Source organism: Macaca fascicularis, chromosome 15, assembly GCF_037993035.2.
Source record: "Macaca fascicularis isolate 582-1 chromosome 15, T2T-MFA8v1.1".
Lineage (NCBI taxonomy): Eukaryota > Metazoa > Chordata > Mammalia > Primates > Cercopithecidae > Macaca > Macaca fascicularis.
In genome coordinates, this window is record NC_088389.1 from 6,009,828 (window position 1) to 6,147,053 (window position 137,226).

General features: G+C 50.1%; 8 protein-coding genes, 2 long non-coding RNA genes and 4 other non-coding genes across 21 annotated transcripts in view; 7 read left to right on the plus strand and 7 right to left on the minus strand.

The window, feature by feature from the left end:
- Nucleotides 1-5,161, plus strand: part of SURF4 (surfeit 4) — a 14,921-nt gene extending 9,760 nt beyond the window's left edge. Inside the window, exons 3-6 of the mRNA XM_005580526.4 lie at nt 231-307; nt 874-917; nt 1,882-2,068; nt 2,849-5,161. Of these exons, the coding sequence (XP_005580583.1) occupies nt 231-307; nt 874-917; nt 1,882-2,068; nt 2,849-3,115 (575 nt within the window). The 3' untranslated portion in view covers nt 3,116-5,161. The remainder of the gene's footprint in view (nt 1-230; nt 308-873; nt 918-1,881; nt 2,069-2,848) is intronic.
- SURF2 (surfeit 2) lies at nt 3,754-10,403 on the minus strand. 6 transcript variants are annotated; one of them, XM_045372798.3, is made up of 8 exons: nt 10,280-10,403; nt 9,934-10,088; nt 9,670-9,740; nt 9,385-9,451; nt 9,070-9,173; nt 6,805-6,984; nt 6,500-6,669; nt 5,455-5,562 (listed from the first exon to the last, which is right to left on the minus strand). In XM_045372798.3, the coding sequence occupies exons 1-8, from the start codon at nt 10,355-10,357 to the stop codon at nt 5,479-5,481; spliced, it is 909 nt and encodes a 302-aa protein (XP_045228733.2). In that variant the 5' UTR covers nt 10,358-10,403; the 3' UTR covers nt 5,455-5,478. The 6 variants fall into 6 exon arrangements, with proteins under 6 accessions (XP_005580581.2, XP_045228733.2, XP_065385981.1 ...); XM_065529909.2 differs by lacking the exon at nt 9,670-9,740; XM_005580524.5 differs by lacking the exons at nt 9,385-9,451; nt 9,670-9,740 and having other exon boundaries at nt 3,754-5,562.
- Nucleotides 10,404-10,471: 68 nt separating this feature from the next.
- SURF1 (SURF1 cytochrome c oxidase assembly factor) lies at nt 10,472-16,107 on the plus strand. 2 transcript variants are annotated; one of them, XM_005580522.5, is made up of 9 exons: nt 10,472-10,550; nt 10,636-10,687; nt 12,316-12,449; nt 12,532-12,614; nt 13,332-13,523; nt 14,465-14,537; nt 14,621-14,783; nt 15,091-15,172; nt 15,251-16,107. In XM_005580522.5, the coding sequence occupies exons 1-9, from the start codon at nt 10,497-10,499 to the stop codon at nt 15,318-15,320; spliced, it is 903 nt and encodes a 300-aa protein (XP_005580579.3). In that variant the 5' UTR covers nt 10,472-10,496; the 3' UTR covers nt 15,321-16,107. The 2 variants fall into 2 exon arrangements, with proteins under 2 accessions (XP_005580579.3, XP_005580580.3); XM_005580523.4 differs by lacking the exon at nt 10,636-10,687.
- On the minus strand, nt 15,790-19,249 carry RPL7A (ribosomal protein L7a). Its single transcript, XM_065529910.2, has 7 exons — nt 18,452-19,249; nt 17,804-17,953; nt 17,457-17,597; nt 17,186-17,265; nt 16,773-16,903; nt 16,129-16,198; nt 15,790-15,951 (listed from the first exon to the last, which is right to left on the minus strand). The coding sequence occupies exons 5-7, from the start codon at nt 16,868-16,870 to the stop codon at nt 15,847-15,849; spliced, it is 273 nt and encodes a 90-aa protein (XP_065385982.1). The 5' UTR covers nt 16,871-16,903; nt 17,186-17,265; nt 17,457-17,597; nt 17,804-17,953; nt 18,452-19,249; the 3' UTR covers nt 15,790-15,846.
- LOC123569254 (small nucleolar RNA SNORD36) lies at nt 16,296-16,363 on the minus strand. Its single transcript, XR_006692896.1, has one exon. It is a non-coding gene; the product is annotated as a small nucleolar RNA SNORD36 (small nucleolar RNA).
- Nucleotides 16,975-17,047, minus strand: LOC123569252 (small nucleolar RNA SNORD36). Its single transcript, XR_006692894.1, has one exon. It is a non-coding gene; the product is annotated as a small nucleolar RNA SNORD36 (small nucleolar RNA).
- LOC123569253 (small nucleolar RNA SNORD36) lies at nt 17,341-17,414 on the minus strand. Its single transcript, XR_006692895.1, has one exon. It is a non-coding gene; the product is annotated as a small nucleolar RNA SNORD36 (small nucleolar RNA).
- On the minus strand, nt 18,034-18,108 carry LOC123569262 (small nucleolar RNA SNORD24). The gene has a single exon (XR_006692902.1). It is a non-coding gene; the product is annotated as a small nucleolar RNA SNORD24 (small nucleolar RNA).
- Nucleotides 19,250-19,339: 90 nt separating the features above from the next.
- On the plus strand, nt 19,340-26,563 carry MED22 (mediator complex subunit 22). Of its 2 annotated transcripts, XM_005580519.4 has the most exons (5): nt 19,340-19,503; nt 20,665-20,825; nt 22,242-22,322; nt 23,168-23,376; nt 25,800-26,563. In XM_005580519.4, the coding sequence occupies exons 2-5, from the start codon at nt 20,703-20,705 to the stop codon at nt 25,987-25,989; spliced, it is 603 nt and encodes a 200-aa protein (XP_005580576.1). In that variant the 5' UTR covers nt 19,340-19,503; nt 20,665-20,702; the 3' UTR covers nt 25,990-26,563. The 2 variants fall into 2 exon arrangements, with proteins under 2 accessions (XP_005580576.1, XP_005580577.1); XM_005580520.4 differs by lacking the exon at nt 22,242-22,322.
- Nucleotides 26,564-31,599: 5,036 nt separating this feature from the next.
- SURF6 (surfeit 6) lies at nt 31,600-37,087 on the plus strand. Its single transcript, XM_045372795.2, has 5 exons — nt 31,600-31,768; nt 33,515-33,724; nt 34,302-34,390; nt 35,350-35,562; nt 35,762-37,087. Exons 1-5 carry the CDS (start codon nt 31,675-31,677, stop codon nt 36,239-36,241), a joined length of 1,086 nt encoding a protein of 361 aa, XP_045228730.2. The 5' UTR covers nt 31,600-31,674; the 3' UTR covers nt 36,242-37,087.
- Nucleotides 37,088-55,014: 17,927 nt separating this feature from the next.
- Nucleotides 55,015-94,661, plus strand: LOC123569213 (uncharacterized). Its single transcript, XM_074016111.1, has 4 exons — nt 55,015-55,114; nt 91,935-92,061; nt 92,257-92,311; nt 92,751-94,661. Exons 1-4 carry the CDS (start codon nt 55,070-55,072, stop codon nt 93,691-93,693), a joined length of 1,170 nt encoding a protein of 389 aa, XP_073872212.1. The 5' UTR covers nt 55,015-55,069; the 3' UTR covers nt 93,694-94,661.
- LOC135967586 (uncharacterized) lies at nt 78,725-83,022 on the plus strand. The gene is made up of 2 exons (XM_065531089.2): nt 78,725-80,220; nt 80,326-83,022. Exons 1-2 carry the CDS (start codon nt 78,867-78,869, stop codon nt 81,039-81,041), a joined length of 2,070 nt encoding a protein of 689 aa, XP_065387161.2. The 5' UTR covers nt 78,725-78,866; the 3' UTR covers nt 81,042-83,022.
- A 565-nt stretch (nt 94,662-95,226) lies between the features above and the next one.
- On the plus strand, nt 95,227-100,081 carry LOC141408583 (uncharacterized). The gene is made up of 2 exons (XR_012424177.1): nt 95,227-95,365; nt 99,184-100,081. It is a non-coding gene; the product is annotated as an uncharacterized lncRNA (long non-coding RNA).
- On the minus strand, nt 99,141-108,817 carry LOC141408584 (uncharacterized). The gene is made up of 2 exons (XR_012424178.1): nt 108,377-108,817; nt 99,141-100,107 (listed from the first exon to the last, which is right to left on the minus strand). It is a non-coding gene; the product is annotated as an uncharacterized lncRNA (long non-coding RNA).
- Nucleotides 108,818-137,226: the final 28,409 nt, after the last annotated feature.

Consider the following 137,226-nt stretch of genomic DNA (forward strand, 5'->3'; position numbering starts at 1 on the left):
CTTTATTACGGCAAGGGCTCCACTTTCTGGTGTTTGTGATAAGTCTAGTCAACTTACCATGTGTGATCCTTGCCTATCATTAATTCTCCCAGAAGTTGCCTGTTGCTTGGATAGGTGGTTTGGCTGCCTCTGGACGAAAGGGCCAGGTGAGATGGCAGTGTACCGAGACACTGCTGCCCCCAGCCCCGACACCCACCCTCAGGCCCCCTAACCCTTGTCCTTCCCTCCAGCTGGCTGCGTCCTGGTGTTGAGCAGAAACTTCGTGCAGTACGCCTGCTTCGGGCTCTTTGGAATCATAGCTCTGCAGGTACACGGGCTGCGTGGTTGGGGCTCCCTTCTCTTTGCTCTGGTGGAGCAGAACTTCTGAAAAGACATCCTTGAGGGTTCATTGTCACTCCCCTTTCAGCCCCTTGCATGTCTGTGACTGCCTGGAGCTCCTTTCTCTTCTGGGGAAGTCGTGAGCCCAAGCAGGGCTGTAGAGGCAGGTCATTCGGTACTGGACCATCTTTTGTCCCATTCCTGTGATTACCGTGACAAGGGAAGTCCCGAGCTTGGTTGCAGCCAGGATGCTGTCTTGTTATCACGTTGCTTCATAAAGAAGAATACCTGGTTATTCAGAATGAAATGCAGGGAACAGAATATCTGAATCCACATCAGTGGTCTCAGAATAACTTTGTTCTCTGGAACATCATAGCACATTTCTTGAGAAATAACCACATTTTTGAGCTTAGATTTGTCCTTGGTCTCCTGTGGTGGTTTTGTGTGTTTTAGACTCCAGCTGACATTGGAGAGACTGTCTAATGTATTATGAAGCCTGTGGAAATGCCTGTGGACAGGCCGAGACTCAAGTGTCTCTCTCTTCTTTCCCCTCAGACGATTGCCTACAGCATTTTATGGGACTTGAAGTTTTTGATGAGGTATGTGCATTCTGGTTGGGTTTAGCTGGTTTTAGTATACGCTGCTCATACAGGTTGAGCATTGCGCATCCAAAGTCTGAAACGCTCCAAAATGGGAAAAATCTTGGGCACCAACATGACACTCAAAGGAAGTGCTCACTGGAACGTTTCAGGTTTTGGATTTTCAGATTTGGGATGCTCAGCCGATAAGTATATAATGCAAATATGCCAAAATCTGAAACACTTTGGGTCCCAAGCATTTCACTCTGTATTTCTAAACTCAGTTAACTATTGGTTGGAGTAGCCTTCTTTGGGTCCAAACCAAGCTTGTCCAGCCTGTGGTCCACAGGGTGAATGCAGCCCAACACAAACTCATAAACTTCCTTAAAACATTGACAGCTGTTTTGCAATTTTTAAGTTTTATTTTTTAGCTCATCAGCTGTCATTAGCATTAGCGTGTTTTATGTGTGGCCAAGACAGTTCTTCCAGTGTAGCCCAGGGAAGCCAAAAGATTAGACCCCCTGGTCTAAATTCCGCCTCTTAGAAACAGGTTCTAAAGAGGATGTTGCAGAGCCCCTATAATAGTAGAGACTGAAACCGCCTCTTCTGACCCCTTGTTTCACGGGCATGGGGACTCAGGGTGTGAGTGGAGGACAGGCCTGCCCACAGGGACCCAGCTGGTCAGCACTGAAGCTGTGACTAGGACTCGGTTCTGTGTGTGTTCAGGTAGCCTGTTGCTGTCGAGTTGTAAAGACATGTCTGTCTCCTCAGCTGTGTCGGAACTATGTAAGGTTTGACACGGGTGTAACCTGAGTCTGAGGTCCTGTGCGCATGCCTGCCTGGTCCTGCTTGGCAGATCACTGGGTCTGGAGAAAGGGAAGTAAGAGCCTTCCTATACTGGCAGCAAGTTCTCCCTGCACCTGGTCTCACAGACAGGCCAGATCCTGGTGAGGCTTAGCTTCCAGCCCACATATCTGTTCCTCAGGAACCTGGCCCTGGGAGGAGGCCTGTTGCTGCTCCTAGCAGAATCCCGTTCTGAAGGGAAGAGCATGTTTGCGGGCGTCCCCACCATGCGTGAGAGCTCCCCCAAACAGTACATGCAGCTCGGAGGCAGGGTCTTGCTGGTTCTGATGTTCATGACCCTCCTTCACTTTGACGCCAGCTTCTTTTCTGTAAGTATTCCTACTTGCCTGAATGGGTCTGGTTTCCTGTCCTTTAGAGAGAATGCTGTCCCTCCCCCACCCCCTCCCTGCTCACCTCTCCCTGGTTGGGTACTAACCACAACCTGGGGGAGCTGCTCAAATGGAGCAAACTTTTTGATCCCATTAAAACAGACCAAAACATCGTCACTCTTGTGTGTCAAGCCTTCCTTCCAGCAAGTGAAGGCCAGAACCTCTGACCTTGGTGGAGTGTGCTTAGCCCTTGCTAGGGCCAAGGCTCTCCACCCAGGCTCCCCTTACTCTTCTTTCTCTCCTCCCTGTTCATATCTTTCTCAAGTAATTCCTGTGTGTCACGTGTCAGAGGCAGGCCTCCAGGAGCTTCCAGAGCACATCTCTGGAGCTGACTGAGAGCGCTGGCTAGACAGTGTCCAGGAAGAGCTCCTGGTGCCATGGGGAGAAGAGAGAGGATGTTTCTGGCCTGGATGGCTGGGTGGGCCAAGAAGCACTTGGGAATTTAGTTATGGATTAGAGATTCATCTTGGTAAATCACAGCCTTTTACTAGTTAGGAACTTCAATCTTCCCCAAACCTTCCACATTTCAAAGCTGGTGCTTTATTGCCTCCTGCCTCCTCCCAGCTTTTATCTCCCCTCTTGCACCAGCAGCCGTCTCAGCAGTAGCTACATCAGCCTGATGGATAGAGACTTCATGATATGCAGCAGCTGGAATTTTGTTTGTAAAGCATCTCTTTTCCTCACGTTTATTTTGAATTTCTTACGTTTCAACCTATGCAGATTGTCCAGAACATCGTGGGCACAGCTCTGATGATTTTAGTGGCCATTGGGTTTAAAACCAAGCTGGCTGCTTTGACTCTGGTTGTCTGGCTCTTTGCCATCAACGTATATTTCAACGCCTTCTGGACCATTCCAGTCTACAAGCCCATGCATGACTTCCTGAAATACGACTTCTTCCAGACCATGTCGGTGATCGGGGGCTTGCTCCTGGTGGTGGCGCTGGGCCCTGGGGGTGTCTCCATGGATGAGAAGAAGAAGGAGTGGTAACAGTCACAGATCCCTACCTGCCTGGCTAAGACCCGTGGCCGTCGAGGACTGGTTTGGGGTGGAGTCAACAAAACTGCCAGCTTTTATGTATCCTCTTCCCTTCCCCTCCCTTGGTAAAGGCACAGATGTTTTGAGAACTTTATTTGCAGAGACACCTGAGAATTCATGGCTCGGTCTGCTCTGGAGCCACAGTCTGGCGTTTGACCCTTCAGTGCTGGCCAGCCTGGCAGTTGGAGGCCTCCCCTATGCCAAGGCTTTGGAGTGAACAGCCCACTTGGCTGTGGCATCTCAGTCCTATTTTTGAGTTTGTTTTGTGGAGGTGCAGGAGGGCCTTCAGGCTGTGCTGTGAGCAGACACATTGGTATCACCATTCAGAGCACCCTCCCTCTTAGTTTTAAGTTTACGTTTTTAGCGAAAACTACTAAATGATGTTGGGTGGTTCAGCCAGACCTCAAAGCGGTTAAACCTCCCTGGTGTAAAATCACACCAGTGGCTTCAATGTTGTTTCTGCCCCGTATTGTAGTATTTTATAGGAACAGTGAAAACATTTAGGGACACCCAAAGAATGATGCAGTATTAAAGGGATGGTGGAAGCTGCTGTTTATGATAAAAGTCATTGGTCAGAAAATCAGCTTGGATTGGTGCCAAGTGTTTTATTGGGTAACACCCTGGGAGTTTTAGTAGCTTGAGGCAAGGCCAAGGGGCAAAGGAGTCCTTGGGGAAGCTGCTGGTCTGGGTGCTGCTGGCCTCAGAGCTGGCAGTGGGGAGGGCTAGTGAGACTACACACGGGGTGACCCCAGCAGCAGCACCCCGCAAGCCAGCCTGGCCAGCTGCTCCTCGGACCAGCTTGGGGAGCTGCAGCCGCTGTGGCCAGGGGGTGTGGCGGGAGCTCCCAGCACTGGAGACCCACGGACTCAATCCAGTTACCTCACATGGGGCCTTTTCTGAGCAAGGTCTCGAAAGCGCAGGCCACCCTGGCTGAGCAGCATCCTCCTTTCCCAGCTGTACTCGCCCTGTGGGCAGCCCGACACGCCACTTTCCTGAGGCTGTTGCTCACTCAGATTGTCCGTTTGCTATGCCGAATGCAGCCAAAATTCCTTTTTACAATTTGTGATGCCTTACCGATTTGATCTTAATCCTGTATTTAAAGTTTTCTAACACTGCCTTATACTGTGTTTCTCTTTTTGGGGGGTTTAACTGCTTGTTGCTCCCTGTCGTCTGCACCATAGTAAATGCCACAAGGGTGGTCGAACACCTCTCTGGCCCCTAGACCTATCTGGGGACAGGCTGGCTCAGCCTGTCTCCAGGGCTGCTGCGTCCCAGCCCCCAGCCTGCCTCCAGCTTGGCCTCTCGTCCGTTGGCTCTGCAGGGCAGCGGTGAGGCAGGTTTCTGCTCGTAAGTGCTTTTGGAAGTCACCTACCCTGAGGAGGGGCACCTTTTTAACACAGCCGAGCTAGTCCCAACACGTTTGCAAATCTTCCCCTGGTGGCCTACTTCCTTACCCCCTAATATTGGTAAGATCAAGCAACGGCTTCAGGACATGGGTTCTTTCCTCCTGTGATCATTCAAGTGCTCATGCACGAAGACTGGCTTCTCACTGTTTCAACCTCACCAGGGCTGTCTCTTGGTCCACACCCTGCTCCCCATTAGTGCCGTATGACAGCCCCATCAAATGACCTTGGCCAAGTCAGGGTTTCTCTGTGGTCAGGTTGGTTGGCTGGTTGGTGGAAAGTAGGGTGGACCAAAGGAGGCCCCATGAGCAGTCAGCACCAGTTCTGCACCAGCAGCGCCTCCGTCCTAGTGGGTGTTGCTGTTTCTCCTAGCCCTGGGTGGGCTAGGGCCTGATTGGGGAAGATGCCTTTGCAGGGAGGAGAGGGTAAGTGGGATCTACCAATTGGTTTTGGCAAAACAGTTTCTAAGATTTTTTTGCTTTATGTGGGAAACAGATCTAAATCTCATTTTATGCTGTATTTTATATCTTAGTTGTGTTTGAAAACATTTTTGATTTTTGGAAACACATCAAAATAAATAATGGCATTTGTTGTATGCAGTGTGATCCTACAGTGTTGCCCAACCTGACTGGGGCTCCCCTCAGGATGCCAGTGGGTGAGGTTGCTTCTCCAGGCTTCTCTGAAGACCACTCAGAAGCCATGTCCAGAGAGAATTAGTCCCTCAGAGTCCCTCCTGCTTCCTGGATGTGGGGGACAGACCCCCTCAGCCCTGCCTTAGAGGGCAACAGATGTCACGAGACAAGGATAAGTGGGAGACATGGGGACAGCCAATCATTCAGAGGACATGTGGCTTGATGAGGAGCGGGGGAAATATCTGAAGGCTTTCTCGAAACTTCACAGCATGGGCTTTTATTAACCTGGCTGTTTACAGGAGCTGAAGCTCTTGGGTTTGCAGTGATGACTCTTGAACTTCTTTTTCAACGAGCCCAACTGCTTCTGTGGGATAAACAGAATTCTGATTACTGAGCCCTTCTGATCCCATGGAGAAGGGGGCCCTGGAGTGCAGGGCTTTCCCCACCCGTACAGCCTCGGAGGTGTTGGTGTCAAATACCCACAGAGGCTTTCTCCGCCCCCGTTTCCTTAACAGCTGCAGGATTAGACTGCGCTCAGCAGGGCCTTAGAGGAGCATGGTGCAATGCCACACGCTAATTAGGACCTTGACCTCTTCTAGCCTTGCTCCTGCTTATCTACCAAAGGCGGGGAAGTCTCTACTCCTGCCCTGATGGCAAAGGCAAAGGTGGTGGCTAGTAATCAGGTCCCTGTGCCCAGAGGTAAGGACAAACAAGCCACAGCTCATAGTCTGAGGTGGGAGGGTGTCCTCACAAACCACTGGTCTCGACCATGGTCCATGGAGCCTGGCTTCCACAAGGCGCTGGCTGGGAAGCAATGGCAGCCACTCATGGCCTTCTGCCAGCCAGCGGCCTCGGCTTCTATGGTCCTTGTGTGTTGTTGGCTTGGGATTTCACTTGTGAAAAAGGTTGTTTTCTTTTCTTTTTTTTTTTTTTTTGAGACGGAGTCTTGCTCTGTCGCCCAGGCTGGAGTGCAATGGCCGGATATCCGCTCACTGCAAGCTCCACCTCCCGGGTTTACGCCATTCTCCTGCCTCAGCCTCCCGAGTAGCTGGGACTACAGGCGCCCGCCACCGCGCCTGGCTAGTTTTTTGTATTTTTTCGTAGAGACGGGGTTTCACTATGTGAGCCAGGATGGTCTCGATCTCCTGACCTCGTGTTCCGCCCGTCTCGGCCTCCCAAAGTGCCGGGATTACAGGCTTGAGCCACCGCGCCCGGCCGTTTTCTTTTTTTAAACAAATGGAAAACCATCACTAGAGGAAGCCACTGACTGCCACACTAACAGAGTAGAGGTGACAGCTCACCTTCCCGCGCTTCTGGACCAGTCCTCGGTACACGGCTGTCTCTCTCCTGCCCTCATCAGTGACCTTCTCTCTTGGGGGCTTTGCCTTCTCATCCTGTTCGTCTGTCAAAAAGTCATCAGTGCCATCCGCGTCCTCTGTGCTTCCAAGGTCCTTTCTGGTGAATAGCTCAGCTGGGAGGAACACAGGGATTGGCTGACGGTTATTTTAGGCTGAGTTCACCACCTTCTTTGCAGGGGACGCCGCACCACAGTCTGCTCCCTGCTGACAGGAGAGGGTCAGGGAGAGGCAGGGGTCGTTCCGCTTACGTGGGTACAGGTCTGTCATGCTGTCGTCACTTGGAGCTCCCCCTTCATCACTGGATGTGGGCTCCCAGAAGGCTTCCCGCGGGCTAGGCCCGTCACCGTCCATCTGGTCCTCCCTCCTCCTCCTCCGGTGCACCAGGCAGGCAGGGACGTACTCCACCCCTTGCTTCTGACATTCTTCATCTGGGAGATAAGCCAGCACACGCTGGGCACCTCCACACCCCCCACGGTCCTCTGGGCCACAGCTAACCCATGGGGCCTGCACTCGGCCAGGGCCCCACAGCCCCACTGCCCTGGACAAAAACCATAGCAGCTGCTGGGCGCCTCAGCTCTGTTCCTACCAGGCGTGCAGGGAGGGCGGTGGGGCAGGGCTGCAACCAGGAGGCAAGAAGATGGTACAGGTCTACTGGGCCTTGACCACTCATCCTGGATCCAGCCAGGCCTAGGAAGCCATGACTAGGAGGGCACTGAGGAGGCCCAAGGCCAACTATGCCCCAGTTAGGTTGGCATGGCCTCTCAAAGGCAGCGTGGGCTGGCAGTGATGCCACCCTCTCCCCAGCAGCCTGAAGCCCTCCCTCAGCACATGGGCGGGGGTCAGTGGAGGCTGGCTGCCTGGCCTTTGCTGCCCCTTAGTGGGTGAGAGGGGAGTTGGGACAAGGCTTCCATGGAAGGACCTCACTGGAATCACCACCGTTGTTCCCTCGTATATTAGAGGGTCTGCTGGGGCTTGCCCTCCAGTCCAGCGCAGCTCCCATCATCATCCCTCGTGGGCTGCACGAGCCCTGCTGGGCCCTAGCCGTTGATGTGGTGGCCCATCTCCAGGGCTCTTTCCCTCCTTGTCTCTGCCACCCACCCCCATGGCCACGCAGCAGCCTTGTCACCACCAGAACTTGAAGGCAGAGCCTGCTCACAGCCACGTTCGGACTTCTCTGGACCACTGCCTTGTAGGGACCTCAGCACCCCAGTCCCGTCTCAGCTCCACGGTCCATCATCATAACCACTCTTCATGGGAACCCCGTGGCCGCCTGCAGTTAGAACCTTCCTGCCCACCCCTTGACAGCTAACATACTAGCTGGAAAAAGTCCAAGCCCCAGGCTGGGAGCCCTCGTGCCTGCAAAGCCTCTGCAAGGTGCCTGCCTTCTACCTGAGAAACCCTAGTCCTGCCTTCTCAATCCACGCTCATGCTTGGGAGGGCTGGACCGCCTCTCCAAAGACTCATCAAAAGCCCATGGATGCATCTTCCCATCCATAAGCCAACCTGAATCTGTCCGCTCCAGCCTCTGTCCATTTCCCTCCTTAGCTAGACTCCAGAAAGTCCTTCTGGTGACCCAGCATGTGCCTAAGGCCGGACACTGCCCTCATGGGCTGCAGCCTACGCTCCACTCTAGCCAGGTGTCCCTGCCAAACTTCGGGTGCCTCACCAAGGTTGCCAGGGGCCTCCACGTTATCAAATACATCATTTGTCTGTCCTCATCTTCCCTTCAGTAACACGGGAGGACTTCCATCCTCTTGCTGAGGCTCAGGACCAGTCCTCTCTCCCTTCTCTAAACTCTCGCTGGGTGCTCTCAGCATGGGTGTCCCTGTTTGAAAAGCCTGATACTTCCCTAATACACACCTTTCCTAATACAGCTCAAGCTTAAAACCTTCAAAGGGACTCTGAATTCTTCCCCCAAAACCCACCGTCTTTTCCTGGATGGCTACAGTCAAGGGGCCCTCCCTTCTCAACCATGCACACTGTCCATGCAGCCCCAGCCAGCCCTCTCCACACACCCACTGCAGCGCTCCTGGCCGGGCCTCCGGGCCATCCCTGCTGTGCACACTAGCCCAGCCTGTCCTTTGGAGCCTACCTCAGCTAACACATTTTTGCCTCAGACATCCATGGACCCTGGCTTCTCCCTGGGGTGCTGTTCCCCCTGACCCCACTGCTACCACCTCCCTCCAGCCTCAGCCTCGAGCGAATCCCTCAGCAAGCCTCCCCAGCCGTCCTGTCTCCGCAAGCCCACCCCACATCCCTCGCCAGGTTTCTTCCACACTTTGCATCGCCACGTGCACTCACTCCCTCCCAAGCCTGCTTCTGGCTCTGCACCTGCCTGCACTAGAAGCTGTGGGGTCAGGGGCCATCATCCCTCTCTTCATTGTGCCAAAAACAGGCATGGTGCATCAACACGGATTGCTGAAGGATGACCTGCCTTCAAGCACGCTCCATTTGGGGCAGGGCGAGCATGCACTCAGATGGCGATGCACTGATGGGGGTTTACTGGGACTTACATTTACACAGAGCTCGCTGGTACCGCCGGCCCTGGGTGTGCCTCAGCACGTGTTCTGGGCACTTGTTGATGTGCCGCAGAGTGAGTTTGCAGAACAACTGGTGCCTACAGAGCAGAGAAACCAAGTTTGTAGGGATAGTTCACAGCAAGGATTCAGACTGGTGGCTGTGTCTTGGACTCATCCCTGGACGGTCTACCGGGGACGGTGTACCATGCGGCTTGGGCATAGGGCTTTTAAAGGCTCCCGGAGCAATTCCACTCTGAAGCTGGGCAGGGAACCGCTGACCCAGGCCAACTGCAGCCTCTTAATGTTTACCGGAAAAGTAGGCATGGCAGCCTCGCTGACTGCTCCAAGATGAGTTCACGCAAGAGGACGACTCCACCTGGCCAAGTGCTCAATGAATGGAAAGATCCCATCTCTGTTTTGACGATTATTACCAACCCTAGTTCCCAGGTAAATCAAAGATCCCTTCTGGGGTCAACAGGAGAACCCAACGCTGTTCACAACCTCAGGTGACAAAGCACAAGCCTCTACTCCTCTGTGAAGCAGCCACACCCCACAAGACAAACCTCAGGTTTACCGAAAAGCAAACGAGCTCACCGAGAGGCCTCGCCAGGATCGCAGGTGACTCCAGCACCCGGGCGACCACCTGGATCCCAGGGCTCCCAACTCTGAAAGAGTGGGAGCTGCAGCACTGGCGGAGTCCTCAGGAGGAGGGAACTTTGGGGTTTACCACCCAGGACCTGTCCTCAGCCGAGCCCTCCCGGGAACCTCCCTTAGAGGGGGTTCAGGCACCGGGGGGGCACCAGCGGAGGGGCTGTCCTAATTGCCCTGGGCCTCCCCACGCCGCCGCGGACCACCTACGGGTTCTTGGTGCTGGGCACGATGTGCGGCTCGAACTCTGCAAAGTCGAAGGCCGGGGAGGCGCGGACCAGCCGCTGGTACTTTTTGCCGCGGGTGTACACCTGGAGCTCCGGCAGGCGGCAGGGCAGCTCATGACCAGTCAAGATGCACCTCACCTGCTGACGCACGGGCAGGCGGTCAGGAGGGCCGGGGCTCCTGTCACTCCCGCTCCCCGGTGCCCCCTCCTGCGGCGCCCCCTTCCTTCCCCTCCCCTGACCTCGCCGCGTCCTTTCTCCCGCCCTCCCCTCAGCCCCTCATCCCAACTGCGCCCTTCTCCACCACTCCATTCCCCTCCCGCGCCGCGAACCTTGCGGGCGTCCGGCTGGAGCCGCAGGCTCGGGTGCTCGCGCAGGAAGGCCTCCACGTCGGCCGGCAACTCGCTCATGGCCGAGGCGCCCGCAGACCACCCCGGCGGAAGCAGCTCCCAGAACTTGGGGCCGGGAGCGGGGCTCTGGGCGGGACTCGGCGGCGACCCGGAAGCAGATGCCTCCTGCGTCCCGGAAGAGCCCGCGGGGCCGGGTGCGATGGCGGCGGTGGCTGCGCTGCAGCTGGGGCTGCGGGCGGCGGGGCTGGGACGGGTGAGCGCGGGGCGCCGGGGACGAGAGGGCGGTACGGGGCGAGGGGAGGGGTCCCGGAGCTCAGCCCGCCCGTCCGTGTCCGCAGGCCCCTGCCAGCGCCGCCTGGAGGAGCGTCCTCGGGATGTCCCCGCGCCCAGGTGAGGGCCGCAGGCCAGGCGGTGATCTAGGCGCATGGGCAGAGCCACCTGCTGTCTGCCCTGCGCTTTGAAGGAGTGTCGTGGGGATTGAAATGAGCCAACTGCCGGCTGAGCGGAGGTTCCCTGGGAGTGACAAGTTCCATATTAAAATGCTTTCAGTGGAACTGTGGTCGTGTGCCGGGCATGTAGCGAGCGCTTTGTCCTCACAACAACGCGAGGGGTAGCTCCTTGGTCGTTCCTATGTTACAGAGAAGGCTCGAGAATTACTTTCTAACGTCACATCCAGCTAATGGGTGGCCAGCCCAGGCTGAAAGCCCAGGGCTCTGAAAGTAAAGCGCATCTAAACACTGCGGCTTACGTGTTCCTCTCAGTGTGCAGCACAGGTTATTTTGCCATGTGTAGAGTGCTGTGCAAGCCTGCCGCAGACCTGCGTTTTTTTTTTTTTTTTTTTGAGACGGAGTCTCGCGCTGTTGCCCAGGCTAGAGTGCAGTGGAGCTATCCCGGCTCACTGCAAGCTCCGCCTCCCAGGTTCACGCCATTCTCCTGCCTCAGCCTCCCGAGTCGCTGGGACTACAGGCGCCCGTCACCACACCCAGCTAATTTTGTGTGTGTGTATTTTTAGTAGAGACGGGGTTTCACCGTGTTAGTCAGGATGGTCTCGATCTCCTGACCTCGTGCTCCGCCCGCCTCGGCCTCCCAAAGTGCTGGGATTACAGGTGTGAGCCACCGCGCCCGTCCTTTTTTTTTTTTTTTTTTAATAAATAGTATCGGCAAGGTCGCTGGTGCTTTTCAGCGGATGGGACTCACCCTCTGAGAGCTTAAAGGCACCTTCTGTGTACATTCTTCCATCTTCACATTTACGATGAGTTGTAAAAATGGAAAGCTGTTAAGAGAGCTCTGTGAGCCATTACTCTGAGCTGACATGTTTCTCTACATAACACAATAACCACTAGTGCCTGGTTAAGCTACTTAGTAACTGTAGCTGCTTATTTTTTGTTTTTTATTTTTTGAGACAGGTTCGCTCTAATTGCCCAGGCTGGAGTGCAGTGGAACAATCTGCTCACGGCAACCACCTCCTCCCAGATTCAAGCGATTTTCCTGCTTCAGCCTCCCGAGTAGTTGGGATTACAGGCATGTGCCACCATGCCAGGCTGATTTTTGTATTTTTAGTAGAGACAGGGTTTTCCCATATTGGTCAGGCTGGTCTCAAACTCCCGACCTTGTGATCTGCCCGCCTTGGCCTCCCAAAGTGCTGGGATTATGGGCGTGAGCCACCACGCCCGGCCAACTGTAGCTATTTATTAAATGCATTTTGAATGGATGAATGGTGCATCTTAGCGCAGTGGAATACATCTATATTCTTGAGTAAAAAGGCATGAGTTACCCAGGGTCGTGGTTGGTGGCCAAGCCAGCACTGAGCCCTAGATCTCACTCAGTTGGCAAACATACTCAGTGTGTGCCATGTCCTGGGCACTGGGTTAGGAGCTGGGCTGTGTACAGGTGCTGCTAGTTGGCTCTAGGAAGCAGGTTTTGATTGGTAGTACTGGAGTCTATCTTGGAACTGGCTGCTCCAGGTTATCTGTTCAAGGGCTCCTGGCCCCATGTCAGTGTTGTGAAACTTTCTCCAGGGGTGGCCTGGAGGCCAAGCAGATGTGGCAGTTCTGCAGCAGAAGCATCTGCCACAAAAGCGGAAGATGACTCCTTTCTTCAGTGGGTCCTGCTCCTCATCCCTGTGACTGCCTTTGGCTTGGGGACATGGCAGGTAAAGACTGGCATCTGGTGTGCATAACTCTGGGCCCTTGACCCTGCTGCCATCTGCTTGGGCTTATGCTCTGTCACTGCAGGTCCAACGTCGGAAGTGGAAGCTGAACCTGATTGCAGAGTTGGAGTCTCGAGTTCTGGCTGAGCCTGTCCCTCTGCCAGCAGAGTGAGTATGTGGCTGCCCCCCAGGGCCAGTCTCACTTGAGTTCAACAGCAGAGCCCTGGCTTCTGCTGGCCAGCCTGCCCCTTTTGGCGGGACTTTTAGTCACTGCCTTGACCTCAGGTGGAGCTCTCATCAGTCATCCTGTTGGGCTTGCTCTTGACACGTGACTGCCCTTGTGAAGCTACCTGAGGCCACCTCCTGACATATGGAGGAAAGTCTTACTTTGCATCCTGGGTGTCACCCTTTTTTCAGGTGTAGTGAACTTATCCTCCACAGGGCCCAAGGCTCTGTGGCTGAGGACAGATAATGTAGGTCTCACTGTGAGGGTGGTCTTTTGAAAAAGTGCCCTAAATGATTTGTCTGCTCTCTCCCTAGAATATGCCCTACAGAGACAGGTATATTCAACCACATTTGCCATTCAGAGTAGCAAACAGTATGCCAGATTTGGCTTGCAGGTGGGATTTTGGCCCACATATTTTTTTAAAATTTCACATATTCATTGAGGAGTCCAGATTTTTAGCTTCTCTTGTAAAGCTGGACTCTGGCAGTGCAGATCCCCATTCCCACATGGCATGAGGGCCACTTCCCCTTTAGAGCGCATGCCCTTTGCCTTTCTCCTTTACTTGTCTGGCCCTGGTGGGCTGTGTAGTCTGCCACCCTCATTAGGGGATTCGTTTTCCAGCCAAACCTTGCTCGGCCACTGTTCTTATCTCCATGCAGCCCAATGGAACTGAAAAATATGGAGTATAGGCCAGTGAAGGTCAAGGGGTGCTTTGACCACTCCAAGGAGCTGTATATGATGCCCCGGACCATGGTGGACCCTGCCCGGGAGGCCTGGGAGGCCGGCCGCATCTCCTCCTCAACTCAGAGTGGGGCCTATGTGGTCACTCCCTTCCACTGCACTGACCTGGGGTGAGTAGGGTATGTGGGAGCTGGCTGTCCTGGCAGAGGCAGTCGGGGTATACTAATTTACATCACTATTTCCTTCACAATCCCTAACCTTGGTAAGACCCTGAGGAACCCAAGGTACCCAGAAGATTCAATTCCTTGCATCGTTTAAGTCTCTAATTGTGACATTGACTTAACCTTCTCAGCTGGCTCATTTATGACTGGGTAATTTCTATATGTTGACCTCTGAAGGGAAAGGAGGGATTCGTGAAACAGGGGCCCCTCCTCTGGAGTACTCTCCAGTTGCCCACACATTAGATGATAGCGGACTATGAAGAGAGGCCAGTTGAGAGGAATTCAAGAGAAAGGACCTCAGCTCTACCTTGAGGGAGTGGAGGCAGGGATGGTTCCCTAGGGGGCGTTAAGAGCTGGGAAGAACATTCCAGGCAAAGCAAATGATAGGTACAGGAGCACCTGTGTGACTAACTGGGGAACTGGAGGATTCACGTACAAAAGAAAATACCTGGGGCTCTTGTTAACCTATGGGTTCCTGTTTTAGGCCTGGGATAGGGCCCAAATGCTCATCTCCAGCAGGCTGGGGTGACAGGGTTGTTCCTCACGGCTGCCCTGGTTATGAGGGATTGGAGACAGCCATTGCCACAGTTCAGGGGAGAGGTGTGGGGTCTACTCTTGGATGGCAGTGTTGCTCACCAGTTGCACACTGGAGTGGGTAGACCACAAGATGCAGAGATAGAGGGGGAAAGCCGCATTTTTCAGGGAGGCTTTTACTGACCACGAAGGGGCCTCAAGAGAGGAAGACTGCCTGTGTGGCACTGCCAGGGCTCCCCTGAGCCAGTCCTGTTTTAAAAGCCTTCCTTGGTGCTCTAGTTGTTCCTATGGGTGCCTGAGTGACCGTGTTCATTCAAAAACCCTCCCCACCTGACATAGTCCTTTCATTACCCTAGAACCACCATCCTGGTTAATAGAGGGTTCGTTCCCAGGAAGAAAGTGAATCCTGAAACCCGGCAGAAAGGCCAGGTAAGGGACATGGACCCTTCCTACTTTAGAGAAGGCTCTGGGAGTCCGCCAGGCTCTGTGCAGTCTCACACCTTCCTTTATAGATTGAAGGAGAAGTGGACCTCATTGGGATGGTGAGGCTGACAGAAACCAGGCAACCTTTTGTCCCCGAGAACAATCCAGAAGGGAACCACTGGTATTACCGGGACCTGGAAGCTATGGCCAGAATCACAGGCGCAGAGCCCATCTTCATTGACGCCAACTTCCGTACGTTGTGACCAGCCCACCCCGGAATAAGTAGCTTTTGTGAATAACTGTCCTTCCTCCTAACTCTCATTGCCCAGTCACTGCCGTGGCTTATGTTCTCGCATGTGTGTATATGGAGGGGGGGGCAGGCAGCAACTCAGCAAAGAGGAACCTCGGCAAGTACTGAGCAGACAAGGCTGGGGATGGTCACCCAAGGTAAAGGCCATACGCGACTTCCAACTGGCCACACAAAAATGACAACCACTAGGAAGTAGTGCAGAGGCTGGCAGGCAGCAGAGGGTGGACTTCAAGTCTGCTGTCTCTGCAGAGAGCACAGTTCCTGGAGGACCCATTGGAGGGCAAACCAGAGTTACTCTGAGGAATGAGCATCTGCAGTACATCGTGACCTGGTGAGTCCCCAGTGACCCTCTGGCTCCCTCCCCTTCAGCCCAGCAGCCTGCTAATGCCAGCTTTCTTTCAACCCCAAGGTATGGACTCTCTGCAGCTACATCATACCTGTGGTTTAAGAAATTTCTACGTGGGACACCTGGTGTGTGACAGATCAGCTGCTAAAGCCCTGTCCCTGAATAATGAAGTAAAAAGACTGCCTTTATGCTGGATCATGTGCTGCTGGTATAAAGTTCTGGCCTTCTACCTTAAATGAGCTCATGACTGGTTGATAATAAAATCCTGGCTTGGTTTCAGTCCAAAGAACTTTCCCAAAACTTGACACGCAAGTTACATATCTAGGAAACAAAACGCCTGGTGTAAGAATATATAAGGGCAGGAAGGACCAGGTGCGGTGGCTCACTTGAAGTCAAGAGCTGAGACCAGCCTGGCTAACATGAATCAGCCAGCCACCTGGGATGCTGAGGCACCAGAATATCCTGAACCTGAAAGGCGAAGGTTGCTGTGAGATCACATCACTGCAACTCCAGCCTGGGCAACAGAGTGAGGCTATCTCAAAAAAAACGGTACTTCTTAGCCCCAAATAAGATTCAACCGAAGATACTCAACAGACGCTGGCTGAAGGAAAATTTGAATTTTAATTATTTTTATGTACAGAAAACTCAACAGTGTACATTTAACCCAGCTTAGTGGCAAGTTCTTTAGCCTTTGCCTTTTCGAGCTTGGCGATACGAGCCACAGACTTGGGACCCAGGACATTGCCGCCCCAGTGACGGCGGATCTGAAAAGACAGAAAGAGGCGGTCAGCTTGACTTGTTTTCTGATATTTTCAAGGTTATTAGTTGCGTTATTCTGTGGGACTGTTACAAGCTGATCGTCAGAACTTCTCGTAAGTTAAGCCAGCCAGTTATTTGGTAAAATGATTTGTGCATGACAATATTTTGTGTAAAGCTCTTACCTCATCGTATCTGTCGTTGTAATTGGTCCTGATAGCTTCCACCAGCTTAGCCAAAGCGCCTTTGTCTTCCCTAAAAGGCAGGAGGGAAAACAAAAGTGGGGCTTTTTTTGGTCTTAGTTTCCCTTTTAGAACACAGAAATATCTTCAGTTTTAGCTCAAGACAATCTTTTGCCTCAGATACAATGTTGACCACATGGTTTATTCAGGTGAAGAAATTCTTAACCATCACTGGCAAAAGTTCAAATACATTTTTTTTTTTTTTTTTTTGAGACAGAGTCTCGCTCTGTCGCCCAGGCTGGAGTACAGTGGCTCAATCTCGGCTCACTGCAAGCTCCGCCTCCAGGGTTCATGCCATTCTCCTGCCTCAGCAGCTGGGACTACAGGTGCCTGCCACCACGCCTGGCTAATTTTTTTTGTATTTTTTAGTAGAGATGGGGTTTCACCATGTTAGGATGGTCTCAATCTCCTGACTTCGTGATCCACCCACCTCGGCCTCCCAAAGTGCTGGGATTACAGGCGTGAGCCACTGCATCCGGCAAATGTATTTCTTAAACTAAATGATTGGCCTTTAAGGCAAAAGGAAACAACCGTGAGACATGGATTAAATGAGCTAGGGGAGGTTTGGGGCCAGGCTGTGTACTTACGAGTTCACCTGTGTGAAGGCGACAGTGGTGCAGGTCTTCCTGTGGACTAGACGGCCCAGTCTGGCCTTCCCCTTGATAATGCAGTAAGGGACCCCCATTTTACGACACAAGGCAGGCAAGAAGACAACCAGCTGGAAGAAAGCATTAGCTGAAGAGTGTATTTTGACCAAAAGCAGTAAATTTCAGAGTTCGCTTGGTGGCAATTGCTCAGGGTTAAAAAGCTCATGGATTTGCACTTCAAGGTTGAATTCAGTGACAGATTCACATCATTGCAAGAGCCATGCATGTGCTGGATCTGTGTCAGTACTGTCCTCACCCACTTCAGTCCCACCACTGACTTGGCATTAGGCCTACTCTCTCTTCCTAATACTGACACAGAAGCCCTTGGGTTAGCAGTCAACAGGCAAACGCACCTCGATGGGATCTACGTCATGTGCAATCACCACCAGCTGAGCCTTCTTGTTCTCCACCAAGGTGGTGACGGTGTTAACTCCTAGAACACACAACCACTTTGTAAGTAACCACAGACAGGGCCTGCTCCCCTCACAAGAAGCTGCTGGGCTCAGCTGTTGACTCAGTGTTAAAAAGCTCGGTTTTACTCTTCACAGTGATTTCAGGCGAAGAAATTCTACATCACTGCAACAGCCTGCCCCCAGTGTTCACCCTAAGGTGGGGCCTACTCACCTGCTCGAAGGACAGGTGGTCTTTTAGTGGGGACATCCCCTTTGCCAGCAGCTTTCTTCTCGGCCCGGGCCAACAGCCTCTGCTTCTTCTCTTGTTTTGTCTCTGGTCTGTACTTGTGGGCCAGCTTAAGCAGCTGAGTAGCTGGAAGAACACTCTTCAGTTTAGGCTTGCAGTCAAGGTTCTAATCCTTGTCACTTAATACAAATGCTAGACCACTGTCCTGCTATATGATGACTATAATGTAATGACAGATGCAGTTCAAGAAACCTAAGGCCATCCACCCTCATGTTCTGGATGAAATAAGGAATCCTTGCCTGAGAAACTCTTTCCACGCCACAGAACCTCACCTGTTTGGCGGTCCAGGGCCTGGGTGAACTGGTTAATAGCAGGAGGCACTTTCAGCCGCTTATAGAGGATGGCTCTCTGCCGCTGCAACCTGATATAGCGAGGCCATTTCACAAAGCGGGTGAGGTCTCTTTTGGGCTGGATGTCCTGTCCTGAAAAATAAAGGGTGACATCGAGTGAGATTCAAATCCCATGTCAAGTTCATGTCTGGGGCCACCAAGAAGGGTGTTGGTGCATCAGCGATCTTGGTGGTTTAAAACGTCATCACCATCTTTCAGATAGCAAATATTCTTTTACATCATCTGCACACACACACCTGAGAACCCGAGAGCACGATGCTTTTCCTCATCTAACAAGCCAAGGCGCCACCAAGTATAGCAGAATTGTTGTTCTAGTGCCTCGCCGCGACAATGCTACTGTACTTGTTTCCGGATGGCTAAGCTGAATCCAAGGTCACTACCCTACTGAGATGAATGCTCACTCAGCAACTCCCAATGAAAGCAAGGAACATGTATCATCATTACCCCCGTCTCTAAGAGACACGGGTTAAGGACTGCGACCACTTTACACCCACTAAAACCTACAGAATACGACACAACCCAATTACCATTTTCCCTTGGGAAAACAGTTTTCATTCTGCCGTTACTCACCAATGCCAAAATTCTTAGGTCTTTTCTCAAACAGGGGATTCACCACTTTCTTGGCCTCCTGCTTTTTCACGACAGCAGGGGCCGGAGCCACCTTCTTTCCCTTGGCCTTCTTTCCTTTCGGCTGGGCAGAAAGAAAACGTCAGTTAAACCGCCGCCTCCACTCGTTTTGTCCGGGGTAGGTCTCAGGCTGGCTCCTCCAAAAACAAGGGGCGCCGACAGCCCCTGCCTGAACGAGGCCGGCGAGCAGCGTTCTGCAGCCCCCCAGCACCACCCCTCGACAGGAGTGTCTCACATCAGCACGAGCACGCAGCCCCAGGAACCCCGAGCGGCCGGAGCCCGGCTAAGCCCGAGGCTACGCTCTCTTCGCGTCGCCAACCCAGGAGACGCCCCGAACTCATGATCCCTCTGGATCGCTGCCCCGCAGGTTCTGGAAGCAACGGGGAGGGCTCAGAACTCGTCACTCAAGACCTATGGAGCGGCCCCCAGGAAGCCCAGGAGATGCTAAGGCTCCGGGCGCCTCGGCCCCGTCCACGCCGAACCGCGCATTGCGGCGCTCCAGGCCCTCCTCCCCCAGCCCAGCAACACCGGGATCAACGCATCCCGCTCCCGGCCGCCCGGGGCTCTAGTCCATCTCAATGTCTCCGCGCCACACCGGGCAGGGCTCTCCTAGCGCCAGGCGGAGCAGGAGGCCCTCCGCGGTCGCGCCTGGAGGAGGATGGCAGCGGATACACCAGAGACCTGGCTATAATGGCACGAAAACAGCACTCACTCACCATCTTGGGCGGCGGGAAGAGAGAGAAAGAAAAGGGAATTGTGGGTAATATGTATGCGGCCTTGGAGATCGCGAGAGTTGATACTGGCACGGGATTTCAAATTTAAAGCAACAGCACTCCTGTAAATGTAAAAATCGAGGCGGGGCCGAGAGGCTGCGGCGCGGCGGGGAAGAGACGCTGCGGCGGGCGGGCCCGGCCGGGGGAGAGACGCGGGAAAGTGCGGGTCCCAGAGGCACTTGTCCACTCCGCCCCAGGCCGACCCGGCGGACGCGGCGTCTGGTGCGCGGGCGCTGGGGTGGTTATGAGGGTGTAATGGGGAGTGGGGATGGAGGTAGGGGGGTGTGTGGGTGCGTAGGCGCAGAGGTCGGGGATCGACTTTCCTACGTGTGACTTAATTCCCCCACCCCGTCAAAAATGGGCACAAACAACGCGAGTGCTTTCAGGAGTCCGCTCGGCCGTGCGCCAGGCCGCGAACCTAGGGGGCCCCGGACCCTCCCTGAGCACCGCGCGCAGAGGCCCGGCCCGAAGGCCAGGCAGGTCCAGCGCCGAGGCTGTCCAGTGCGGCTTACGGCAGAGGCCGAGAGGCGCGCGGGGCTTGAGCCCCTTGTCCGGGTGGAGGAGCCATGAGGGATGTTAAGCGAGGGAGTGGAATGGCCCCCCCCTTTTTTTTTTTGAGAGGTAGCCTCCCCTTGTCGCCCAGGCTGGAGTGCGGTGGCGTGGTCTCGGCTCACTGCAACCTGTGCTTCCCGGGTTCAAGCGGTTCTCCTGCCTCAGCCTCCCGAGTAGCTGGGACTACAGGCGCCCACCACCACTCCCCGCTAATTTTTGTATTTTCAGTAGAGACGGGGTTTCAGTATGTTGGTCAGGCTAGTTTTTAGTCTCAAACTTCTGACCTCAGGTGATCCCTGCCTTGGCCTCCCGTGCTGGGATTACAGGCGTGAGGCACCGCGCCCGGCCGGAATGACCACTTTTTAGGACCTTTTCGCCGCCGCGCAGAGAATGGAGCGAGCGGGGCAGCCGGGGTGGGAATGGAAGGAAAGCCTGGATGTAGGCGGTGCAGAAGGACTCCTCGGATGGGAGGGCGTGGTGAGGGTGGCGGCGGGCTAAGAAGTTATGCCAGGGGCTGGTGATGAGCTTGCAGGCCTCTCTGGGACACTCTGTGGGCCTGGATATGAAGTTTGGACTGCAGCCCTGGACAGGGCTTGGAGGGCTGGCCAGGAGTTCCAGGATGAGCTTGCTCTGGCAAAGGCGGGGCCAGAGGAGAGTCCTGGAACCCCCCTGCAGTGCCTGCTGATGGACTGACTTCATCTGTGTTTCAGTGATTGACTTTATTTGGCAGAAAGGGAATCCCCAGAAATCTGCGTGTCCTGCTAAGGTTGGGGCATAGAGGGTGCCTGGGTTGACTCTGCCTGCACTCAGAGGTCTGTGCTGCACTCTAAGGTCCCAAGTCTTCCCGCTGCGCTGCCTGAGGCTCGGCCATGGCCCAGCAGAGAGCCCTGCCCCAGAGCAAGGAGACGCTGCTGCAGTCCTACAACAAGCGGCTGAAGGATGACATTAAGTCCATCATGGATAACTTCACCGAGATCATCAAGACCGCCAAGGTGGGGGTGGGGGGGACCACCAAGGGGAGCAGGGTTTGGGAAGAGATGGAGATAGGAGAGGCCAGGGGCTGAGCAGCGTGAGTGAATAGTGTTCCAGGCAGGAAGCACCCAGTGCACAGGGAGCTGGTCAGTAGATACACCAAATAATGGCACGTCCTGGCAAAGCAGCGCAGGGGACTCTGGCTGGACTGCCGCGGCCCCACGTCCAGCCCTTACTAACAGTATGGGTTTGGGTGGAGATTTCACTTTTTAGTGCTTTAGTTTCTCCTGCTTTGTGGGGTCCTTATGATGACCCCACAATGACCTTATGATGACTGGTGAGTTTACCTGTGTAAAACACTTACTTGGGCACAGAGCCAGTGAGCAGGAGAAAAGCAGACTGAGGGGAGAAGTGGGGGGCCCTCCAGGCAGGTGGAGCGGTTGGCACTGGGGCCTGCAAGCCTGCTGACTGCTGCAGCTGCACTAGATTGGGCTGGATCCTTCCTGGCTGCTGCAGACCTGCAGGCTCCATAAGCAATGATGATAAGTATGGACGCTGGCATGTACTAAGTGCTTGCCATGTGTCAAACCACGTTGTGAGGCTGTCTGTGCCTGTTCTGCTGAATCTTCATGAGGAGTCTGTGAGGTGGGCACTGTTGTCCTCTTCATTTCAGGAGGAAACCCAGGCCCAGGAGACTTAGTGACTTGCCCAAGGTGACTCAGCTCATAACTGGCTGAGCCAGGATTTGAACCCACAAAGTCTAGGTCTTAACCGCTGAGGGTACCTGACACCCACCCTGAGCTGAGCCTTTGCAAGACCTGCTGGGAAGCCCTGTCCAGGTTAGCCGAACACACTGGCTGGGCTCTTGGCCCCTCTGTTCACCATCTGAGACTCCTTGACCACACCAGTCTGTCCCAGCCTCGTTTGGCCACCTGTAAACCAGCGGTGGCAGGCCAGGCTTCTGTGAAAATGTCATGGGCTGATGGTGGTTAAGTGCGTGACACAGCCTGGCACCTGGGAAGTGATCAGGAAATGGTCGCTGAAAAAAAAATACATCATCCCTTCACTCATCCAGCAGTTTACCAAATGCCAAGCAAGTGACAAGGGTTCCCACCAGACAGGGCTCCCACAGCGCAAAAAGACTGGTCCAAGATAAGCCCCCATCCCTGCATGTAGCACAGTAAGCAGTGTGAGTTGCCTCCATTTGTCTTGAGCAAGGTGCCTGTTGTCTCCCATGGCCAGAAAAAGAGAGGGTGGAATTGAACCTTGCCAGAGGTCTGGCTGACAGCGCTCAGGTCTGTAGACAGCACCACAGACAGGTTGTGGATAGTGTGGGCATCCTGGGCAGATGACAGTTACCGTAAGCTGGGCTGGGCCGGGCCAGGGGTGCGGGTGCCTTGACTGGGTTGATTCTAGGTTTTCTTGTTTGCCCCCAGATTGAGGATGAGACGCAGGTGTCACGGGCCACTCAGGGTGAACAGGACAATTACGAGATGCACGTGCGAGCCGCCAACATTGTGAGTGGCCAGGGTGGAGGGCACGGCCTGGGCTCCAGGAGCATCAGTCCCGGCTGGGGTTTCCTGGGTGGAGTGTAGGGGGTTCTGGGGCTGGTCTGCTCTTCTTCCCCCGAGAAGGAGCAGAAGGAGGCAAATGTAGAGATGCTTTGGTTTCACCAGTCAGCAGCTTTAAAGAATGAGGTGGGGGCAAATCATTTCTCAGGAGACTGTCCTCACGTAGGGCACTTGGAGGAGGGCTGGGCAGAGAGCCGCCCATACCCGTCCTGTAGCTGTGCAGTGGCCAGGAAGAGGGCAGCCCTTCCTGCTAACTCACGAGTTCCTAAGGTCAGTTGTGAGTGAAAAGACAAACAGCTGAATGGAACTGTAGGCGCCATTGGATTCCTTCGGATCACAGGAGAAACACAGCGAGCAGATATTCCTGCAGGTGCACGGCCAGGGCTCAAAATGCACGGCAAAAGGTCTCACAGGAGCTCTGCCCAGCTGGCAGCCATGCTGACCCCACCCTGGGGCAGGAGGCAAAATGGGATCGTAGTTTTATCTGTGGGGTTTGAGTTTTTCATGAGCAGAATGTGCACCTGCATGATTGGACTGGAGGCCAGTCCTGCAGGAGTGGAAGCCAGAGTCCAGAGGCTGAGGGAGGGGAGGGCCTTCCCTGCAGAACTGACATCCTACTTGGCTCACTTAATTCTCACAAATGAACCTGTGGAGGTCAGGGGTAGAGTCCCACTTTGCAGATGAGAAGCTGAGGCTCCCAGAGAGGCCATCCCTTGCCCCACATCAGCCACCTGCAGGCAGGGCCGCTGTCACCCCTCACCCTGTGCCCGCCCTGGTTCTGATGGCCACAGGTCCGAGCCGGTGAGTCCCTGATGAAGCTGGTGTCCGACCTCAAGCAGTTCCTGATCCTCAACGACTTCCCCTCAGTGAATGAGGCCATCGACCAGCGCAATCAGCAGCTGCGCGCGCTGCAGGAGGAGTGTGACCGGAAGCTCATCACGCTGCGAGACGAGATCTCCATCGACCTCTATGAGCTGGAGGAGGAGTATTACTCGTCCAGGTATAAATAGCGCTGGACTCCCCATGCAGAACGGGAGCCCGCCTACCTGGGCCTGGCCAGCAGGCAAGGCTGCCTTCTATGTTTTCAAATTCTTGCTGGTCTTGGCAGTGGAGCCGTGCCTGGGTTTCAGAGCCGAGCTTCTGACCAGAGCGTTTGATCGACAGACAATTCACAACCATCTGCCAGGGCCCTGGGCCTTTCCCACAGTGCAGTGTGATGAAAACCACAGGACTCAATGCCAGTCGGATAGGCCGGGTCTGGAGAAGGGAGGCGTCTGGCTGTATCCCCCGCAGGTCCTCTTCCCAGAGCCTTCCTCCTCAGGCAGTGCCTTCTGGGGCTGGGCTGCTCCTGTTAGCTTCTGAATCCATATGTAGAGATTTCAGCCAAGGCTGGGCCAGCCCCTCTTGGGCAGTCAGGTCCACACCTATGTCCAGGGCACCAGGGTTACAATTCCATGTGGATGTCACCAAACCCCAGTGTGGAGGCAGGGACAGTCATAGGAGTGGGGGGGGATGAAGCCCAGGCAGGGAATGAGGGAATGGCCTTGAAAGCCGTTGGAGCTCTAGTTTCTGACCCACTCAGCCTTATCCACGGAGCTGGAGCCGACCTACATGCCAGGCCTCATGCTGGGCCCCGGGGATGCAGAAGGGTCAAAACCCATTATCCTGACCCTCGTGGGGCCATGTAAGAAGCTGAAACCTTTGGCCATTTGAGCTGGAGGGGCCCTGAGAAATCAGAGTCCACGTATCATTTACCTGGGGTAAACTTAGGCTGGAGACAGGGAAGCCCTCCACTCTGCCCCATTAGCTCAGAAAATCAAGATTCAGTCCAGCAGATGCAGTGTCTGTGTCCATCTTGTGCCTTCTCCTGGACAAACCTTCCTGGTGGTGGGTTTAAAATGCCCCTTTCTGCCCAGTGGCCATGCTGGGAGCCACAGATGTCCAGAGCCAGCATGACCTGGGACTTGGTTTCCCTGTCCTGGGCTCAGTGGCACTGCTCAGCTGCAGCAGTTCTAGAGTTTTCCAGGGCGTTCTGGGGGAATATTTGGTCCTCAGTACTCATTAACTCAGCAGATATGAGGCAGCATTTCCTCCACACTAGTGGCTGAGAGGGGTCCTGGGGTGTTTCACACCCTTCTGGGCATCTCCTTCCACAGCTGTTCGGTTTGTCTGTCTCTTGGAGGCAGCCACTGTCGCTGAGGGCCCCTGGACAGAGCAGCTGTGGGCCTGTAATTCAGCCTGCCTGCCTTGCCTTGGGGCAGGGAGAGAGGGAACCTGCCCACGGCCTTGCAGCAAAGCGGGGCGCAAACCCAGGACATGTGTGCCAGGCTTCCCATGCCCTCCCCCAACAGTCCCTTGGCTTCACCTAGAGGGGCTTCCAGGCCAGCCTGTGTCTCCTCCCGCAGGCATGCTGTCCACACCAGCGCCCCCTGGGGGCCTCACACAGCTCCTGTGGCAGAAGCAGTTGCTCCCTCCTCTGTACATTGCCTTTAAGCGACAAGGGCTGGGCTGAGTTTCCTCTGTCCCTTCCTGTTGGTGCCCCAAAGGGCGCTACGCTCCCCGCCCCATCCCGCATGAGCTGTGCCTCCGTGCTCGCCTGCCCCCTCTCCGCTGTTTAGTTGCTCTTTCTGGCTCTGCCTATCCTCCGCTTTCCTCGGGATGCCACTCTGTGCCCAGGACGGTTCTGAGACTGAACACTGAGGGCAGGAGCAAGAGAGGAAGCCAGGGGCGAGGCAGGCCGCGGGAAAGCCAGGGCCCCTGCCTGCAGGTTAGCACGAGGCGAGCATGGACTGTCACAGCTGCGGGCCTGGGAAGGGCTAGCTGTGCTCTTCACCTGCATCCTGGCTGCCGCGAGGATTCCCTGCGTTAGAGGTGGGGACGCCTGCTGGAGGCCACCTGGCTGGTGTAGCACTACCAGGAAGTGCCAGGGCCTGTGTTCCCAGCTGTCGCCCCCTTCAGGCTAAGTTGCAGGTAGCGACCAACCCAGAAAGAAGACAGTCTCTGCCCTCCGAGAGCTGTTTGCAGTGCAGTGACACTGGGGTTTCTGCAGTCAGGGAGGAGGGAGGGCTGCCAGCCTGACAGCTTCTTGCAAGAGGAGGGGGACCAGCGCCAGCTGGGAAGCATAGGCTAGGACAGGCTCACGTGGAGGCTGGGCAGGAAGGGCTTGCTGACGTCACACAGCTGCTGGTGGTTGGGCCAGGGCGGCTTCCTCCTTTAAGGATGCTGGGGTGGCTCTCAACGCTGGCCCCCTCTCTCTGCCAGGCCTGCCGACTCGGGTCAGATGGTGCAGGAGTGGAGAAAGGGAAAGGCAGGTCTGGGGTGTGGTCGTGTTTTCTTAACTCTGCTTCTGTCTTGCTCTCCCCTCCCCTGGCTTTCCTCTCTGCCTGCTCCTGTCTCTCCCTGGGGTTTCTGGTGGTGGAAAAGCTCAAGCCTTTGCGAAGCTAATGACCTGCCTCTGTGCGAAGCTTACGGGAGGCTGGACCTCGACACAGACTCTGCTGATGGCCTCTCGGCCCCTCTGCTGGCGTCCCCGGAGCCCAGTGCTGGCCCCCTACAGGTGGCAGCCCCTGCCCACTCTCATGCTGGTGGCCCTGGCCCCACTGAGCATGCCTGAGCCTCCGGGGCCACCCTTCGTTCTCAGGAACAAAACCTGAGGCTGCCCTCTGGATGCCGCCATAGCCTTGCTTCTCTCAGCCTAGGTTCCCATTTGGGGACTTCCTTGGGAAGCTTGTTAGCCCAGGGTGGGTCCAGCCAGGTCAGTAGGGAAACAGTTGTTTCCCTAGCCATTTCTGAATAGCACGTCATTCCCTGAGTTACCATCTCTGTTTGCTGCCTTCCTGGCCGACCAGGTGAAAGAAGGTTTCCAAGCTAGGTCTGGCATGTTGGGGATCTCAGCAGTGGGGCAGGAGGGCACGTGATTTCAGGGGACTCCTGACCTGAGCCTGTTGTCAGAGTTGGGAGGGGCTCTGAGCAGTGTTGGGCAGGCTGGGTCTCCCATTCCGAGGCCAGGGTTCCTGTGCAGAGCCCCACCCACTGGTTTTTGCCCTGAGCCACATATGTCTGTGCCATGGGCTGAATGCCACAACAGGTGCGTGTGACAGCGGCCACCCACACATGTGGAAGCTAGGTGGGAGTCATTCCTAATTCTGCCTTTGTAATGAGACTTGATTAAAACTCCACCACCCTTTTGCGTTGCTCCTCTTTCTTCCTCATTCCTCGTCAGTTCAGGACCACCCTTGGTCTCCCAGCAGCTGTCCAAGCAGCAGCTCCTCAGCTCTGGAGGACAGCCTGGCCTGAAGTCACCCTCACCCCATTGGCACCTGGTAGGTCCCCAGTATTCAGTGAATGGACCTGCTGCCATCATTGCACATCCAGGCACCTGTGCCTCTGCTGGCATCTCATCCTCACTGCCACCAGAGCCGGTGCTTCTAGTGCCAATATTTCAGAGAGGAGAGGAGAGAATGTGGACTTAGAAGGGGTGAGGTGTACCCACAGCCACAGAGCTAGGAAGTGAAGTGGCAGAAATCAGAACTTGAACCTGATGGAAGTCTAGACCCAGTGTCTTTTGGTGCCAGGCTCACCTTAGAAATGTAGAAGTCACAGCACTGGGCAGGAAGTGTGAGGGGAGCACACCTGCCCCCTAACTCCCCCACCTCCAATTCCTCCACCACCATCCATGTGCTTCATCTTCTCATGGGGAGGCCATCATCTTCCCCGATCTATGAATGAGGTGACAGCCCAGGATCCAGCCTTGGGGACAGGTAAGAACACAGCTGACCCGTCACCCCGTGAACCAGAGAACCTCACAGCCAAGCAGCAGGCACTAGTCAGACAGGAGCCTGAGGCCTAGCCCTGACTCTGGGTCTGGCTTTTGGGGTGGCCTAGGGAAGTTGCTTTCCCTCTGAGGGATTATTTCCCCATTGATATGTGTGGTGATCTCCTGCACTGTTTTAGCTGTGGAAATGCCTTGTACTTAACCACTAAGGAAGAAAAATATTACAACCAGATGGAAGCATATACGAAGGGAAAGCCCGGAAGGAACTGGCCAGACTTTGTGGTGGGATCCCACTTGTCCTGCTCCTAAACACCTGAGCAGTAAGACCTTCTGCCGTCAGTTTTGTTTTCTGCTTGACCAGGACCATCGTTCCCATGTGAAAATCAAGTCATTTCTCCTTAGCGCCAAGCCGCTTTGCTGACCCCTTTTCCTCTCCAGCTCCTGGCCCTTGGCAGCAGAGCTCCACAGGGAAGCAGCTGATACCCATTTGCGGTTCTCTTGGGCCTGCGTCAGACAGGTTTTGTCTCCATGACTCTAGCAAAACTATGCGTATTAAGGTCAGGAGTGGCCTCCATGCTCCTAAGCCCTGGCCCATCCTCAGTCTATGTCACTCTTTTATCCCAAGCCTTTTATTTTGAGGGCAGTTGAGCTCATGGAAGTACTCGTCAGTTTGCCTCTCTGAGCACATTCTCCTTCTCCCATCACCACAACCAAAATGGATGATTCCATATCCTCTAGTATCTAGTCACATTCAGATTTTTTCAGTTGTTCCCCAAATAGTTTTTTTTTTTTTTTTTTTTTGAGACAGAGTCTCGCTCTGTTGCCCAGGCTGGAGTGCAGTGGCCGGATCTCAGCTCACTGCAAGCTCCACCTCCCGGGTTTACGCCATTCTCCTGCCTCAGCCTCCCGAGTAGCTGGGACTTCAGGCGCCCGCCACCTCGCCCGGCTAGTTTTTTGTATTTTTTAGTAGAGACGGGGTTTCACCGTGTTAGCCAGGATGGTCTCGATCTCCTGACCTTGTGATCCGCCCATCTCGGCCTCCCAAAGTGCTGGGATTACAGGCTTGAGCCACTGCGCCCGGCCCAAATAGTTTTTTTAATGCCTTTTTTTTTTTTTTTTTTTTTTCTATTCCAGAGGTCTTTTTTCTTTTTGTTTTTTTTAACACCTATGATGCCATGAATTCATAGGGAAGAGTTTCCAGCAGCTCAGGCTCCTTCCCATTGGTTCTCACAAAGGACGCTTCTCTGGGTGGAGCAGGCTGGCGCTTCAGTTGAATCCGGGTACCTTTCTCTTTGGCTTCCTTCTTTTTCTGATCACTTTCCTTCACGCGTTTCAGGAAGCCATCTCGGCTCTTAGAGTCCTTCATGTGCTCGTTACACATATTTATTCTCTTGGCAAGAATCTTGCCCTTAACTTATTTGTTTACAACAATGCCAGCAGCATGCTGGGGAACATTGTAGACTCTTTCAGTTGAGCCATGGTAACACTTGGGGGCCATTCCTTTTTGAACAGTTCCCATTCCCTTAATGTCTACAATATCACCCTTCTTATTGATTCACATACACGTGGCCAAAGGAACAACTGCATGTTTTCTAAACGGCTTAGAGAACACGTATCAGGTACCTCTCCTCTTTCCCTTTGTGTTTGTCATTTTGGCCAGTTACTGGAAGATGGCGGTTCCAGCTGAAAAGCTTTTATGCCTGTTTTTATTGTGTGTTGCATGTGGTTGTTATTTTGGAGTCTTAAAATGTAGAACAGGACCAGGTCAGGCATGGTGGCTCATGCCTGTAATCCCAAAACTTTGGGAAGCCAAAATGGACAGATCACTTAAGGTCAGGAGTTTTGAGACTAGTCTGGGCAACATGCCAAAACCCCTTCTCTACTAAAAAAATATATAGAAATTAGCTGGGCGTGGTGGCTCACGCCTGTAATCTCAGCACTTTGGGAGGCCGGGGCGGGCAGATCACTTGAGGTCGGGATTTCGAGACCAGCCTGACCAACATGGAGAAACCCCGTCTCTACTGAAAATACAAAAATTAGCCGGCCGTGGTGGCGCATGCCTGTAATCTCAGCTGCTCGGGAGGCAGAGGCAGGAGAATCGCTTGAACCCAGGAGGCGGAGGTTGCAGTGAGCCGAGATTGGGCCACTGCACTCCAGCCTGGGCAACAAGAGCAAAACTACCTCAAACAAAAAAAAAAAAAAAAGAAAGAAAGAAAAAGAAATTAGCCAGGCATGGTGGCACGCGCCTGTAGTGCCAGCTACTTATGAGACTGAGGCAGGAGAATCACTTGAACCCAGGAGGTGGAGATTGCAGTGAGCCAAGATCATACCATTGCACTCCAGCCTGGGAGAAAGAGTGAGACTCCCCGTTTCAAAAAATAAAACAGGACCAGAGTGGTGGTGAGATGGGAGTGAGTCCAGTCGGATTCTGAAGGTGCTGTGAAGGCACAGTTGACAGGATTTGCTGAAGCACTGGATGTGGGGAATAAGAAAGGAGTCAGTGGTTTCAAGGTCTGGCCCAAGCACCTGGAAGGATGGAGCTGCTTTAACTGAAAAAAGGGTTGGCAGTTAGAGGAAGAGATGGGGCTTGGGGGGGGTCAGATGCCCATTCTGAACTCAGTAGGTGATGGTGTTAAGATACCCAGCAGTTCAGGGGAGTCAGCAGCAGCGTCACACCCATCCCCCATGCAACATCACCTCTAGCTTGGTCTGAATGGCAGTGGGATGTCAGAACTAATTAACCTTAGTATCACTGTAGTTGGCATTCAACCCCCACACTGCTAAATTTGACTGCCTTTTTTAAAAATGAAAAAAGTATATGTTTCTTGAGACAACCTGGCACTCCAGGCTAGAATGCAGTGGCGTGATCTTGGCTCACTGCAACCTCTGCCTCCCGGGTTCAAGTGATCCTCTCTTCTCAGTCTCCTGATTAGTGGGATTACAGGGGCCGGCCACCATGCTGGGCTAATTTAATTTTGTGTGTGTGTGGAGGCAGGGTTTCACTATGTTGCCCAGGCTGGTTTCCAACTCTAGGGCTCAAGTGATCCTCCCACCTTGGCCTCCCAAAGTGCTGGGATTACAGGCGTGAGCCACTGTGCCCGGCCAAAAAAATTTTTTTAAATCACCTCATGGCAGAAGTTAGGGGAAGAAAGTTTAGTTTCAAATACAACAGTTCTTACTGTTTCTAATATATATATATATATATTAGCAGCCACGTTTTCAAATTGTAATTTAAGACTCTAAGTTCTCCCTTCTCGACCAACAGGGTGGCCCTGGAAGGGGCTCTGGGTCCTTAACGAGCCTGTAATTTTCCAGTGCAGGAACTGGGGTGTGGTGGTCCCAAGCCTCAGACCATGACCTCTCCTTTCTCCTGCCCCTAGTGAGTTATTATAAAGGCCACATCTTGTGTTAAAAATCGTAGTGTGGGCCGGGCACAGTGGCTCATGCCTGCAATCCCAGCACTATGGGAGGCGGAGGTGGGTGGATCACCTGAGATCAGGAGTTCCAGACCAGCCTGGCCAACATGGTGAAACCCCGTCTCTACTAAAAATACAAAAATTAGGCCGGGCGCGGTGGCTCACGCCTGTAATCCCAGCACTTTGGGATGCCGAGGCGGGCGGATCACAAGGTCAGGAGATCGAGGCAATCCTGACTAACACGGTAAAACCCCGTCTCTACTAAAAAATACAAAAAATTACCCGGGCGTGGTGGCGGGCGCCTGCTACTCGGGAGGCGGAGGCAGGAGAATGGCGTGAACCCGGGAGGCGGAGGTTGCAGTGAGCCTAGATCTCGCCACTTCACTCCAGCCTGGGCAATAGAGCGAGACTCCTTTCCCGGGGCGGAGGGAAGATCGTAGTGTGTAAGTCTATTTTTCAGAGCAAAAGTCACTGCGCAGGGGCTCTTCCTTGAACACGCCGGCTCCCTCCCGCCCAACACTTCTCCCTTTTCCCCTGGGGCTTTCTTTGGCGCTGCCCTCACCTGACAGTCACACGCTTGCCAGGTTTATCAGCCACCTCTACGGCAGACACTAGCCAAGAGCACATCTGTGTGTGTGACACACTGCTTGTGTCCCCTAGGACTGAACCTAGGGCCTGCCACGTGCCAGGCGCTCAGTCTGCGTCCGCCTGAGACCGGAGGCCCCCCACTCCAAAGTACTGAATGAATGTACTGCTGGTCATTCACTCATTTCGCCCCTACTCAGGAGGGCCTGCTGCGTCGGGTGTAGGGGTGAGGGGAGCGCAGGGACACGTGCGGGACCCGGGTGATGGAGGCGCTGAGGCCCGGCCTCGGGGTCCCCGGCTGCACCCACTCCCGGCGGAGATTGGCTGCCCTCGGCCCACAATACTGTGCTCTCCGCCCCGCGCGCCGCTTCCGGCGGAGTCAGGCCTGACTAATCGAGCGCTCGGGCTGGCGGCTCGGCGCTCGTCTGGCGGCGCCTGCCCGTGTGGTGGTTTCCGGCGGACGTGGTGAGAGTCGCACGCGCCGCGGGGAAGGTGTGAGTTGTGAACGGCTCGGGTCTCCGCCATGGCCTCTCTACTCGCTAAGGACGCCTACCTGCAGAGCCTGGCCAAGAAGATCTGCTCCCATTCGGGCCCGGAGCAGCAGGCGCGCACGCGGGGTAACGCATATGGCCGGGCTGGGACTGAGGGGCCTGCGAAACGGGGAGGCGGCCGGAGCCGGTGTAGACGAGTCCGTAAAGTACTGGAAAAAAAAATAAGTGACTTGTGAAATTACCGCCGTTTCCCTTGCTTTTTTTTTTTTTTGGAGACAGAGTCTCGCTCTGTCTCCCAGGCTGGAGTGCAGTGATGCGATCTCGCCTCACTGCAAGCTCCGCCTCCCGGATTCAAGAGATTCTCCTGTCTCAGCCTCCAGAGTAGCCGGGATTACAGGCGCGCGTCACCACGCCCAGCTAATTTTTGTATTTTTAGTAGAGAGGGGGTTTAGTAGAGACAGGAGTAACGGTCAGTCAGTGGGAAAAGACCCTTTCAGTCCCTTCATTACGGACATGGTGCGGTGTGGGGAGGAGGAGGATGGCAGAGGGCTCCTGCCCTTAGGGTTCTCATGGCCTGGTGACCAGGCTGCACAAGGGAAGTAGACAATCGGGCGGGGAAGCCGACAGCGGGGACTTGTCAGTGCTGTCTGGGCCCAGGAGGAGAGGAGAGCAGCAGCGTCTCTGGACCCACCAGAGGTTAAACAGGGTTTCCTTTTTATTCAAGGACGGTATATCGGTGATAGCAAATCCAAAATCTTGTGACTTTTCTCATTACTCAGTATGTCTTCCGTCTGTCTTTCTCATCCTTTTTCAAGTTTTTTTTTTTTTTTCCATTTATTAAAACAATTCAGCTCCTACTTTACATACTGATTTCTCCCATTTAAAAAGTAAACATTGTCCTGGCATGGGGCCTCACGCCTGTAATCCCAGAACTTTGGGAGGCCGAGGCAGGCGGATCACAAGGTCAGGAGATCGAGACCATCCTGGCCAACATGGTGAAACCCCATCTCTACTAAAAATACAAAAATTAGCCGGGCACAGTGGTGGACGCCTGTAATCCCAGCTACTCAGGAGGCTGAGGCAAGAGAATCGCTTGAACCCGGGAGGCGGAGTTTGCAGTGAGGAGAGATCATGCCATTGCACTCCAGCCTGGGCAACACAGCGAGACTCTGTCTCAAAAAAAAAAAAAAAAAAAAGTAAACCTTACCCCCAGCAGCTAAAATGAAAGCCCTTGTCATTGTGTTTGATGGCAACATGGTAGCTTATTGTGAAGCAGGGTCAGAAATTGTTAGTAGAGGTGGATATTCAGGTTTTTCTAATTTTTCACTCAAATAATATGATGAACGTCCTTGAAGCCTGGTCTTTGTGCATGATGGATGCTCACAAGCAGAACTACTTGGTCAAGGTTATGGTTCTGAGCTCTAGGATCAGTGTGTCTCTGCCTCCCAATCCTGATCCTCTTTCTGCATCCTCCTAGGATCAAAGCCTTGGTGAGCCTTTCCTGCCTATTGAATGGGCCATGAGATTGGCAAGGCAACTCTTTCTTTTTTTTTTTTGGGGGACGGAGTCCTTTTCTGTTGCCCAGGCTGGAGTGCAGTGGAGTGATCTCAGTTCACTGCAACCTCCACATCCCAGGTTCAAGCTATTCTCCTGCCTTAGCCTCCTGAGAGGCTGAGATTACGAGCGCCTGCCACTACGCCTGGCTAATTTTTTGTATTTTTAGTAGAGACGGGGTTTCACCATGTTAGCCAGGCTCCTCTCGAACTCCTGACCTTGTGATTCGCCTGCCTCAGCCTCCCAAAGTGCTGGGATTACAGGTGTGAGCCACCGCGCCCAGCTGGGACGGCAACTCTTTCTTATTTTGCATTTCAGCTGGCAAAACTCGAGGCTCAGAAGCTGCAGGGCCCCCAAAAAAGAAAAGGAAGAAAACACAAAAGAAATTCCGGCAGCGGGAAGAGAAGGCTGCTGAGCACAAGGCCAAGTCCTTGGGAGAGAAGTCTCCAGCAGCCTCTGGGGCCAGGAGGCCTGAGGCAGCCAAAGAGGAAGCAGCTGGGGCTTCCAGTTCAGCAGGGAACCCTGCAGGTGAGAGGCGTCAGGACATGTTGGTTCTGTGCAGGGTGGGGCTGGGGCCGGGCTTGGGCTTGGTCCCCTCTGCTTTTAAAAAAAAGCATTGTCAGGCACACAGGGATAGCACAAGACTTCCCCAAGAGCAAATATCCCGGGAGCGCTAGGGTGGATGGGACCGAAGGAACTGTATGGCGTTCCAGGCCACGTGGCTAGCAGGATGTCGGGGGCAAGGCCATGTCTCTCTGAGGACCTGGAGCAGCTTGACTTGAGCTTCACTGTCCTCAGGTCTCTGCAGGGGCGTCGTGAGAGCCCACTTGTTCTGGGGCGCAGGCTACAGAATGTGGAGGAGGTGGTTTGGCTGGCGCCGTAGGGCGTGTTTTCTCATACCACAGTGACCTACCTTGCAAGGCACTCAGTTACCTGTCCTGGAGGATGTTGTAGGAACCAGTCTAGGTTGAAGCAGTGGAATAGAATTTACTGAAATTGCCCTGCAGATCCATGAGTGGCCACAGTGGGACAGGGATTCGTGGCCCTAGGGAGGGAGGGGGAGAGGGAGAGAGGGCCCCCTGCAGTCCTGTCTCCTTCCCTGCAGATGGCCTGGCCACTGAGCCTGAGTCTGTCTTTGCACTGGATGTTCTGCGACAGCGACTGCATGAGAAGATCCAGGAGGCCCGGGGCCAGGTAGGCAGGCAGGTTTGCTGGAGTGCTGTCACTGCTCTACCTGTGTTCTCCCTGGGGTCGGCTCTTAGCGAGGGGCTGTAGCCCCTGTTCTCCCCTCTGCAGTGAGTCTGTCAGGGCCCCAGCAGCTGTGCCCTGGGAGAGCAGTTATTTTCTTGGAGAACCTCAGTCCCCAAAGCTATCGGCCTCCTTCCTTCTGGGAAGCTGCCTTTGCTGAACTGACACTGGGATAGGCACCTCCTGTGTCTGTTTCTCCGAATGTCGTGATAGTCCTGTGAGTTGAGCAGGGACCTGAGCTGAGTGGCTAGGCACAAGAAGCGCCAGTGCAGCTCTTTGTGCTGAATGGTGCTGTCTCCTCTGTGTTGGCCCCTACCCACCCTTGCCCTGGGGCCCTTCCTTAAGGCCTCATGCTGTGTGGGGGACAGTCCCCAGCTACTCTCCTTCGCCATCCCAAGGTACAGTGTATAGTTCCTAAGAGGCGATCAAGGCTCCGGGCCCTTGTTGCTGAAGCACAGGCCTCATTTGGGCTGGTGTAGGACTCTTGTTGGCCCGGGAATGGGAAAGGCCACTGGGGAGAGCTTAGTTTGGGTACCTCGTGAACAGAATAGGCAGCAGTCAGGACAGGTGTTCAGACCCCAACTCCAAGTTCTAGGCAGTGGTGTTGACCCTCATCTATGAAACAATGTATGACATGTGGAACCATGTTTGTAACGTATCCTGGCACGGGGTAAGCACCTGGGAATTGGAAGCCGTGATTCTTATTTGGGGGTCCCTTCTCCCTTTTGGGGTCATTTGCATTTTCGAGGAACATCCTCTGTTGTGGAACATTGAACTCCGTGGGCCCCTTGTTCTGCGTGAGGATTTCCTCACCTGCCTTCCAGCCCTGATTCTTCTCAACCATGGGCCAGGCTGGGGTACCGTGGTGTCAAGAGAACTTTAATGAGTGGGCGCCTGTCCCCCAGGGCAGTGCCAAGGAGCTGTCCCCTGCCGCTCTGGAGAAAAAGCGGAGGAGAAAGCAGGAACGGGACCGGAAGAAGAGGAAGCGAAAGGAGCTGCGGGCGAAAGAGAAGGCCAGGAAGGCTGAGGAGGCCGCGGAGGCCCAGGAGGCGGTGGAGCCAGCCCCAGAGGGTGCTTGCACGGAGCCGTGGGAGCCGCCGGGGCTGATCTTCAATAAGGTGAGTGGGAGCTGGGTCCTCGGGCGGGCTGGGTCGGCTTCAGGCCTCAGCGTTGCTCCTTGTTAGCTTCATGACCTCCCTCCGGGCCCCTTCGCGTCTGTAAGGTGGTGACGGGGACAGCGCAGTTCCCTTAGGGTGCCGGCCAAGACTGGGGCCTCGTGTGGGGCTGGCATGAGCTCATGTCATACCTTCTTCCCAGGTGGAGGTGAGCGAAGATGAGCCGGCCAGCAAGGCTCAGCGCAGAAAGGAGAAGAGGCAGAGGGTGAAGGGGAACCTGACGCCGCTGACCGGGAGGAACTACCGGCAGCTGCTGGAGCGCCTGCAGGCACGGCAGAGCCGGCTGGACGAGCTGCGCGACCGGGATGAGGGGAAGGCGCAGGAGCTGGAGGCCAAGATGAAGTGGACCAACCTCCTGTACAAGGCGGAGGGCGTGAAGATCCGCGATGACGAGCGCCTGCTGCAGGAGGCCCTGAGGCGTAAGGAGAAGCGGAGGGCGCAGCGGCAGCGCCGGTGGGAGAAACGCACGGCCGGCGTGGTGGAGAAGATGCAGCAGCGCCAGGACCGGCGTCGGCAGAACCTGCGCAGGAAGAAGGCGGCCCGCGCCGAGCGCCGCCTGCTCAGGGCCCGCAAGAAGGGCCGCATCCTGCCGCAGGACCTGGAGCGCGCAGGCCTGGTCTGAGTCTTTCCCACCTGGGGCTGCCGTCTCTGTCCTGGGAGGCTCCAGGGGACCCTCTGAGTCCTTGATGCTGGCTCTGTCCCAGGATCTCCACAGACCGCGGCCTCTGCGTGTGAGGGGGACACTGTCATGCTCTGCTGAGTTGTGAGGGCTCAGATCACGTGTGTGAAAGAGAATGTTTCTGCGTCATCCTTGAAAACAGGGTCCGGGGCCTTCAGACCCGGGGAAAGGGCGAGCCACACTGGGGCCCAGTCTTCTTTCCCGGGCCTGAAAGCTTCCCCGAGGTTTGCAGGGTCAGGGAGGAGGAACGGTGGGGGTGGGCAGTCACTGCCCCTTCCCCCGGCCTGTGTTCGCAGGAGCCACAGGACAGAAGAGGGTGGCCTCCGCTGCCGAGCCCCGTTAGTCTGCAGCTGACTGGAACAGAGGACAACCCTGAGGTGTGGCGTGTGGGCACCTGGCACTCGGGAGTGGTGGGAGCACGTCCAGGCATGGTGCGTCCTGGGGCAGAACGCTGCGTCTCCTCCCCCTTCTCTTGGCTTCTGCCTGTTGGGGTCTCATTCCTTTCTGTTCCTCTGCCTCGGGGCGGCATTTCACCTTCGAATTCAGAGGGAGGGAGGGAGCAGTACCTTCCCAGAGTCCACAGGTGTGAGTTGGGTCAAGTGCATTGGCCCAAGGGAAAGAGAAAGAGTAAAAGCTGGAGAGAGTGAAGTGAATGGAGGATACAAAATGGAATGGAAGAATTAAATCCAAAGCTCCAGGCAATCAAAATGAATACAGGTTGAATAAAACTCAGGTGAATTTTAGTGACACGTGGATGATAACGCTGTAAATAAAATTCTTTTGATGAAACTCTCCAGTTAACGAGACGAAGATTGTAACCGAAAGGGAGCTGGTGTGACTTTTAATAGTGTCCACTGATGAAAAAGCCCCGTGAAAGATCCGATGTGAGATGGGTATGAGCTTGAGCTAGGAGACAGACAACAGTATCTGGAAAGAATACAGTCTTTCCAAGCGTAATTGGAACATGGATGGAAATTGACCACCTACTTTGTCTAGAAAAGAAGTCGTAAGATATTTGAAGGAATCAGTGTCGTTACCTGACCACGTCCCAATGTCGTTAAAAAAATTTTGAGCTAATTTTTTTTTTTTTTTTTTTTTAGACAGAGTCTCGCTCTGTCCCCCAGGCTGGAGTGCAGTGGCACGATCTCGGCTCACTGCAACTTCTGTCTACCAGGTTTAAGCGTTTCTCCTGCCTCAGCCTCCCGAGTAGCTGGGACTATAGGCGCCCGCTACCACGCCCTGCTAATTTTTTGTATTTTTAGTAGAGACAGGGTTTCACTGTGCTAGCCAGGATGGTCTCGATATCCTGACCTCAGGTGATCCGCCCGCCTCGGCCTCCCAAAGTGCTGGGATTACAGGCGTGAGCCACTGTGTCCAGCCTAAACTAATTCTTAAAATTTCATATTTGGAACTTTTAAAACGTAGTTACAAATTACGTATGAGTTAATTCCTAATGGATATTAGAAATATTTGGGACTAAAAGATAATGAAAATGCTGTGTATTGAAGTTTGTGGAGCAGGGCCTGGCACAGCGGCTCATGCCGTTAATCCTAGCACTTCTGGAGGCAGAGGCGGAGGCGGAGGCGGGTGGATCACTTTAGGTCAGGAGTTCGAGACCAGCCTGACCAACATGATAAAACCCCATCTCGACTAAAAATAACAAAAATTAACGGGCATGGTGGGACATGCCTGTAGTTCCAGCTGCTTGCGAGGCTGAGGCAGGAGAATCGCTTCAACCCGGGAGGTGGAGGCTGCAGTGAGCCAAGGTCGAGCCACTGCACGCCAGCCTGGGTGACAGAGCGAGACTGTCTCAGAAAAAATTTGTGGAACAGGGTTAAAGCAGCATAAAAAACATTTCATAGCCCCTAAATGTATGTGCATCTACAGATAGATAAATAGACCATTCATACACGTATATGCTGTATGTCTGTGTTTTTAAGGGCCAAAGATAAATAAGCATGCAGCTTAAGTTGGAACAACCCAAAGTAAATGGAAGAAAGATCTCCAAAACTGACCAATAGAAGCCTGAGTTGTAATCACTGATGAAATTGAATCAGTAGTTAAGAATGTTCCCCTGGACAGTTACAGAGAAGTTCCATGAAATAGAGAACAGGTAATTCTAGACTTAGACAAATTCTAACAGAGAATCAAATGAGAGAACACTTCATGAATTTAACTTTGTTACCAAAACTAAACAAGAAAACTAGGTAAGAGGAAGGGAAGTTACCAAATACCAATGTCAAAATTTTAATAATAATAAACCAAGTTTAGCAAAGTGCCACGCCGGATTTAATTCAGAGTTGCAAAGTGGTTTCAATGCCACAGAATCACATGTGATTCACATCAACAGATTAAAGGAGCAAAACCCACGTGACCTTCGCAATGGTTGCGGAACAGGCACCCAGTAAAGGACCCAACCGCCATTTATAACAAGAGTTCTTAGCAAACTAAGAGTTCAGGGGATTTCCTTACTCTGACAAGGGGATTTGGAGCCAGGCATGGGACTCATCTTGAAACCACGTTCTGGGTCAGGCAAATGTAGATGTATGCGAGGGAAAGACGTCACCATGGGTTCCTGACAGGTGAGTTCATCTTCATAGTGAACTAAGGGGCCAGTGAGGGTCTGGAAAAGGCCACTACCATCACCTGGCCATGGAGACCAAAGGGGCAAGGGAGTCTCGTCCTGAGCGGAGACAGGACAGCTGGGTGGGTCCGTGAGGGCTTCAGGTGGAGGGAGCTGAGAGTACAGCAATGTTTTACTGCCACTGGATGTCTGTACAAGGCACCTATGCCAGCCAGGGAGGTTGAGAGCGAGGCTTGGTGGGGACTGGCATACTGACTGAGATGATGCAGTCATTTGGCAACGCATGTCATGCATGGCGTGGGCCATCGCTGTACTGGATGAAAATTTCAGGAGCGAATGAGACCCAGCCCTAGCTCTCAAGGAAGTCACAGTCTCATTGATAGTGGTCCTGCAAAGTGGGCAGAGGAAGGATCGGGGTGTAGGGCCCTGAGGTCACATGGAAAGTTGTGAACGTTGCCGGTACCAAAATGGAGTCACTTATGTCGAACTCTAAAACGGAGGTGAAGCAGCCCTCATGCACACGTTCCTGTAATAGGACTTACTACAAGACATTTCTACAAACAGACCAATAACAGGACTCACTGCAAGACCATCCTCAACAGTTGCAGTATTCCAGATAAGCTGCTATTCCCAAATCCATTTATTTTAGAGAGTCTATCTCTGGATGTCTTCATTGGTTGACAGTGTCATGTAGGATTCAGTACAATGAACAAAGATTGGGGAAAGGCAGCCCCCAGGCAGAAGACCAGAGGCAAAGGGGACAGTCAGGCATTTGTAAGGTCTAAAAAGTTGAGTCTGCTTTCATGATACCTGACAAAGTTTCATATGTTGTGTTTTCATTCAGTTCAAAATACTTGCTAATTCCCCCTTGATTTATTCTTTGACTTACTAGTTATTTAGAGGTGTGTTATTTAGTTTCCAAATATTGAGGAATTTGCCAGAGATCTTTCTGTTAGTAATTTCTAGTTGAATTTCCCTGTGGCCAGAGAGCATACTTTATATAACTTGAGTTCTTGGCTGGGGCATGGTGGCTCACACCTGTAATCTGATACTGGGAGGCTGAGGGAGGAGGATCACTTGAGCCTGGGAGATTGAGACCAGCCTGGGCAATGTAGTGAGACCCTGTCTCTACAAAAAATTTTAAAAATTACCCTGGGGTGGTTGCCCACACCTATGCCTATAGTCCCAGCTACTCAGAAAGCTGAGGTGGAAAGATCACTTGAGCCCAGGAGGTTGAAAATGCAATGAGCCATGTTCCTGCCACTGCACTCCAGCCTGGGCAACAGAGTGAGACCCTGTATCAAAAAACAAAACAAAAAACCACTTGAATCCTTTCGAAGTTGACAGGGTTTATTTCATAACCCAGACTGCGGTCTCTCTTGGTAAATGTGTGTGTGCTTGAGAAGAGTGTTTTCTGCTCTTGTTGAGTCAAATGTTTTAATGTCAGGTCCAGTGGAGTTCAAGTTCTATATCCTTGCCAATTTTCTTTCTTTTCTTTTCTCTTCTCTTCTCTTCTCTTTTCTTTCTTTTCTTTCTTTCTTTCTTTTTTTTTTTTTTTTTTTTGAGGCGGAGTCTCGCTCTGTCACCCAGGCTGGAGTGCGGTGGCCGGATCTCAGCTCACTGCAAGCTCTGCCTCCCAGGTTCATGCCATTCTCCTGCCTCAGCCTCCGGAGTAGCTGGGACTACAGGCGCCCGCCACCTCGCCCGGCTAGTTTTTTGTGTTTCTTAGTAGAGACGGGGTTTCACCGTGTTAGCCAGAATGATCTCAATCTCCTGACCTCGTGATCTGCCCGTCTCGGCCTCCCAAAGTGCTGGGATTACAGGCTTGAGCCACCGCGCCGGCCTTTTCTTTCATTTTGAGACGGAGTTTTGCTCTTGTTCCCCAGGCTGGAGTGCAATGGCGCGGTCTTGGCTCACTGAAACCTCCGTCTCCCGGGTTCAAGTGATTCTCCTGTCTCAGCCTCCTGAGTAGCTGAGATTACAGGCCTGCGCCACCATGCCCGGCTAATTTTGTATTTTTAGTAGAGATGGAGTTTCTCCATGTTGGGCAGGCTGGTCTCGAACTCCCGAACTCAGGTGATCTGCTCGCCTCAGCCTTCCAAAGTGCGGTGATTACAGGTGTGAGCCACTGTGCCTGGTGCCAGTTTTGTACCTACTCATTCTGTCAATTATTGCATTTCATCAGAAATTAAAAATTAGGAACACAAAAAGATGAAAAGGCTCACAATGGGAGATGATATTTGTAAAACATACAGTATAATAAAGTACTCATGGCTGGGCGCGGTGGCTCACGCCTGTAATCCCAGCACTTTGGGAGGCCGAGACGGGTGGATCATGAGGTCACGAGTTCAAGACCAGCCTGGCCAACATGGTGAAAGCCCGTCTCTACTAAAAATATAAAAATTAGCCAGGCGTGGTGGCACATGCCTGTAATCCCATCTACTTGGGAGGCTGAGAGAGGAGAATCATTTGAGCCTGGGAAATGGAGATTGCAGTGAGCCGAGCTGTTGCCACTGCACTCCAGCCTAGATGACAGAGCAAGACTCCATCTCAAAAAATAATAATTAAATAAATAAAATGGCATAACTATTTTGAAGGTTCATTTGTTTTTGCATAAAGATGTCTAGTGTTCCGGCACCAGTTGCTGAAAAGACTGTCTTCACAGAATTGCCCTTGCACCTCCATCTGAAATCAATTGGCCATAAATCTGTGTAGGTCTGTTTCTAAACTGTGTGTTCCGTTCCCCCGAACGTTCTGCCAGTGCCACACCATCTTGATCACTGCAGCTCTATAGTAAGTGTTGACGTCAGGTAGCATGAGTCTTCCAACTTTGTTCTTTTTGAAATTGTTTTACTTCACATTTACTACATATAGTCACTACTTGATCAGCATTCTTTGCTTTTAAAAAATATAGCTCTTCTGGTTTTTAGGACGGCTTGATTTTTTTTGGTCTAGTCGTTACTTACTGTTCATATCCTTAAATAATACCTTTAGTCCCCTCAGTTTTTAAATGAGATCTAATAGTTCCCTACTATGAAATAATTTGTAAACATTTCCCCTCTCTTCAAGTGATTCGACTGCCTCGGCCTCCCGAGTAGCTGGGATTACAGGCACCTGCTGCCACGCCCGGCTAATTTTGTATTTTTAATAGAGATGGGGTTTCTCCATGTTGGTTAGGCTGGTCTTGAACTCCCGACCTCAGGTGATCCACCCGCTTTGGCCTCCTAGAGTGTGGGATTACAGGTGTGAGCCACAATGCCTGGCCTTGTCTCATACTGCTATAGCTGCCACTGTAAAATGTTTTTTTTACACGTTCTGTTACCTTTATGTATCAGTTTGCTAGGGCTGCAGTAACAAAGCACTGCAGGGCAGCTTAGGTGAGAGGAATTCATTGTTCACAGCTCTGGAGGGCAGGGGTCCAGTCCAGGCATCAGCAGGGTTGGTTTCTGAGCGAAGGCTGTTACCGGGTGCTGTCCTCGGCCTGCAAACAGCATCTTCTCATCTTCCCTCTGTGCCTGTCTGTCTGTGGGTCCTGATTGCCTCTTCTTATAAGGACACCAGTCACATTGGATTAGAGCCCACCCCAGTGACCTCATCTTTACTAATAACATTTGCGATGACCCTATTTCCAAATAAGGTCACATTCTGAGGTGCTTGGGGTTAAGACATCAGTGTGTGGATTTGGCAGGGGACACACTGTACTTACCCATCACAACTTGCTGCTGTTGTTGTTTTGGTCCCTGTCCTCTAGTTGAATATGTGAATGCTCACTCCCCGTTCCTCTTACTATCTGTGATCATCTCTTGGTTAACTAAAATTCATCCTCTAGTACAGCGGTACTTTTGACCAACCTTTTTTGCCCCAGTGACTGGTTTCTTGGAAGACAATTTTTCCATGGACAGTAGGGGCGGTGCGAGGGATGGTTTGGGGATGCAACTGTGCCACCTCAGATCATCAGGCATTAGATTTTCATTAGGAGTATGCAACCTAGATCCCTCGCATGCATGGTTCACAGTAGGGTTTGCACTCCTATGAGAATCTAATGCTGCTGCTGATCTGAAAGGAGGTGGAGCTCAGGTGGTAATGCTCTGCTTTGATTCCTTTGTTTTAGCAAAGTTATCTGGACTTCTACCTTGGAGTCTGTCCTGTCTCAGCTCTGCCCTGCCAGCCAGGGACCTGCCACTGCCTCCCCCGCCACTGCCTCCCCTGCTGCTGCCTCTCCTGCCTGCTTGCTCTGCTGCTGTTTGGCCTCTTCATGTCCCTGTTTCTTCCTTGCTGCACTTTCTGCAGCATCTCTAGACTTATGTCCGTGGCCTTTGCTTCCAGTCCTTCCTGAGTTCCACAAGCACCTGTCCACCTGTCCTCTCTGGGGCTGCAGAGTCCCCCATGGCCATTGCCACTGCAGCTGCTCCCCTGGCCACTCCCCCAGCCACATCCTGGGGCTGCCTGCTGGCTCACCACTTTCACTCTGCTTTGTGGCAATGGTTTCCTCTGCGTTTTCTTCATCTGCAGGGAAGTCTTGCTGTTCCTTTTTTGTTTGTTTGCTTTTGAGACAAGGTCTTGCTTTGTTGCCCGGGCTGGAGTGCAGTGACATGATCACAACTCTCTGCAGCCTTGACTTCCTGGGCTCAAGCGATCCTCCCGCCTCAGCCTCCCAAAGTGCTGGGATTCAGGAGTGAGCACTGCGCTGGCCACCTGCTCCTTTCAAGTTTCTTTTTTCTCTTCTGGTGTCTTTGGGTGGATATTGTTACTCGTATTTGGATGAATTGGGTTTCCTGGATTGGGAGGGTGGGGCAGGCAGAGCCCAGAGTATAACTGTTCTGGTTTTGAGCCCACCCCTCTCCTGATGTGCAGTAGCCTCTAGTACAGGCCGCCTCTGTGGCAGGGCAGGCTGAGTCCCGGAGCCCAGTAGGGTCAGGAGCACCTGCACCGTCATCCACATGGTCTCCCCTCGTCTGAAAGTGGAGTGTCCACCCAGCACCCATGCCCCACTTCCATGTGCGTTTCCACAGCTCCGCTCCCTGCTGGTGCTCAGCCCCTTCCCAGCAGTCCAACTTGGGGTGGGGCCTTCTCCCTTTGGGGTGCGACCCTGAGGGTTTCCTGTTCTGACCTCCTGCTGGCTTTCTCCACACTCCCGCTGCCTCCCTGACACCTGTTCACCCTCGGAACTCCATGCATGGTCTGCTTGTCTTTAAAATACAGTAATTATTTTTCAGACACAGGGTCTCCCTACATTGCCAGGGTGGAGTGCAGTGGCTATTCACAGTTGCAATTATACTGCCCCACGGCCACGAACTCCTGGCCTCAAGTGATCCTCCCACCTCAGCCTCCCAAGTAGCTGAGACTACAAGTGCATGCTATTAAGCCTGGCTTAAAAAACAATGTATTTATTGAAAATGTGAGGTTCAGTAAGGCCACCAGATCAGGAGATAATTGCCATTGAAAAGATAGTTTGCTACAGTTTCCAGGAGAAAGGGTACCCCATGCCACACAGGGCCGCACGGGGAAGTGCTGGAGTCTGTCAGGAGGCAGGAGAGGGCAGAACTGTGGGTGAGAGCCTGTAGTGTGGTTTCCGTGGGAAGGAGTGGGCAAGGCAGTAGGGAGGCTTAGGCTTGGCTCATTTGAATGATTTCAGCGCGCTCTGGGGTGGAACACCTGCCTGCTCAGTGAGCTCCACAAGGAACGCCCCGCATCGCTGCAGTAACTCCCGTAGGCGCCGTGTGAGGGCTGCGTGCAGGCTGCTGTGGCCCTTCTGCAGCTCAGTGTGGATGGCTTCTCCAGGGTCAGCCAGAAGCAGTGGGGTCAGAGCGAAAACCAGGGCTTCCTGGCTGTGAGGCATGTGCCTCCAGCTCACTGAGCTGCCCTGCTTACCCCACAGGAAGTGGGATGAGGTCAGGGAGGGCTTACTGCGGAAGGTGACCATCGACCTTGAACCCGAACGATGGGAAAATTAGGATGGCAGAAAAGGGCATTCAAGAAAGGAAGAATTGGCCGGGCACGGTGGCTCATGCCTATAATCCCAGAACTTTGGGAGGCTGAGGCAGGCAGATCACCTGAGGACAGCAGTTCGAGACCAGCCTGGCCAACATGATGAAACCCTGTCTCTACCAAAAATATTTTAAAAAATAGCTGGGTGTGGTGGCGGGCACATTTAATCCCAGCTTCTCAGGAGGCTGAGGCAGGAGAATCGCTTGAACCAGGGAGGCGGAAGTTGCAGTCAGCTGAGATCCCGCCATTGCACTCCAGCCTGGGCAACAAGAGTGAACCTCCGTCTCAAAAAAAAAAAAAAAAGATACAAAAATTAGCCGGGCATGGTGGTACGTGCCTGTAGTCCCAGCTACTTAGGAGACTGAGGCAGGAGAATCGTTTGAACCAGGATGGGGAGATTGCAGTGAGCCAAGATCACACCACTGCACTCTAGCCTGGGTGATAGAGTGAGACTCCATCTAAAAAAAAAAAAAAAAGGAAGAATGTTATATACGATTGTTATATGATATATAATATATACATATTATATATACTATATATATAGCTAGAGAGATGATATATAGATATAGATCTATAAAGAGATGGGATCTTACTGTGTTGGCTAGGTTGGTCTTGAACTCCTGGCCTCAAGCAATTCTGCCGTCTCAGCCTCCCGAAGTGCTGGAATTACAGGTGTGAGCCACTGCTCCTGGCCAAGACAGGAAGATTTTTTTTTTTTTTCTCTAACAAAGAAGGGAAGATCCTGACACGTGGGGAGTTTCCCCAGGGACAGAGTTCCTGTGAGGACAACCGGTCTGTGCAGAGCCTTGACTCTCAGGCCAAGGACTGACATGTCCCTAGAGCAGAAGAACTGTGTCTGAGTCCCCAGTGAGGGTCGTGAAGCACAGGGCAGAGGACAGAAGACTCAAGCCCAGCAATACAAGCTGGGGCAAAAACACAAATGGGGTGGTCAACTGCGGGACAGAGATCAGCAGGAACTGTGGCTGTGCTGGCAGGATCCACTAACTACATAAAGTCATCAGTAAACATAGATGTACTTTTTTTATTTTTATTTTTTTTGAGAGGGACTCTTGCTCTGTCACCCAGCCTGGAGTGCAGTGGTGTGATCTCGTCTCACTGCAACCCCTCCGCCTCCCGGCTTCAAGCGATTCTCCTGCCTTAGCCTCCTGAGTGGCTGAGATTACAGGTGCACACCACCACACCCAGCTAATGTTTATGTTTTTAGCGGAGATGGGGTTTCACCATGTTGGCCAGGCTGGTCTCAAACTCCTGACCTCAGGTGATCTGATCACCTCAGCCTCCCAAAGTGCTGGGATTACAGGCGTGAGCCACTGCACCTGGCCCATGGACAGGACATCTGTGGGCTGGTGGGAAAGGGCTTGTCTCGGGTCTGTGCAGCTCCTCAGTTTCTCAGTCCAGGTATCATCGTGATCCTTGGAAAAGAGAAGATTGCAGGAAAGAGTAGATAGATGGCCTGGTTCCCCAGTATCAGGAAGGCTGAAGTGGCAAAGGGAGCAGAGACCTTCAGCGGTTCACGGGCAGAGCCAGGTCATGGGGGAAGGACCTTCTAAGCCAGAGGCCGTGAGTCCACCTACAGGGCAGTGACTCACGCACTCGACTCAGACTTTTGGGTCCTGTCTCTGCTGCAGTGTCCATACCTGTGAAAGGGTACACTCGGGGACCTGCTGCGAAGGGCTGTGCGGTCTCATGAGATGACACCAGCAGTGTGCTGAGACTCACGCCTGGGACGTGGCAAGATCTTGGTCACGCTTAGCTCCTGTTTCACGAAGAAAGCTCTGTGGCCTGGGCCTGCCATACCCGGTGGGGGAACTGCTCTCGGCTGATGCTCCAGTGAAAGGGGAGCACCTGGGCCCGGGGCAGATGCAGCGAGGTTCCCAGCGACCAGCAGCCGGAATGACCCCTCTGAGCACTTCTGCATTCAACAAACCTGGACCAGGCTCAGCGCAGGCCAGGCGGGGCACTTCGGGCACATCTGTGGAATGAGTGAACAAAGCTCCCCAAACACCCAGGCCTGAAAAAGGAGCAACAAGAAAGGAGGGAAGGAGTGGGGAGGGGGCAGTGAAGAAAATTCCTGAGTGTCTCCCTGTGGCAGGGCCTCCCATCCATCGTCTCTGACCCTCAGAGTTCTGCAAGGAAACCACCTCACCAAGCACACGCTCCACGGTTGGGACTTCTGCCTGCATTATTCAGCAATGAGGCGCACCCAGAATGGTGCCTGGCACCTAGTGGGCATTCAGCAATTGTCCCTTTTTTTTTTTTTTTTAGACGGCATCTCGCTCTGTCGCCCAGGCTGGAGTGCAGTGGTGCAATCTTGGCTCACTGCAAGCTCCGCCTCCCGGGTTTACGCCATTCTCCTGCCTCAGCCTCCCGTGTAGCTGGGACTACAGGCGCCCGCCACCACGCCCGGCTAATTTTTTTTTTGTATTTTTAGTAGAGAAGGGGTTTCACTGTGTTAGCCAGGATGGTCTCGATCTCCTGACCTCATGATCCGCCCGCCTCGGCCTCCCAAGGTGCTGGGATTACAGGCGTGAGCCACTGTGCCCGGACTTTTTTTTGTTTTTTTTTGTTTTTTTTTGTTTGTTTGTTTGTTTTGAGTTAGAGTTTCACTCTCGTTGCCCAGGCTGCAGTGCAATAGTGCGATCTTGGCTCACTGCAACCTCCACCTCCTGGGTTCAAGCAATTCTCCTGCCTCAGCCTCCCGAAAGCTGGGATTACAGGCATCTGCCACCATGCCCAGCTAACTTTTTTATATTTTTAGTAGAGACGGGGTTTCACCATGTTGGCCAGGCTGGTCTTGAACTTCTGACCTCAGGTGATCCACTGGCCTTGGCCTCCCAAAGTGCTGGGATTACAGGTGTTAGCCACCACGCCCGGCCAGCAAATATCTCTTGAATGAATGAATGAATGCCTGTGTGATCAATGCTGAAGCCGTGATGAGCAAGGATGTGACACATCTGAGGTCGCAGATGCTGAACTTTCACCCCAATCCCATTGCAGGGCCTGTGTCTGCCATGGATTTTTTTTTTTTCTTTTCTTTTCTTTTTTTTTTTTTTTGAGACAGAATCTCACTCTGTCACCCAGGCTGGAGTGCAGTGGCACAGTCTCGGCTCACTGCAACCTCTGCCTCCCAGGCTCAAGTGATTCTCCTGCCTCAGCCTCCCGAGTGGCTGGGACTACAGGTGCATGCCACAATGCCTGGATAATTTTTGTATTTTTGGTAGAGACAGGGTTTCACCATGTTGGTGAGGCTGGTCTCGAACTCCTGACCTAAAGTGATCTGCCCGCCTCGGCCTCCCAAAGCGTTGGGATTACAGGCGTGAGCCACCGCACCAGGCCCCTTTCCCTCTTACTGGTCTTCTTTTGAATTAGTTTTTAAAACAATCTTTTCAGTTTATTGTTGTCTTATTCACTGACAGTCTTTTGTTTTCTTGTTTGTTTGTTGACTTTAATGGGTGCTTTAGGGTTTATAGTATGTCTTTAATTTATCGCAGTCTACCTTCATCTAGTATAAGAACCTTACAGCTGGGTGCCGTGGCTCACGCCTGTAATCTCAGCACTTCGGGAGGCTGAGGTGGGTGGATCATGAGGTCAGGGGTTCGAGACCAGCCTGGAGTTTGGCCAACATGGCGAAACCCCCATCTCTACTAAAGATACAAAAAAGCAGCTGGGTGTGGTGGTGTGCGCCTGTAATCCCAGCTACTCAGGAGGCTGAAGCAGGAGAATCGCTTGAACCACCAGGCAGGAGAATCATGTGCTACCATGCCTGGCTAATTTTTGTATTTTTAGTAGAGACCGGGTTTTGCCATGTTGTCCAGGCTGGTCTCAAACTCATGACCTCAAGTGATCCGCCTACCTTGGCTTCCCAAAGTGCTGAAATTACAGATCTGAGCCACCGCACCTGGCTCTTATTTTATTATTTTACACTTTCTTCCAAAATTACTCTGTTTAATTAGAACAAGAATAACAGCAGGTGGCATCATTGAGAGTTCTCTGTCAGGTGTATCTTGCTGAGCACTGCCCCTTTGCTCTCAACTTTCATCTGAGGGTTTTCATCTGAGGGTGAGAGAATGGGGAGTGGTGGAGGCGGAAACCTCTGCCCCAGCTCAGCAGATCACATTCCCCAGTCGGAGGAGGAGGTGAGCGGTACCCAGCACTGCCCCTGGTAGCCCACAGGGTCTGATCCGGGGCCTCTGCCCCCTCAGGGCCCCTCCAGCCGAGGCACCTCAGTGGCACAGTTTGCCCTCAAGGCTGCCAGGTGCCGAGTGTTGTAGGAGGGGCTGAGAGGGGCCTCCCAGCAGGTCTGTCCACCTCCCCAGCACCAGAGCTCTCCTGGGTGGGAAAGGGAAGGCCCTAGACCGGGGTGCAGGCTGCTCGGCCGGCTTCCTGTCTTTTTTCTAACAGAGCGTCTTGTGTGGATGCGGTGACATAGATGTGTCACCCACCTGGGACCGAAGGAAGCCGCAGGAAGGACACCCAAGGGCCTTGTGGCATCTCTCCTGCACCCTGCATTTCCCCGGGGCCAATGCCAAGGGCAAGGCCCGCCATGGCGGGCAGCAGCCCCTCTGCTGGACATGCCGCCTCCTGCCCCAAGCCCAGGGCTCCAAACTAGGCCCCCCACTGAGCATCTGATTTCCTGAGTCTCCCTCCCAGGGCTCCGGGACTTGACCTCGACGTTCCCGCCTGCCTGAGTCTGTGTGTTTTAGGCCTGCGTGGCCTTCCCTGTCCGTGCCCTGCGTCCACCCGACCGCTGCCATCCTTCAAAACCCAGCCCAGTCCCACCTCCTGGAGGAGGAAGGGGCCTGTCCGCCTGGCCTCCGGGGTGTCTTGGGCCAGGGCAGCTGCAGCGGTCCCTGCACGTCCCCGTCCCAGGTGGGTGCCTGTCCTGAAGGAGCCCAGTCATCCCGACAGGCCTCAGCCCTCTCTGGCCACGCAGGGTCCCTCTCCCTTCCAGGGCTCAGCAGAGGCTCTTGGGGCTCAACTGGGCTGAGCGGAGTCGCGGGTGGTGGAAGAGAGGGGCACTTGGCCATGGGGGCCCAGGGCGTGGCAGGGGGCCCAGGACGCATTCGTGGAGGGGCTCCTTCCCGGGAAAGGTCGCGCTGTGTTTGTGTTCTGGCTCTTTCTTCTGCCTGAGTTCCTCCGAGGCCCTGGCTTATCTGAACACAGGACCCTGTGTGCCACAGCATGCACCATGTCACGGTGAATGTCACACAAACAGGAACGTACCTGGAGGCCGCCTGGACCTGTCCTCCTGCCCATCAGCTGCCAAGGTGATGCTGTGGACACGGCTGTCCCTACCTGCTTCCCCACTCATGGAGCTCCTCACGGGCTCAACACCCCCCTTCCAGAAGGCTGGTCCCTGGAGGGGAGTGGCAGGCAGTGCGGCCAGCATGGGGTCCATGAGCCAGGGGTGGAAGAAGCCCCGTGACACGGGGAACACACTAAGCTCCTAGCCCAGCTCTTCTCCTGGAGGACCGGACGCCCTCGCTCTGCAGCTGGGGAAGGAGAGCGCAGGGGGCTTGAGGCCAGCGCGGGAACAGTGCCCCAAATCTTACTCCGGGATCAGCACTTTCCTGGAAGACCCCAGGAGTAAGGAGAAGGAAGAGCAGCGGGGAGGGAGGGAGGGAGTCCCAAGCCAGGTGCCATAGAGAGGGGGTGGCGTGACCCTGTTCAGGTCACCTCCTGGGAAACTGAGTCCCAGCCAGGCAGAATCAGGTCTCCTGGCCCCAGATACCACCCGCCACTCAGGCAGCTGCTGCCTGGAAAGCTGGAGATGTCACTTTGTTGCCCAGGCTGGTCTTGAACTCCTGGGCTCAAGTGATCCTCCCGCCTCCACCTCCTAAAGTGTTGGCATTGAAGGTGTGAGCCTCCACGCCGGGCATTGCTTTTTAAGAGCATATATAACTTAGCCATGAGAAAAACAGCAGCATTTTTCAACAACAGTAAAAGGGAGAGAGGTGAGAGAAAGGCCCCGCAGTAGAGCCGGGCCAGGGTTGGGGGAAGAACCGGGGGCAGTGGGAGCAGCGACTCCAAATTCAGCCCCGGGCCCCGCCTCCAGGCCTGGCCAGCTCCTGGCAGGGTGGCCGCACCAGGGTGAAGGGCTGCTGTCCGCGGCCTCCAGGTCAGCAGCAGGGCCTGGCTTATGATCTATGAACCCCTGCCCCATCTAGAGGCTAGGGCTCTAGATGGGGAGGGGATTCGGTTAGAGAGGGCAGGGTGGAGGAGAGGATAGAAAGGGACCAGGGAGGTCCAGGCCCAGTGCGGACTGAGCTGCGCGGGGGAGGCGGGGCCGAGATGGGCGGGGCCGAGGAGTGGGATGAGCGTGGTAGGGGCAGGTCCAATGGGGCAGGGTCAAGGCTGTGTTGAGGGGCAGAGTAGGCGTGGTCGGGGCGGGGCCTGTAGGTGGGACCCGGCGGTACGGAGCTGCACCCAGCCTGGAGCTGGGCAGACAGGCTGACCCAGGGACGCTGACCACCTACGTGAGCTTCCACTCAGCTTCAAGGCTGTGGGGATCGTTTCTTAGCCAAGGTGAATGGCCCTGAGCCCTCCAATGGGCTCTGAGGGTTTCAGTGTTTATCCTAAATGGGCTCCAACACGGAGTGCTCGTGCGCTCAAGAACCAGCTGGCCAGGAGCGCCTTTTCTCCCCAGTCACCCAGTGAGACAGATCTGGAATGTTCATTAGCCGTCTTCCCAGTGGTCCTCTTCTGAGCACCCTGGGCGTGGAGTTGGGGGACTGGGCACGCTTCTTCAGTGCGTGGTACTTCTGTCCCTCCCAATGACATTGGTCTCTCCCAAATTCCCCAGGCATAGGAACAGCCACAAGAGCCAACTCACATTTCCCAAAGCTCGCTGGGGGCACGGCAGCGCCCTGGGCAGAGGGGAGACCTGCCCAGCTCAGCGGGTAGAAATCCCAGTGCTGCTTTCCGTGCCCCCCAGGCTCGATGACTGCCATACTTACCAGCTGGGGGAGCTGGTGAGCACTGCCTGTCTCCAGTGTCCACTCTTACTTACCCCGGGGCAGGGCTGCTTACAGCACGTGGACCCTGAAAGGGAAGGAATTTAAGGCACACGGATCCTAGCACTTTGGGAGGCTGAGGCGGGTGGATCACTTGAGGTCAGGAGTTCAAGACCAGCCTGACCAACATGGTGAAACCTCGTCTCTACTAAAAATACAAAACATTAGTCGGGTGTGGTGGCAGGCACCTGTAATCCCAGCTACCTGGGAGGCTGAGGCAGGAGAATAGAATGGCGTGAACCCGGGAGGCGGAACTTGCAGTGAGCTGAGATCGCGCTGCCACCGTACTCCAGCCTGGGCGACAGAACGAGACTCTGTCAAAAAAAAAAAAAAAAAAACTTTTACAGCTGCGCGTGTGTGTAAAAACAGGAGGCAGCACTTCTGCAGCCCCACGTCCGGTGATGCTCAGACTCCTTTACTCCTCATTCCCAGGCCAGGGGCAGGCTCTGCTGTCCTCTCCATTTTACAGGCAAGGAGACTCAGGCTTGGGGTTAGAGACAGAGATGGCCTGTAGTAACTGGGACAGGAGGCTGGGCCTTGTGGCTCCAGGGTGCCACACTCCCCCCACATATTGTCCCAGGTAGAGGAGCTTTTGGGGATGGGTGGTTACTTTCTGCTCATCTCCTTCCTTTTTAATTTTAATTTTAATTTTATTTTATTTTGAGACATGGTCTGGCTGGGTCCTCCAGGCTGGAATGCAGTGGCCTGATCACGGCTCATTGCAGCCTTGAACTCCCAGGCTCAAGTGAACCTCCCACCTCACCCTCCTGAGTAGTTGGGACTACAGGTGAGTGCCACCACACTTGGCTAATTTTTTTTTTTTTAATTTGCATTGTTTGTAGAGATGGGATTTCACCATCTTCCCCAGACTGGTCTCAAACTCCTGACCTCCAGTAATCCACCCACCTCAGCCTCCCAAAGTGCTGGGATTACAGGCGTGAGCCACCGCACCCAGCCTGTCTTCTTCTATATGACTTTATTTTTCTCCCGTGAGCACTTATGACTCTTTTAATGAGGAAGATAAAGAGCCATCCTGGTTGGAGTCCAGTCAAGCAAGGAGAAGGAAGCATGAAGGAGGAAAGCGCAGCTGGGAAGCAGTGTGTGAAGCTTAGTGACCACCCAGTGAGCGGGGGCGCCCCAGCCAGGCAGTTGCTCAGAAGCACAGCTCCAGACACAGGGACCCATTCTTTCTAGAACCTTCCCAGAGGATTGCTGCTTCCAGGGGGAGGTACTTGTTGTGATTTGTATGAGACATGAGTTGTCCGTTTCCTCTTCCTCATGACCAAATGTGTCTTTCCAATTACAGTCATTGTAAAAATGAAATGTGAGTGAACACGATGATTCCAGGGCAATGGCTGTCAAATGTGGCTGCTCTGTAGAGTCATCGGGGAAACCTCAAAAGATATTGAGGCCAGCCGGGCACAGTGGCTCATGCCTATATTCCCAGCACTTTGGGAGGCTGAGGCAGGAGATTGCTTGAGCCCAGAAGTTAGGGACCAGCCTGAGCAACATAGTGAGACTATCTCTACAAAATTTTTTTAAAATTAGCCAGGTGTGGTGGCACGTGCCCGTAGTCCCAACTACTCAATAAATTGAGGTGGGAGGATTTCTTGAGCCCAGGAGTTCAAGGCTACAGTGTGCTATGATTACACCACTGCATTCTAGCCTGGGCAACAGAGAAAGACCCCATCTCTTAAAAAAAAAAAATACTGATACCTGGACCAGGCAACTAAATCACAATGTTCAAGTGTGGAGCCTGGCAAAGGGAATTTTAAAAGCACCCCAGGTGACTCTAATCTGCAGCCAAGGTTAAAACCGTTGTTTTCTAGAGAGAGCGGGGAGTGGAGCAGCAAAGAGAACAGATTTGTTTCGCTTGTTCTTTCGCTATTTCTTTAGGTTCATTAATCAGAAATGCTTGGATACAAAGAGGGGAACAACAGATAGCGGGGTCTACTTGAGGGTGAAGCGTGGGAGGAGGGAGAGGATAAAAAAAAAATACCCATTGGGTACCATGCTTATTACCTGGGTGACTCAATAACCTGTACACCAAACCCCCGAGACATGGAGTTTACCTATATAACAGTCCTGCACATGCTCCCCTAAACCTGAGATAAAAGGCTTTTTGTTTGTTTGTTTGTTTGTTTTTGAGATAGAATTTTGCTCTTGTTGCCTAGACTGGAATGCAATGGCACAATCTCGGCTCACTGCAACCTCTGCCTCCCGGCTTCAAGTGGTTCTCCTGCTTCAGCCTCCCAAGTAGCTGGAATTACAGGTGATCGCCACCACATCTGGCTAATTTTTGTATTATATATAATTTTTTTTTTTTAATCAAGAATACTTTGCCTAGTTTATTTTCGTTCTGGATATTGCGGTTCGTTTTTCTTGTTCAACATTTCCACAGATCTTTAAATAAAAACAGAGCAAGAAACAGGCACCTCGGCTGGGCACGGTGGCTCAAGCCTGTAATCCCAGCACTTTGAGAGGCTGAGACGGGCGGATCATGAGGTCAGGAGATTGAGACCATCCTGGCTAAAATGGTGAAATCCCGTCTCTACTAAAAAATACAAAAAACTAGCCAGGCGAGGTGGTGGGTGCCTGTAGTCCCAGCTACTCGGGAGGCTGAGGCAGGAGAATGGCGTGAACCCGTGAGGCGGAGCTTACAGTGAGCGGAGATCTGGCCACTGCACTCCAGCCTGGGCGACAGAGCGAGACTCCGTCTCAAAAAAAAAAAAGAAAAGAAAAGAAAAAGAAAAGAAACAGGCACCTCAAGGGATAGCCATTGTTACAGCATTCGCCTGAGACTGCCACTTCTGTTGAGAAGTCACAGAAACCTCCACCCAGGCAGGTACCGAGAATAGCAGACCCAGTGATGACGTGATGAGTGGCAGCTCCAGAGGCTGCAGAATCTCTTTCAACCCCTGAGTGGGAGCCCAAGTCACCACCCTCAGTTGACACAGGAGGAAAACCAGGCTCAGAAGGTCCAGTGGCTCAGGCAGCAGCAAAACTGCAATTTCAAGGCTGACTTGTTTCCAAAACCCCAACTTTTAACCATCATGCTATAGGACACCATGCAGTCCTCCAGATTCATTATATTTTATTTATTTATTTCTTCATTTATTTACTTTCGAGGTGGAGTTTCCGTCTTTTTGCCCAGACTGGAATACAATGGCAGGATCTCGGCTCACTGCAACATCCGCCTCCTGGGTTCAGGTAATTCTCCTGCCTCAGACTCCTGAGTATCTGACATTACAGGTGCCTGCCACCACACCCTGCTGAGTTGTTGTATTTTTAGTAGAGACGGGGTTTCTCCATGTTGGCTAGGGTGGTCTCGAACTCCTGACCTCCGGTGATCCGCCCACCTCGGCCTCCAGAAGTGCTGGCATTACAGGTGTGAGCCACCGTGCCCGGCCAGAAATCAGTTCTCTACTTTCCATGCCTGTTTCCCTGCACCGCCGCTTCTTCTCCGGCAACGCAGAAGGCTGGGAGCCCCCCAGCAACAAGAAGCCACACTCCCCGGCGATTTTGCCCCTTTTTTAAATGTTGCTCTGGTCTTGGTCGATGTTGACGTGTCCAATGCTTCATTATATTCCTTTAAAGCCACTAAAAATCATCTCATCTTCTAGCCATATAACAAAATGATCAAAGAACCCTTTTAGATCACAAATTCCAAACCCAGTCGAAAGCACGTAGCCATTGTCTTAAATTCCAAGTCATTGGTTCAGATGAAACCCGGGAAGCTAAAAATCCACTAAATCCCATTTTTAGGAAGAAGAAAAAACCGCCCTGCCACAAACCAGCAAACTCATCCTACCTGTATGTTCACAGGGGTGTGATGTGCAAAGCAAAGCCTGACGTGTGAAGGCAGCTAAGACATAGAGCTGGCCAGGTCCCTGCCCGGCCATCCCCCATCACAGTATCTGCTGAGGCTGCAGAGCAGAGACCCAACGCACAGACACCCAACCTGCAGGGCACGGCCGGGGCTTCTGCCCAAAACCAGCTGTGCCAGGCGCCATCCTGACACCTGCTCACCCTGACAGCTGCCCGCCCAGGAGAGCAGAACACAGTGGGAGATCCAGGGCCTTCCTCGGAAGAGCACCGGGAGATCCCCTGTCTCCTCCGCAGGCTCCCTCTCTCCAGGCCAGGCCTGCCCTTCACAGCACAGAGATCACCCTTGGTGTCCCCAAGGCCCTGCACTTCTTGGGTGGGCCGGTGTCTCTCTGACTTTCTTTCTTTGGGCTTTCCGGTAACCCTGGCCCTGCAGGGCAGTTCTGGCACTTGGGGAAGCCTCTAGAAAGACCGTGGGCAGAGGCAGCGATGACCCAGGCCCACCCAACCCCAGAGAGCCCTGCGGACATGCCCTGCCTTCCGGGAGAACTGCCTGGTGCCTCCGTCAAGCAGATCCTGGGGGCCTTGTGTGGGGGTCAGATCCCTGTCCTCAAGGAGCCCCCTTGGCTCTGGGGAACCAAGTATGGGTGGTCGGCATCAGCCATTCTCCATGCGGGGACACTGAGGACCAGAGAGGCACATCCAGCCTGGGAAAGCCAGACCACAAAAAGCTCTTGGCATCGTCCTCACCTGCTCCGTCAGCAACACCACCCCCTGGGGGGCAACTGGGTGACACCATCTCACAGCAGGGCAGACAGGGCTTCGAAAAGCCCCTCTGCAAAGCAGAGCTGGGACTCGAGGCCACCAGATTTGGTGCAGAGGAGAGAGCTTGGATCCAGGGACAAGCTCTGCCAGCAGGGAGGACAGGACTGGGTGATGAGAGCTTAGTTTTGGAATAAAAATCTGCAAAGGAGCCATCTGTCCAGAAAGCGCCACAGAAACAGAGTTCTCAGTGGCAACCACTATTCCTTGAGGGCTTCCCATGTGTCCAGCACTTTCCAGAGTGCTCTCTCTGATTCCTCCACACAGACCTAGCAGGGACAACAACTGCAGGGCCTGGGCTGCGGTGCTGGGGCTGGGCTACAGTTTGGGGCTGGGCTACAGTGGTGGGGGCTGGTGTGCAGTAATGGGCCTGGGCTGCAGTGGTGTGTCTGGGCTGCAGTGGTGGGGCTGGGCTGCAGTGGTGGGGCTGGGCTGCAGTGTGGGGCTGCGCTGCAGTGGTGGGGCTGGGCTGCAGTGGTGTGTCTGGGCAGCAGTGATGGGGGCTGGGCTGCAGTGGTGTGTCTGGGCAGCAGTGATGGGGGCTGGGCTGCAGTGGTGTGTCTGGGCTGCAGTGGTGGAGCTGGGCTGCAGTGTGGGGCTGCGCTGCAGTCGTGGGGCTGGGCTGCAGTGTGGGGCTGGGCTGCAGTGGTGTGTCTGGGCAGCAGTGATGGGGGCTGGGCTGCAGTGGTGTGTCTGGGCAGCAGTGATGGGGGCTGGGCTGCAGTGATGGGGGCTGGGCTGCAGTGGTGGGGCTGCACTGCAGTGATGGGGCTGGGCTGCAGTGGTGTGTCTGGGCAGCAGTGATGGGGGCTGGGCTGCGGTGATGGGGCTGGGCTAGCGCTTCAGGAGTGGGTCTCTCAGGCCTGGTAAACCAAATGCCCTGTACCAAGGAATCCACATAGGAGCCTGACGGGGGTGGCTACTGATGGCTTAGGCTTCTGCATCACTTGCCCTGGGATGTGTGGGCTCCATGTACCCTAGTAGTGTTACCAGAAAGGAGTCCCAGTCCATAGCCCAAGACAGGGCTTTTGAATCTTGACTGAGTATAGTTATGGTTATTCCTTGATTATATGCTAAACAACGGGTGGATTGTGAGTTTTCCAAGAAAGGGGAGGGGATTTTTCTGAACTGAGGGTCCCTCCCCTTTTTAGACCATATAGGGTAACTTCTGGACATTGCCATGGCATTTGTAAGCTGTCATGACGCAGGTGAGAGTGTCTTTTAGCAGCTAATGCATTACAATTAGCGCATAATGAGCAGCGAGGACGACTGGAGGTTACTTTTGTCGCCATCTTGGTTTTGGTGGGTTTTGGCCGGCCTCTTTACTGCATCCTGTTGGATCAGCAGGGTCCCGGTGACTTGTATCTCATGATACTAATCCTGCCAACCTCCTATCTGATCCTGTGACTAAGAATGCCTAACCTGAGAATGCAGCACGGAAGGTTCAGCCTCATTTTTCCCAGCCCCTACTCAGCATGGAGTCGCTCTAGTTCACTCACCGTGACAGTGATGATCTGTCCTTTACTGGGGCTCAGCCTTCACCCACTGAGGGACTCTGGATGGGAGAATGTGTTTGCTTGGTGGGGATGACCAGCTGAATTTCCCAGTCCCTGTGACCCAGAGGCTCTTCCAAGACACTGAGACTGGAGAGGATTGGGGGATCTAGATGTGGGTGGGCACAAGAGGCTGGTGATGGCTTCTTTTTCAAGAGGGGAGGGGCACACTTGCCAGGAAGAGGCTGAGTGCAGCAGAGAGCAGCAGGACTGACTTTTGAGGCAAGGTTCCTGTGGAGGGAGGAGGGAAGAAACTGGAGAGTGATGCCTGGAGGCCAAGGTGGCACCACTGGGACCTTCCACAGCTCCTGGGGGGAACCTAGGATAGGCCCAGGTGAGCAGGAGGGAAGGGAGGGTACACCCTGGGAGTGCAGGGTGGGTGCTGGTTTGGGGTGAGGACCTGAGGAAGCAGGAGAGGTTAGGAGGACCACGCTGAAAGTGAAACTGCCTTTGCAAAAACTCTATCAATGAGAAAAATTGTAAGAGTGAGCTGAGCTAAGGCACCCCCCATCTTTCCTTTCCCTTAATGATTCCTGGGCTTTTGGGCTGAGCTAACCTTGGGAGACATTTAATTTATGGTTTAAATAACAACAGGTCTCCCCCAAAATTCTTCTGCCTCTGTAAAGCTAATGAAAAACTTTGAGCTAAGGTGTAGACCGCTGTAGCAAAATACACAATTTCCCCTATTGTAGATTGGTCTTTTGAAATATCTTTTCAGGTTTTTTGCATGTCTGGTTCCCATGGCTCTACCTGGACCCGCCAACCTCACTCCTGTGGCACTTCCCTAAGAAGCAATTTAGCCTGCAGGACAGCTTTGACCCCTCTATGAGTTCATGTCTGCCCCAGCCAATCAGTACCTGTTACTTGGCCTCCTGTGACCCCCCAAACTGCCTTGGAAAACCCCTACCTACGAGCCTTTGATGAAATGATTTGAGTACAAACTCTCTCTCCCATGTGGTGTGGCCTGCCTGTGTCTATTAAACTCTTTCTTTACTGGAATGCATGGTCTTTATTTAGGAAGGGAGCAGGAGGAACCCCTTGGGTGGTTACAAAAGAAAGGATGAAATCCCTTTGAAATGAGCAGTACAGAACTCCAAAGGAAGAGGTGGGGTCTGTGTGTTTCTTCTGCAACCTGAAATAAATAATTGAAAGGCTCAAAATCCAATGTTACGGAGTTTATTCTAAGTTTGAGGACCACCACTCAGAAAACACAGACTCTAAAGGAAAGGGCTCGGTGCTCTGAGGTGGAGGGATTAGCGCTTCACTTAAATGGGAAAATACAAGAAGGTTTAGCATGATTACATTTTCCACATAAGATTGGCTTATGAGTTGCAGCAATTTGTTTGGTTATATCTTGTTCCCTTTGGGAAAAGTATATTTAACATACTGTCTTATGATATTTGATAGGCATGGTGTCTTTTGTGCCATCTGGTCTGAGTTGGGGGCAAGAAAAGAAAGAAGGAAGTTAATCTATAATGAAAGGTCAGTAAGGAAGAGAAGTAAGGGTTCTTACATCTGGTGCCATTTAGTCTTTCATAACATGTTACAAATCAAGAAAGGAAGAGTGTCAATCTATAATTGGAGAAGCAAAGTTCACAGTGACTTGCAGATTGACCAGGGTCTCACAATCACATTCCTTCAGGGCTCAAAGTAACTTAAAGTTCCAACAGCTTTAATTTGATGAGCTTATTGTCGACAAAAAGTCAAACTCTGTAAAATATTTGAAGAGATTTATTCTGAGCCAAATCTGAGTGACCATGGCCTGAGACACAGTCCTCAGGAGGTCCTGAGAACATGTACCCAAGGCAATCTGGGCACAGCCTAATAGTATACATTTTAGGGAGACATGAGACATCAATCAAATACATGCAAGATACACATTGTTTCCGTCCAGAAAGGTGGGACAACTCGGAAATGGAGCGGGGAGGTTCCAGGTTAGAGGTAGATTCAAATTTTTTTTATTGGCAATTGGTTGAAAGAGTTATTATCACTAGAAAGGAATGTCTAGGTTATGATAAGGGATTGTGGAGACCAAAGTTTTACATGCAGAGGAAGCCTCCACATAGCATGCTTCAGAGAGAACAGATTGTAAATGCCTCTTATCAGACTTAAGGTCTGTGTTGATGTTCCATGCTGGTCAGCCTTTGCTGAATTTCAAAAGGGAGGAGGACATAGATGAGGCATATCCACCCTCCCCCCCCACCTTCTCTTCACAGCCTGAACCAGTTTTTCAGGTTAACTTTGGGTTGCACTGGCCAAGAGGAGGGGTCCATTCAGATGGTTGGGGGAGTGGGCTTAGAATTTTATTTTTGGTTTACAGTATTTTCAAGCTTCTAACACCATGAGCCATCTTCTGCCAGGTGTGGCCCTGGGGAGGGGCCCCTTACCATGAGACAGGAGGTGCTACCACGGCTAGGCAGCTACTCGTCATCAGGCCACAGAAGAGCCTCTTGGACCTGGGGAAGGACCTGTGAGACTCTGTGAAGAGGAAAGGTCAGTTTTGAATCAAACCCATTTTATAAATAAGAAAAATTAGAAAACTCTTTTCTGGGGGTGGGAGAGAGGTCAGTGGCAGAGGGGGACCCAGGACACCTAAAGGCCAATTCTTACTAGAGTCATTCAATTTTAACTTAGATTTTCTAATGTTGAGAATAGACTTAATTCTCCATTCACAACTTTTAAGAGTTGCTAAACATGGCTGGGTGTGGTGGCTCACGCCTGAAATCCCAGTGCTTTGGGAAGACCAGGTGGGTGAATCACTTGAGGTCAGGAGTTTGAGACCAGCCTGGCCAAAATCATGAAACTCCATCTCTACTAAAAAATACAAAAATTAGCTGGGTGTGGTGTTGGGTGCCTGTAATCCCAACTACTCAGGAGGCTGAGACAGGAGAATCGCTTGAACCTGTGAGGTGGAGGTTGCAGTGAGCCCAGATTTCACCACCACACTCCAGTCTGGGTGTCAGAGTGAGACCCTGTTTCAAACAAACAGAAAAACAAAAAAACAAAAAAACAGAAAAAAGAAGGAGATTTAAGATGGCTGAATAGGAACAGCACTGGTCTGCAGCTCCCAGTGAGACTGACACAGAAGGTGGGTGATTTCTGAATTTCCAACTGAGGCACCCAGTTCATCTCACTGGGACTGGTTGGACAGTGGGTGTAGCCCACGGAGGGCGAGCCGAAGCAGGGTGAGGGCCTCACCTCACCCGGGAAGCGCAAGGGGCTGGAGAAGTTTGCCCCCTACCCAAGGGAAGCCATGAGGGTCTGAGCCTGAGGAACTCCGGCACGGATACTGCACTCATCCCACAGTCTTCACAACCCACAAACCAGGAGATTCCCTCCTGTGACTACCCCATCAGGTCCCTGGGTGTCAAGTACAAAACTGGGCGGCCAATTGGGCAGACACCGAACTAGCTGCAGGAGCTTTTCTTTTTTCCTTACCCCAGTGGCGCCTGGAATGCCAGCGAGACAGAACCATTCACTCCCCTGGAAAGGGGGACTGAAGCCAGGGAGCCAAGTGGTCTGGCTCAGAGGGTCCCACCCCCACGCAGCCCAGGAAACTAAGATCCACTAGCTTGAAACTCTCGCTGCCAGCACAGCAGCAATCTGAGATCCACCTGGGAAGGTCCAGCTTGGTGCAAGGGTGGGGCATCCGCCATTGCTGAGGCTTTGGTAGGCGTTTTTACGGCCACAGTGTAAACAAAATTGCTGGCACGTTTGAACTGGGCAGAGCCCACTGCAGCTCAGCAAGGCCTCTGTGGCCAGACTACCAGATTGCTCTTCTCTGGACAGGGCATCTCTGTGAAAAAGGCAGCAGCCCCAGTCAGGGGCTTATAGCAGACTTAAACGTCCCTGCCTGACGGCTCTGAAGGGAGCAGTGGACCTCCCAGCACAACGTTCGAGCTCTGTTAAGGGTCAGTCTGCCTCCTGAAGTGGGTCCCTGACCCCTGTGTGTACTGACTGGGAAACACCTCCCAGTTGGGGCCAACAGACACCTCATACAGGAGAGCTCTGGCTGGCATCTGGCAGGTGCCCCTATGGGTTGAAGCTTCCAGAGGAAAGAGCAGGCAGCAATCTTTGCTGCTCTGCAACCTCTGCTGGTGATACCCAAGCAAACAGAGTTGGGAGTGGACCTCCAGCAAACTCCAGCAGACTGGCAGCAGAGGGGCCTGACTGTTAGAAGGAAGAGAAACACAAAGGATTAGGACGTCCACTCAAAGACCCCATCAGAAGGTCACCAGCATCAAAGACCAAAGGTAGATAAATCCACAAAGATGGGGAAAAACCAGTGCAAAAAACGCTGAAAATTCCAAAAACCAGAACGTCTCTCCTCCTCCAAAGGATTGCAACTCCTCGCCAGCAAGGAAACAAAACTGGATGGAGAATGAGTTTGACGAACTGACAGAAGTTGGCTTCAGAAGGTGGTTAATAACGAACAATTCCGGGCTAAAGGAGCACGTTCTAACCCAATGCAAGGAAGCTAAGAACCCTGAAAAAAGGTTAATTGAATTGCTAACTAGAATAGCCAATGTAGAGAAGAGCATAAATGACCTGATGGAGCTGAAAAACACAGCGTGAGAACTTCGTGAAGAATACACCAGTATCAATAGCCGAATCGATCAAGCGGAAGATAGGATATTGTAAGGTTCTCATATCAGTTCGAACCCCAAGACTGCGTCAACAGACATGAGGCGGTGTGGAGCAACACACTGTTTTAATGAGCACCTGGGTGCAGGTGGGCTGAGGCCTAAAACAGCATCAGCCCCAAGTGAGGATGGGGCAAAGGTTTTCTAGTCCTCTGTAAACAGGAAGTGTCCCAGTCTGACGTGACTGTTCCCTTGTACCCGGATGACCTCTTTCTCGATCTTCAGGGGTACGTGTCTTCCTGCCAGAGTAGGTGTCTTCCGGCCGGCTCTCTTCCTGCGTCTGCCATCTTGCTGGCACAGGCTGCTGGCGCAAGTTGTGCCTTGGGACTGGGACTGAGAAGGGAGGAGTTATTCATCTCCTTAAGCTTTCAGGCCATGGGGAGAATCTTACATTCCTATTTGGTTATAGAAAAGGGAAAAGGGATGTCTTTCTCAATAACTACTTCAGGCGTAACATAGTGGGTGGCGAGGGCACCTTGGAAAAAGAAAACCTTAATTTTTGGGGTATTCTTGATAGATGGGTTGGTATCCATCGTGTCATTGAAGCAGGAGCGTCTAGATTGTCTGGCGGTTAACTGTAGTTTCAAGAAGAGTTTTAAAGTCTTTCATTATTAGTGGGATAACACAGGGGAGAAACAGGAGGAACCTAACGATGAAGATTACTGTCCCTACCAGCGTTTTAAATCCTTCTAAATTGGAGAACCGCCCTCCTAGAAGGCTCGTTGGGTCCCATCCGTTCCAGGTTTGGACTGGTACATGGGCTACTTTTCTGATGTTTGAAGTGATTTCTAGAACCGCTTTTCTGTTATCATCTATGTTAAGAGAGCAATTAGAGATATTAAACTTACCACAGACTCCACCCTCTTCTGCTAATAAGTAGTCTCGTGCTAGCCTGTTTTGATAAATTGCCGCGCGTTTGGTTTTGTTGTTGTGCGAGCATTTCCAGGGCTGAGGCAGTTTGGTTAGTGATTATCTCTAGAACCACCTGTAGTCTAATTATTCTTGAGTAGTCTAACTAGTCTATTATTCTTCACGAAGTTCTCATGCTGTGTTTTTCAGCTCCATCAGGTCATTTATGTTCTTCTCTACATTGGTTATTCTATATATTTAGCATATATATGGGAGTGCAATAACCCCATGAACTATCCTCCGCCTAAGTGGCAGGAACGTAATATTCGAGGATCTGATGCGGAGGCCAAAAGAATGGCTTTCTTCTGCCTTGAAGGATCACTTTTCTCTGTTTAAGTTATCATACACAGGGACTCTGAGGGTGTTGCCTGCTGATATGTTTTGGAGGAAGGAGTAGCCTTGGGGGTGAGCTTGACCCTGGTGCGATGGACCCAGCTGGGGAGTCCGTGGACTCTCACTGCAGTTGGCGAACTGAGTACCACAGTGTAGGGGCCTGTCCACTTTGGTTCTAGCTTTTTGTGAGAGTTGGTTTGGCGGATAAACACGTGTGTGCCTGCAAGACAGTTATGTTGAGAGGACAAGGAGGTGTCGGCAGGGAGATGCATGGTCTCATTCGCCACTTCACAAAATGAAAGACTGTGTCTGGATTAAGGAGGGGAGCTAATTCCCAAGTGGCTTAGAGGCTGGTAAGGGTGGAGGCCCTAAGACAAAAGTTGGGCTGTACATGATTTCAAAGGGACCATAAAAAGAAAGTGTTTTTGGTGTTGCGCAGAGTCTCACGAGGGCGAAAGGGAGATTTTTTTTTGTCCACGACTGGCAGGTTTCTAGAACCAGGTTGGTGAGTCAGGCTTTAAGGACAGAATTGACCTTTTCAACTTTGCCTGGAGATTGAGGCCTGTAGGGTGTGTAGAGAACCCATTTTATTCCCACGGATGTAGAGATGCCTTGGGTAATTTGGCTGATGAAGGTGGGCCCGTTATCGGACTGGATGGATGCTGGGAGTCCGAAACGGGGATTTATATGCATGATGAGAGTTTGTGTGATGGTATGTGCACCTTCTGAAGTTGTCAGGAACGCTTCTACCCACCCAGAGAAAGTACAGACAAAGGCCAGAAGACAGCGGAGCCGTTTATTGCGTGGCATGTGAGTGAAATCTACCTGCCAATCTTGCCCGGGTACCTGGGCCCGGGCGTGGTGGATAGGAAAAGGCGGCGACCAGAGGGAGCCCTGGGGTGACACTGAGTAGCAGATAGAGCAGGACTGGGTAATTTCTCAAACATGGCTGGAAAGCTGAGGACAAGTGAGAATAGGGCGGAGAAGTTGCAAGAGAGGTTTGTAACCAACAGGGAAAGAGTTGTGGAGCCTTTGGAGGATAGGAATTCTTTCAGAGTGAGGAACAGCGAAGCGCCCTTCCTTGACATACAATGGTCCTTGCTTTTGAAGGTTTTGGGCTCAGAAGTCCTCCTTTTCTTCTGAGGAGTGAAGAGGAGAGAACAAGGACAGGGACAGAAACTGGCCTTGCATGGGTAGTAGGGCTACTTGTTTGGCTGCCTGATCTGCTAGCTTATATCCAGCTGATACAGGATTGTCTGGGGTTTGGTGGCCACTGCATTGAATGATGGCAGCTTTCTGCGGGAGTCTGGCAGCTTGAAGGGGCTTGCTGATGAGACAGCCATTTATGACAGGAGTGTTTTTTGCAGTTAGGAAACCCCGTTCTTTCCAGATGGACGAGTGCGAGTGCACCATGTGGAACACATCATGAGAATTTGAATATATGTTGATCTGTTGTCCAGCTGCTAGAGTGAGAGCTCTAGTGAGGGTGATGAGTTCAGCTTTGTGGGAGGTGGTGCCAGGGGGCACGGATTGCCCTCAATAATGTGGCGGGTGACGCCATATCATAGCCAGCATGCCAGCACCCTTGATGCAGGAAGGAGCTGCCACCTACAAACCAAGTAAAGGAGGCATCTGGAAGGGGTTGGTCTGTTAGGTTTGGAAAAGGTATAAGAAAGGTTTGAACAGGGTTCACACAGAAGTGTGCAGGGTCTTGGGCGGTTGTAGCTTCAGGTGGGAGCGTGGCCGGGTTTAGATAGGAGCTGGTTAGCACGGTGATTTGGGGGGTTCCTATGAATAGCGTATACAGTTGGAGGAGCTGTGGGCAGAGATGAGACTTAGTACACTGCAAGGAGCTAGCATGTCTTTGATGTTGTGGGCTGAATAAACTGTTAGGTTGGCATGGAGAGATAGTTTGAGGCTTTTGAGGGTGAGGACAGCAGCTACTGCCAATGCTCAGAGACAGGCAGACCATCTGAGAACTGTGGCTTCAAGCTGTTTGGAGAGGTGGCTCTCTTAGACTAGGGACCAGGCAACAACCTGGAGGGTGGGTCCCTAAGACTAGGGACCAGGCAACAACCTGGAGGGTGGGTCCCTTAGACTAGGGACCAGGCAACAACCTGGAGGGTGGGTCTCTTAGACTGGGTTGGAACACCTAGTGTAACTCCACGCCATTCACCGGTGTAGAGGGAGAAAGGTTTGGCGAGGTCTGGGAGGGTGAGGATGGGGGCTCAGGTGACAGCCTTCTGGAGTAGACGGAAAGGTTGGGTAATAGGCTGTGCAGGATTTAAAGGCTCGTGGAGAAGGCCTTTAGCGACTTGGTATAACGGTTTGGCAAGTAGAGCGAAGGAGGGAACCCAGAGCCCAAAATATCCCACTAATCCTAGAAAAGAGAATTTCTTGCTTAGTTTGCGGAGGCAGGAGGGGCTGGAGGAGGGATATGCAGTTGGTTGTGAGCCCTCGGGTTCACGGGGTAAGAGGCATAGATAGGTGACTGAGGGGGTGCATATTCGTGCTTTCTTAGGGGAGGCCCAATACCCTCGTTCTGCCAAGAAGTTTTAAAGAGAGAGATAGTATGGGTGTTGCAGTCTCTTTGAGAGGGGCTACGCAGGACCAGATCATTAACACATTGAAGGAGAATGGACAGTTTTAGGGTTAAGGTACAGAGGTCGCCAGCAAGGGCCTGTCCGAAAAGGTGGGGGCTGTCTCTGAAACCTTGAGGTAGTACACGCCAGGTAAGCTGACGTGAAAGGTGGGTGTCAGGATTTTCCCACGTAAAGGCAAAAAGGCCTTGGGAATCACGGTGCAAAGGAGTTGTGAAAAAAAAGCATCCTTTAGGTTTAGAACAGAAAAATGGGTGATATTGGAGGGAATTGCAGAAAGTAAAGTATACAGGTTAGGAACTGCTGGACATACTGGGAGTACAACTTGGTTAATGAGCCTGAGGTCCCGGACTAAGCGTTAAGTTCCATCTGGCTTTTTAACGGGTAGAACTGGTGTGTTAAAAGGGAAGTTTGTTGGGCGGAGGAGATGACTGGCGAGGAGGCGAGAAATGATAGGCTTCAGGTCTATGAGAGCTGCTTGGGGGATGAGCTACTGCTTCTGTGATAGGAACTGGGTGGGGTCTTTAAGGGTAATACGGCCAGGGGTGTGGTGTTCTGTGCCTGAGGGTGTGGAAGTATCCCAAACAGTGGGGTTAACTACAGATGGGGGATAAGGAAAAGTTGCATGTTTTAAGGTGGGAGGTTGGAGGAGTAGAAGAAAGTTAGATGTCCCAGAGGGGTCTGGGTGGATGTGTTGGGTACTATGGGGAACATGGAAGTGGAAAGTGGTGTGGAGTTTTGAAAGGATGTCTCTGCTAGGAGCGGAGCTGGGCATGAGGGCAGGACTAAGAGTGAGCGAAGGAAAAGGAGTGAAGGGAGCAGAAGAGTGGAGGGTGGGGCTCGGTGTTTGGAGACTTGTCCATCAATTCCCACAACAGAGACTTGGGAGGACTGGGTGGGTCCTGAAAAATTAGGTAAAGCAGAGTAGGTTGCCCTGATACTAATTTTAAAAAAATACTGGCCTACTTGCCACCACCAGGGTTACCCTTGGCTCGGATGAAGTGATGGTAGTTGCCAGGGCTTCTGTTTCAGGGCACGGTTAGTCTTCAGCGGTAAGGCCGATGAGGTCCGAGTAGGAGGTTTTGGCCGGCTCAGGAAGGGATGGGGGCGATCCTTGTGGGGGCCGCTCACAGTCCAACTTCCAGTGGGGTCCTCCACAGAGGGGGCACGGCCTGGTGGGCTTACCTGGGTTTGGGCATTGTCTGGACCTGTGGCCTTCATTGCCGCACTTGAAACAGGTGCCAGGTGGAGGTGGATTGCTAGGAGGCTTCTGTGTGGAGCTGCAGCCCTGTGGGCCTGCAGGGCCCCTGATGGCAGAGGCAAGCATTTGAAACTCTGCCTTTTTGTGCCTTTTACGCTCCTCATCATGATTGTTAAAGACTTTGAAGACTAAATTAAGAAGGTCTCGTTGTGGGGTTTGAGGGCTGTCGTCAAGCTTCTGAAGCTTGCACCAATTATCAGGGGTGGATTGGAAGATGAACCAAAGGTTTAAAATAGTGTTTTCTTCTGGGCTGGCTGGGTCTAGGTTGGTATATTTTCTCATGGCTTCAGTTAAATGAGAGAGAAAAAGGACTGGGTTTTCGTCAGGACCTTGGGTGATTTCTGAAAGTTTTTCATAGTTTCCTGCGTTATGGGCACCCTTTTTGAGACCTGCAAGGAGAAACACAATCATGTGGTCTCCATGGTGGCATCCAGAGGCCCTGTCTTGATAATCCTAGTGGGGGTCCTGGTTGGGACTGCCTCTGCGCCAGTAGGCTGGGCAGGAGCTTGGCTATGAATTGTATCAGCATGTGCCTAAACTAAGGTCCAGATACAGTCTTGGTCTTCTGGGGTGAGGGTGGAAGAGAGAATAGCATAGAAGTCCTGCCAGGTTAGTTCATAAGACTGGGTGAGTTACTGAAACTCTCTAATATAAGAAGTAGGGTCTTCTGGGATGAACCGAGTCTTTTGTTAGTTTGAGATAGATCGACGAGGGAGAAGGGAACATGACTGCTAACAATACCTTCAGTTCCTGCTACTTCCTGAAGAGGGCACTCTAACACAGGCGCTGAAGTAAGGGTGGGGCTTGGGCCAAAGATGGCATCTGAGTGAGTATGGGTGGGAGATAAGGAATGAGCCCTAAGTGGTTCCTGCTGAGGGTTTGAAGGGGCAAGGGGGGTTGAGTTGATAGGCAGTGGAGGATAGATAGGGTTATAAAGGGCGGGATGGTTTTACAGGCTTTAGGAGAGGGCAGTGAGGAAGGAGAATGAGTACAGGCAATGCTAATGTTGTCCTGAGGAGAGGATGGTGTAGGAAAAGAAATGAGTACTTTTGGGGGTGATGCCGGCTGGGAAGATGGCAGCTGGGAAGATGACGGCTGAGAAGATGGCAACAGGGAAGATGGCGGCTGGGATAGATGGTGGCTGAGAAGACAATGAGGAAGCTTGAGGGGGTTAAATAAGACGGTTGAGAGGAAGAGGTAGGGGCTGGGAAGGGTGGACAGCAGTCTGCTCGATCTAAGGAGGAAAAAGAGGTAGGGTTGGGAAGAGAAAGGCAATCAGGGTGGTGAGAATGGAGAAGGATTTGAACAGGTGAGCAAGAATTGCACAGGTCAGGTTGTGATCTGAGTACAAAAAGGCCTGGACATAAGGAATTTCTCCCCATTTCTCCAGTTGTTGGCAATAATTGCTGAAGTCAGTTAAAATTGTAAAGTCAAATGTTCCATCTGCGGGCCATTTGGACCTACTGTCCAATTCGTATTGTGGCCAGACTGAATTGCAAAAAATGACAAGGCACTTAGGGTGGATATCTTGCCTGAGGCCTAAGGTTTGCAAGTTTTTTATGAGGCAGACTAGAGGGCTATTTTTTGGAATGGAGGACTGGGAGTTTCCCATAATGGAGGGTAGGCTCAGGAGAACAGGGAAAAGGAGACTGTCCTGGATGGCCTGAGGGAGACAATAAAAGGAGCAATTGTCACCACTGCCTTTTTCATTCCCAGAATGGGATCAAATGACTTAGAGGCATCCCCCTAAGACCAGATGATCCGTGAGTGCCTGGTACACACTGGAGCCTTCTTGGACCAACGTTGGATTTTCAGACCAGAGAAACTAAGAGAGGCTGTGCGGATTTTCCCCTGTTAACAGGGCTTCTAGGGAAACTTACCAGTAGGCAAAATCAGTGACCGATGTGCATGCGCAGAGAGGTGACTGGACGCTGAGGAGCTTCCTTTGTCCAGCTGCTGTGGCCTGCACTCTGGGGTGGAGGGGTACATCTATGGGGGATGTGGACCAGAGCCCCTCCCGGATTTCGGCACCAGATGTAAGGTTCTTGTATCAGTTTGAACCCCAAGAGTGAGCCAACAGACAACACAAAGCGATGTGGAGCAACATGCTGTTTTAATAAGCAGCTAAGTGTAGGTAGGCTGAGGCCTAAAATGGCATCAGCCCCAAGTGAGGACGGAGCAAAGGTTTTATAGCCCTCTGTAAACAGAAAGTGTCCCAGTCTGACGTGACTGTTACCTTGTACCCGGATGACCTCTTTCTCGATCTTCAGGGGTATATGTCTTCGGCGAGGGTAGGTGTCTTCCAGCCTGCTCTCTTCCTGCTCCTGCTATCTTGCTGGTGCACGCTGCTAGCGCTAGTTGCACCTTGCAACTGGGCCTGAGAAGGGAGGAGTTATTCATCTCCTTAAGCTTTCAAGCCCTGGGTAGAATCTTACAGATATCAGTGACTGAAGGTCAACTTAATAAAATAAAGAGAGAAGACAAGATTAGATAAAAAAGAATAAAAAGGAATGAACAAAGCCTCCAAGATACATGGGACTTTGTGAAAAGACCAAATCTACATTTGATTGGTGTACCTGAAAGGGATGGGGAAAATGGAACCAAGTCGGAAAACACTCTTCAGGATATTTTCCAGGAGAACTTCCCCAACCTAGCAAGACAGGCCAACATTCAAATTCAGGAAACACAGAGAACACCACAAAGACACTCCTCAAGAAGAGCAACCTCAAGACACATAATCATCAGATTCACCAACGTTGAAATGAAGGAAAAAAATATTAAGGACAGCCAGAGAGAAAGGCTGGGTTATCCACAAAGGGAAGCCCATCAGACTAACAGTGGATCTCTCTGCAGAAGCCCTACAGGCCAGAAGAGAGTAGGGGCCAATATTCAATCTTCTTAAAGAAAAGAATTTTCAACCCAGAATTTCATATCCAGCCAAACTAAGCTTCATAAACAAAGGAGAAATAAAATCCTTTACAGACAAGCAAATGCTGAGGGATTTTGTCACCACCAGACCTGCCTTACAAGAGCTCCTGAAAGAAGCACTAAACATGGAAAGGAACAACTGCAAAAACATACCAAATTGTAAAGAACATTGACATTGTGAAGAAACTGAATTAACTAACAGGCACATTAACCAGCTAGCATCATAATGACAGGATCGAATTCACACATAACAATATTAACCTTCAATGTAAATGGGCTAAATGCCCCAATTAAAAGACACAGACTGGCAAATTGGATAAAGAGTCAAGACCCATCAGAGTGCTGTATTCAGGAGACCCATCTCACATGCAAAGACACACATAGGCTCAAAATAAAGGGATGGAGGAATATTTACCAAGCAAATGGAAAGCAAAAAAAAAGCAGGAGTTACAATCCTAATCTCTGATAAAACAGACTTTAAACCAACAAAGATCAAAAGCGACAAAGAAGGGCATTATATAACGGTAAAGGGAACAATGCAGCAAGAAGAGCTAACTATCCTGAATATATATGCACCCAATACAGAGGCACCTAGATTCATAAAGCAAGTTCTTAGAGACCTACAAAGAGACTTAGACTCCCACACAATAATAATGGGAGACTTTAACACCCCACTGTCAATATTAGACAGATCAACAAGACAGAAAATTAACAAGGATATTCAGCACTTGAGCTCAGCTCTGGACCAAGAGGACCTAATAGACATCTACAGAACTCTCCACTCCAAATCAACAGAATATACATTCTTCTCAGCACCTCATCACACTTATTCTAAAGTTGACCACATAATTGGAAGTAAAACACTCCTCAGCAAATGCAAAATAATGGAAATCATAACAAACAGTCTCTCAGACCACAGTGCAATCAAATTGGAACTCAGGATTAAGAAACTCACTCAAAACCGCACAAATACAAGGAACCTGAACAACCTGCTCCTGAATGACTACTGGGTAAATAACCAAGTGAAGGCAGAAATAAAGATGTTCTTTGAAAACAATGAGAATGAAGACACAACATACTAGAATCTCTGGGACACATTTAAAGTAATGTTTAGAGGGAAATTTATAGCACTAAATGCCCACAAGAAAAAGCAGAAAATATCTAAAATTGACACCCTAATATAAAAATTAAAAGAACTAGAGAAGCAACAGCAAACAAATTCAAAAGCTAGCAGAAGACATGAAATAACTAAGATCAGAGCAGAACTGAAGGAGATAGAGACACAAAAAACCTTTCAAAAAATCAATGAATCCAGGACCTATTTAAAAAAAAAAAAATCAACAAAATAGATAGATCGCTAGCCAGATTAATAAATAAGAAAATAGAGAAGAATCGAATAGGGCATATCACCATTGATCCCACAGAAAACCTTCCTAAGCTGATAAGCAACTTCAGCAAAGTCTCAGGATACAAAATCAATGTGCAAAAATAACAAGCATTCCTATACACCAATAACAGACAAACAGAAAGCCAAATCATGAGTGAACTCCCATTCACAATTGCTGCTAAGAAAATAAAATACCTAGGAATACAACTTACAAGAGATATGAAGGACCTCTTCAAGGAGAACTACAAACCACTGCTCAAGGAAATAAGAGAGGACACAAACAAATGGAAAAACACTCCATGCTCATGGATAGGAACAATCAATATCATGAAAATGGCCATACTGCCCAAAGTAATTTATAGATTCAATGCTATCCCCATCAAGCTACCACTGACTTTCTTCACAGAATTGGAAAAAAACTACTTTAAACTTCATATGGAACCAAAAAAGCGGCTGCATAGCCAAGACAATCCTGGGCAAGAAGAATAAAGCTGGAGGCATCACACTACCTGACTTCAAACTATACTACAAGGCTACAGTAACTGAAACAACATGGTACTGGTACCAAAACAGATACATAGACCAATGGAACAGAACGGAGGCCTCAGAAATAACCCCACACAGCTACAACCATCTGACCTTTGATAAACCTGACATACAAGCAATGGAGAAAATATTCCCTATTTAATAAATGATGTTGGGAAAACTGGCTAGCCATATGGAGAAACTGGACCCCTTCATTACAACTTTTACAAAAATCAACTCAAGATGGATTAAAGACTTAAACGTAAGACCTAGGACCATAAAAATCCTAGAAGAAAATACCATTTGGCAATACCACTCAGGACATAGGCATGGGCAAAGACTTCATGTCTAAAACACCAAAATCAATGGCAACAAAAGTCAAAATTGACAAATGGGATCTAATTAAACTAAAGAGCTTCTGCACAGAAAAGAAACTATCATCAGAGTGAACAGGCAACCTACAGAATGGGGGAATATTTTTGCAATCTATCCATCTGACAAAGGGCTAATTACTAGAATCTACAAAGAAACAAATTTACAAGAAAAAAACAACCCCATCAAAAAATGGGCAAAGCATATGAACAGACACTTCTCAAAAGAAGACATTTATGCAGCCAACAGCCATATGAAAAAATGCTCATCATCACTGGTCATTAGAGAAATGCAAATCAAAACCACAATGAGATACCATCTTATGTCAGTTAGAATGGCGATCATTGAAAAGTCAGGAAGCAACAGATTCTGGAGAGGTTGTGGAGAAATAGGAAAGCTTTTACATTGTTGGTGGGAGTGTAAATTAGTTCAATCATTGTGGAAGACAGTGTGGCAATCCCTCAAGGATCTAGAATTGGAAATACCATTTGACCCAGCAATCCCACTACTGGGCATATACCCAAAGGATTATAAATCATTCTACGATAAAGACACAGGCACACGTGTATTTACTGTGGCACTATTCACAATAGCAAAGACTTGAAACCAACCCAAATGTCCATCAATGATAGAGTGGATTAAGAAAATGTGGCACATATACACCATGGAATACTATGCCGCCATAAAAAAGGATGAGTTCATGTTCTTTGCAGGGACATGGATGAAGGCAGAAACCATCATTCTCAGCAAACTATCACAAGATCAGAAAACCAAACACTGCATGTTCTCACTCATAAGTGGAAGTTGAACAATGAGAACACGGGGACACAGGGAGGGATTGCAGGCCTGTCGGGAGGTGGGGGAGAATGAAAGGGAGGGATAACGTTAGGAAAAATACCTAATGTAGGTGATGGGTTGGTGGGTGCAGCAAACCCCCAGGGCACGGGTATACCTATGTAACAAAACTGCACATGTAATCCAGAACTTAAAGTATATATATATATATATATAAAAGGAATGGCTAAACATTATTTTTTAGGCTAAACATTATTTTTTAAATCAAGGCCATTTCAAAGCCCTTACTTCACTGGATTCTCAGCCAGTGTTGCCCCCAGAGCAGAAGGCAGCTGTGGGAAGCAGAAGGGTGGCCCCACCTTCACCTGGAAGATTCCTGCTCAGATCCTGGGTCACCTGCCCCACTGATGATGCCCCAGCTGCTGTTGCTGGGAAGCCGAACCCAGAACTCCCTCAGGCCTGGTCCTCACTCTGCCCCCCAGCACCCCTAGTGCGGCCACGCAGGAGGATGGAGCCCCGAGGCTGCAGGGGCGGAAGCGGGTGGGTCAAGGCTCGCCTCGCCCCACCCTCAGGTGTTGGTTTTTGTTTTTTAAACCAAACAGAGCAGAGAGGGGCGAGGAAGCAAAAGTGACTCAAACTCAGGGCTAGCCAGAGCCTGCGGAGGCAGCAGCAATCCTTGTGCTGGGCACACGCCCAAGGCTGGCTTTGGGGTCAAAGAATAATCAAAGATGACACTTTGGGCCTGTCCTCTCCCCAGCTCTCCTAGGCAAAGTCGGTGCGTCTGAGGAGTCAGCCTGGACTCGAACTTCTGACACCGGACCGCTGCTGGCTTGCTGCCAGGACCCGAGGGGCCCCAGGACACAGGGAGGGGCATAGAGGGGGAAAGCAGCCAGACTCCGCCCAAGCAATTTAGGCGCCTGCCTCGTCTGTGGTTCCCCGCACCCCCAGCTCACCGAGTCGCGGGACAGCCCCTGGAGATCCCCAGGGAGGCAGGGTCCAGGGATTGCGGTGAGGCCCTGCGCCCAGGACGGCTGCGCCCCACCTGAGGGAAGAGTCACTCCAGTCCCTCTGGGCTGGTCCACGTGCAACCACGGTAGGACGCAGGTCATCTCCAGTGAAACGCGGAGGGAGGAAGGGTGTGCCTCCCTGTTCCTTCCCCACCCTCCCGGGGAGGGGCGGTTGCCCTTAGCAACGGGATGCCCGCGTGGGATACTGGAAGTCTCAGCCTACCCCATCCCACCTCTCCAGGCCTGGTTTCTCCTGGGCGCAAGGGGTTACTTCAGAGCTGTCGGGCCTCCACAGTAGCACATTAAATGTTCTGGAAACTAGGAGATGTGGCACTGCTGTACAACGGTCAGGAATAGCCATCCTGTCCTCCTGACCAGGTGAAAACCAACTTCTGCTGGGAAGGAGCATGGGGTGGCGCCTGGCCTTTGGAGTCAGGAAGAACCAGGCTTAAGTAACAGAACTGCCTGACCTCCAGCTTGTCACTTCAGCTCGCAGGTCCATACTTCACTTGGGATGATTGGGTGGGGCACATAAGAAGCTGCGTTCATTCTTTCCTGACCCTCAGAATTCCTGTGCTCTCAGGGTGCTGGGTGCTGTTTCAGGTCCCAGTACACAGCACAGAGTGCACAGCAGGCCCCCGCGGAGGATCAACACAGTGGCTGAACACCGGGAAGGAACGGGCACTTTAAGTCTGCACATCTGAAACTTGCTAAGGCCAGTCTTTGGAACTTGCCCACTCCATTTGAGTGGAAGCGTGGCCCGATCACCCACGGCGTGCCTGTACTGGCACTTTGGTTTTTGTTTTTGACTTGACTTGAATTGTTTGATACTTTGGTTTTGGTTTTGAACTGGCTCGGATTTCTGGATACTCTGATTTTGGTTTTGATTCTGGTTTGGTATAAACTTAAAAAGTGTGTGTGTGCCCTTTTTTACCTGTTCTTTGTTTTGTGGTGTGCGTGTGATGTGAGCGTGGTGTTTTGTCTCGTAGGAAACACGGGTCAGACACAAAGTGAGCCCACTCCGCTAGGAACTATGTTGAAAAATTTTAAGAAGGGATTTAATGGAGACTATGGGGTTACTATGACACCAGGAAAACTTAGAACTTTGTGTGAAGTAGATTGACCAACATTAGAAGTGGGTTGGCCATCAGAAGGAAGCCTGGACAGGTCCCTTGTTTCTAAGGTATGGCATAAGGTAACTGGTAAGTTAGGACAGCCAGACCAGTTCCCATACATAGACACTTGGTTACAGCTGGTGCTAGACCCCCCACAGTGGCTAAGAGGGCAAGCAACAGCAGTGCTAGTGGCAAAGGGATAGATAGCCAAGGAAGGAGCCCGCTCCACTCACCGAGGGAAATCAACTCCTGAAGTTCTGTTCGACCCAACATCAGAAGATCCATTGAAGGAGATGGCACCAGTGATCCCAGTGGTGCCCTCCCCTTACCAGGGAGAGAGGCTCCCCACTCTTGAGCCCACAGAGCTTGTGCCTCCGCAAGACAAACATATCCCTAGGCCACCCAGAGTAGATAAGAGAGGAGGTGAAGCCTCAGGAGAAAGCCCTCCCTTGGCAGCTCGTTTGCGACCCAAAACTGGGGTACAATTGCCCCTGAGAGGGCAGCGGTATACTGGGATAGATGAGGATGGTCACATGGTGGAGAGGCGTGTTTTTGTGTACCAGCCCTTCACCTCTGCCGACCTTCTCAACTGGAAAAACAATACCCCGTCCTATACTGAAAAGCCACAAGCTCTAATTGATTTGCTCCAAACTATTATCCAGACCCATAACCCCACTTGGGCTGATTGCCACCAGTTGCTCATGTTCCTTTTTAACACAGATGAAAGGTGGAGAGTGCTCCAAGCAGCAACCAAGTGGCTAGAGGAACATGTACCAGCTGATTACCAAAACCCCCAAGAGTATGTAAGGACCCAGTTACCAGGAACCGACCCCCGGTGGGACCCAAATGAAAGAGGGGGTGTGCAAAGGCTGAACCGATACAGGGAAGCTCTCGTGGAAGGATTAAAGAGGGGAGCCCAGAAGGTCACAAACGTTAACAAGGTCTCTGAGGTCATTCAGGGAAAAGAAGAAAGTCCAGCACAATTCTATGAGAGGCTGTGTGAGGCCTATCATATGTATACCCCCTTTGATCCCGATAGCCCTGAAAATCAGCGCATGATTAACACGGCTTTAGTAGTCAAAGCGCAGAAGACATTAGAAGAAAACTGCAGAAACACGCTGGGTTTGCAGGGATGAATATATCACAGTTATTAGAAATAGCTCACCAGGTGTTTGTAAACAGGGATGCAGTAAGCCGTAAGGAAAATAGCAAAGAGAATGAACGCCAGGCCCGGCGAAACGCCGACCTGTTGGCTGCAGCAATTAGAGGGGTCCCCCTAAAGAGGCAAGGGAAGGGCGGCCCTGGGAAAGAAACTCAGCCTGGCTGTCAGAGTCTGCAGCGTAACCAGTGTGCTTATTGTAAAGAAATGGGACATTGGAAGAACAAATGCCCTCAGCTAAAAGGAAAACAAGGAGACTCAGAGCAGGAGGCCCCAGACAAGGAGGAAGGGACCCTGCTCAACCTGGCAGAAGGGTTGTTGGACTGAGGGGGACTGGGCTCAAGTGCCCCCAAAGAGCCTACGGTCAGGATGACAGTCGGGGGTAAAGATATTGATTTTCTTGTAGATACCGGTGCTGAACATTCTGTAGTATCCACCCCGGTCGCCCCCTTATCCAAAAAGACTATTGACATAATCGGAGCCACGGGGGTTTCAGCAAAGCAAGCTTCCTGCTTGCCCCAGACTTGTACTGTAGGAGGACATAAAGTGATTCATCAGTTTTTGTACATGCCTGACTGTCCCTTGCCCTTGCTCTTAGCAAGCTGAGAGCCACTATCTCTTTTACAGAGCATGGCTCTTTGCTGCTAAACTTACCTGGAACGGGAGTCATTATGACCCTTATGGTCCCCCGAGAGGAGGAATGGAGGCTTTTCTTAACTGAGCTGGTCCAAGAGATAAGACCAAGCTAAGCGGTGGCCAAAAGTGTGAGCCGAAGACAACCCTCCAGGGTTAACAGTCAACCAAGCCCACGTACTTATAGAAGTTAAGCCTGGGGCCCAGCCGGTGAGGCAAAAACAGTACCCGGTCCCCAGAGAAGCTCTTGAAGGTATCCAGGTCCATCTCAAGCGCCTAAGAACCTTTGGAATTATAGTTTCTTGTCAGTCTCCATGGAATACTCCCCTCCTGCCGGTTCCGAAGCCAGGGACCAAGGACTACAGGCCAGTACAGGATTTGCGCTTGGTTAATCAAGCTACAGTGACTTTACATCCAACGGTACCTAACCCGTACACATTGTTGGGGTTGCTGCCAGTTGAGGACACCTGGTTCACCTGCTTGGACCTGAAAGACACTTTCTTTAGCATCAGATTAGCCCCTGAGAGCCAGAAGCTCTTTGCCTTTCAGTGGGAAGATCCGGAGCCAGGTGTCACTACTCAGTACACTTGGACCCAGCTTCCCCAAGGGTTCAAGAACTCCCCCACCATCTTTGGGGAGGCATTGGCTCGAGACCTCCAGAAGTTTTCCACCAGAGACATAGGCTGCGTGTTGCTCCAGTACGTCGATGAACTTCTGCTGGGACACCCCACGGCAGTCGGGTGCGCCAAGGGAACGGATGCCCTACTCCGGCACCTGGAGGACTGTGGGTATAAAGTGTCCAAGAAAAAAGCTCAGATCTGCCTACAGAAGGTACGTTACCTGGGATTTACTATCCGACAGGGGGAACGCAGCCTGGGATCAGAAAGAAAGCAGGTCATTGGCAATCTACCGGAGCCTAAGAGCAGAAGACAGGTGAGAAAATTCTTAGGAGCTGTGGGATTTTGCAGACTGTGAATCCCAAACTTTGCAATAGTAGCCAAGCCTTTGTATGAGGTCACAAAGGGGGGGCACCGGGAACTTTTTGAATGGAGATCCCAACAACAGCAAGCCTTTCATGAGTTAAAGGAAAAACTTATGTCAGCCCCAGCCCTGGGGCTACCTGATCTGACAAAGCCTTTTACATTGTATGTGTCAGAGAGAGAAAAGATGGCAGTTGAAGTTTTAACCCAAAAGGTGGGGCCCTGGCCGAGGCTGGTGGCTTACCTCTTGAAACAACTAGACGGGGTTTCTAAAGGATGGCTCCCTTGTTTGAGGGCCTTGGCAGCAACTGCTCTACTAGTACAAGAAGCAGATAAGCTGACTCTTGGGCAAAACCTGAACATAAAGGCCCCCCATACTGTGGTGACTTTCATGAACACTAAAGGACATCATTGGTTAACGAATGCTAAACTCACCAAGTGCCAAAGTTTGCTCTGTGAGAATCCCCGCATAACTATTGAGGTTTGTAATACCCTGAATCCTGCCACCTTGCTCCCAGTATCAGAGAGCCCTGTCAAGCATGACTGTGTAGAAGTGTTGGACTCAGTTTACTCTAGCAGACCTGACCTCCGGGACCAGCCTTGGGCATCAGTAGACTGGGAACTACACGTGGATGGGAGCAGCTTCATCAACCCACAAGGAGAGAGATGTGCAGGGTATGCAGTGGTAACCCTGGACACTGTTGTTGAAGCCAGATCGTTGCCCCAGGGCTCTTCAGCCCAGAAAGCTGAACTCATTGCTTTAATTCGGGCCTTAGAACTCAGTGAAGGTAAGACTGTAAACATTTACACTGATTCTCGGTATGCCTTTTTAACTCTTCAAGTGCATAGAGCATTATTATATAAAGAAAAGGGCCTATTGAACTCTGGGGGGAAGGATATAAAATATCCACAAGAAACCTTACAATTATTAGAAGCAGTATGGAAACCCCACAAGGTGGTAGTTATGCATTGCAGAGGACGCCAGCGAGCTTCCATCTTGGTGGGTTTGGGGAATTCCCGCGCTGACTCAGAGGCTCGAAAAGCAGCATCTGCCCCCTTCCGGGCATCAGTCATAGCCCCCCTGCTCCCTCAAGCACCTGATCTTGTACCTACTTATTCTAAAGAAGAAAAGGACTTTCTCCAGGCAGAGAGAGGACAAGAGATGGAGGAAGGATGGATTCGGTTACCAGATGGGAGAGTAGCTGTGCCACAGCTGCTAGGAGCTGCAGTTATACTGGCTGTGCATGAAACCACCCATCTAAGTCAGGAGTCACTTGAAAAGTTGTTAGGTCGGTATTTCTACATCTCGCATTTGTCAGCCCTTGCCAAAACGGTGACGCAGCAGTGTGTTACCTGCCGAAAGCATAATGCAAGACAAGGTCCAGCCATTCCACCCGGCATACAAGCTTATGGAGCAGCCCCCTTTGAAGACCTCCAGGTGGACTTCACAGAGATGCCAAAGTGTGGAGGTAACAAGTATTTACTAGTTCTTGTGTGTACCTAGTCTGGGTGGGTTGAGGCTTATCCAACACGAACTGAGAAAGCTCGTGAAGTAACCCGTGTGCTTCTTCGAGATCTTATTCCTAGATTTGGACTGCCCTTACGGATCGGCTCAGATAATGGGCCGGCGTTTGTGGCTGACTTGGTACAGAAGACAGCAAAGGTATTGGGGATCACATGGAAATTGCATACTGCCTACCGGCCTCAGAGTTCAGGAAAGGTGGAGCGGATGAATCGGACTATCAAAAAGAGTTTAGGGAAAGTATGTCAGGAAACAGGATTAAAATGGATACAGGCTCTCCCTATGGTATTATTTAAAATTAGATGTACCCCTTCTAAAAGAACAGGATATTCCCCTTATGAAATATTATATCATAGGCCCCTTCCCATATTGTGGGGACTTCCAGGCACTCCCCGAGAGTTAGGTGAAATTGAGTTACAGCTACAGTTACAGGCTTTAGGGAAAATTACACAAACAATCTCAGCCTGGGTAAATAAGAGATGCCCTGTTAGCTTATTCTCCCCAGTTCACCCTTTCTCCCCAGGTGATCAAGTGTGGATCAAGGACTGGAACGTAGCCTCTTTGTGCCCACGGTGGAAAGGACCCCAGACTGTTATCTTGACCACTCCCACCGCTGTGAAGGTAGAGGGAATCCCAGCCTGGATCCACCACAGCCCTGTAAAACCTGCAGCGCCTGAAACCTGGGAGGCAAGACCAAGCCCGGACAACCCTTGCAGAGAGATCCTGAAGAAGACAACAAGCCCTGCTCCAGTCACACCCGGAAGCTGACTGGTCCACGCACGGCCGAAACATGAGGAATCTCATCGTGGGATTCATTTTTCTTAAATTTTGGACTTATACAGTAAGGACTTCAATTGGCCTTACTCAAACTGGTGACTGTTCCCAGTGTATTCATCAGGTCACTGAGGTAGGACAACAAATTAAAACAATCTTTCTGTTCTATAGTTCTTATGAATGTATGGGAACGTTGAAAGAAACTTGTTTGTATAATGCCACTCAGTACAAGGTATGTAGCCCGGGAAATGACCAATCTGATGTGTGTTATAACCCATCTGAGTCCCCTGCAACCACCGTTTTTGAAATAAGATTAAGAACTGGCCTTTACCTAAGTGATACAAGTAAAATAACAACTAGAACAGAAGGAAAAGGAATCCCCAAACAAGTAATTTTAAGATTTGATGCTTGTGCAGCCATTAATAGTAACAAGCTAGGAACAGGATGTCGTTCTCTTAACTGGGAAAGGAGCTACAGAGTAGAAAATAAATATGTTTGTCTTGAGTCAGGGGTTTGTGAAAATTGTGCCTTTTGGCCATGTGTTATTTGGGCTACTTGAAAAAAGAACAAAAAGGACCCGGTTCATCTTCAGAAGGGGGAAGCCAGCCCCTCCTGTGCTGCTGGTCACTGTAACCCACTGGAACTAATAATCACCAATCCCCTAGACCCCCATTGGAAAAAGGGAGAACGTGTAACCCTGGGGATCGATGGGACAGGGTTAAACCCCCACGTTGCCATTTTAGTCCGAGGGGAGGTCTACAGGCGCTCTCCCAAACCAGTGTTTCAAACCTTTTATGAGGAGCTGAATCTGCCAGTACCAGAACTTCCGAAAAAGACAAAAAATTTGTTTCTCCAATTAGCAGAAAATGTAGCTCATTCCCTTAATGTTACTTCTTGTTATGTATGCTGGGGAACCACTATCGGAGACCGATGGCCTTGGGAAGCCCGAGAGTTGGTGCCCACTGATCCAGCTCCTGGTATAATTCCAGTTCAGAAGGCCCAAGCTAGCAGCTTCTGGGTCTTAAAAACCTCAATTATTGGACAATACTGTATAGCTAGAGAAGGAAAAGACTTCACCATCCCTGTAGGAAAGCTTAATTGTATAGGACGGAAGTTGCACAACAGCACAACAAAAACAATTAGTTGGTGGGGCCTAAATCACACTGAAAAGAACCCATTCAGTAAATTTTCTACATTAAAAACTGCCTGGGCTCATACAGAATCTTATCAGGACTGGAAGGCTCCTGCTAGACTATACTGGATATGTGGGCACAGAGCCTATATTCGGTTACATAATAAATGCATAGGTAGTTGTGTTATTGGCACTATTAAACCGTCCTTTTTCTTATTACCTGTAAAAACGGGTGAGCTCCTAGGTTTCCCTGTCTATGCCTCCTAAGAAAAGAGAGGCATAGTTATAGGAAACTGGAAAGATAATGAGTGGCCTCCTGAAAGGATCATACAGTATTATGGGCTGGCCACATGGGCACAAGATGGCTCATGGGGATACTGGACCCCCATTTCCATGCTCAATCGGATCATACGGTTGCAGGCTGTATTAGAAATAATTACTAATGAAACTGGCAGAGCTTTGACTGCTTTAGCTCGGCAGGAAACCCAAATGAGAAATGCTAACTATCAGAATAGACTGGCCTTGGACTACTTGCTGGCAGCTGAAGGAGGAGTCTGTGGAAAATTTAACTTAACCAATTGCTGCCTACAAATAGATGATCAAGGACAGGTGGTTGAAAACATAGTCAGGGACATGACAAAGTTGGCACATGTGCCCGTACAGGTTTGGCATGAGTTTGATCCTGAGTCTTTATTTGGAAAATGGTTTCCAGATATAGGAGGATTTAAAACCCTCGTTGTAGGTGTATCGCTAGTAATAGGAACTTGCTTGCTGCTCCCCTGTGTATTACCCTTGCTTTTTCAAATAATAAAAATTTTGTTGTTACTTTGGTTTATCAGAAAACTTCAGCACATGTGTATTATATGAATCACTATGGCTCTATCTCGCAGAGAGACTCAGAAAGTGAAGATGAGAGTGAGAACTCCCACTGAAAAAGTGAAAATTCTCAAAGGGGGGAAATATAGAATGAGACCACCACTTCTCCTGCTGTCTTTCCCAGCTTTTCCCCTCTCCCCTTTTCCCTAGTTTATAAGAAACTTTTTTGTATAATGCCACTCAGTACGCATTATAAGACAGGAGAAGAGAGAGAAAGCAAAAAGTTGGAAAGAAACAGAAATAAGATAAATAGCTAGACGACCTTGGTACCACCACCTGGCCCTGATGGTTAAAATAATAATGATAATATCAACCCCTGACCAAAACTACTAGTGTTACCTGTAAATTCCAGACATTGTATGAGAAAGCACTGTAAAACTTTTTGTTCTGTTAGCTGATGCATGTAGTCCTTCGTCACGTTTTCCACGCATGCTTGATTTATCATGACCCAAAAAGGCCACGTATTTCTTCTTCTGGGAGCTCGGTTCTTAAGACGCGAGTCTGCTGACGCTCCCGGCCGAATAAAAAACCTCTTCCTTCTTTAATCCGGTGTCTGAGGAGTTTTGTCTGTGGCTTGTCCTGCTACACTGTCATCTAAAGGAAGAGATGATGATACTACTTCCACTACCGGAGAAGGTACACACCCCCCGTGTTATTGTTCCTCATAACTTGTGGGGGAGAGCATGATATTACTTCCAATATGACAGTGGCTTGACATCCAGTCTGTGATATTGCTCCTAATTTCCAGTAGGTAAAGTATGATGTTCCTGCCAAGAGAGTAGTCGGTGTACAGCCGCCCTGTGATATGTCTCCAAATATTCAGGGAAACACAGGAGGACATTACCCCAAATCTCCCAAAAAGTGTACACCCATTGTGTGGTATGGTTCCTAATATCCGGAGGTGAGATAGGAGAAGGATGGTATTTCCTATCGCAGGCTGTGTACACAAAACTTGTGAAATTGTTCCTAATATCCTGAAGAAAGGAGATTGTTAGTAATGGACACGCATTGCAGGGGGAGTAATGATTACGATCCACATCGTAATGGTGAGTAATAGCAACCCCCTCTCTCCCCCTCGCTGTTACGATCCTCATAGCAGGGGGGTGAGGCACCCCCCACGATATCGGGAGTAATAGGATCCCCCTCTCTCCCCCTGGCCTTATATAAGGATGCTGGCCTTATATAAGTGCCCCCAATGCCATCATAGACTTTAGTGTATTCACTTAAAGTTTTTTCCTCATTTAGATCTGCCAATCCCTTAATAGGTCTAATTGCTGCCTGACATTCTGTATTAACATTTTCATGAGCAAGCACCTGAACGATCACTTTCTTGGCATGAGAATCGGAAATAGCCTTTTGAGCCGCATCCAGCAAAGGAGTGATAGAATCTGGAAAAGGCTCCCTTGGAACCTGTTGAACTGTGTTAAAAAAAGGATAAGCAGAACCAGCGTCGTGAATTTTTTCCCAGGCTCTTAGGCATGTAGTTCTGAGCTGATCAACAGCCTTATCACCCATTACCATCTGTTGATTTAGAGTACTCCATGCCTGTCCGATTCCGAGCAATTGATCAGATGTGATATTAACGGGACGTTGGTCTTGAGCGTTTCTGCGTGCCTGATTTATTGCTTCATCTGTCCACCAGGTTTTCAATTGGAGAAATTCACAGGGGGACAGGGTGGATCGGGCTAATGCTTCCCAATCCATACGTATTCAACGTCTGTTATAAGCCACACGTTGTAACAAGGAATGAACGGAAGGAGAATTTGGCCCATATTGTCCAATTGTTTGCTTTAAGTCTTTTAATATTTTAAAAGGAAATGGCTTCCAGCATGCTTGAGCAAGTTCTCTAGCCTCCTCAGCTGGCGAAATAACAACCAGAAACTGCCAAGCATTCAAATCCCCCATTTCTTGTGCCTGGCAAATGGATGCCTGGATTGTCCCTGTGCCATAATTTGTATTTGGACCGGCTCACAGCACTCCTCTACATAGTTAGCAGATGGGCAAGCCTGGATCATTCACTTATGGTAATTGGCTGTTGGACAAGCCTGAAGCTTCCTTTCGCCATAGTTACTGGCGGGGTCTGCAACAATGGGAGCTGCAAGGCGCATCTCAGGCTCCCCTTCCAAAAATTCCTAAGTCTGGCATGGAGATGGCCATTCCAGACCTTCCCCTAAAGGCGCAGTAGGTGGCACTGTTTCTTTTCTACGTTTTTGGAGATTAGCTTACATACCTTCTCGTTTCTCGCCCTTTTTTAAACTAGACTGTCATGGTTCACTTTGCTGATAATTAGACTCCTGATTATTCAACTTTCCTATGTCATCCTGAAACTCCTCCTCCTCCTCCTCAGTGTGGAAGGGCTCCAGTGCTGTTTTAATTGCCGATCACACAGACCAAGCAGAGAGGGGAATATTGTGGCCCTCTTGTGCTGGTTTTAAGTCTGATCCGACCTTGTCCCAATCTTCTACATTCATGGTTCCATATTCCGGGAACCAAGGAGAATACTTGTCTACCAGACGGAACAAAGATGTGAGATTTTGGGTACTCACAATTACCCCTCCGCGGCGCAGTAACTGCAGTACAAGGCTTAAGTAATTAGTGAACTTACTCTCTGCCTGACCCATATTTTCCTGAGGTTTCCCTGGAATTCTCCTAGCGCCCTCCTTACCCTAGAGCTTGAAGTGAAAACCTACTCGGGAGTCCTTTGTCGGTCGTCCTCAGCTTTCCACGCTCTGGTGTTCCTTCACTGGATTATTTGTAGAGATTATGGGGAGCCCCGCATTGGGCACCAGAGACCAGCCTGGGCAACCGAGGGAGACCCCCGTTTCTACCGAAAAAAAAAAAAAAAAAAGCTAGATGTGGTGTCGCGAGCCTATAATCCCAGCTACTCCATGAGAAATCAGACAAAACCTGGCACCAGAGACTGATTTTCTTCTAAAATGCTTTCTCCAAAATATTGTTAAAACAAAAGGGGGAAATTGGAAAGGAAAATATTTTGGGTCCCCCAAATCACTAAGATAAAGGGAAAAGCCAGTCTGGGAACTGTTTAGGGCAAACTTGCCTCCCATTCTATTCAAAGTCATCTGCTGCTCCATAAGAAGAATGCATATCTTACTGCCTCCTTTGGAAAGGCTCATCAGAAACTTAGAAGAATGCAACCGTTCGTCTCTCACCTACCTGTGACCTGGAAGCCCCCTCCTGGCTTCGAGTTGACCCACTTTTGCTTCTGGTTGTACCGGATCAAACCAGTGTTCATCTTACATATGTTGATTGATGTCTCCTGTCTCCCTAAAATGTATAAAACTGTCAGATACAGTCAGTTTCTCTTCCAAGGTTTGGCATGTTTAACGTTCTTGTGTTTTGTTGTCGAACCCAACTTTCTTGTTCTCCATGCCTCCTTGCCCTAGTTACTGAACCTTCCCCGTCAGTTCTAATCAATCACTCACATCTGTTCCCTTACCTGCTCTGCACCCATTTCTCCCTTCGAAACCACACGTCCCACCGTTGTAACTCACAACCCCCTTCCCCCTTCCTTGTTTGGGAAAATATTCACAAATAGCCAACTGGGTCAGTTTAGATCTTGAGATCTGGCCCCAGCCCATGCCAGAGGTAGGGATTGCGTCAGGAATAAAAACCCCGGCTTTCCTTTGTTTTGTGTGCTCTTGCGATTGTGATTGATGCGAGCAGCAGCACGCTTCCGCAGAGGTAAATTGCGTTGCTGATAAAACTTTTACTTGAGTGCTGGTTTCACCTTGGGGCACCGAGCATTTATCTCCAACAAAACCAAGCTGTGCTCTGAACACCTTGGGCAACTGTCATCAGGACATCCTGAGGCTGTGTCACGCACAAGCATCCTGAACCCTGGCAAAATAAACTTTCTAAATACTCTTATCCCCAAATGCTCAAGGAGACAGATTTGAATAATCATAAAACTCCGAGGTTGCACTCCAGCCTGGGCGACAGAGCAAGACTCTTTCATAAAAATAAAATAAAATAAAATAAAATAAATAAGATAAGATAAGATAAAACTAAAATCAAATCTCCTGTCTCCCGCACAGCCGACCCTGCGTGAATTACTCCTTCTCTATTGCTATTCCCCCCGTCTTGAGAAACCGGCTCTGTCTAGGTAGTGGGCAAGGTGAACCCACTGGGCAGTTACAGAATTGTTATTATATTGCTTGCAATTTTATATCTATATTATGCACAAATAGCTATAACCTTGTATACAAGGTTAAATGCGAATGTCCTCCTTGCGTGGTCAGATCCCAGCGCAGGAAGGACGCACCCCCTACAAACCGCTAGGCCAAAACGGTCATTCTGGCCTCATCCAGCCTCACGTGAGATCGCAATCTCCTGTCACTCTGGGCCTGAGGGGGCGGGGCCTGAAGCCCCATACAATCAGGGGCGCTGGGGTGGGGGCCGTTCAATAAGGCGCGCCGCCGGAAAGGAGAGAGCGGCTTCCGGGATCTGGCTGGCGGGCGCTTTGTCTCGCCTTCGCCACAGTAGGGTCTTTCTGTGAGTCTCCGCTGCTACTTCTTGGCTCTGGGAGGCCCGGGTGGCTCTGCAGCAGCCTCTGCCACCCTGTGACCTGCGGGTGTTGGGACATCCCTAGCTGACGCCGGGACACCCGGGAAGCCGAGGAATGGTGAGTGGACTGCGCCTGGCTTCCCGAAGTGGGGAAGAGGGCTGGGTGAAACCTGCTCGAACCAGCCATCGGCTGCGGAACCTGCGGACCGAGTCGCCGCGGCGCAGCCGGGCCTCAGCCACCTTCTGCGCAGGGCCGGGCGGGGCGGGCAGCGGGACCCCTGCGTCCTGTCTGTACCTGTGGGCGCCACTTCCGCCGGCGGGAACCCTCTAGGGAAGCCCGCGCCTCCCCCACCCAGGTAGTGCGGTGACCACGAGAGGGTGATCCGGGAGAGCCCTGACGGTGAGCGGAGTTCCAGCGTGGGAGGAGCTGTGGTTCATGGAGCTTCCAGTCCCACCTTTCTCCCCCTAAAATTAACCTGAGGCTTTGTTAAAACCTTAAACGGTGTGTTTGAGCAAACAGCGATTCATAAACCGGGTACCGCAGTCATGGTTTATGGTTTGGGGTCCACAGGAGGGGCGTAAATGAGAGGCTTTGATAAGGTTAATGAGGAAGCAAACCATACATATATATACACACATATATACATGTATACATATATATACACACATATATACATGTATACATATATATACACACATATATACATGTATACATATATATACACACATATATACATGTATACATATATACATATATGCATATATATACACACATATACATGTACATATATTTTTTTCTTTCTTTCTTTTTTTCTTTTTTTTTGAGACGGAGTCTCGCCTTGTCGCCAGGCTGGAGTGCAGTGGTACAGTCTCAGCTCACTGCAACCTCTGACTCCCGGGTTCAAGCGATTCTCCTGCCTCAGTCTCCCAAGTAGCTGGGCTTCTAGGCGTCACCACCACGTTCAGCTAATTTTTGTATGTTTAGTAGATACAGGTTTCCCCATGTTGGCTAGGTTGGTTTCGAACTCCTGACCTTAATTGATCGCCCACCTCGGCCTCCTAAAGCACTGGGATTACAGGCATGAGCCACCTTGGCCAAAATATTTTTCTGTTTCCAAACATTTTACATGAGAGGAAAGTAGAGAATAAATAATCCGACACGCTACTGTAAAAAAATCTTTGTGTCTCTCTTCTTTTCATCTTTCCTAAGTGTACATGTTACTAAAGTGTCTTTAGGTTGAGGTCCCCCTATGAAAACTTTACAGGGTGTTGTGTCCTCAGCCACCCTCCTGTCTTTTCCTAGTCCTGGCATTTTAGAACTGTCTAGGGATGACCCAGGATACCCACAGTGGCCATGTCTATTGGAGGGTCTAGTGAGTATCAGCCCCGGGGTCACCTCATCCCCAAGGACAGCCTGAGGTAGGGGGTAGAGTCTCTCAGGGGAGCAGCTGGATGCTCTTGGCCTTAGAGGAATCTCCTGGTATAGTTTCATCTAAAATGGTGACCCCTTAGGGTCATTAAAATTTTAGGACATTAACATTAATGGACAATACAATGTAATGTCATGAAAGGTCATTAAAATTATTCCTCCAGCCCGAGTTTTTATTCCTCGGAGACACATTGATGGTTTGTCAATTGGATGCTGATATTGAGAGGAAAAGGCAGAAATGATTTCTGCTCTCTAGTTTGTCTCAGACTTGTGAAGAGAGAAAAACTGTCCCAAAGGACAAGGAAAACCCACCCCAGAGAGGATGTGCAAGAACCTGAATATTAAAATGCACTTAAGGCCCACAGGAGGACAAAGAGCAGTGCCAGTGCCTCCTAGGTGGTCACTGAGTGCTTTACTGAACAGGATGGGTGTCCGGAGGGATAGAATGGCCTGCCGTGACACTTACAAAGGTCTGTGTTGGAGTCAGCGCTGCCTCTCCCTGAGTTTGTTACCTTGAAAAGGCTTGTCCGCTTATTTGAGTTTCAGGTTTTCACGGACTGTAAGATACATTTTGTCAGTACAATTTGAAAGATAAAAATACTATTTCCAAAGAGGCAAGGTAAAATGATGTATTTCATTTGTTAAAAATTCGTATTTATTTCTTCCCCAGAGTGAGTGTAGTAAGTTTTAAAGGTCTGTTCTTTTTAAGGGTAATTTCAAATGGAATTGTAGGACTTAGCTTTGTAAATGCTACCGGTGAAATAAAAGTGTGATAGATAAATCGATGATTTACAAAGATTCACCAAAATGTCAGTTCCCCTCTTGTAGCATGGTGAAGAATTTATGACAGTGGACACATCTGTATCCTCTTATCTGGATATCTGAGTGTTTTTTTTTTGTTGTTGTTGTTTGTTTTTAGGAGACGCAGTCTTGCTCTGTAGTCCAGCTGGAGTGCAGTGGCACCGTCCCTGCTTACTGCAACCTCTGCCTCCCGGGTTCAAGTGATTCTCCTGTGTCAGCCTCCGGAGTAACTGGGATTATAGGCACCCACCACCACACCCAGCTAATTTTCGTATTTTTAGTAAACACGGGGTTTTAGGCCTGGCGCGGTAGCTCATGCCTGTAATCCCAGCCCTTTGGGAGGCCAAAGTGGGCGAATCACGAGGTCAGGAGTTCCAGAGCAGCCTGGCCCACATGGTGAAACTCTGTCTCTACTAAAAATACAAAAAAATTAGCTGAGCGTGGTGGCAGGCACCTGTAATCCCAGCTGCTCAGGAGGCTGAGGCAAGAAAATTGCTTGAGCCCAGGAGGTTGAGGTTGCAGTGAGCCAAGATCTTACCACTGCACCCCAGCCCAAGGGACAATGTGAGACTCCATCTCAAAAAACAAACAAACAAACAACAAAAAGACAGGGTTTTGCCATGTTGGGCAGGCTGGTCTCAACCTCCTGACCTCAAGTGATCGCCCGCCTCAGCCTCTCAAGGTGCTGGGATTACAGGTGTGAGCCACCATGCCCGGCCCACTCTATTTTCTTTTTATTCTCTAAATTTTAATATGTTTGAGTTTGTCTGTTCCTTTAACACTTTTTTCTTACATAAAAAAAATTCTGACTAATCCTTCGTAAAAAAAAAATCTTCCTGTGACTTCTGAAAGTGTTCTGGTTTTATTTTTCATATTTGAATATATAATAAGTTGATTATTGTTCATGGAATAGAGAAGAATGCAATGCATTTTCCCAAGTAGATGCCAACCTGGTTTGCCTCATATTTTAAAGTGCATGTGATTTCTTTTTCTATTCTGCAGTGCCTACTCTATCATTCCTCAACTTTCCATATAAATGCTGGGTCATTAACACTTTTTTTTCCCCTTGGTCTGCTTGCTCATCTCTCTGCTAATATTGTGCTGTCCTGAATATTTTTGTTTGAAAATCTTAGAAGTATGTTAGACAAGCCATCACTCTTTTTTTAGATGACTAAAAATCATTAGAGAGTTATCATTTTTACTATGTATGAAAGAGTAGTTTTTCTTGCCTAAAACCACCTGATTTGGGAATTTATGTGTTTTCATAGGAATAGTATCTGGAAGTGGTGACATTCATGTCATTTTAAAAAACATGTGTTGTATTTCCTTTTATTCTTTTCTGCCTTGACATTGTGCAATAGAAATTTGAAAAATTGTTGTATTAGTATTGTTAAATATCAATTATTGTTTTATTTGCTACTCAATTAAATTTAATAAGCCTATTCTCTCTTGGTGTAATCACATGGAATGGGCTCACCTCCCCCGTTAACAAGTGACAGCACATGTAAAATATTGTCTACCAGGGAAACTTACTGAACACTTAGTGTTCAGACTGTGTTTTTGTGTCTGGTTCCCTAAGCACCACTGCAGTGACACAAAATAATAGGCCTTCAGAAGAAGAAGTTTTGGCAAATATATCGCATAAGCCATTTAGATGCAGTGAGTCATTCTTATTACTTGGGTTGGTGGAATCCCTTTCAAAATGTAAGTTCCTAATACAAACAAAGATTGAACTTTGTGGGCAGGCATTTTTAAGAATAAGTAGTCTCAGGACTGATAATATTAACTCACTTATGCACATCAGGTAGGACTTTAGTATGACAGATACTAGAAATGTACAGAGTGAAGTTAAAAGGTAACTCCTGGCAGCACATCTTACTCCCTGGATTCTCTAATGAGATGGGTGTTTCTACTTTGCTGTTGCCGTTTTGAATAGTTCAATTCTAGCATTAGTACTGCTGTGTGGGAGGGAGAATGTGTGAACAGAGTAAGAGTTGTGACAATCAAGTCATAGAATAAATGCTTGGAAATTTTAGAATCATGTAAACAGCTTATGAATTGAGTATAGATTTCCAGTGCTCTCAGTCTCACTCATCCTTCTATCCACATGTGTGGAATGTTCTAGGACTCCATGGCTTTTGAGGATGTGGCTGTGAACTTTACCCAGCAGGAATGGGCTTTGCTAGATTCTTCTCAGAAGAATCTCTACAGAGAAGTGATGCAGGAAACCTGCAGGAACCTGGCTTCTGTAGGTAAGAATGACAACACATTTCAAGTAATTACAGAAGTATTTCCCGATCTTCAGTGCTATTTGTGATTTGGAATGGGGCAAGGGAATGATTTGGTGAATAAATCAGGCATGGGCACTGTGTACAATGAGCATGAAATGCAGTAATGTTTCTATAGTTTGAAATAATTCATGATAATTTTGTGGGTCTGCATTTTAGGAAACAAACGGAACGACCAGAATATTGAAGATCACTTCAAAAAACCTGGGAAAGATACAAGATAATTTGCACTGAGAAGAGGAAATAAAGTCCTCTGAAGGAATCTTAGCATGTCATAAACTTAAAAACAAGCAATCAAAGCAAATAAGAGTCACTTGAAATTCATTTCTTTTTAGAAAAATGTCACCGAAAATGTAACGTACTTCAGTGTAGCAGTCAGTGTTTGGAAAACAGTTTACTTGAAAATAGTACTACAAAATTGCATACATGAATGTTACCATTTTGGTCATAATCATGCAGGTGGTAGCTGTGTTTTCAGTAGTAGCCCATTTACTTTCAAGTAATTCAGTCGTGGCACAAAAACAACAACAACAAAAAAACACAAAAATCAATTTTCCCTGGTATTGGTAGCAGTGTAAGTGGAAGACCTATGAATAAGTAGAAAGTTATTAAACCAACCAATAGTAATGTGCTTGTCATTTTTTTTTTTTTTTTTACCGAAATCATATGGTACAGAGACTGCGTGAAAGCAAAGAAAGTAGTCAGTATGGACAAGTTGTCAGCCACATTCCAAATCTTGATCTGAATGAGAATATTTCTACTGGATTAAAACAACGTGTATGCAGTATTTGTGGAAAAGTCTTTGTACGTCATTCCCTCCTTAATAGGCACATCCTAGCTCACTCAGGATACAAACCATATGGAGAGAAGCAATATAAATGTGAACAGTGTGGGAAACTTTTCGTTTCTGTTCCGGGTGTTAGAAGACACATGATAATGCACAGTGGAAATCCAGCTTATAAATGTACGATATGTGGGAAAGCTTTTCATTTTCTCAATTCAGTTGAAAGACATCAGAGAACTCATACAGGAGAAAAACCCTATAAATATAAACAATGTGGTAAAACGTTCACTGTTTCCGGTTCTTGTCTAATACATGAAAGAACTCACACTGGAGAGAAACTCTATGAATGTAAGGAATGTGGGAAAACACTCAGATTTTCTTGTTCTTTTAAGACGCATGAAAGGACTCATACTGGAGAAAGATGTACCAAGTGTGATAAAGCCTTCAGCTGTTCCACTTCCCTTCATGACCATGGAAGCATTCATACTGGAGAGAGACCCTATGAATGTAAACAATGTGGCAAAGGCTTTAGTCGTTTGAGTTCCCTTTGTAACCCTAGAAGTACTCATACTGGAGAGAAACCCTATAAATGTAAACAATGTGACCAAGCCTTCAGTCACCTCAGTTCCCTTCACCTCCACGAAAGAATTCATACTGGAGAAAAACCCTATGAATGTAAGAGATGCGGTAAAGCCTACACTCGTTCCAGTCACCTTATTCACCATGAAAGAAGTCATGATATAGAGGTTGGGTGTAGTGATTCAGCCTATAATCCCAGCACTTTGGGAGGCCAAGGTGTATGTATTGCTTGAGCCCAGGAGTTCATAACCAGCCTGGATTAAAACAATGTGAAACAACCTGGGCATCATGGTGAAACCCTGTCTCTACAAAAAATAAAATAATGCCAGGTGCGGTGGCTCATGCCAGCTACTTGGGAGGCTGAGGCAGGAGAATGACGTGAACCCGGGAGGCGGAGCTTGCAGGGAGCCGAGATCGCAGCACTGTGCTCCAGCTTGGGCGACAGAGGCAGACTCCGTCTCAAAACAAAAACAAAGAAAATAATTAGCTGGGCATAGTGGCACATTTCAGTTGTCTTAGTTCTTTTTCAAGGACATAAAAAGCCACGGGGGGTTGGGGGGAAGTCCTGTGCATGCGGATCACGAGGTCAGGAGATCGAGACCATCCTGGCCAACATGGTGAAACCTCGTCTCTACTAAAAATACAAATAGTAGCTGGGTGTGGTAGCATATGCTTGTAATCCCAGCTACTTAGGAGGCTGAGGCAGGAGAATCACTTGAACCCAGGAGGCGGAGGTTGCAGGGAGCCAAGATTGTGCCACTGCACTCTAGCCTGGAGACAGAGTGAGACTCTATCTCAAAAATAAATAAATAAAGTCCCTTGAATGTAAGAAATGTGATAAAACATTTACTGTTTCCCATTCCTTCATAAACATGAAAGAGTTCACACTGTAGAGAAACCTTAAGAATGTAGGAAGTGTGGTTAAGCCTTCAGATTTTCCTGTTTGTGAAGATTTGGGAGGGCTCAGAGTGGAGAAAAGCCTTCTGAATTTAAATTTGTGGTAAGGCCTTCAGTTGTGTTAGTTCAATTTGAAGAAATCAGCTCATTCCTGAGAAAAACCCTATGAATGTCCAGAATATTTGAGTGTTTCATTTCTCTCATACCTACTCAAGGACATATGAAAATGCCCACTGTCGCTGGCTGACCTTGTAAATACAAGAACGTACACAAGATTAAAACTCTAACAGTTTAGAAACTGCAAGAATATTTTCAGTTTTAACATTTACTTGAAAAGTCATGTGAAAACTCCCACTGGAAAGAAGTTCTATAAGTGAAGCTTTTTTAATTTGGAAAGCCTGATACAAATTAATTATCGTGCAGTGCTTGAAAAAAATGTATGAAGTGTTACACAAGTTACAAGTATATTGTTTTTATCAGTAGCTCATTCTTAAAGAGTCTTGAGTATGCATTTCACCTTGTTTTGCAGGGAAACCTTGAGGAGAGGGTTCTGTAAGTGCTTTAAGCAGTAGTACTTGAATTTCATAGATAATGATGTTTTCTTCAGTTTGTTGGTGGAATTTTTGTCTATTCATTTGATAATGTGCTGGATTCATGGTTGAATTTGGATGTTTTTCCAATACGTAGGTAAGTTTAATTTTTTTATTTCATTATTGTTTCTTTTTGAGATGGAGTCTCACTCTGTTGCCCAGGCTGGAGTGTAGTGGTGCGATCTCGGCTCACCGCAACCTCCGCCCCCTGGGTTTAAGCGATTCTCCTGCCTCAGCCTCCCGAGTAGCTGGGACTACAGGCGCCCGCCACTACATCCAGCTAATTCTTTGTATTTTTAGTAGAGACAGGGTTTCACCATGTTGGCTAGGCTGATCTTGAACTCCTGACCTCATGATTTGCCCACCTCGGCCTCCCAAAGTGCTGGGATTACAGGCACGAGCCACCGCGCCTGGCCAGGTAAGTTTCATTTGTATGTATTCTCCTGTGATTAATGGACCAGTGAATAATGATTGTGAATTCTTGGGATTGTCTTACTAGACTCATTTGGCACATTTTGATTATCCCTTGTCCATTATATACATTCCACCTATTTTTATTAAAGGAAAAACTACTCTTGATGTAAAGATATTTATTTTTTCTAATAATGTGTTGGTATTAATTCCTAAGTACGTACAGTTTACCCGGGAGACGGAGCTTGCAGTGAGCCGAGATCACACCACTGCACTCCAGCAAGGGTGATAGAGCGAGATTCTGTGTCAAAAAAAAAAAAAAAAGAAAAGAAAAAAAAGGAAAAAAAAGGGACATCCTCATTTTTTTAACGCTATACCACTCTCTGCTCCCAAGTTAATCCCTGTTTGGGCCTGTGGGAGCTTACATCCTCCTCCTCTATGTAATTAATAACTGATGTCTGACTTATCTATTTAGTAATAGATGTTATGTGTTTAACGGTGCCAGTAAACGTAGGGTGCTAATTCCTTCCTCACCAGTGAGGTGCATGAGACGCTATTGAAACAATTGGCAACACGAATGGAATGGACCAGCCCTCATGCAGGACACCTGCTCAACCTGACCTACCTGCTGTCGGCTGACTGTTCCGTAACACATCAGCAGTCACCTGGGTCAGAACCGTGAGCTGATGATGGGCCGTCCTTTTGGTCTGCACAGTGTTTTGTGGTCCTCAGGTGTTGTCATCTTCTCCCACACTAAAATGCTCTCATCTCCTAGACATCAATGTTTAACTGCACCCCAGCATGACCTTTGGCTTGTGCTGAGCAGGCAGCTTTGAGGCCCTGGCTTATGAATGCACAAAAGCACAGCACATAAGCTAACACTTCAGTCCTAATTAGCAAGAATCAAGCTGTATCTCTGTAGTCCCTGCATCTGCTCTGGTCACCATCTCTGTATGCTGAGGGCAGCCATGTGAACATTATTAATTATTATACACTCCAAGACAATAGTTATTATGTAAGCAGAAGTAGTGTCCTTTTTTGTTTCTTGTGCTGCTGCTCCCCTTGCTGCTGTACCATACACCCTCCTGATGAGGTGTACATCTATGGTGCCTCATGGTTCAGGCACTGCTGAGTAAAGAAAATGGGAAGAAATAGTTTGATATTAGCCCCTACCGAAGCATATGAAGAAGCGTCTCGGCTGCTTTCATTGAAAAATTCTTGGCCAGTGTGTGGGCTTTTCTTATCACTGCTGCTTATTAGCATGTCAAAAGTCTCATCTTCGGACTGCAAGTCTTGATGGCCTTAAACGTAATGGCCTTACTGCATGTGGAGCTAACCCCAGGAAGATGGAGTGACACTCTCTGGAGGATTAGGTGGTCTCCTCCAATGTGGGTTGATGGGCTTCTGAACTCTTTCCTTTAACCATGCAGAGAGTCTACACTGCCAGTGATCATGTGCCACAACTCTATAGATGTAGAAACTCAAAATGTTCAAAATATTCTGAAATAGTTGCCATTGAAAGGAAATAGAAAAGCAGTCTGGTGCCACGCTCTGGTTAAGAGAACTAGTAGGTGGCTCACAAGAACACTCTGTCGCTACTGTCTGTGCCTCTGTCACAGCAAATATCCTGATCCTTCAGTTTTAAGGGTGCAGGGCCATTTTCTTCCCTTTCTTACTGGTAGTTCTCAAGATAACTGTATGGTATGCTGGGAAGGCAATATCCTGATAATCAAGTGACATTGGTCAGAACAGCCCAGGCTCTGTTATAGGCCCTGCTCAAAACAGAATTGCCTTTAACGCTTGTGTCCAGCAAACCACATCCTGGGAGAAAACCCAATGTGGGCTGCTTTCTGGGGTCCCTCAGTTGTAGTGCAAGTGAAACATTTATAGTCAAAACTCCATCCATCTGCCCTAGGTAGCCTTCCTGATCTTGTGGTAGTGGTTCATATTGAATCCTAGACTTCTGTTGTCTTTTGTTTGCTATTTGTAAGTAATAAATTCACTTCATGGAAATTACATATGAATATGTTTGGCCTCATTGTACTCAGAAAAGTTGGTAGCCATTGCACAGTGATCCCGCTTCATAACTGGTGAAAACACTTTTGGCCCCCTTGTGCCACAGCAAGGAGGTTAATTCAGCCAAACATAAACTTCATGTTTGTAAAACCCTGTAACACAATTATTACCATGTGGGAGGCCTTTAACAATGATGATGCTGATTTGAAAAACTCTGAAGGAAGAAATTTACCCAAATGGGTTCGGTACATGGGAGTCCCTCCTAACTTAAAGAAACCCTTACTCCCCTCCACCTAAAAAGAGTGGAGAGGCCGGGCGCGGTGGCTCAGGCCTGTAATCCGAGCACTTTGGGAGGCTGAGGTGGGCAGATCACAAGGTCAGGGGTTCAAGACCATCCTAACTAACATGGGAAAGCCACATCTCTACTAAAAATACAAAAATTAGCTGGGCGTGGTGGCAGGCACCTATAATCCCAGCTACTTGGGAGGCTGAGGCAGGAGAATCACTTGAACCTGGGAGGTGGAGGTTGCAGTGAGTCGAGACCATGCCACTGCACTCCAGCCTGGGTGACAGGGCAAGACTCCGTCTCAGGAAAAAAAAAAAAAAAAAAAAAAAAGTGGATAAGAACTGAAACAGGTTTAAAATTTCACCTAATTGGAAATGCAAAGTTTACAAAAATAATACTTAAAATAAAAGGTTAAATGAGTGCTCATTGAATTTTATGCCTCTACAAAATAGGTTGTGAGTTAACTTCCACATTTATTGGAAGCCACCAAAGTTGGGAAGCCTCCATGTCTGAAATTCCCATGTGGCTCAAGTAAGAATTGTAGCTGGGAATACCCCAATGTTTATATACGGTATCCCCTATGATATTATGAGGAATTACTGTACATAAATCAGGTTGTCTTCCTTTAACTCTGAAAATCATATTATCTTGCCTAAATTCTCCATAATGCATCGCTCTGCAGTATCCTATAGTGGACATGGCTTTCCTCACCAATGAACACTAAAATTAAGTGTGTGCGACTCACCTATGTTCTTATCAAAATGGAAATCCCCGAATCCCATCAGTTAGAATAACATGAGAGAATGTCAGATTTTTGGAATATATACGTTTTCTGTAAGATTATTAGGTATTGATTCCATTTTATCAATATATATCAATATACTTAGATTACCTATTTCTCCTGTGTTTTAGTATTAATAGATTGTGTCTTTTAATTCATCCAGTTGGTCTAAGTTACCAAGTATGTGGGTTATGGAGATTGTAATATTCTTTATGATTTTATCATCCATGGGCTCTCTAATATAAAGGCCTCTTTAATTCTTAAATTATTATGTTGGTGCAAAAGTAATTGTAGTTTTGGACCATGAATTTTAAATTTGTATAACTAGGCTGCAACACATCTTTATTAAGCAAAATAGAACTCATTACAATGGGCTGGGCACAGTGGCTGATGCCTGTAATCCCAGCCCTTTGGGAGTTTGAGACAGGCGGATCAGGAGGTCAGGAGTTTGAGACCAGCCTGACCAACATGGTGAAATCCCGTCTCTACTAAGAAGACAAAAATTAGCAGGGAGTGGTGGCATGTGCCTGTAATCCCAGCTACTCAAGAGGCTGAGGCAGGAGAATCTCTTGAACCCAGGAGGCAGAGGTTGCGGTGAGCCAAGATTGCACCTTTACACTCTGGCCTGGGCGACAGAGTGTGACTCTCTAAAAAAAAAAAAAAAAGAAAGAAAGAAAAGAAACCATTACAATGAACACATTTTTGCCAATGAGAAATAAACTTGTTTATTCTGTGTTTTCAGGGTTGGATGAACTCTTGGAAAGCATTTTCTGCATCCTGCTGGTTGTGTACTTGTTTTCCCTGCAAAAAGTTGTCAAGATGCTTAAAGAAGTGGTAGTTGGTTGGCGAGAGGTCAGATGAATATGGCAGATGAGGCAAAACTTCATAGCCCAGTTTATCCAACTTTTGAAGCCCTGGTTGTATGACATGTGATCAGGTGTTGTGGAGATCTGGGCCCTTCCTGTTGACCAGTGCCGGCTCCAGGTGCTGCAGTTTTCCGTGCATCTCTTTGATGAGCTTGGTATACATCTCAGATGTAATAATTTCACCAGGATTCAAAAACTGTAGTGGATCAGAAGACCGGCAGCTGACCACCAAACAGTGACCATGACCTTTTATTGGTGCAAATTTGACGTCGGGAAGTGGTTTGGAGCTTCTTCTGAGTCCAGCCACTGAGTTGGCTGTTGTATGAAATCCACTTTTCGTGGCATGTCACAATCTGATCAAGAAATGGTTCATTGTTGTTTCATAGAATAAGAGAAGATGACACCCTAAAAGGATGTTTTTTAAAATATTTGGTCAACTCAGGAGGCACCCACTTATCAAGATTTTTCAACTTTCCAATTGGCTTCAAATGCCGGATGACCATAGAATGGTCTACATTCAGTTCTTCGACAACTTCTCGTGTAGCTGTGAGAGGATGGAATTCAGTGGTTGTTCTCAATGGGTCGTTATCAACTTTTGATGACTGCCCACTTCGCTCCTCATCTTCAAGCCTCTCGCCTCCTTTGCAAAACTTCTTGAACCACTGCGAGGTACATTAATTAGCAGTTCCTGGGCCAAATGCGTTGATGTTGTGAGTTGTCTTCCCTGCTTTAGGACCCATTTTGAACTCGAATAAGAAAGTCGCTTGAATTTGCTTTTGGTCTGACATCATTTCCATAGTCTAAAATAAATAAGTAATAAGTCATTAGCAAAAAAAAAAAAAAAAAAAAAAAAGGCAAGAAATGCCCATTAGAATGATGAATCACATAACCACATTTATTTAAGAGGGTATTCCAGTATCAAACAGCAAATTCTAAGAATGCAAAACTGCCATTACTTTTGTACTCATCTTAGAGTGATTTGTATGATTTCTTTTTTTCTTTGTTAGCCTGGCTTGATAGTTACCACTTTTGTTGATCTTTATGAAGAAACAGCTATTGTTCTATTGAGTTCTTCTGTTGATTTTCTGTGTTCAGTGCCATTGACTTGTCATCTTGTTTTTATTTCTTTTGAGGGAATTTGGCTTATATTGTTCTTTTTTCTTTTTCTTTTTTTTTTGAGACTTAGTCTCGCTCTGTTGCCCAAGTGACCTCGCTCTGTCACACGAGGTTAGGAGATCGAGACCATCCTGGCTAACACGGTGAAACCACATCCCTGCTAAAAATACAAAAAATTAGCCGGTCGTGGTGGCAGGCGCCTGTAGTCCCAGCTACTCAGGAGGCTGAGGCAGGAGAATAGCTTGAACCCAGGAGGTGGAAATTGCAGTGAGTCGAGATCGTGCCACTGCACTCCAGCATGGGTGACAGAGCAAGACTCCGTCTCAAGAAAAAAAAAAAAACATATTAGCTGGGCATGGTGGTGCATGCCTGTAATCTCAGCTATTCGGGAGGCTGAGGCAGGAGAATTGCTTGAACCGGGACCCCGGAGGCAGAGGTTGCAGTGAGCCGAGATCATGCCACTGCACTCCAGCGTGGGCTACAGAGCGAGACTCTGTCTCAAAAAAACTAACTAACTAACTAAATAAATAATATATGTGTGTATATATATTAAAATGTACACACACACACACATATATATTTGAAGTATTTTCCAATGAGAGCAGGTGTTTCGGAAGACCTCATTTAAATACAGAATCTGAATGGAGGCCCATGTCACACCTTCCATTTTTTCATCTTTGCAGCTGGGCTTTTCTCCTCTTCTTTGCTGGACTCTACTGTTTCTCACAAGGTGTTTAGAGAGTCTGTCCTGAATCCTACAACCAGGAGATGAGAAGCACAGAGTGACACCAGCAGGAGAACATCAAGATGTGGTGACAGTTGTCCTCCTCCTGCAGAGTCCATAGCAGTGCACTCCTACCGCTGGTGCCCTAGTTACGCCTGGGGGACAGCATGCCCCATGATTGTCTGGGAGTGCTGCAGTCAGGGTCCCCACAATGGGCACCCAGCCAGTGCCTTTGCACTCTGCATGACCGTGGCCATTGTCACCTCAGAGCCCCTGGGTACAGAACAATGCATCCTACCAGAGCTACATGCGAGGAAGGACCACGTGAGTCCCGGGAAAGAGCTGAGGCCCTGCGGGGGTAGGTGGCCAGGACCGAGACCTGATGCCTGTGTGGAGAATCATCTGTGGGTGTGAGTGGCACTGTGGAGCCAGTGCCCGGGTTCTGCTGCTCCCCCTCCTCAAAGATCAGGGCCTGAGCAGGGGCTGGCGTGTGTGTGACACCTGGAACTGCAGGGCCACCACCCATGTGTGAGGCCATCATGGGGACCTGAACACGATGTCGTCTGCAGACCCCACCCATCCATTAGCCCCAATTTCTGGCCAGCTTCTGCCAAGGTGAGAGGGTGGAATTTGGAAGGTGGGTGTAAGCTGAAGCCTGTCCCCCAGTGGCTGACATACAGTGGTGACACTCTGTGTGTGGGGGGAAGAAAGAGAGATCAGACTGTTATTGTGTCTATGTAGAAAGACCAAGATATAAGAAAGTCCATTTTGATCTGTACTAAGAAAAATTCTTCTGCCTTGAGATGCTGTTAATCTGTAACCCTAGCCCCAACCCTGTGCTCACAGAAGCATGTGCTCTATTGACTCAAGGTTGAATGGATTTAGGGCTGTGCAGGATGTGCCTTAGTAAAAATGTGTTTGCACCTCCTGGGCTCCAGGCTGCCAGCTGCCTGCCCAGGGTCTGAATGTCCTACTGTGACCTGTTTCCTCACCTGGCCCAGAGGACAGATAGGGAAGGCTTGTTTTGAGGATTAAGCAGGGTAATCCCAGTAAGCCCTCTTTGGCTTGCCTATCCTCCAGGTCTTTTTGATTTCTTTTTTCTCTTCTTTGTTGTGAAACTCTGGAGAACTGTCCTCCAGCATGTCTTTAGTTGGGGAGGTGGAAAGGCTGGACCTTGCCCTTGACTTCAGGGCTCCTTCTAGCTGCCCCCTCCTCCTAGGGTTTTTAAAAGCATATACTTAGCAACATACCCTGTACCTGAGAGAGCTGCAGAGAACCTCCTGCGTGTCCAAACCAGAACACTTTGTTCCCTGACCCCAGGCCCTCATCACACCCCAAAGCCCAAATACTTTCATGTGGCCAGCTTCACACAAGAGTCTGAACTCAATGCTTGTTTTCTGGGGTCTACACAGGCCCATATGATGGGGCTACCTCCATTCTACCCCTGTGCCTCCCCCAATCCATTAGGGACCTCAACTCCAGTGATCCCTAACTGGGAGCAAGGTTCCCCAGGCAAGGAATGCAGCCGTCCCCAGGATGCTGGCCTGGCCATGTCCCAATGGATATCAGTCCTGGAGCAAGAGGTCCAAGGCAGGGAGTTTCACCCCCCATTTCACCAGGTGTGGTGACCTTTCTGGGTTCCTAGCCTTCAAGATGGGATTTTTACACTGCCACAGTGGGGGAAACTGAAGCACAGGGCCGGTGAGCGGTAAAGAAAGAAAACCTCTGTGACTAGGAAGCATGTCCCTTGCCCAGCACAGCCGCTCCAGGATAGCACGTTTTGGGATGTACCGCTGAGCTGTTCTCGGCACGTGGCATGGCACTGTGGTGGAGGTCAGCAGCTTGTGGGGTTGGCGGTGGGGGTGCTGGCAGGAGCAGGTAATTTTGGACCCACCATGGGGAGGAAGGGGACATTGACCCTTTCTCCACACCTTGAGCATGGCAGTAATTTTCTTCTCTGATGTGTGTGGGCACCAATGCCTATGTGAGTGTGGGCGCATCTTCCCCTTTTGTTGATGAAGAACTTTCCTGCAGCCGTTGGGGTGTATATGGGCACCACGTGTGCCTGGCAGCAGGGTGGTGCCTGTGGAGGCTTGGCTACTCTATGTCTCACTGCCACCTCCCCAGGGGAAGCAGACCCTGTGCCCTTAGTGCCCCTCATACCCAGTCCCTCACATTCTTCACTTGGCATCCCCCTGCCTGATTCTCCCAACTCAGCCCCTGCCAGGTTTCTGCAGGCCCTGTGGGCCCTGGGATGGGATCAAAGGAGGCAGCAACTGTGCTGTCTGCCTCTGCCTGAAGTCAGGGATCCCTGGCCCACTGTGGTGGGCAGAGTAGGTGGGGAGGTCAGGGGTCAGCTTTTCTACTCCCCAGCCTGCACTGGCTGTCACCAGGTGTAACTGGCCTGGAGGCTGATCTGTGTCCTCCACAGTCCCTTGATGCATTATACTGAAGCCAATCTTTGTGTGAATGACAAGACCTCTTGTTGCCACCCAGATCAAACCAGAACCGAAAGACTGTTGCACTTGGGCCCAGAGTCTGGGGCTGAGGCTGCCACGACCACCCCGTTCTCTTCCTTCTGGGGTCCCCAGGAAGCTCCCAGGACTGAATGATCCCCACAAAACACAGTGGCCAGGATGGGAGGGCTGGAGGTCAACGCCTCCCCGCCCCAACCACCACAACCTAGAGGCCCCCAAGGAGGTTGGCCCTGAGCTGTGGGTCCCTGTGGGATGCAGGCTCCCACGGATACTTCAGGGGATGAGCATGGGTACTCCTGGCTGACAGGAGTCTGATGGACACTGGGTGTGTGGGGCCTGTGTAGGTGGGTTGGACAGCAATGGGCCTAGCCAGGGACCCAGGGACTGGTATGGTCAAAGTGGGCAACAATATGTTGCCAGAACCAAAACTACAGTGCAACCAGCCCAGCTGGTAGGGAGAAGGAGGCCTGCCTAGCAGGACCATCCACCCCTGTCCTGGCCCCAAGCCCAGACTGCCTGCCTGTACTGGACATTGCCTGGTCCAGGAGGCCTGGGCATGATGGTCAGGTGGTGTGTCCCTGGGTTCCAGGCCTTGGTGGTCCCTTGGGAGCTGAGCATCCTCTGAGCAGGAGGAGGGCCCACGGTCCACTGTTTGCATCTGCCCCTGGGGGTGTGCCCCCACCCCAGCTTCTCAGCCCACACGGGGACATGGCCAGGGCTCCTCCCCTGCTCTGTGGCTCCAGCTCTGATCAGCTCACTGGGTGACTCTGACAGCTTCCTCCCCAAAGCTTCGGTCCTCATCTGAGGGAATGGGCTGTCCCAGGCTCCCTGCAGACAGGAACCCACCCCCAGCGCCTCTGGTGAGCCCTCTTGGGCTTTCTTACCTACTGGCTTGTGAGACCCAATTGGCTAAACTTGGTGTCCTATTTTTATTTTGGTCTTTTTCTTAGTGTGTGTTTTCTGTAACTACTGCTGTGTAGAACCTCTATATGAGTTTTAGGTAGAGAATCTTGCCCACCCAGAGGCCCCCCACCCCAGAGAGCCTCCACTTCGGCCCCCCGGGCTGGTGCTGCCTGTGCTCCTCTTGGTGTGAATGTTAAGTGTGATCGATCCACATGGCTGCTTGACCCTGCATCTCCTTCCTTCTTGTTGCTGAGACCGGTTCTGTTCTCTCTTTCTCCACCTGAACTGCACTTGAAGCCAAGACGAAGGATGAGAAGTGGTTGCTAAGAAGCACCCTCCTGCAGCGAATCTGCTGTGAGAGGCTGCGCTGGCTCAGCCTGTCATTTCCTTCTCTAAGCTCATTCCAGAGGTCGGCAAGGAGCAGTCTGTCCCTGCCTGCTCTTGTAGCCCGTGAATCAAGAATGGATTTTACATTTCCAAATGGTTGAACAAATAAACAAATAACGCTTCATGACACTGAGAAGTTTCCATGTCCATAAGTAAAGTTTTATGGGGGTGCAGTCATGCCCATCTCTTGACAGGCCACCTGCAAAAGGCTGCTGTCGTGCAGCCATGGCAGAGTTGCATCCTGGAGACAAAGATCAGTTGGCAGAGCTGAAAATACTGACTCCTGGCTCTTTAGGGAAACAGTTTCCAGTCGCTGGTTTAAGGGCTGTGCGGCAGGATCCCAGGATCTTGGTCAGATTGTTCCTCTCTCAGGGCCTGCTGTGGCCTTCGCTAGTATGTCTGCAAAGTCTGCATGCTATGGTGCCTCTCATGGGGCGTTGAGCTCTGTCGTGCTAGATTTCAGGGTGTCTGCCGCATGGTCATCTGTCTCACCAAGAGAGGCCCTGTATCCAGATTCAAACTAGCAGGAACAGTTGATCTTTGGCAGCAGGGATACCTTAGAGCTGAGCTGCTACCCACCCTGAGCTGGTCCCATGACACCCTCTGTCTGGGTCAAGGTTGGGGCAGGGCTGGTGTCCTGAACTGCCTTGCGACGTGGATCGTAATAGCCGGAGGGGGGGAAGAGGGGTTGCTATTACTCCCCATATCGCAATTCACCCCCCTGCGATGTGGATCGTAATAGCCAATTACTCCCCCCTGCAATATGTGTCCATTATTAGCAGGCTCTTTTGTTCAGGATATTAGGAACAATTTCACAGGTTGTGTGTACACAGCCTGCGATCGGAGAACGAATACCATCCTCTGCACCTCCGGATATTAGGAACCATATCACACAATGGGTGTACACTTTTTCGGAGATTTGGGGTAATGTCATCCTGTGTTTCCCTGAATATTCGGAGACATATCACAGGGTGACTGTACACCCACTACTCTCTTGGCAGGAACATCATACTTTACCTACTGGAAATTAGGAGCAATAGCACAGACTGGGTGTCAAGCCACTGTCATATTGGAAGTAATATCATGCTCTCCCCCACAGGTTGAGGAACAATATCACAGGGAGGTGTGTACCTTCTCCGGTAGCGGGAATAGTATCATCATCTCTTCCTTTAGATGACAGGAACAATATCACAGGGTGGGTGTACACCCCTTGTGTTTTTGGAAGCAATGTCATTCTCTCTTCTTCTAGGTTTTAGGATTCATATCACAGGCGGGATGTACATCCCTTGTTATATTGGATGGAATCTCATCCTCTTTCAACCTGTATCTTTAGAACAATATCCCATGGGGGTTGTCCATCCCTTCAATATTGGTAATAATACCATCTTCTCCTTTCCTGGATATCAGAAACAATATCATAGGAGGAGTGTACAACCCTTGCAATATTGGTAGTAATATCACCTCTCCCCTGTGGTTATTAAGGACAAAATCCCAGGGTGGCTGTACGGTTCCTACTTTATTGGGAGTAATATCATCCACTTACCCTCTGGATATCATTAACCACATTACTGAAGAGGTGTCCACCCCCTTCGATATTGTTAGCCATGTCATCTTCTTCCCACCTGGATATTAGGAACGATACCCTGGGTTTGGGGGCGGTGCACACCCACTGCGATATCGAAAGTAAAATCAGCCTCTTTCCCGCTGGATATTAGGAACTCTATCACAGGTGTGTGTACACCTTCTGGGATATTGGGAGTACTATGAGCCTCCACCCTGCTGCATATTAGGAACAATATACGGGGGGCAGGGTGGTTACACCCCCTGCGATATTGAGAGCAATATTCTTCTCTTTCCCCTGTACAGTAGGAACTACAGCACAAGGGCCAGTACACCTTTTGCGATATTGGGATTAATGTTATCCTCTCCCCCACTGAATGTCAAACACACTATCACAGAAGGGTGTACACCCCCTGAGATATGGTCAGTAATATCATCGTCTCTACCTTTGGATACTAGGAACAACATCACAGAGGGTGTGTACACTCCCCTGCAATATTGGACATAATGTTATCCTCTCTTCCCCTGGATATTAGGACCAATATCCCTGGTGGTAGGAGGTGGAGTACATTAAGAACATTATCACTGGGTGGGTGTACACCCCCTGCTATATTGGGTGTAGTATCATCCTCTCTTCCCTAGGATATTAAGAACAATATCACAGGAGGGGTGTACCGCCACAGCCCCTGCGTTATTGGGAGCAATGGCATCTTCTGCCCCTCTCGATATAAGGAACAATATCTCAGGGTGGGTGTACATCCCCTGCGATATTGGGCATAATGTCATCGTTCTCCCAACGTGGATATTGGACCTAGTGTCATGAGGGGTGTACGCCTTCTTCGATATTGGGAGCAATATCATCCTCTCCCCTCAGGATTGTGGGCAAAATATCTAAGGAGTTTTACAACTCGTGCAACATGGGCAGTAATATCATCCTCTCCCCTCCTAGATGTTAGGAACTCTATCACAGGCGGCTGTACACTTCTTGCGATATTGGGAGTCGTATCATCCTCTCTCATGATGTATATTAAGAACAATATTACAAAGGAGGTGTACACCCCCTGTCATATTGAGAGAAATATTATGCTCTCCCCTTTGGGATATTAGGAACAATATCGCAGGAGGTGTGTACAACCACTGCGATATTGGGAATAATATTATTCTCTCCCCCTGAATATAAGAAACAATATCACAGGACGATGTACACACCCTGTGATATTGGGAGTCATATCATTTTCTCTCCCTCTGGATATTCGGAACAATATCACAGTGGGTGTGTACACCCCCTGCAATATTGTCACTAGTATCATGGTCTCCCTCCCAGGATATAGGGAACAATATCACAAGGGGGTGTACACCCCCTGCAATATTGGGAGTAATATCTTCCTCTCCGCTGCTGGCTATTAGGAACAAGGTCACAGAAGGGGTGTACACTTCCTGCTCTATTGGGAGTGATATCGTCCTCTCCGTCCTTGGATATTAGGAAGCATATCACTAGGGAGTGTATACTTCCTGCAATATTGAGACTTATATCATCCTCTCACCCCCTGGATATTAGGAACCACATCACAGGGGTGGTGTACATCCCCTGCGAAGTCGGAAGAAATATCATCCTCTCCACCATTGGAACAGTTTTTAACATAGCTTAGTATGTGGGGAGGACGCGAGTGATTAATCAAATGTTTCATCAGGTGCGGTTCTTCTGTTTCCAAGTTTTGACACAACATTTGGTGAAATTTCCAGGGACTCCTGTGGTCAGCCTCACGGTTTCACTCTGTCACTTTCTAATGCAGTATTCTTTGGGAGTCTTTTAAATTAAGTGCCATGATTTAAAAATAAGTTTTATAATATGCAGTTTCAGGTTAATTCTTTACCTTCGTGTCTCAGGCAGTGGCTCCCTACCTGTGAGTAGTCAGAAAGGTTCACGCAGTTTTCTAGGGCGGCCTTTGCATTTACTGGAACTATTAAGAGCTCGTTCCTGCTTCAGCGGCCATTGACACGCAGTGTGTGTGAGGCCGTGCGTGGCTTAGCGTCTTCTGCAGGCCTAGAAGTCACTTTCTGTTCTTCCCTAAGCCTGCTCCGCTGTGCCGAGTATTTACTGCGGGCCACGGTCACGCTGTCTGGCACAGGCCACCGAGGCCACAGGGCAGGCTCCACCTAGCGGAGCCTGCAGAATGGCAGAGCTCGGCCTCCTCGCCGCCCTTCACGGGGAGCAGAAAGCCAAGCCTGTGATCAGAGCTGTGCTAGCCCAGAAAGCCTCCGAACAGGTTGAATTGAGGAATCGGCTCCTGCCAACTGCCCATGTTTAGGATGTGTTTGAGTTTTTGTGATTTTTCCTGCACTGAAGCTACTGGGCTGGCTCTGAGTCACTGTCAGGGGACTTCACGTTGCCCCGACGGGAAACGGCGTGGGTGGAGGGCTGCACAGAGGCTTGCGGCCGTGATAATGAAGGGCTTGTTGCCTCTTGGGACAGCGAGTTCAAACTCTTTGTAATTGTCAGCATAAAGAGTGACCCGCTGAGGACACGGCTGTAATTCAGGGTGGCATGGTTGATTGTCATAGCTGATATCAGGTATCTGCCTCTAAAATGACGGTACCACTAGTGCGGCTCCAGGAGGGCAGCTCCTGCCAAACACACGTGCTCCTGGGCCCCTGCAGACAAGGTCGTGTTGCCAACCAGGCCTGCAGCTGTGGGTGCAGAGGGGTCTACAGGGCACCGGGTGCCTCCCTCGTTTGCTTGTGGGGCCCAGCCCTCTGTCCCTCCCGGTCCCCAGTGCGGCTTCTCCCAGGATTCTCCCAGCCCCGTGAACACCTCCGTCTTCACAGCTTCCGTAGTTTTCTCGTGGGCGCCCCAGGTGGGTGCCTGGGCAGGGTTCTTGTGTTAGTTGAGTTCTCTCTAGTCGTCCCTGGCTCGTGGCTCAGCAGGTCCCTTCAAATGAGTCAGCCCGTTGTGTGCCTGCATATTCAGGATATTTGTCAGGGGCCTTCCTCAGAGCAAGACCGATGCTCACCTCATCATTGGGACTTTGGAACCCGCCTTGAAGAGACTCCAGCCACGTCCAAAGGGGCCGTCCGGGTCCCGCAGGCTGGTAGGAGTGACTTCTGAGCCACTCGAGACCCCACTTTGTGTTCCTACACCCCACAAAGCCACTTAAAGTGCCATGTTCTGGTGCTGTGTACCTCTCCAGTGTGCCACACAAGCCTGGATGGGGATCTGAGCGGGCACTGCCTTCCTCAGGCTATGCTTGAGTTTTGGGGCAACTGGTGCACTCGTGGCTGTGATTCTCGCCGCTGTCTGGGCTCCCCTAGAAGGTCTCACCTGCAGCCTGAGGGCCACGTCGGCAGCCACCGAGGAGCCGTCAGGTGCGGCGTTGGTCCCACTCAGTTCTTTTCGACTTTGGTGACAGAGGAGACAGCAAAACTTCAGCTGGGAGCCCCAGGCCTTCTCTGCTTGGGGTCCTGGGACTGAGATAGCACAGATCCTGCCATCCACGTGCTGGGGGCTCTGCCGTGCGACTCCCTCCTCTGGTCAGGGGCCGCGCCCTTGGGCTGGGCAGCTCCGGGTTCTCTCACTCAGGGTCCCAGGGAGGGTCCTGGATGCAGAGAGAACGAGAAGGGCGGCGGTTTGAGCCCAATTGTGTTGGCTTCATCTTCTGCCTCTTGTCCCTAAATACATTTGCAAAGTTTTCCAGATGAAAACTCAGAAGGGATTTTTAATGACTGGAATCTGTGAATTCCATGGAAGCCAAGTCTGTCCACCTCTTTCATCCTCCTCATTTCTCTCCGTTGGGGCTGATTTTGGCAGCGTTCATAGCGGCAGGGACGCAAGGGGTGGTGGCCAGCCCTCAGCACTGTGTCCCTCCCCTCCTCCCCTCAGCGCCACAGCATTTCGGTGTCATCCCCTTCCCTGCACGCGTCCTCATGAAAACCAAGTGCAGCTGGAGGGAGATGCCTACGCCCCCTCCCGTGACCTTCCCGGCCAGCCTGGCTGCAGCGGCCCCTCGGCAGACATCTTTCTGGTGCTGCCTCCGTGCCCCTCCCATCACCTGATGCTTGTGCTCCTGAATCTTTACGTGTGTGCTCCGTGCAGCCACCTCACGGGCTCCCTGGGAACGGAGACAGTGTCTCACCCCGGTCAGAATGCTCTTCTCTGCCCACTGAATAGTCCAACACAGAATCATTCCTCTGTGATTATTTATGCTTTGTTATGTAGAACTGGAATAAAGAAAAAGTGAATTTAGACATTACAGCCATGAGGTTGAAGCTAGGTAATTGCATTAGGGAATTAAATGAGAGCATTTGAGCTTCTTGAGTTCTAATTCCACATCTTCGTATCCCCATCACCCCCATACCCAGTGTCTAACACAGCTCTTGGTCTAGGAGTTTCTTGATAAATGCTTATTGAATGGAACTGGACTGGGCTTAACATTCCCACCCACAGTTAGAAGCCAGTCCCTGAGCAAATTGCATTTAGAACATGAGTTTGATGTTGCTGTGGTAAGGGCTATCCTACACATCATAATTCCTAGTCAATATCGGGTATTTAGTCAAATAGAGTCAAGTATAGAGAGGCATTCCCCTCTGGCAAAAGGGCAAGGCACGGTGCTTTATGTCCAGGTCCCCAATATCAACTATGAAAATAAAACGTTGTCATCTCCAATTGCAGCCCTGTCCTCAGCTGGTCACTGTTTACGCTAACAATTACAAACAGCTTGAACTTGCTCTCCTGAGAAGCAACACACCCTCCATTCTCTCTGCAGTGCAGCTGCCTTGGTGGATGGAACGTGCCTCTCCTCCCTCCCTCCCCCCTCCTCTCTCCTTCCCCCTCCTCTCTCCCTCTTTCCCCCCTCCTCTCTCCCTCCCTCCCCCCTCATCTCTCCCTCTCTCCCCCCTCTTGTCTCCCTCCCTCTCCCCTCCTCTCTCCCTCTCTCCCCCCTCCTTCTTCCTGTCTTCTCTCACTTTTCTCCCCCCACCTTCTCTCCTGGGCGAGGGGCAGAAGAGAAGAGACCTCCAGAATCTTCTGCTTCATCCAAGCAGCTTGGGGGCAGCATCAAGTGCTGCAATTTGGCTGCCCCAGCAGGTGCCTCAGGGCAGCCTTTCTAATGGGAATCCTGGAATCATGTCTTTCCTTAACGTGTCCTAAAGGCTGGAGGACATGAAGTGAAACAATGCTCCATGCTCAGTCCTGTGATTTTGTGTATTTATTTGACTTAATTTGAAATTAAACTAAATGATACCCAAGGTAGAGCCTGAAAAAAAAGAAAAAACAGGCTATGGTGTTTGAAAAACAAACAAAACCGTTTGGTTTGTTGGTTTGTTCTTAGACCTTCACAGGCTCCTGGGTCACATGTTTCAGTTTCTCAGCGAGTGACATTCTCGTGTCAGCCTCTTGTTTGATGATGTCAGCCACAGCAGAAAGAAGCACTCCGTAGGCCCCGTGCTCAGTACATTGGTGTGAGCTTCTGCCATCTTCTGTTCATGCTCCTCACAGCTCTGTGCAGTGGGCATCCTCCTGATCTATGTGGGAGGATGGAGGATGGAGGCGGAAGGGTGAGTGACGTCAGGATCACATGACGTGTCTCTCCCGAGGTACGGAGGGGAACCGGCCCAGGACCTCGGTGCCCATCGCGTCCTTCCTCCTCCTCCTCCTCTGCCTCTCCGTGACTGTTTGACTCAGGCTGCAGGGACAGATGTGAGTATGTGCAGAGCGTGTGTGCACCCCTGGGAGTGTGTCTCCATATTGGCAGAGAGGGATGTGAGCGTGTACAGAGCACACCGTGTGTGTGTGTGCACACCGTGGGGATGTGTGCTGGCATTGGCAGGGACAGATGTGAGTGCATACAGAATGTGTACTGGCATTGGTGAGACAGATGTGTACAGAACGTGTGTGCACACCTCGGGGGTGTGTGCTGTTGTTGGCATGGACAGACGTAAGCGTGTACAGAGCTTGTGTGCACCCCTGGGGGTGTGTGCTGGTGCTGGCGGGGACAGATGTGTACAGAGCGTGTGTGCACACCTCGGGGTTGTGTGTTGGTGTTGGCCCGGACAGACGTGAGCGTGTACAGAGCTTGTGTGCACACCTGGGGGTGTGTGCTGGTGTTGGTATGGGCAGACGTGAGCGTGTACAGGGCGTGTGTGCACACCTAGGGGTGTGTCCTTATTTTGTTTTGTAAGTGGCAAATACTTACAAATACTGCGCTCGTGCTGAGTCCGTCAGTGGCCCTGGGGTTGGGGTCTCCATCTCCCCAGACAGCACTCGAGTGGCTTGAGGTTTCAGATTCTTCCTCTCCAGGTACTTGGGCCTCCTCAGGACCAAACATTAGAACCAGCCAATTGCAAACTACAAGAACGTTCAAATGCATCTTCAGTAGGAAAAACAAAAGTAATTGGAACAATTTTGCAACATGACCCCGTGGTTAAGCCGTTAGATACTCCAGCCAACAGATTGAGTCACTTTAAAATTCACACCAATAAAAATGGTTGTGAGAGTTGCAGAGCTTTACCGCTAAACCTTGAAGTAATTGAAGCATTCTACTCCACTTGCTTACAAACTAGGGTTGGGGATAACTTTCAGTCCAAAGTAGCAACCTTCTAAATCCAGCTTAGATGCGAGACTCCCATTGACACAGGAAAAGACAGTGGCCCTTGTTTATTCTCCTGTGTTCAGATATTTTGTCTTTTTTTTTTTTTTTTTTTTTTTTTTTGGATACTGAGCATCACTTCTGCTTTTCCAATTCAAACTAAAGGGAGTTTAGTTCTGTTTTGGAGAAGCTGTGGTTAGTGGTTTCTTTTCATGGTTTGCTTAATCTCTTAAGTCTGGTGCTTACATTTACCCAAATAGACTTCTCTTTAGTATGACAGTGCCATAGCCCAGGGCTTCTCCCTCCATATCTGCTCCCCAGGAGGCCCCCTAGAAATGGGCGCTGGAGATCCAGCCCCTCTCCGTGTGCTGTTTTCTTTGAGTCCAAGGTAGGTTTGGCTCAGAGAAGAAAAGAAGCCTCCGGGTTAGGTGCCTCTGACTGCTTGCCTGTGAAATATTTAATGATAAGGCGTCTTCCAAACTAATTTTACACATTGATAGTTGTAGCTTGAAGTATCACTGCAGTCATAAGAACAAGAAACACTCCCATAAAGTAGATAAGCAGAAAAAAGCCATAAAAGTTTAATGAAGCGCAAATAAAGTGGTGTTGTAAGAATGTACAGTGGGAAATGCTCTCAGTCCAGCCAGATCCAGCCGTGGCGTCAGTCCAGCTGTGGCGTCCTCAGTCCAGCTGTGGCGTCCTCCTGTAAATATATTCAGACACGTGTGGCCCTGATCGCAATCACTACTCTGAATTGTGATCCAGAATGTTCTTGGGGGCCGATGCCGGGACTGTGCCAGCAGCTGAGTCTGATTGGGCGTCATAGTGGAGATGTGCTTAGCGCGGCCAGCTGGGCTGAGTGGTGGCCACCCGTGCACTCGCCACGTGCAGCCGTTATTCTGGTGATGGGGTTGTATGCAGCGCGGCTTGTCCACCTGGGCTACTTAAAGTACCGGGAACCCAACCGCGGGTGGGTGTCTCCCAATATGGGAGCTGTCTTTTTTATCCAGGGCCCTCTGGCGCTGCAGACCCCTGCCGCCAGTCTGAGCTCACGTGGAGGTACCGGAGGGCTCTGCTGGGGCATGGAGGTCCCTGAGCAGGTGGTCACTTATTGCTTGTGGAGTGGTCCATGGCCTGTGAGTTTATTCTCAGGGTTTGTGTGGGCGAGGTTAACTAGTTCACAGCTGGGCACTTACCCCTTAAACAGGTGACACTAATTAAAGTGGAATCTATATTAACTCACACCGGAGAGTGTGAGGAGCTGGGAGGGTGGGGGAGGCTTTGCCCTAGCACTACAGCCCAGGCTCCTGACATTTCTTCGTTCTCCTGTTGAGGGGCAGTCAGAACCGCTGTGGCTCCTGAAGACAGGGGGTGTCCTATGGACCAGGGGATGCGGAAGCCTCTAGAGGCTGCGGGAGGCAAGGAGACGGTCGCTTCCCCAGAGCCGGCCCTGCCAACACCTCGACGTTAGCTGGTGGGACCTGTTTTGGACTCCAGCTTCCAGAAATGTGAGAAAATAAGTCAGTGTTTAGGGCGCTAAATTTTGGGTGATTTAGTGGAGAAATAGAAAACTAGCCCACAAAGGTGCACGGGTTGAAATGTGCTCTGTCCAGGTGTTTACAGTGGCGTGAGCGGATGGCATCAGGGTTCTGGGAACTGCACAGTTTTACTGAAGGAAGGGGGCTCGCCACGCCTTTCCTCATGTAACTGAAGGTATGTATGCCTGCCACACCGCCCAGGAGACAGGGACTAGAATTCTGACTTTATTTCTTATGGGAACCAAGCCACAGTCAGAACATGGTGAGGGCTGAAACGAGCTTCCTACAGCCTGAACTGGGAAGAGGAATCACAAGTTTGTGTTTTTCTACACAGACCTGTCCTTTCAGGTTTTGTTACGTTTTGGAAAAAGGGAGAAGCCAGGCACACCTCGGCGAGGGACAGTATTTCTGGAGGTGGCACGGCTTCAGCCTGAACGTGGCCATGTGGTTGGGAGGCTCAGAAACTGCCCTCCAAGGGCACTCATCTATTCCTTATTGCACTAATACCTCGTTTACAGAAATCCACAGAAATTACAGTGCGGGAGGCTTCTGGTCTGGATGGGTTTATGTGGACCGAGGTCACGGGGTGTTGTCCCAAGTGCTAATCCTGATCTGGCAGAGGCTCTGTTCCCAAATTATTCTACAGTTTCAGAGCCTATATCTGAGTGATAGTCTTAACTTTGCTGCATAAAAGTAAACAAAGTATGCCTTGAGGGTCTAAAAATCCATGTGGTAATCATGGCTGTAAACTCTTACATGGGGCTTTGGGATGGAGTGAAAACCAACGTCACCTGCCGTGGACGCTGCGTGGTATTTTTAGTGTGGTGGCCTGCTCGTGCCTTGAGCTCCATCTGCAGTGTGAGCAACAGCTGTGCATTTGAGAAATGTGGGCAGGTCAGCTTGCTCCTCCAGGGGCCTGCGGGCATCCGGGTGAGGGGCCTGGGATGAGGCCGCATCAGTGGGAAGGAGCTTGATTGTGTCAGCGGATATGTCTGCCTCTACAGGCCCGCAAGCCATCCAGAACCCAGTTTTCCTTTGGTCATCTAATGCCAGAAAAAACCTGTTTCTTAGAGATTCCCGTAATTTATGTTAATGAACCATTTGGCCATACATAAAATGTTATAAATGCATGAGGCTTTACAACTTAGCAGATGTGTAACTCACATGTCGTTGTATCAAACTGTTGAAGATATTTGTTTCACTTGAAGGTTTTTAGCATTTAATGTGCAAACGAAATGCCAGTAGCATTTTGAAGGAGTATTTTGGAATATTTGAACACAGCGGGACAGTGCTGGGTCTCTGGGATGCTGGTGAGGTGTACGTGACCTCAAGCTCTTGGAGCTTGCAAGCAGGATTCCTAAATTGTCACACCTGCAGTGCTGGAAGTCAAAGTGGATTTCTGTAAAGGAGGTATTAGTGCAATAAGGAACAGATGAGTGCCCTTGGAGGGCAGTTTGAGCCTCCCAGACACCCCAGGAGGAAGCGGGGGAGGGGGGCAGTTACCCACCAGAACCTGGAAGGTGGAGCCGGGTTTGCTGGTGGCCCTGCGTGGCTGGTCATTACGTGCAATAAGAAACAGGTGAGTGCCCTTGAGAGCGGTTTCTCGTCCCCCTTCAGAACCGCAAGTGGAAGACGCCCCAAGGTGGGGGGTGGGGGTTCGGTTATCCACAGGAGCCTGGATGGTGGAGCTGGATTTGCTGCTGGTTCTGCGTGGCAGGTCATTTCGTGCAATAAGGAACAGGTGACTGCCCTTGAGGGCGGTTTCTCGGCCTGCTTCGGAACTGCAAGTGGAAGACGTCCCAAAGTGAGGGGGTGCTCGTGGTCGGTTATCCAGTGGGGCCGGATTTGCTGGTGGCTGCTGCGTGGCTAGTCACTGCGTGGAGCGATGGGAGGTGAGTGGAGTGGAAATAGAGGATGCACCCTCCACAGCTACTGCTGGGAGTTGGCTCTGGTAGCAGAGGGGGCATAGAGGGATTCCCATCAGGGGCAACACGACTGGGGTCCCACGTGTGGTGGACGCCGAGGTGTGGCTATATGTGATCTCAGTCTCCACAGCCGTCCTGGTGAGTGGGTTCAGTTACCTTCCCATCTCATATTTGAGAAATCTCGGGGGCTCACATCACAGCTAGGTGGGTTGGAACTAATGTCTCAGGCAGGACGTTGGCCCCAGAGCCCAGATCTTATCCCACCCCCGCTCTTTTCACTCCACCAAGCTTGTAGAGAGGGGTGTGTGGTGGTGGGTTGTGGCTGAGAAACCAACAGTAGAAAGAGGGGAGGAAATAAACCAGGCAGGAGACACAGGCAGTGCTTGGGAGGTCTGCACGGGGTCTGGGTGTGGGGGACACCTCTGGGCCTGGGAACCCCGTTCTGTGCTCCTGGCTTGCCCAACCTTGGCCCTCAGTCACATGCTGCATGCTTTAGGTGATACCTCAGTCCCTCGAGTGGTGTGGGCATCTTTTCTCCCTGGCTTTGCCTCTCCTTAAATCACGGAGTCTCAGTGGGGATGGCGGGGTGGTTGGTGGTCCATGGAATTTGCCCTCCACCTCCTCATCCTTGTCCTGCCCATCCTTGTCCTGTCTGGCCTGTTAGCTGAATCTGTGTCTCTTCAGAGCCTGCAAATGAGTGGAGGCCACGGCAGCCTTTCGCTGACCGACCTCTCAAACTTTTTTCTTCATCAGAATCGTGTTAAATGCTGATTGCTAGGCACCCCATTAGGCTCTCTACGCCTGCCTGGCATGGGTACTTTGGGGAAAGTACAGAGGGTTGCTGGGCTATTCCAGGAGGGAATTTGCATTGTTGAATGTCCACTGTGGTCCTTCCAGCACTCTACCTTCCACGCACACGTGGCATTAAACCTAACCTGGAAGACCTGGGTGCTGTGCTGGTAAGGAAGCCCCGGCTGGACGAGGGGCTGCTGGGGCTCAGACTTGATTCCTGGGCTGGGGGCTGGGGGCTTATTCTCTTCCGTGGGCCTGCTGATGGGATGCCCTGAGAAGTCCTGCTGTGCTCTCAGGGGAAGGTGCAGAGACAGGCTCAGGAAATACAGACCATGGATTTAAAAATTCCTACTGGAAAATCTTTTATGAGCAAAGAAATTTGCATCTAACTGAAAGCAATCATTGCTTGAATAATTGGTTTGTTTACCAAATTGGTCCTATGAACAGATTAAAGTTTTCATTCATGTCTTGTCTATAACGTAAATAGGAGCTATTACCGCAACCTAAATTAGCTTTAAATTTTGTATCAGATTGCAGTCCAGATTACAGGCGGTTGCTTGATAATCTAATTGATAAAACGGAGGAATTTAGTGCTTGGAACCCAGAGTGAAGGGAACAGAATTGGTTTGGTTTCTCAAAAGCGTGTGACTGAGGGGTGACCTGGGGTGAAAAGTGGCTGGAGTCATTACACTTGAGATGATCTGCCCCAGCCTTTCTCAGCTGTCTTCTGGATAAAACAAAAGGGCGATAAATGGAAAAATTCAGCACTGAGTTCATCTATGCCCTGAGCTTCTCTTATGGTCATTAATGTGACTGGGCTGTATCTGTGAAGCCTCCATACAGGCACAAAGGAATTAGGCTAGAGTAAGGCGGCCGGCGACCTCTGGTGTCTGGGCCGCGTGTCATTTCCTAAAGCCCTTTTGGGTGAAATGACAATCACAATGTCTGTTCGGAGAAGTGTAATCTCACGTATGAGATGCAGATTTTAAATGATGCATATTTTAAACACCAAAGTCAGGAAGCTTGGTGGGAGTGGCTGTCTTCCAAGTGGTTTTCTGTGCTGCCATGGACGAGGCTTGGATGTGTCATCTGTTGGTGAGATCCACTGGTACAGGGGCTAAGCAAACCCTGGAGCTGGGGCGGTGTGAAGCTACATCTCTTCTGGCATCCCAAGTAAATACATTTTGTAAAACTTGTGAATTTGACCCTGACCCTAACCCTGAGTGTTGAAGTCTGGTGCAGTGTCTTGAGCCCTCTTCTGCATTGAGGGTGAGTGACCGTAAATGACCAATTCCTCAGTGATGAAAGTTCAAATTTAGCTTCCCTGAGGAAGCCAGACCTCAGTCACACGTATCTCCATTGTAAGCACTGCGACCTCTATGCAGGTGGCTGAAAGTTTCCAGGCCCTCCTTGAAGACACAGTCGTGCGGTGCTTGATGATTTGATAACGTCAGCCACCTTCTGTCTAATGATGGTACAAATGTTTCTCCTATAAGGAAATGGATCTGGTTTCTTCCCTGATAGTTGGAAGAAGCAGCCCGCCTAGGGACTGCACCGTCCTCTGCACTTTCACAGCGAAGCCTGTATCTGTCTCCGAGGAGTGTCATGTGTGTTGTGGGAATCGCAGGAATTGCCTCTTTAATTCTTCCTGCTTTTAAGGGCTCGGACAGCTCTGCCTGTTTCACCCGGGATGAGCAGCAGGTGGTCTCTGGCTGCTGTGGGACTAGGGCTTGGGGTTCATCATCACATCCGGTGGCCTGTCCAGGTGGGCATCATTGTCTTGCCTGTTGGCTGAGGCAGCTGTGATACCATGGGGGTCATGCTTGTGTCAGGGCCAACCTAGTTCTTCCCATGCACACCTCTACTGCTGGAGGGTCTTTCCTTATGATGATGTGTTGAATTAGGGTGGAGAATGCAGAGAGGCTCTGGGCCTCTCCTTCCCATTCTTACTCCCTGGAGCTGTGATGCCGGACAAGGGAGCCCATAGCCAGAGCCTCCTTTAAATTTAATTAGAATAAAGATTTGATTACATAGCCAAACACATTTGAAAAGAACTTCACAGATTAAATTCCGGATTCAGCCCTTCAGTCCCAGTGGCCACGTTTCGGGGCTCAGCAGCTGTAGGTGGCTGTTGTCTTTCTGTGTTAGCTGAGCAGATTGGGATGTTTCCAGTTTGGCTGGCAGTTCTCTTGAATGGCTCTGCCTGTGGTGATGGCACCTTGGCTGGAGAGCCTCGTGGGGATCCTTTAGGCCTCTGGCTACAGCCAGGCTGCACGGTTCCTGTGCCCCGCATCCTCTGCAGGCCCAGAACTATCCCACCACAGAGTCAGCACTGCTAGATTTGGGTACTGTGTGCAGACAGCAGAGAGGCATGTCTGGGTCTTGCAGGGGCTGGGGTGACTGGCCTCCTTGGCCAGGATCCCGTCTCCAAGTTTTCAGAGGAAGTGCATCCGCCATCCACACTGTGCACCAGAGGAAAACTGCAGGCTTCTCTGTGGATGGTGAATTGAGATCATGCAGAGTGACTAGGCTTGGGCTCCTGATCAGCGTGAAACCTGATACCTTTCGGTGGAACCTGATATGCCTCCATGTGTACATGCAAAGAGAATGCAGCGTTGTCAGCTTGAATCCAGATGTGCTCCCGTTTTGAGGTGGAAGGTTCTGGGAGTATTGGCCGTTGGTGATTGTCCTGCCATGGAGGACTTTGAATGCAGGCACTGGTTTAGGATAACCCTGGTTTCCTGGTCCTGTATGTGGGCATCGCTGAATATCCCGGGCTGGAGGAAGGCAGGGCCGATGGGAGGGTGACAAGAGGTCAGGTGTTTCCAGCTGTGGGGAGTGATGCCATCAGATGGCCGAGATCAGGTGGCCGGGGACCAAAGCAGGGGTGCATGGAAATGTCATGTTTCCTGGGGCATGGGGAGGACCTGTTGTACTCTATTCCTGGGCAACAGTTCTTCCGTTCTCAGGAATCTGTGCCATTGTAATTGAGTAGCAAATTCTATAATTGTTCTGATTACTTACTGTTAAGTCCCCATCCCAATTACCATGAATTAACAACAGTGATAACAGTTTGCCTGGTCAAGCCTTGCCAAGAAGAACCAGTGGAACTAGTTTTAGTTGCCTGGAGTTCCCTCCAAATCGGATTCCTTAGCAGCTTATGTCCCCACAGCTGCTGCAGTTCCTCCTGGGCCTGGCAGGCACATTCCAGACATTCACATCTCAGCTCAGATGCAGGGGTGCATATTATAGAAAATCGCACTGTGCTGTGATTGGCTTGAGCTGACGTTCTCTAGGTGGGAGGCGAAGGCCGAGGACCTGTGAGGGACTGTCTTGAGTGTCCTCTCATTGACTTGGAGCAGGTGCACATCTGTTCTTCAAGAGTTCTAATGGGATGAAATTAGAAATACGAATTTTTAAAATTCACGTGTTATGAACTCTGTTCAGTGATTTCCTCTGAAATGAGAGACTATTTGCAGACGAGGCATTGAGCCTACAGCTCTCCTTCGAACTGTCGTAGACCTCGATGCCGTCCTTTGGCCTCTTCCTGGGTGTGGAGTGCTCTGCTTGAAGTAAAACCACGTGGTCTGTGCATCAGTACTGCAGCCAGTTCAACGTACACACCCACTGGGAGGGGGGCCGGATCACTTAACATTTTAAATGCATTTAACATTAAACCATCAAGTCAGCCAGTGCTTTCTGTAACCAAGCTGCCTGGCTCGTGGGAACCTCACACTTAACTTTTCGGAAGAGAGTACTTGCTTCTGTGGAGGGTCAATATTTGTCTCATTTGTTGGGACTCTGCTCAGAGTGATGAACGTGTGTAAATTAGGACCCTTTTGTGTAAATTGGGCCACAGAGCTCTCTAGGTACAGTCAGGGGAGTAAACGGCTGTGAAAGATGCCGCCTGATGAGAGCCGTGACCAGGCACTTTGGAACCTGGGATCCCATCTCCAGCCTTTCAAAGGACATAGAGGAATATAAAATGCAGATGGGAGAGTTCATATTTTGGGCATCTCTGTTCTTTTGAAATCAAAGTGCAAAGAAAAAGTTTTGCCTTGAGGTCTTACCCCATCCTTGTTTTTCTCCTGAAGTTTTAACATTTTCTTAACTGCTTTTTTCTCCCCCGATCCTTGGGGAACTTCTATCTTCGTATCTTCTTAAAAGATACGGTTAAATTCAACAGTGAAATTTAAAAACATGCTTTCATATTATTTTTCTTTAAACTGATGTATCTGACATTGGTGAAGAACTATCTGGGCGTATTGGTGTATTTTTATTTTTTGGAGATAGTCTTGTTGTGTTGCCCAGGCTGGAATGCAGTGGCGTGTTCTTGGCTCACTGCAGCCTCACCTCCTGGTTCACGCCGTTCTCCTGCCTCAGCCTCCTGGGTAGCTGGGATTATAAGTGCCTGCCACCATGGCTGGTTCATTTTTGTATTAGTAGAGATGGGGTTTCAACATGTTGGCCAGGCTGGTCTTGAACTCCTGACCTCAGGTGATTCGGTCACCTTGGCCTCCCAAAATGCTGGGATTACAGGCATGAACCACCACACTCGGCCTGAGATATTCTTGATTGTAACTGTAATAGAGCCCTTTAATAAAAACAAAATAGAACAACAACAACAACAACAAAAACAACTGTCTGAAAAGTCCGAAAATTAAAGAGCTCACTTGGACAGGGATTTGGACACCAGTTGAATGGCCCAGCACAAACCACAGTTACATGGGCCACTCGGCCTGTTAGATCCTTAGGGTATTTGAAGTCATGTGGATATTTGCATTTCTGCTTCTAGATATCGTGTTAGTAGGAATTCGGCTAGTGCTTGAGGGCCAGGCTCAGATCCGGGAAAGCAAGAGCCTCTGCCCCCACGGCACTTCTTTTCCGTGTGTGTGTTAGGAAAATAGAAAGCATAAGATATGTTTTTCAATGAGCTGGGAAGATGGAAAAACAAGCTTAAGATGTTTACTTGTTCAGAAGAAGGGAAGTGCCATGCACCTCCAAACAACCAGATCTCAGAACTATCATGAGGAGAGCTCTTGGGGGGATTGTGCTAAACCATTAGAAACCACCCCCATGAGTCAGTCACCTTCCACCAGGGCTCACCTCCAACATAGGGTTAGAGTTCAGCATGAGATTTGGGTGGGGACACACAGCCACACCATGTCAGGCTTCCCATTCTTCTCCTGCACATGCTTTGCAAATGGTTCTGTCATAGGTTTTTGTTGATACATAAGAGATGTACATATTTTCAGAGTGCATGTGATATCTTGATTCATCCCTATATTGATGAAATCTGGGTACTTGGGATGTCTTTCACTTTAAGTATTTTCTTTTCCTTATGCTGGTAATGTTCAAGTTATTCTCTCCTAGCTGTTTTGAAATACACAGTCGATGACCCACTGCCATCCCCCTGCTGATTTATCAATAGTAGGTCTTGTGCTCCCATTAGGCTGTGTGTTTGTGCCCGTTACGAGCCTCTGCCCATCCTGCTTATGAGTGGGCTCTGCTGGGCCCTGTTGACCACCTACTCTTGGCCTCCATGAGATCTGCTCTCAGCTCCTGCTTATGAGTGAGAACATGTTCCGTTTCTTTGCTTGGCTCGTTTGCTTAACGTAATGTCCTCCAGCTCCATCCATCCTGTCTCGGATGACAGGGATCTCAGCTGTGTGGTGGAGTATTGCTCCTGTGTATGTTCGGGCCACGTTCCCTTCATCCCCTGTTGACGGGCACTCAGGTGATTCCAGACGTTTGCTGCTGTGGATGGTGCTGCATTGAAGCTGAGAGCAGTCACTGGCTTTATACTCGGGGGACGTGAGCCACTTTTATGGTCTCTAGCAGCCATTCCCAAAAGCCCTCCGTGGAATGCCGCATTCCTTTTTGCCCATGGCTTCCACTAGGATGAAGAGCTGGGAAGGGGCTTTGAGTGAATGCTTGGGTTTCTCCCTTTAATTGGTACCCAGCTGCACTGACCAAGTGGGGGTCCCAGTGACCCTGGACACTACCTCACATAAGGTCCAAAGATACAGTTAGGTTCTTTTTTTAACTTTAAAAAAACAAAAACAAAAACAAAAACAACGCTTTTGACCTGGTTAAGCTATAGCATTATCAGTTAGTGTTTTTCATATTGGAAAGGTGTATATTTTATTTTCTAAGAAGGAAAGAAATCCTATTAAGTACTCTAACCACACATTAAATCATGTCAAGGAAAGAGGTACTATTTGGGGAGAAAATTACCCCTTCATGTCAAAGATCAAGGAGATGACTTAGATTGTTCAATTGAGTTAATTATGAAATCTTAAGCGGTTTTGAGAAGATGAGCTGTGGATGCTGCAAGACATGAGACTGATGCTGATTTAATGTTAGTCAGCCCTGACAGAATGTGGCTAATATTTAAAGCTTGCTCCAGTATTGCTTGATTGATTGTAAGTTAATGTAAAGATCTGTTTGATGCTTTTATTTTACAAAATATTATTGAGAAAAAGTTTGACAGCCAAGGAACCGCCTTCAACCAATTTCTTCCTCATTTCTATCACCAGAAAAATTTGTCCTGTTAATTCCACAATTTACTTTTGGAAAGTTCCTGTAAGGAGAGCAGAGGTATTGGTGGTTGAATGGTGACTTGAATTTAGGTGAAGATCGTTACATATTTCATAGTCATGTTTGTCTTGGTGGTTTTAGCAATTTTATATTAAATTTAGAACTGCGAGTGAAACCAAATGTGTTCTTTTGCTTTTGTGATACTCCTTTGTATGACTATACTGGTAAAGAATGATAAAATGTGTATCGGGTATTTTTTCTGTGTAGATATTAGGATTTTGAGGGGAACAAATTAATCATTCTTCTAATAGACATTGTGCTGTGTGTTGGGTCCTTTGTATATTAGTTGAATCACTATAATGAGGACCACTTGAAAGTCTGTTTCTATACAAGATCTTTTATATGCTGACTTGTGTTATGCAAAATCCTTCATCCTCTAAGAAGACTAAGCAATGGGTTGGAGGAGAGGTTTAATCACCCATTAGGTCTATTCCGAATGCCCAGAATTGAATGCAAGTACTAATTATGTTTTTGAAGTGGTGTGTGTGTGTGTGGGTGTATGTGGTGGACTCCTTTTTAGGTCATGGGAGGGAGGTAAAGCAAAGATCAGATTTGCTGATTAACATTTGTGCATATGCTAGTGGAGAAGTCATATGACTTGACTGCACCTGCGTACTCTGATTTTGGTTTCGTTAGTGTCCGTAGCTACAAGCCTCACCTGCCTCTGGGACCCACCCTGAGGGGCTGTGGTGAGGGTTATTACAGAGTCGTGTGTCTTAGTGAATGGCACAAACGGCCTTGTGGGCCTACTTTGGCTTTGTTTGAACCTCTAGATTGTTAAACTAAGTTTAACGTTTTGAGGATTATAAATTTTGATTCTTGTCTAAGAAGAGATTTCTGTTGTCTCTGAAGACAGGAGCCCCAACACAGATGGTCCCTGGCTCACAATGGTTACATTTGTGATTTTTTTTTCAACCTTGTGATGGTGTGAACTAGTCACAGTGCATTGTTTGGCCCCAGATGGGCTGCCTCTGGATGAACCCGTTATAAGTTGAAACTATTACGTCAAATGCACTTTCTCTTTAGGATATTTTCAGCTTATGCTGGGTTTATTGGAACAGTTTCATCCCATGGTAAGTCAGGGAGCATATGTGCTCATAAAAGTAGAGTCGATCCTCATAGATACCGTGAGATATAATGTCTCTGATGTTATAGAGATACGATGAAAACAATCAAGTGGGACTTGGAAGCCTTGGGGGGACTCACATGGGCGGCTCCTGGAATGCAATCCTGAGCGCCGCTGGCTTCTCGATGTGACATCTGTGCCTTCTGCTTAGCCCAGTGTGTTATCGGCTGCTCTCGAGGGCAGAGAGGTCCAGCGTTCCCGTGTTTAGGTGTTTGAGCTGCCTTAAGAGGCTAGGTCAATTCTCACTGGTGTCTTCAGGGCTTTAGGCCTTCTGAACAACCAGGAGGAAGGACGACTTTGTAGAGCTTTGGAAATCTCAACGGACTTCAGGGCCATCCCCCTTGGCAGGAGAGAGCCCCACTGGAGGCGAGCAGGGTGCTGTACGGGCCCATGCTGGGCCCAGGCATGTACGGACGTTGTGAGGGCCACAGGACACAGATCGGTCTTGGTTCACAACTGGTGTCGATGGCCACGCAGCATTTCTGCCAGGTACATGAGTGAGGGGACTTGGGTTTTGGGGTGTGCGTCCTGGTTGCCTAGTTGCTTGGAAGACCCCTATTCAGACCCCAGCCTGAGTCACCGTGACAGGCCTCCCGCTTCACATGCCACACGGAAGCTGTGGCGTCGGTCACTGACGTCCACCAGGTGTCAGATGTGCGTGTGTATCTTCCTTGGTCTCGGGATGGGTCTTGTTTTGAGGTTATAGTAAACGTTCTTTAAGAGGGGTTTTGGATATTTTATGTTGTTTGCAAGGAGGCAGCAGGGAGCGCTTGAGCAGTGAGATCCCCTTTCCAACCAATGCAATTTCAGATCCCAGCAGGTAATTAGGGCAGTGGAGCTGTGGGATCACCTTTCCAACCAATGAGAATTCAGATCACAGCAGGTAATGACGGCAGCGGGGCGGGTGGCAGAACCCTGAACTGTGGCTGTTTCTGGTGTCTTGCCCCGCGGACAGTGTGCTGGGGCCTCCGTGGTCCTCCATGGGGTGGGTGGAGCAGATGAACTGGGTGCTGCTGGGCCGTGGCTGGCTCCCCAGCCCGGGGTTTATGCAAGACTCGTTCTGAAGACAACTTGGAACCCAGAAAGCAGCACAAGGGGAATGGGATTGTGCCTTTCTGGATCCTGGGTGCTTCCCAGTCTCAGACACTGAGCAAGCTCTGAGGGGTCTCACCGGGAAGACTTGCACAGTCGGCCCCCGGGGTGGAGTGGGGCTGCAGCAGGTCTTGCAGGAGCTGGAAATGGGGGTGAATGTCTCGCAAGCGGGACCTTTCAAATGGGCCCAGCAGGATGCATCCGTGGAAATGGTGCCACCTAAGGCAGGGCTGCGGCCAGCAGGACCTGAAAGGCTACAGCGGGCTCTGTTTCTGCTCTCTCTCTGGAGTCTCTGCACGGTTTTCCTTGGTTTTTGTCTGTTTGGAGGACGCTTCTCCCTTTCTTGGGCTTACCTAGCCTTCTGAGCTTCCTTGTTGAGTATGACAAAGCTCTGAGAACCATTTTTATCGCATAATTGTGTTATCCTGGTGGCTGGATAAATGACCTGCGAATGTGGGTGACTCAGTAGCTCTGAGGGTGTTCAATATGCAAGACTGAGGTGGGAAGGAAATGTTCAGGCAGGCATCAGAGGATCTGTTCTCTGCTTCACACTGGGGCCCTGGTTTGCTGACAGTCTTCACACTCAATCCAAAATGGGGATAATGAAGTCTCACGGATTCGGCTTCAGCTGAGAGCTTCCTCCAGCACAATCTTGAGTGAGTAACAGTTTTTATTTTTGGTGCGAAGGGCGGGCGTCAGTTGATCTTATTTGTGGTGGTGCTTATGGTGGGTTTTCCATAAGGAATGTAGACTTTATTAGCTTTGGCAACGGAATCCTGAGTGATAAATTGGAAGAATGTTTCAGGAAATTCTGGAACCTGCAGTGAATCTGGAATCTGTATGAAATTGAGATTTGGATTCTCACGATTTCCTAACGCTACCCCGAAACCCAGTAGTTGAGACAGTCGTAGAGCTTCAGTTGTGCTGCCCCGGTTCCCCATTTTAAAAGGAACACATTGCTTTCATCTAGAATGTTCTGAGCTCTGAGTGCTGCCGGCAGAGTGACCAGCTCTCTGCATCAGAGGGGAAGCCAAAGCTGCGCTCACGGTGTCGTGGCAGCTGGAAGCTGACCCTGGACCTCAGGCACGTGTGATGCTGACCATTTTCTGTAAACTCCAAGGGTGTAGTGGTCTCCTTGGCCCTTTGCAGTCTTCTGAAGCTTTTGATGTGTCTGCACTTTATAGATTTTTCAGAAGTAGACAGCATTTTCCCACACCCTTGAGCTGACTTTCATCAGAGGCTGGTGTGTGGGAAGCACCACACCCACATTCTGACAGGGAAGACTCTGGTGCCCAACTGAGGTCAGAGTGGAAATTTGTTCTTCCTTCCCTCCAGTCTGGTCCAGTGGCTCCCTGCTGGGCCAGAAGAAAATCATGCTTATCCAAGTCGTAGGCAAACCCCCGAAGTCAAACATTTGTCTTTTTCCTTTAATATGCCCATTTAGTTTATATGGGATGATAGATAGAGAAATGTCTTCTAGGGGAAAATTAATTTCCTTAATTACAGAGAACTTTTTGGATAAAAACTGCAATCAGGAGGCTATTTTGTAATAAGATTAGTTAAATACTACAGTGGAAAACTCCTTATATTTGATCTTAAACTTGGGCCCTGCGTGCGTGTCCGCACGCTCGTGCTCATGACGCCAGGCGCAGATGTGAACTACAGGCACAGTACATACTTTCTGGTTGCTTTTTTGAAAGTCTTATTGCTTGACCTCTCCGACTCAAATGTTGAGTTACGTTGATTCTGTTCAGAATGTTCATCCCTCCGTCTAGGGTCCAGTCGTCTTTCAGGGAGGAACCGTCTTCCTCATCTCTGTCTCCTACAGTATTGTATATTTAATAGTCAAATATTTAAAGGTTATATGGGTGACTGATCTGTTTATTAGGAGGAAAACAATGCCAATTTTCTTTTTCTTTTTTTTTTTTTTTTTTTGAGACGGAGTCTCGCTCTGTCGCCCAGGCTGGAGTGCAGTGGCCAGATCTCAGCTCACTGCAAGCTCTGCCTCCCGGGTTCACGCCATTCTCCTGCCTCAGCCTCCCGAGTAGCTGGGACTACAGGCGCCCGCCACCTCGCCCAGCTAGTTTTTTGTATTTTTTTTAGTAGAGACGGGGTTTCACCGTGTTAGCCACGATGGTCTCGATCTCCCGACCTCGTGATCCGCCCGTCTCGGCCTCCCAAAGTGCTGGGATTACAGGCTTGAGCCACCGCGCCCGGCCAACAATGCCAATTTTCACATCATTATAATGGACTTGTTAAATGATTGTTAGTATAATGAAGTTTCCATGGCAAAAGAGGCTTTGCAGATGTGAGTGTACCGGACAGTGAGATGGGGGAGGACCCTGGGTTGTCCAGGTGGGTGCAGTGTTTTCACATGTGCCTTGATGAGAGAGAGTACGAGGGTCTGCCTCAGAGGAGGAGACCTGAGGACGAGATAGAGGCCAGAGGGCTAAGGGGCTGAGGGCGAGTGTGGGACAGGGGCAGGGGCCGGAGGGGTGCAGGGCTGAGACCCGGGCAGTGGTAGGAGGGGTGTGGGGCTGTGAGTCAAGCTGCATGGTGGCCTGTATGAATTGGGAGATTCCAGGCAGGAATACAAGCTACTGACCCATTGACTTCAGCCCTGGGACTCCTGACTTCCAGGGCTGAGAGGAGGTTTGCATTTGTGGTAATTTGTTGCAGCAGCAATAGGAAGCTAATGCATTGTATCTGTTCTTCACCTCCAAACCTTTGAAAAGTAACCCTGTTTTATTGGCCTTTTGTGTGCCCTAAATTCTAATGAGATGGTTTGTAGGAAATAATGGACACAAACGATGGCAGAACACAAAGTTGGACAGAAGCAGTGTCTTCTGTGGTTCTGTAGTTTGGGTCTGTGAGGTTAGATTTCGGTCAGAGAGTGTGTGGTCTTGTTCAGTGTATACCTGGAGTACTTGTTCAGAGCTCCTGGGGGAGTGGTCTTTAACACTGTTAGCATTAAAACTCCAAGCACATCAGGGCCAGAGTTCCTGAGTCAGTGTTAGGCGACCTTTGAATAAGAGTTGGCATGTAGAATCTGCCCACTTTACTAGTATGAAGCAGCAAAATCTTTTTTTTTACTTTTGAGATGGAGTCTCGTTCTGTCACCCAGACTGGAGTACAGTGGCAAGGCCTTGGCTCACTGCAACTTCCACTGCCTGTGCTCAAGTGATTCTCCTGCTTCAGCCTCCAAATTGTATGATTTATTTTCCTGTTTTATATACTTAGTATGTGAAAACTCTGCAAACTTTATTAATATAAATGACATGCCAGAACTTAGGAGAATCTGGCCTTTTCCCATGCAAATTAGTAGTGATGTGGAGTTCCTGGGCTGGTTTGGTTTTATAAGACATGGGGCGGATTCTTTGCCTAATTTCTGTGGAGCTAACAATTGTTAATCACCCAGCACTCTTACCTCCCCCAACAGCTCAGGTGAGCGGGTTACCCCCGCTGTCATGATGAGAGGAAGGAGACTGAGGCTTAGATGAGCAGGCGACACATTACTGTCCAGCCCCACCCACCCTGTAGTTTCCAGCCATGGCTCAGCTATCTTCCTGCAAGAAAGGACAGACACCCTCGTGCTGAGTAGAATTCCTTGTGAACCCCTTTGCATCCTCCAGGGAGTTCTTGCTTTACGGTGGTGGCTCATGGGGAGTCCTCTGGCCCACTGAGAAAGTGACTCATGTTGTGACATTACTGTCTCTCTGTCTGGCTGCTGTCGATTGGGTGATTTGTAAAGAGACATTTATTGCTCACAGCTCTGGAAGCTGAAAAGTCCAAGGTCAAGGCAGTCCAAGGTCAAGGCACCTGCAGATCTGGTGCCCCAGGGCCTGTGGCTTACAGACGGCAGCATCTCACCGGGTCTTGCGTGGCAGCAGTCGTCTCATCAGAACTCACGTGGTGGAGGAGCAGGAGGGCTCCTCCATCTCCCAACAAGGACACCAACCCCAGTCCTGAGAGCAGGACCTCCCAAAGGCCCCACCTCTTAATGTATCCCACCGGAGATGGTTTCAGCATGAGGTTTTGGGGATATTCAGGTCAGAGCCATTGCTCTGCTGTGGTGTTAGGGCTGCGTGGCATCATTACTGCAGCAGAGCCACAGCCTTCTCATGTGCATTTGCTGCAGGAGGAAGACGCAGGTGCCTGTACAAGTTGGGGTTCGGTACAAGAAGTGAAAACACTCTGGGAATCTTAGCAGGAGGAACTTAATGGCTTTGAGAACTGACAGCTTAGGACTGTAGTTTTCTTCAGACTGTAAAAACCTTGGTGTGTGACAATACTGAACATTTCCTGAGCCCTGTGATCCTGTAAAACAGTGGTGGTTAAGACATTCCCCCTCCCCACAACTGCGCCCCCACTTTTACTGCAAGAAGCCCCTTCCCATGTGGCTTAGATTGACTGGCGGATGACCATTTACCGAGGACAAGGCCAGACACAGGCCTTCAAATCCCCCATCTCTGCCTTATAAGTGATTAGCTAAACTGCCGGTTCCCACTGATCAATCACCTCCCACCTTGAAATGGTTCTTCGTGGTGCAGTTGTGCCTAGGGGGGTGGACTTGTCTTTGACTGTTGCCTTCCACAGAGGACGGTTAGGGTGGGCAGGAAAGAATTCTCTGCTACACGTCTGCATTCCAGGCTGTTTCCAGAAGTGGGAATTCTTGTGCCCTGGAGTCTGGGAATGGATTTCTAGTGTCCCAGCTTCAGGTGGAGTTGAAATTGAGTGAGACAACCCGCCACACCCATCTGGAGCCAGGAACTAGAGCCATTTTTAAAGTGGCAGTTTCTCCATAAGATTACCCAAAAAATGCGCTCAGCACGTTTCTTTCTTTCTCATATGCATTTGGCCATCTAAAATGGGAATGGTGGTTTTTTGAAGTATGGATGTAGTTTTAAATTTTGAGTATTGTAAACCTTAATGTAGCTTCTTAAAATGTTTGCCTGATTATTTGGAGATTTACTAAACCTTTGGAGTGGTAATCATGAATTGATCTATATGACTTTGCTTTCTATGATGCAATGAAAGTACTATAATGAAAACCTCTGCAGTTGGGTCAGCAGGCGATTGGCCAAAACAAATTCTGCTTTTTGGGTTTCTTTAACCAAACAAGGGAGTAGAGTGTAGGCCGAAGTGGCAGATTCATTTCAGAACACGCCAGAGCCCTCAGTGATTGAGCAGCCTTCTCAGGTGAACGTGTAATGTGCCGTGAGTCTTGGCAAGCCTGGCTACTGATGTGTGCACGTGACATCACAGAGCCACACCTAGGAAGATGTGGTTTCTGTAACAAGCTTTGGAAAACCAAAGTTCAACTTAATTATCCAACTTTGTTATAGAAAAAGCTTAGATCAGATGGCCAAAGACCTGATTGTTTCATGGTTGAGACATGGTTATAAAATTGCCCTTACTTGGTGCCAATCGGTGTTGGTCCACAGTGATACTCCTCCAACCTCACTGAATAGTTTGGAGACTGATATGAGACTGTGAAAATCTCCTTAAGGTGAAAAGGGCTCTGGGGCACCCGGGAATATCCGCACACCCGTGGCCATTCCCCTATAAGGTGGAAAGGACGGCTGGGTCACGTGGGAGCATCTGCACACCCGTGGCCATCCTCTTTAAGATTGAAAGGGCTGCTGGGGTGCCCCGCAATATCTGCACACCCGCGGCCATTGTTCCTGTCCCCCTTTCTGCTCAGTCACCTCTGTGTTCCCGCATTCAGGCTTTGGGACACTCATGAACAGCTCGTCCCCTAGGCTGGTGAGGAAGGAGTGGGAGGTTGTTCTGAGGCTCTGTCACTGTCTGCCCTGTCATGAGCTGGGGAATGCAGTGGCAGTGACCCTGGAGGAGTCTGGTCAGTGAGGGCTCCGGCAGGAAGTGCTGAGGCTTGAGGTAGCTCTGCCAGGCGTAACCAAATGTCTTCCCTCTTATTTCCATGATTCCTTCTAGTTCTGCACCTTGCACTGCAGAGTCTGTGTGTGTCTGTAAATACACATGAGTTACGACACAGGTGTCTCTTTCCCCTCTGTCTGTGGCTGGGCCCAGGGAGTGAAGTGCAAGACCCCCTTACTGCTGGATGCCCACCAGCACGAGGCACTGCCTGCCCTGCTGACGAATGCCTACAGCGAGTCCTGGAAGCCTCCTTCTGAGCACCTGGCCTGTTGACGGTGTATACGGGAGACAACTGAGCTCCCCTTGCCCCACGCTGAGCAGAGACTGGGGAGGCGGCGGTAGCACTGCCCCCGTGGTGCATCCTTGGTGCATGGAGGAAAGTGTGTTCATGCTTAAAACACAGCTCATCCTCTCAAAAGCAGGGTGACAACCACATTTACTTCTGGAATCTTAAAAAAGGGCCCGTCTCTTTGAGAGAACGTGGCATGTATGTGTGTACCTCCTTTGTTTTTTTTTTGAGACAGTTTCCCTCTGTCACCCAGGCTGGAGTGCGTGGTGCGATCTCTCTGCAAGTTCCGCTTCCCGGGTTCATGCCATTTTCCAGCCTCAGCCTCCCGAGTAGCTGGGACTACAGGCACCCGTCACCATGCCTGGCTAATTGTATTTTTAGTAGAGACGGGCTTTCACCGTGTTAGCCTGGATGGTCTCGGTTTCCTGACCTCGTGATCTGCCCACCTCGGCCTCCCAAAGTGCTGGGATTATAGATTATACGCGCCGGGCCGTACGTGTGTACCTCTTTACAAGTCTTGCCCGACCTTTGCATTTAAAAATTATTGAAAAACTTAAGGATGTAACTGACAAGAACTTTATAGGTTTCTCCAAGTAAAAATTTGGAAAAGTTAAGTGAACCCATAACGTGTTTTATTTCTATGAGTCCCACACTTGGATTTTTAAATGTGGGCAAAACATCTGTATGTTCTTCAGCCTGATTTCCGTGGAATCGTGAATGAAACGTGCTGAAGTTGCCGTGCGGATTTTGTTATGTGGCGGTGACAAGTGGGGCTGGTCATTAAACAACTGGAGGGACCCCTGTCCTTTCTATGCTCCTGTTGGACACTAGGCACGTGCTTGGGTGTTTTCTGTGTATGTGGACAAGATGAGGACAGAATTTCCAGATTCACACGGTGGTATCTTCTCTCTTTTCTGTTAAAACGTGTCTTCTGCTGCTTCTACATAGACCAAGTGTTTCTTCCTCTTGCCTGTCTACATAAACGCTGTTTAACAAAAACTGTATTGTGGACATGTGAAGCTGAATTCCACATGATAAAGCAGATAGAGATGACTGTTTTGTGGAAGGAAGGTTTAAAATGATTTTTAGCTTTTTCCCTGAAATAGGGAATATTTCAACTTTTTCCCTGAGATAGGGAATAATGAAATGGGAAAATAATTAAATTTTACCATGTAATTGTTAGATTATATTTAATTATTAGATTATTCATGTATTGTAAGAGAAAAAGGAACTAGATCACCCCATGTACCCAAATGAAAATTTAAAGGGTATGGGTGAATTCATTTGAACTCCTTTAATTTGTTTTTGTTTGTTTTTGAGAGTCTCACTCTGTTTCTCAGGCTGGGTGCAGTAGTACAATGACAGCTCACTGCAACCTCAACCTTCTAGGCTCATGTGATTCTCCTGCCTCAGCCTCCCCAACTGCTGGGATTTACAGGCGTTAACCACCACACACAGCTTATCACCTCTTGGAGACTAGCTTTGAGTTTGGGCATTCACTGAACTATATTTTGGTTAATTCTCAAAGTTTGTCACTGTTTATCTTTAATTTGTTAAAAATCTACATGTATTGTGAAATGCATTACATTTCCTTAGCATTCATGGATTTCCTGTTAGTGGGGCAGAGACGCAGAAGGGCAGAAGGCGTTCGGACATCATCAGGGTTGCAGTTGAGTGCTTTCCCCGAACACACTGCGGCTCTGGGTTCTGTGGCCCTACGGGGGTCCTCTGTCCACTGAGGGGGCCGGGTTACCTGGAAGGTCCCTCCAGCCTCTGCCATTTTGCCCTTTTCAGGTTAACATCTCATCGTTGTCCTGGACAGCACTGCTATTCGTTCACTGACCTACGAGTGAACAGCTGGTCAGTGGCCAGTGCTGCTTCCTTCAGCTGGGAGGTGGTGATGTGATAACACTTCCGTGGAACTTGGTTCTTGGTGTATTAAGGGTTCAGTTGTATGTTTATTTTTAATCTGCACCTCTGAATTGGTCTTTTGATTGCAAAGAGATTGCTTACTGGATTTGTTTCTGAATATTTCGTGGATAACAGGAGAACCTTGTTTATCTGTGTGTTCATTAATGTGTTTTTGCCAGGCATTTAAATGGGTGTGTTAGCCCTCAGTCCACTTTCTGTGTGTGGTGGAGTCATTGAAATCATTTATGTGAAGTCTCTCTTCTATTAAGGCCAGAGGACGTGGGGTGGTGTCTCCCTAAACTAGGGAGAAATGACTTGTTCTGCCCTCCTCCCTGGGAACGCTGTTGTTTCCAGGTCTCTGAACTTGGTTCCCACACTGGGAGAGTGGCTGTGGCTTCTGGAGCCCGTTTTGTGTGGGACTGACTCCTTCACTTGCTTTATTCCCCACCGTCTTTGCTGCTTTATGACGCAGGGATGAGGGAGTTGGGCTCGGGGGCCTTGTCTGTGCCTGAAGGGCCCGATGCAGAAACACCTCGTGGGAAGGATTTTCCTTGAGGGCAACTTTTGGAGTCTTTTTCCACTTTTATCTGAGAAGCAGCTATTCACATGGTTCTATTCTGCTAGTGTGTTTCAAAATAATTGGTGTAGAGTTACGAAGATGTCCGAGACACTCATGATCCACTCCGGGCCAGTGCCAGACATTGAGCTCAGATGCATTCAGACCACATTCAGATGCCAAAGATTCTTGCTTGGTTACTCTCAAACTTATGAGAATCTAAATCGCGAGCCATGGTATGGATTTTCTCTTGAGCCCCCATGACTTTGCCTTGTATTTAGGGGATGAATGACTTCACCAAGGGGAAAGAATTTGAGGAAGGAGCCTCTGAGGCTAGGAGGGGGTGGGAAGGGGCGGTGGGAAGAGGAGGGAAAAGGAGCTGTAGAGGGAAGAGCCAGGCTGGGGCTACGGCATCTCCCCATGCTGCTCCCCCACCCCTGGCGCCAGGCCCCAGGGACTGACTGATTTTCTCACAGGAAATGTGTATGATTGCGTGTCTGTTTTGTGGGCTGGCCATTTGGATTGAGGGAATGTCCGTGTTGTGATTAGTTATTGATTCGAAGGTTGAAAAGGTTTGTGCTCAATACACGGGTCTCTTGGTGCGATGAGAAATGTGATCGCAGCCGCCTTCGGGGTGGGGAGAACCCTTGAGGCCCTCAGTGGTGGCCAGTGTCGGCCTTCGTTTCCCTGGGTGAGCTGCCCTCGGGGTGGGAAGGGAGGTCCTCGCTGGTGGCCACTGTTGGCCTTCGCCTCCCTGGGTGAGTGTTGCTCCATCCCGGGCTCTCCGACTCCTTGCGTGGTACCTTCTTCATTGGAGGCCGTGATCCATCAACCTAGTCCAAGCGTGTCCTGTAGACTAGTGCTAACTGTAGGTTCAGGAGTGGTCAGAGGAGGCCCTCGTGATGCGAAGCTAAACGTTTAATGATGGCGCTGCTGAGTGCATGAGCCGCGTCAGCCCGAGTGTCTGGGTAGGAGGGAACCGCGGGGTGGAGGGAAGACTGGACAGATGGGTGCATTCCTCGGCCCCTGGGAGCACGGCCAGGTCCATGCTGAGACCTCCTGGTTTCTCCCATATTTCCATAAATAGCAAGGGAAGGATTCGGGGCACCCAGGGACCTCAGGGGTGTAAGCTGTGTCCTCGCGTGGCCCCAGCTGTGGCCAGTGACGTTATTCTCTTTAACCTCAGGCTTATTTTGTATAAAAACACAAAGGGACAGAAGTAGTTCAAGGGCCTCTAAAGACTTACGTAATTGTTAATAGGCCTACTTTTATGCTTTCTTATGTATTAAGAGCAAATCATGAAACAAACTCATTTCTGTTTGAAGAAATCTTTACGGTTCTCGTTTTTGTGGCAAGCAACATTGATTCTTTGCTTAGTGAGCGTTAGTGCCCTCCTGCCCAGTGCTGCTGCCTGGCATGTCGTCACACACAACTCTGCCCATTGGTCTCCGTTCACCTTTCCGCCTAGAATTGTAGGAGGGGCGCTGGGATCTTAGGGCTAGAAAGAAACTCTGAAGACCACTTTTAGGGGCGGCTTTCAGTCAGGGCTCTCCAGAGAGACAGCCAGCCGGGTGTGCATGTGTCTCCAGAGGGAGGGCTGTTGCAGGGGCTACAGAGTCCAAGAAGCCCCAGGACCCACAGCCTGCAAGCTAGAGTCCTGGGAGGGTGTGGCTTGAAGACTTGAGAAGCGGAGGGTGCAGATCTCACCTGGGTCTGAGGAGCTGAGACCCAGGAGCACGGGCTGCAGAAGACAAATGTCACTGGCCCATCAACCAGACAGGTGGAGAGAACCCAGTTTTCCCCGCCTTGCTGTTTTACTCGGGCCCTGGGTGGATAGGGTGGTGTCCCCCACACCAGCGAGGATGGGTCTCCAACTCAGTCCAGAGGCAAACATGCATCTCACACAGAAATAATGCAGAACCAGCCATCTGGGCACCCTGGGCACGCTCAGGTTGATGCACAAAACCAAACCCGTGCGTGGCCCTGACGTCTGTGTGTTCACATCACTCCACGCACATTGCTCGGTCATCGCCTCGGTGAGTTTGTAAGCTCGTTGTGTGGTTCTGGGGCTCTTTGTCCCGGGTGGTGGTGGTGGTGATGACAGGCTCCCCACTGTCCCAGCTCAGGTATGGAAGGTGATGGCATCAACGGCTCCTTGTTTCTCAGACACTGGAGCGGGTGCTCTGTGCAGCCAGTTCCACCTGCAGCAGCATCTGTTCCCTATGCCGATTCCATTCGGAGTGTGTGTCTCCCTTCTGTTGAGGGTGCAGCCTTCTTTCAGGGAAGAACTGTGTTCTGTTCGCCTGTATCTCCTGTGGTGTATCTCATGGCTGAATAAGTAGCTATAGTATACCTCGGTGGCTGAATGATAGGTTCATTGGAAGGAAAACTTTATAATTTTTTTTTCTTTTTGGGATGGAGTTTCACACTCAATGTCCAGGCTG

Excerpts from the sequence above, each read along its gene's own strand:
- SURF2 (XM_045372798.3), bottom strand. The coding sequence starts at position 10,357 with ATGAGCGAGTTGCCGGCCGACGTGGAGGCCTTCCTGCGCGAGCACCCG. Across the intron at positions 9,741-9,933 it reads GTGCCCAGCACCAAGAACCC|AGTTGGGAGCCCTGGGATCC; the intron begins GTAGGTGGTCCG and ends CCACTCTTTCAG. Across the intron at positions 6,670-6,804 it reads CATGACAGACCTGTACCCAC|CTGAGCTATTCACCAGAAAG; the intron begins GTAAGCGGAACG and ends TGTTCCTCCCAG.
- SURF1 (XM_005580522.5), top strand. The coding sequence starts at position 10,497 with ATGGCGGCGGTGGCTGCGCTGCAGCTGGGGCTGCGGGCGGCGGGGCTG. Across the intron at positions 10,688-12,315 it reads CGGGATGTCCCCGCGCCCAG|GGGTGGCCTGGAGGCCAAGC; the intron begins GTGAGGGCCGCA and ends AACTTTCTCCAG. Across the intron at positions 12,615-13,331 it reads CCTGTCCCTCTGCCAGCAGA|CCCAATGGAACTGAAAAATA; the intron begins GTGAGTATGTGG and ends ATCTCCATGCAG.
- RPL7A (XM_065529910.2), bottom strand. The coding sequence starts at position 16,870 with ATGGGGGTCCCTTACTGCATTATCAAGGGGAAGGCCAGACTGGGCCGT. Across the intron at positions 16,199-16,772 it reads GCCTTCACACAGGTGAACTC|GGAAGACAAAGGCGCTTTGG; the intron begins GTAAGTACACAG and ends CCTGCCTTTTAG. Across the intron at positions 15,952-16,128 it reads ACAACGACAGATACGATGAG|ATCCGCCGTCACTGGGGCGG; the intron begins GTAAGAGCTTTA and ends CTGTCTTTTCAG.
- MED22 (XM_005580519.4), top strand. The coding sequence starts at position 20,703 with ATGGCCCAGCAGAGAGCCCTGCCCCAGAGCAAGGAGACGCTGCTGCAG. Across the intron at positions 20,826-22,241 it reads AGATCATCAAGACCGCCAAG|ATTGAGGATGAGACGCAGGT; the intron begins GTGGGGGTGGGG and ends GTTTGCCCCCAG. Across the intron at positions 22,323-23,167 it reads ACGTGCGAGCCGCCAACATT|GTCCGAGCCGGTGAGTCCCT; the intron begins GTGAGTGGCCAG and ends TGATGGCCACAG.
- SURF6 (XM_045372795.2), top strand. The coding sequence starts at position 31,675 with ATGGCCTCTCTACTCGCTAAGGACGCCTACCTGCAGAGCCTGGCCAAG. Across the intron at positions 31,769-33,514 it reads GCAGCAGGCGCGCACGCGGG|CTGGCAAAACTCGAGGCTCA; the intron begins GTAACGCATATG and ends TTTGCATTTCAG. Across the intron at positions 33,725-34,301 it reads TTCAGCAGGGAACCCTGCAG|ATGGCCTGGCCACTGAGCCT; the intron begins GTGAGAGGCGTC and ends CCTTCCCTGCAG.
- LOC123569213 (XM_074016111.1), top strand. The coding sequence starts at position 55,070 with ATGGCAGGATCTCGGCTCACTGCAACATCCGCCTCCTGGGTTCAG. Across the intron at positions 55,115-91,934 it reads CATCCGCCTCCTGGGTTCAG|GACTCCATGGCTTTTGAGGA; the intron begins GTAATTCTCCTG and ends GGAATGTTCTAG. Across the intron at positions 92,312-92,750 it reads TTCAAAAAACCTGGGAAAGA|TTACCGAAATCATATGGTAC; the intron begins TACAAGATAATT and ends TTTTTTTTTTTT.
- LOC135967586 (XM_065531089.2), top strand. The coding sequence starts at position 78,867 with ATGTCAGCCCCAGCCCTGGGGCTACCTGATCTGACAAAGCCTTTTACA. Across the intron at positions 80,221-80,325 it reads AGAGATGCCAAAGTGTGGAG|ATCTTATTCCTAGATTTGGA; the intron begins GTAACAAGTATT and ends TGCTTCTTCGAG.